The sequence below is a fragment of the Neolamprologus multifasciatus genome, chromosome 22 (genome assembly GCF_963576455.1).
Source record: "Neolamprologus multifasciatus chromosome 22, fNeoMul1.2, whole genome shotgun sequence".
NCBI lineage: Eukaryota > Metazoa > Chordata > Actinopteri > Cichliformes > Cichlidae > Neolamprologus > Neolamprologus multifasciatus.
In genome coordinates this window covers 24,718,405-24,825,031 of record NC_140459.1, presented here as the reverse complement: position 1 = coordinate 24,825,031, position 106,627 = coordinate 24,718,405, and the positions used below count along the sequence as shown (strand labels likewise).

The following is a 106,627-nucleotide window of genomic DNA, read 5'->3' as shown; positions in this document are numbered from 1 at the left end:
AATTCACCTGAGCGCCAGATCAAACAGCCGGTGCTGCAGCTCTGAACAAAAATAGAGCCTCACTAAAAGTCTCTGTGAATATGCATGAGTGTTTGTGTGAGCCAGTTGCATGAATAGCCGGTTACCTCTCTTAAGAGAGACATGTCGGTGCAGAAAGTGTATGTGTAAAGGGAGGGACACACGGGCAAGCACGGGTCTCTGTCATCACTGTAGCTGCAGTGCAACCTTGGAACGTCTTTCCCATTGCAGCAATCTGAAAGCTGAACTCACACTGGTCACTTTGACAGCAGCATCTTATGGGAATTTATCTATTTTTAAAAACCTCACCACATACTCTGTGGATGAAAGATGACTTCAGATTTGAACTGACAACACGCACATGCACCACATGCAGGTTTGGGATTAAAACAACACATTAAAGCTGCAATCCCGTGCTGACGAGGATAAACGTGAGGTGCTTATTGGATGTCCTGCAGGCCCAGATATTACGACTGTCCCGCAATGAACGCTGACAGCTGCTCCTGCTGATTGTTATGCAGTAAATAGGCAAGGGTTCATTCAAGCGTGGGGCATACACAATGCCATGTCTGAGGGCGTGGCTTCATCTACATCAGCACCCGTCACGGATGCGAATCTGGGTTTTTGCAAATCGTGTCCCCGTACAAGTATGACAGTAAGTACCAGAACCTGATCAGCTGACCTTATGATGCACGGCATCGCCATTAAAAGCATTTAATCGTGACAGCAGTGCATCAGCCACTACACGGACACTCACGGTGACGGATCCAAGCACGGTTCCTTGTCCGTGATCCAGAGAGGACTCGGGTGAAGCTGAGCAATCCTGCAGCTAGGAAATGTTTAGACAGTGAAAATGTTTCCAGGATGGGCAGCCGAAGACGGTGTCTGCCACACAGTCCTCGGTCAGGCCGGGCTGGAGCGCCGTGACGGAGGATTTGCGCGGTCTGGACTCTGGTTCCACAGCGCAGACACCTCTGGATGATCAAGATCACCTTAGACCGCTGTCCAGACTCGCTCCTGACCTGGTCCACTGCTCCAGCCTTTCAGCCATCTCCCTCTGTCTCTCTGTTCTCTCACTTTCTCTGCGATCAACCTCCCTCGCCACTGTCACACCACACAGCATTAGAATAATAGGACTTCTGGCCGAGACTTTCAAAATAAAATCCCTATTCCCTAACAGCTTTAAAAAAACGTGAATGCATATTTTGCACCGTAGTAAGTATGCTGTTATCATGCGCCTGTAGAATACATTGAAAGTGCACAATGATCATCTTGAGATTAACTTCTATTTCCACTTGATGATTTTAATATTTATTACGGCTTAAGTTGAAAAGTTTCGTACTTAGTAAACGCGTTGATGCTTTTAATTGTAAGGCGCTGCTTTATTTCGCACGGTTTCCTGGGTAACTGTATACGACTTCACTTTTTTCCCACCCTGCTGCCACCCAGAAGACTCCCAAACCAGAGACCCAACCCGTTCTGGACCGAGCATCAGTGACGTCACACGCGCCTAACAGGAAGAGGTTGGGGTGATCATTTGCGGGCAATTTAAAATTATAGGATCTTTACAGCTTTAAAAGCTTGTAAGGCTAGTTTTGTTGTAATCATGATAAGGAACATATTTAATTTCTAATCAAGAAATGTATTTTTCCATAACATAGTGGTCACGCTGAGCAATGATATTCTTACTTTGCGAGATTTCCGACACGCCAATAAATAAAATAAATCTATAATAAAGGAAGCACTGTGTACAGAAGGGTAGAGAGTGGTCAGAATATAAAGTGCAATTAGTTATCCATACTATTGTAACGTCGAGACATTTAGAGTGTTATTATATAAAAACTTGCATTTTGTGCAAAGTTACAAATGTATAGGTCACGACAGATAATCAGTTTTCTCCCACAGGTATTTTTTTTTTTCAATTTATTGTTGATGACACACAACTTCAGTTCCCAGCAATCCTCAGTGTTTTCTTTCTATTTGATCAACTGCACAGGTGAGAGAGGGGGTAACTTAAGTAAAAACAGCCACTCAGGTCGTCTTTCTCACTGTTTCTCAACCATTTTTCATCCTGTTCTGAAAGACAGCTGCATCAGTGCAAACGAGTAGGTCTGAAACCAGAGGTGCCACCCCTGAACTTCCATTTTTTTTGTCTCCACCAAGTATAAATTCTGTGATCATATCAGTGCAGCAATATGCAGAAATGACAGGAGGACAGATCCCCCTTTGAAATATTATATAGGCATGCGCTGTAACCTGTGGTGATTATGAACGCAAAACAAGACAAGCATTATCAGCTGCAAAGTAAGAAGTGTGTCCACAGTTGCATTACTATAAGTCATTTGTTAAATGGTTTATCTTGGTGTTTCTTTATGATTCCTTTTCTGATTTCTTATGCTTTTATTTTCTATTTTTCCCAACTCGAGCCCCTGAAAATGAAACCTTATGATATACTCTGGACTCCTCCACCTCCCTCTTTTCTATCCTGATGTTCATATGCCACTAATCACTAACTTTTCTCTCATCTTACTGTTTTTGTTTGTTTTGTTTTGTTTTTTTATTTGTCCTGATCCCTTTGTGCTCCTCATGGGATGCATGGGATCCCCTCCCTGATTCTGAAGTTTCTTCCCTTTAAAACAGAGTTCTTTCTCCCCACCGTCGCTTGTCTACCTAACACTTTATGGTCTTTACCTTTCATATCTAGCACTTTCAGGTGAATGCTATGATAACCCCCGCATCCCCTCCTCTCACAGAAGTTTTGTGCCTACCATCGCATCAAACGGAAGGTGGCAGCAGAGAGCCTCTTAGATAACGCACAACCTGCTTTTTGCGACTTGAGAGTAGAGATGTTGTGTTTGAAGTAACAGCTGAGTGCTACACCTGCATCCACGCAGTGAACTGCAGCAAGTGAGGTTTACACGATTTCCACATTGAAGTGCTTTACATCTGGTAATCTGTGAAATCACTGCGCCTCAGTGGTGGCCCGTGATTCTTACACTGAGTTTTTTGTTTGTTTGTTTTTTACATATGAGATGTGGTAGCGATGCTATGGCCCTACCCCTATAAGTAACGGATACGTAACACCACACGCGCTCCCCGCTGCCATAATGTGCATATTTTGCACCAGTGGAAAACACAGGGAGGATAACCTTCTTGAGCTCGTTTCAATAATTGTTAAACAACTTCACGTGGACTGACCACGGCAGCACATGGTAATTTATCTTGTTTGTCTCCATAACACCGCCTCAGTATTTGGTCGGTATTTACAACCATCTTCCGCTTCCATCTCCCCGGCCCATCCACTCCATTGGAGCCAATTTGACCCACATTTGAAATGAATTTCGATCAGATCCTCTCTGCCATTGGAGGCTTTGGCAGATACCAGAAAATTCTCTACATATGGATATGTCTACCTCAGGTCCTCCTCGGCTTCCACATGCTGGTGAGCATCTTCACCGGAGCCACGCCGCCTCATCAGTGCCGCGAGGGCTCGAGTCCAGCAGCGGGGAATCAGTCCCTGTATTCAGCCACCCTGAACTTCAGCCTCTCCAACTCCTCCTGCTTCTCCCAGAATGTCGTGCTGCTGGGCAACGACACTCAGCGCGTGCCGTGCAGTAACGGATGGGTCTACAGCAGGGAGACTTTTGAGAGCACCATCGTCACCGAGGTACAGAAACATGACCATCTGGTCTGTTCGGTTTGGGCTGAAGATCAACTTTAGTCATTAATCAGTTCACTTTCATGCTGGGAAAAGAGGCGGAAATCAAAAAAAGAGACAAAAAGGTGTCAAATATTAGACGGTAGGCTATCATTTGATACTTTTTATTGCTTATATTACCTATTAAATACTTATTATAAGTATCAGAGTAAGGATTTTAATCTCACTAATATATAAAAGACATATCCAAAGATCATTTGCTGCCAGTGTGGTTTTTAAGCTATGATGTGGTATACTTAATCCCAAAGTTGGGACTTTTTTGTGTTACAGCAGCCAAAACTACCAGTGTTTAAAACATTTACTAGACCAACACCTAGTGTAGCGTTTATGTCTAAATTAACCATATTGATATTTACCAAAATCCTCTTCTTTTGTTTCTGCAAAGCCTAATCCAAGCGTGCTTAATTTCTTTTATTTCAATTATATTTTTTTAATGCTAAAATATAATCGTTGTTGTTAGCCGTTGATTCCCAAATTTACTGTTTTATAAGCAGAAAAAAAGGGAAGCACTTAAAAAATATATTAAGATGTCAAATTACGGTTATTTACTTGCAATGTTGGCCTATAATATGTGAAACACATGTAAAATCTGTCCCGCGTGAATGATATTAATTCGTTAAGTGCCAGAAAGAACATTTCTGTCACAGGGTAGAAGCCGCAATAAGTTTTTGGCAAAGTGACTTTTATCGATCTTTTATTTATCCAGTTAAAAAGTCTCATTGACTTATGACTTATGTGACTAAGTGGGTAGCAGAAATTGCAACAAATATCTAGAAGGAAATTTTAATAAATTTTTTTTAAATTTCCTAGGGAGATATTTTAATTGGCCATAAAGGACTGGTTATAATGTCGCAGTCATAAAGATATGAAGAGCTTGCATTTTTTATGTAACCCCTTTGTAAATTCTGTTCACAAAAGTCTATTTACCAATATAAATAAAGATATTACACATAGAAAACGCATAGAAACATTGGAAAGCACTTTTTGGCAAAACCTGAATTTAGTGTTTTATGTACCTATATAACAATATAGTTTTCTTTATTTAGCCTGTTTTTGATAAATATGTAAAATATTTGTGTTGTTCTTATGACATGTGGTCATATGACAATGCTTCTTGGCAATAAATCATAGCTTATTTGTTTTCCCTTTAATGGCGTGACAATTGTCAGGAAAATGCATTTGTGGGTTGAGCAGCAGAGTTGAGTACATGGGTTGTGCCGTGAAAAACTTGACAAATCTTAATCGCTGTTGCTACATTTTCTGTGACCAGCACAACAACATTGTCTGACACGCGACAAATACTGATTAAGACTGGGATGCCATGCCAAAGCAGTGTGTGGCCAAATTAGTGAGGAGGAGGTGCCAGGCGGTTGTGGCTGTGTATGGCTTTTCTACATGCTGCAGAGGCCCCTGTTTGAGAAATGAATCAGTTGCTAATGCCAATATCTCTTGTTTCTTCAGACTTCAATCATATAACCTAATAAACAACACCAAACAAAAGTCATGATTAAAGAGAAGATTTGCAAGTTTTTCATCGGTGCAATCCACATACTCAGCTCTGCTGCTCAACCCACAAATGCATTTTTCTTACAAACGTGGCACCATTTGGCACCCAATGTTGCACCCAAATAAAATGGCTGTCCAAAGAAATAATCAACCAACCATAAATGTTCTTATTTTTTGTGCTAAATGCATGTAATAAAACAATATGGCAAGGCAAATATCTCAAAATCTATGGAAAAGAAAGGAGCCAAATAAGGAAAAACATGAATAAAATAAGTCAAATATGTAAAAATCTGAGAAATTTAATTAGAGTTATTTCATGAAAGACTGATGTGATGATAAAGAGTAATGAACTCAGCACAGCAAACATCCACATTAACTTTCCAAAGGGCCTTGGAGCCAAAATAAGCAACTGGCCCCACTCACACCCTGCTGCACTCCTGCTGTTCACGGCTGCTGTTGTAATCATGCACGAATTAATCAACAACAGTTTTGTATTATATTACATAAGAGTCTTCTTGGCATAAAGGTTCTTGTGTCCTTGATATTGTGCTGTAGTGCCACATATTTTCCTTGACTAACAGTCACTGTCTCAACTATAAAGGGATTCAGAAATGATTGCCATCATTTGGTACTGCTACCATATCCTGGACAGTTTCGCCACTTTTGCGTTTGTTCTCCTTGGACTTTGGAAGGTTCAGTTTGTGTGCAAGGACTATTTTATGTTATACGTTTAATGAGCCAGAACAGAAACAAATGACAGTGTAATTTGAAAATCATCAGTGTCTGGTCACTTACAGCTGGTCAGCTGCCATGTTTGGCAAGTATAGACTGATTTAATCATATTTCCTTAGAGGTTGCAGTCAATCTGACCCTGATGCAGCCCTAACCCTTTCCTAAGGTCCATTAGCACTTGGAACTTTATGAGAGTGCTTTGTTTTGTCCAATGCCAGTTTGAGACCATACTGTATAATCAATATCAGCAAAGAGCAGCCCAAACACACAAGCAAATTTACTTTGACAATACTCTACATAGACATAGGTACTGGGCCAGATACAGCTACAGGATCTGCATAAACATGAAAACTCATCCTGTGAAGCTCCCAGTGCACAGCTTTTGTGCTGATGTTAATGTCAGCAGCAGTCTGGAGCCCTGTAGTTACTGAGTCAGCAGAGCGTTGGCAACTTTTCCACAATATGCGCCTCAGCACTTGAAAGGCCTGCTCTGTAAGATTATATGGTCTGCCACTTTGTGGATGAGTTGCTGTGGTTTGGTTCCTAAAAGCTTCCAGGTTGCAATAATACCACTTTCATGTTATAGTGTAGTATCAAATTTCAGGAACTGACTTGTTTCACTGATATCATCCTACTACAGTACTACACTTAAATGTATTAAGTTCTTTTATAAAAAGTGAGGTGCTTAAGATTACGTGATGTAGCCCAATACTTTGCCCACAAAGTGTATGTCACTTGCATGGCCATTCACCAGTACATAAGAAATAAACAAATGCACAAGGACTAACTTCTTTTTCCATCTACCAGTGGGACCTGGTGTGCAGCAAAGCTGTGTTCAACAACATTGGATCATCTATCTACATGTTTGGCCTGCTGGTGGGATCGGTGGTGTTTGGAGCCATGGCTGACAGGTAGGCTTTTGTCACTCGGCGCACAGATAGAACAAAGTGTCAGATCCTCAGCATCAAAGCACGACTGTAGGGGTGGCCACTGTTGTAGGCCTTTGCATGTGCTAACTGTATGTAAGGGGAGCAGTTAATTTATTTGATTCATCAGCTACAGATACACATGATAAAACTGTTCAGACTTAACTGTGTGACACTAAAAATCACCCATACTTTTAACATTCATTCTCTGTTTTTTCTTTAAACTAGAAACAATAGAAGGGTAGTATCATCAATATCTTGGAAAAGTCTTTGAACTGACACAGTAGATCTATTGCAGAAAGATAAATGGGAAGTGGGAGTGGGTCATGAGGCCTGTGCTTCCCTTTTATTGACGGAGCTGAAAGGGTTAAGAAGCTGAAGAGTGAAGGCTGCAGTGGGTGGTAGTGAGCAGGTGGCAATATGTGGTCTTCCTGGTAAGTTAGGGTTAAAGTGAACAAAAGGAAGCGTTTGCACCTGAAAAGAAAAACAGCCCAGGGAACAAACTGAAGTTCCCAGCTTTGCTACTAATTTTCAAACCTCAGATTTTCTCTGGTGAACATAAAGTTATAAGCACTTGGTTTCTGATAACTGCACCTCCTACACTAAGAACTAGATAAAGACTATTTTTTTCTTTTATGTGTATCGAGCTTAGTGTGATATCTTTACTTCTGTTTCATTGGGTCTACTGGTGCAAATCTTTAATAATGAGGGAGGGCTAACTCACATTCCTGTACTCTCTCTGTCTACAAGGTATGGCCGACGCTTTGTCCTGCTGCTGTCCCTCGCTCTCCAGACTGTGTTCGGTGTCGCTGTGGCTTTTGCACCCAACTTCCCGGTCTATGTGATTCTTCGCTTTGTACTTGGCACAACAATATCTGGTGTCATCATCAATGCTTTTGTACTTGGTACTAAACAAACACACACATACTCAAACCCTGCATGAGTATGATGATTTGAGGCTGCTGTAGTGGAGCGTCTGCACAGAATACCCGACAGGCACTTACCTTCTTACTGTAATCATTGTAGTGTATGTATGCATATGTGTTGGGTGGGCCAATCGGAATGAAGCTGTGCACGAACACCGTCATGCATGTAGCAATTATTAACATCTATATGTTTTTAAAAATATTTTAAATAAATCCAAATTCTTTTGATTTCCATATAGATCATGTCTCATGAGTCGTGTTCAACGTACGTTGCCCATTCGAAACGTAATGGTCACCAAGACAACCATAAATACAGGATGAAAATTTTGAGAAGCGCTGCTAGTAATTATAAAAAAAGTGATGTTTTCATAAAACACAGTGGCTGATATATAATATATAATCTCAGGTTCATTTAAATGGTGAAAAAAGATAATTCATTAATATTTTTTTAAATTGTCAATTATTTAACAATAATGCCATGTATGACAGGACTGACATTTTTGTTGATGCAGGATAGTGTGTTTATGTTTTTTAAATGTTGGTTAAGTGTTCCTATTTTAATTTCCTTATTATAACTCAGATCAATAAGATGCATCTCAGACATATAAGGACCTCATTTATTCATATAGAACTTTTATACTAAAAAACAACATTTCAATATTAAATATTTAATTTGGTAATTAATTTATAATTGAATTAAACTATTAATGTTATTATTATTTTTCAAAACTTTTCACACTTTTCTGATGACTTCAGGGTTTGTCATTTTCAGAAGAGTTTTTAATAAAGAAAACATAATGACATACACCTCAACAAAATCATCCTCCTAGTCAGTGTTAAGACTTTTTAAGTTTTATTAATTGTCACAGATCCAGCACAGGTGTGTTTCTGGTTGAGTGTCCCAAAAGTGTGTGTATAAAAAAACACGTTGGTACCTGTTGCAATGTGATTACATTTACTTTAAATGCAGACTAACGGTTACAACACTATTTCAAACCTACATAGTTTTATATCCTGGCTGATAAACTTCAATTTTATTTACTCAGAGTGGAAACATGGAAACAGCTAACGAGGCTCTAATTAGATACACTGAGAGACACCGCTAATACAAGTTTATGGTTGTTGTCTGTGTGGAGTCTGAGGGATTTGAGTCTGTGAAGATATATTTGTACTCAGTTCTCTAAAACAGCCAACAGCACATAAACCGACATTGGTGGCCCTGCAGATATGTTCACTGCTGACTGGTTGAAAGTATATATTTTAAAAAAACACGCGTGGGAAGCACAGATAGTATTTGCAGTGGTTAGTATTTATTCTTTCACTTGGTTTCACTTCACTACAAAGAAGTTCTTATTGTCTTACAACCAGAGCCAATATCAGCACAAACATGAAACATGAACAGGTCACAGCTCTGCATGTTTTTGACACCCTTCTTAGGGAACAGTACACAGCTATAGCATGCTGATCAGTGGTTCCTGCAGGCTGCTGGTTCTCGCTGGATGAAATCAGTTACAAAGAGGATGCTGCACCATAAAACTGCTTCTGATTTGAGATTACTGTGGTTCCCAGTCGTTTGCATGCAACACGTCAACTTATTTCCAAACAGTCTGTGACTGCCAGCTGAGTGAATGGTAAATGGATTGGCTCTTTTATAGTTATAGTTAAAGTTTTCTACTCTACAAGCACTTTTTTCTACATCTGCATCTAACATTCACACTCACACTCTGATAAATGCACTGGGAGCACATTAGGGTTCAGTACCATGCCCATTGCCCAAGAACTGGAACAAGAACACTAAACAACAAGCCTACCAATTTGTAGAAGACCTGCTCTCCCTCCTGAGCCACAGTCACCCCATGGCCAGGGTGGCAGCAAGCCTTGACAAAGCCAGAACCAGAAATGGAGAATGCTGACTGTAACAACCTGCCATTGACCAAAGCAACCTCAAGGAGGTTTTTGCCAACCCGCAGGGTGATACACATTTTTTCCTTGTGACCAGCGGTTGCCAGGTTTTCACTGAATGAGTCTAGGCTTGTGTGACTGGGGGTTTAGGAGTCTATTTCACAACAACTGCCAGAAACCTGCAGAAACCACTCAAAAACTAGTCGAAGAATACTCATTTTTCCCTCACGATTGGTTGTTGCCAGATGGTTACGGAGCAGCCTGTGTGACTAAGGCCATTTAAATGATCTCCCCCTTTTGTGAGTGTGGACGCTTCCTCTCTTTGCTTTTTAAATACTTTGCTTCTTTTATTGATTTTTATTGATTTTTATGCTGATTTTTTTCCCTTTTTTCCGTATGAGCTTACCTGCGATAGCTTCTGGACACTGGACACTTATAGATCATTAGGACTAAAGTGTTCTTAACAGAAACAGTAACATTTTTATAGTTACCGTATCTTCAGCGCTCCGTGTGTCTGTGGCCTACACACAGCTGAAGCCTGATTACAGCATCTGGGCACTGAACAGCCTCAATAGCCTGGAAAGGTGCAAACCGCTAGGCTAACTAGCAACAAGGTGCCTTCCCTCTCCACAGATGACTACCACAGCCTCCTGCAGAAGATTGCAGTACTGGAGACAAAAAATCATCGCTTAGAAGTAAACGTGGAGGTAAATGGACTGTGTGGAGATGAAACAACCTTGCCTTTGATTCAAAACAATGGCGATGAGCAAGCTAGTACACAGCTAAGGAGCACAGATAACATGACCAAGAAAGTAGACTCTGTGCATTATAATAAATCCTCAAGCGAAAATCCCCCCTTGGACTGTCTTGGTGCAAAACCAAGTCATAAATCATGTCTCCTGGAAGGGGGAGGACGTATCACAGGCAGGGTGCAGCGAGCTGAAATCTCTGAAACCGACTGGCCTTCACTTCCTACAAGACAGGGAAGCTCTTCTACCCCTGTATACGGGAGGAAACAGGACTGGACAACCGTGAATAGGAAGGTTAACAACAAACCTCCAAAACAACTGAATGTGAAACTGCAGAACAGATTTGCTCCACTATCAAAGGACCCTGGATCTATATCAGACAACCATCCATCTAAAAGTAGCAAAGTAAGGACTGAAAATCTGTTGAAAAGTAAAAGGCCACAGGGAAAGCTAAAGGCTAGGCCTGAAACTCTGATTGTGGGTGACTCTGCCGTAAAGGATGTACAAAGGATGTCTGGTAAGAACACTAAAGTCCTCTGCTTTCCTAAGGATATGGTCAACAACCTGAAGGAGAAAATTCTTCAAATTGCAGATGAATATCCAACTGTGACAAACATTGTTCTGCATACAGGGTCAAACAATGTGTCCAGACAACAGTCGGAGGTTCTGGACTTTACTGGATTATTAAATACTGTAAACTCTCTGAATGCAGCTGTATTCATCAGTGGACCTGTACCGCCCATCAGAGGAGGAGACGAGAGATTCAGCAGGTTGTTTACACTGAATAAATGGTTTATATCAACATGTACTGACCACTCAGTGCATTTTATCAATTTTAATATTTTTTGGGAACTAGAGCTTCGCCCGGAAGAGCTTCAGAAAGGAGAGACATCAGAGGCAAGAAGGGGGGTCCCTATTTGCCTCCAACTCTCTCAACAACACCAACGACCAGGACCAGGGACCACAACCTTCCCCAGTTTAAAGCAAATTGATTTATTTTAACAAGTCAGGGGTGAAACTGTTCACCTCCAACTTGTTTTATTCCATACGTCATCCCTCTGTGCTTGGTGCCAAGGCTGAGATAAACAAGGAGTTATCTCATAAAGAGGAACAAACAGTGCTCCAAGAACAGACAAAGCCCAGCAGAAACCTTGAGGAGGAGCCTCATCTGCCCCCACCCCGGAAGAGCTTCAAAAAGGAGAGACATCAGAGGCAAGAAGAGGGGTCCCTATTTACCTCCAACTCTCTCAACAACACCAACGACCAGGACCAGGGACCACGACCTTCCCCAGTCCCCCAAACCACTGACAGGTCATCACCCCCCCTCCCTTTCTCCCTCCTCCCCACACCTGAAATTCACTGAGGAGATGATGGAGCGGGTCAGTGCTGGGCTCAGATCTACCCCCCGGACCAATCCCTTTTTGTCCCCCATAAACCCCCCACCAGAGCAGCCAAAGTTTTGCCATCAAGCCCCGCCCTCAACAGAGCAATCGAAGTTACATTGCCCAGCCTCGCCCCCGTTAGCTCCTCCTTACCACCTTCATGCTCTGTCTCTGCAGTCTGATGTGTGATGTGTGGAGGGTCTGGGCTGCGAGGATTATGGCAGTGGTGACTTTTCCCAGGAGAAGCTGGGACCCTGTTTACTAGAAGGTTTTAACATTTCTGTACTTTTAGGTGACAGAAGGCCTGGTCAAAACACAGAGAGCTGCACTCTAAAAGATCTTTAAATATAGTAAACATACTTTGTGTGCCATAGACTGCTCCCAAACACGAGGGGGCAAAAAATACCTCTAAAACACTTAAGTTGGCATTATTAAACATTAGATCTTTAGCTGGGAAAACATTTTTAATTCATGATTTAATCACTGAGCACAGCCTTGATTTTATGTTTTTAACGGAAACTTGGTTGGACCAAAGTAACAGTGGAGCTGTTCTCATCGAGTTGACCCCTCCTAACTACAGTTTTATCAGTGAGGCCAGAGTGAGCAGGAGAGGGGGGGGGGGGGGGGGGGGTTGCTGTCTAATTTAATGAATTTTTTCAATGTAAGCAGCTATTTCCTGGAAGTTTTCAGTCTTTTGAATATGTGGCATTACAGCTGAAGGCCCCATCCAAAGTTGTGTTTCTTAATGTTTACAGGCCTCCCAAATACTGCACAGACTTTTTTAATGATCTCAGTGAACTGCTGTCTGTGATCTGTGTTGATTTTGACTGTGTAATTATTGTTGGGGATTTTAACATCCATGTGGACAACCCTCAGGACAAAAGGACTAAAGACCTGAGTAACACACAACTGAATACAGTAGTGTGATCTTTAACCAGGTCTTCCCATTAACACCTGACCTGTCCAGAGGTTCAGTCAATGAGCTCGTCAATAGCTTCAATGCTAAAATGTTAAATGTAATGGATACAATTGCTCCCATTAAGGTGAAGGTTATCTCTGGAAGAAAAAAGTCTCCCTGGAGAAACTCCACACTGGTGAGAAATGAAAAAAGAGAGTGTAGGAAAGCTGAGCGCAGATGGAGAAAAACAAACCTCCAGGTTCATTATGACATCTATAAAGAGAAACTTCACAATTGTAATTTACAACTGAGGAGTGCAAGGAGGTCCTACTTCTCTGACATCATCACCAAAAACAGTCATAATGCTCGGGTCTTATTTGCTACAGTTGACAGGCTAACAAACCCTCCTGTGTCAGTGGCAGCTGAACTTCATTCGACCATGGCCTGCAATGACTTTGCCAAATTCTTCACAGAAAAAATCCAAAAGATTAGACAAGCAATTGGTACATCAACAGCAGATTCAGGATATATACTGTGTCCACCGAAAAACTGTTTAAACACCATCAAACAGTTTCACCATATTAACAGCAAAGACCTGGAGGACATCTTAGGTCAACTGAACTCCTCCTCTTGCTGTTTAGATGTCCTGCCAACAAGTTTTTTCAAAAAGGTCTCAAAGACTTTGGAGTCAGACCTGTTACAGATCGTCAACTTTTCTTTAATGTCAGGTGTGTTTCCAGAATCACTAAAAACTGCTGTAATAAAACCTATACTGAAAAAGGACAATCTTGACAAGACACAAATGAACAACTACAGGCCGATCTCAAATCTCCCATTTTTAAGTAAGATCATTGAAAAAGCAGTTTCTCAACAGCTCAATTACTTCTTAAAACAGAATAACTGCTATGATGCCTTCCAGTCAGGTTTTAGACAGAACCACAGCACTGAAACCGCTCTGACCAAAGTGTTCAATGACATATGTCTGAATACAGACAGTGGAAAAATGTCAGTCTTACTGGATCTCAGTGCAGCATTTGATACAGTTGACCACAACATATTACTCAAATGACTGGAGAACTGGGCAGGTCTTTCAGGAACTGTACTAAACTGGTTCAAAACATACTTAGAAAACAGGAAATACTTTGTATCAATAGGTAACTTCACATCTGAGCAGACAAGTATCACATGTGGAGTTCCCCAAGGTTCCATCTTGGGACCCCTTCTGTTTAACATTTACATGCTCCCACTGGCACAGATTATAAAGAACAACAAAATAAACTATCATAGCTATGCAGATGACACACAAATATATATCACAATGTCACCAGGAGACCGAGGCCCCGTACAGGCTCCCGGTAAATGCATTGAGGAAATTAATGACTGGTTGTGCCACAATTTTCTCCAGCTAAACAAAAACAAAACTGAAGTAATAGTCTTTGGTGCCAAAGAAAAACGATTACAGGTCACCAGAGAACTTCAATCTATACACCTAAAAACCACAAACCAGGCGAGAAATTTGGGTGTAGTGATGGATGCAGACCTAAACTTAGAAAAACACATTAAGACAATAACAAAATCAGCTTACTATCACCTCAAGAATATTTCAAGGATTAAAGATCTGATGTCTCAACAGGACCTGGAAAAACTAGTCCATGCATTCATCTTTAGTAGGCTTGATTACTGTAACAGCATCTTTACAGGTCTACCTAAAAAATTAGTCAGACAACTACAGCTCATTCAGAACTCTGCTGCTCGAGTCCTCACTAAGACCAAAAAAGTGGACAACATCAGTCCAGCTCTGAGGTCTTTACACTGGCTGCCTGTCCGTCAGAGGATAGTCTTTGAAGTTCTGATGCTGGTCTATAAAGCTCTGAATGGTTTAGGACCAAAATACATCAGTGACCTCCTGACCCAGTATGAACCTTCCAGATCCCTCAGGTCATCTGGATCCGGTTTTTTATCAGTTCCCAGAGTCAGAACCAGACACGGAGAAGCTCCATTCAGCTTTTATGCTCCATATATCTGGAACACTTGCCAGAAAGCCTCAGATTAGCTGAAACACTCAGTTTATTTAAATCCAGGTTGAAGACTCACCTATTCTCAGCTGCATTTGAATAAAACACCAAATCCACACCTTTAAGCTTAAATTTCAAAACTTACATTTTAACTACTGATTTTATCTACTGTTTTTTAATCGATTTTAAATCATGCTTTTTATTTATTTTTGTTTTTTTAATGTCTCTGTAAAGCACTTTGAATCACCTTGTTGTTGAATTGTGCTATATAAATAAACTTGCCTTGCCTTACTCACACGGGTTATATCCGGTGATTAACGGTCACAAGATTCGTGGTCACATGACTCAAAACCTCATAGACTACTAATGCACCACCATGCCAGACATTTAAGAGCTCTGTCTAGCGCGTTCCTTATTTTCACCTAAGTTCTCATACAGTTATTTTTTGTGCCGAGTAAGCAAACACGACAGAACTTTTAGATGTAAGTTCAGGCTTTCGACAGCTAGACTCCCCTCATCTTTATGCTAACAAGAAAGGAACACATTTGTGCAGACCTTTCATTATCTTCAGATATGCAAATAAACTGGTTGAAAGCTGTTTTTGCAAAACCCTTGCCACCATTACCCACAATTCCTCTCCTCGCTTCGTTCTACAGGTACTGAGTGGACATGCACCAAGAGACGCATGCTGGCTGGTATCATCACCGACTATGCCTATGGCCTGGGTTATATGCTGCTAGCAGGAGTAGCATATCTTATACGAGACTGGAGAAAGCTGCAACTAGCAATATCAGCCCCGGGCTTCCTGCTTAGCTTCTATATATGGTGAGAAATTCAACTGACATCTGAATATAAAATCTGCCCTGCTCAGACATGAAAATACACCTGCATTTCTATGAGTGTCTTGCATGTTATCATTCCTCATTTTCTCCTTTTCTCTACCTCTCTGTTTGACCTCTCAATGCCAACAAGGGTGCTTCCCCATTCAGCCAGATGGTTGTTGGCCAACAACAGGAGAGAGGAGGCCATCGCGCTCCTTCGCAAGGCAGCGCTGGTTAATGGTCGTGTCTTACCTCCCACCGTACAGGTGTGTGTGTGTCTCAGGTTCAGGATCACCTGGTTCAAAAACAGTGTTTGTGACAGTGCTAGGCTTTATTTTTACAGTCACCTTTCTGCTGTTTACTCTGTAAACTCTCACAAAAACCTCGTACTCCTCCAGCAGCGATCGCACACAAACCTAACTGCGTTTCAGATCACACACCAGTAGTGTGAGCATTCATTACATGCTACATTAAACCAAGGGAAAACAGTGAACAGGGCATGTTGTCCTGGAAGCAAATGTTTGCTCCTTTGATCGTCATGTAGCCTCGTGCGATTCTGTAACAAATTTAAAAGAAAACAATCACAGAGAAACCTCCTCCCCTTACAGTTGCCTTTATATCAGCAGCGTAATTACTGAAACATCTGCATACAGTAAACATGATGACCTCGGAAAAGCCGCAGAGATTTCGTCGTCTTCATCATTTCCATGTGAAAAAGAAAACAAAAAGCCATATTAAATGTTTTGTTTTGTCTCTTAGGACTCATGCTGCAGTTCTCTCATGAAACGGGTCCCTTTGGCATTTTCTATCTTGCAAGATATTCATAAGAATTAAATATGAATTAAGTGAAAGCTGAGCTTCCTGAGGAAAATGAGACATACACGAAATGAGGAGTACAACTTTTATACAGTGAAACTTAATAAATAAATAAATACATACATTTCTAAGCTGGTTTTCAAAGCTGAATCCTCTGATTTGATAATGGCCACATGAAAGCTGAAGGACTTGAGGTTTCGTGCTGAGAACCCTGTTTTCTTGATTTGTTTTATTGCAGCGTGTAATGCATGGTCAGGATAGCAGGGATTTTCCCTGGCTGTGTGCTGAACTCGTGCAGGTTTGTGGCACAGATGAAACTTCAATAACTGGTTGTCATGACTCACAGCTGGTGATACACTATTGCAGTCTAGTGACGACCTTCCAGACTAATCAGTCTTCCCGTTACCGTGGTTTCATATACAGAGCTAGACAAGAGATACGCAGTAACTATATTGTTTGATCAATATGTAAAAAGGCTTGAATTAATTGACTTTACATGTAATGAACAAAGAATATATGCAACTTTACCTTTTTGAATGAAATTACAAATAAACGTAACTTTTCCATGAATTCTGTTTCAGTGCTATCAGGCCAATAATGATCCAACAATATCCTGTATGTGGCTGTGAAAAAGGCCATCCTGCTTTACTACTGAGTATTTTATGTACTTTAAATATATTTTGATACTAAAACATGTTTTATTATTAATCATGTACAGGTGTTAAAATTGAAATTGACAGGTGGGGAACTCTGAGATAGATGGAGCAGTGCCACGGGGGGTTAACTTAAATAAGTCACATGATGATGTGCACTGGGAGCTACAGTACAGTTTCTTTGTGGACAGCCGGTGATCAGCTGACCTGTACTCCTGGTGTTGATGACTCAGAGGTTTACTGCTCCTTGTGGATTTAGCTAAATGCATTCGGCAAAGATATAAGCAGTCGTTACATGAGCCATCATGACTGCTTAAAGCCAGCGTGGCTAAAGGCATCTGTACCACAACACTGCTAAGTACTAGATCAGCCTACACATAACTGTACGGGGTTTGTAAGCTGAAGCATGCTCCACATCTTATAAAAACATCTGGTTTGAGGATTTTTTTAATGTAACACTTAGATTTAAATATAATATTTTGATTTAACATTTACAGTACATCAAGTAGTGTAGGGATGTTTTTAATGTACAGGTAAAATGTAAAATCTCTGAAGCCTCTTTTGTGGTTTCTGATTCGTTTGTGGCGTCCACATCAGGTTGAGTGTGAGATATCGGTCGAGGGGAAGAGAAGTCACTCGGCTGTCGATCTGATACGCACGCCTCAGATGAGGAAAAGATCGCTGATCCTGTTCTACGTTTGGTACGACTTCTTGTCGTTTCACTGTCATTTTCAGCAGAGACAATGTCTCTGTAGCTTTTTACCACTCCTCTCTTTCTCCCCTTTGAAATCACAGGTTTGTGAATGTGCTGGTCTATTATGGTCTCTCACTGGGCGTGTCCAGGTTGGGGACAGACCTCTACCTGACCCAGTTTGTGTTCGGGCTGGTTGAGATCCCAGCTCGTTCTCTGGTCCTCGTCGTGCTGCCCTTTAGCCGCCGACTCACTCAGAGTGGCTTTCTGGCAATCGGAGGCCTCGCCTGTCTGCTCATGCTTGCAGTGCCTGCAGGTAAGATGGAAACTTGCTAAAATGCTTTTTCTTCCTCAAAAAGCTAATATTAAAATTTATTTCATCACTTGAATGATTTTTCTCCTTCCGTCTGCAGATCATCCCAATCTCCTGAGTGGTCTCGCCATGGTAGGGAAGTTTGGCATAGCGGCGTCGTTTGCTGTGATCTATGTCTACACTGCTGAGATATTCCCCACGGTGCTTCGGTGAGACTTTTGTCCTAATCATCAAACGGTTATTTCAGTGATGCATTCCTGAAACTGTCTCTTTTCCCTTGCTGTGCCAAAAGACAAACAGGAATAGGCGTATCCTGTATGTTTGCAAGGATGGGTGGTGTGCTGGCACCCATTATCAACATGCTGCATAACCACAGCCCGGCCACACCCCTCGCCATCTTCGGCATCTCTCCGCTTCTGGGAGCTGTCCTTGCCCTGGCCCTTCCTGAAACTGCCGACAGACCTCTTCCAGACACAGTGGAGGATGCAGAGAACTGGGATGTTAGGTAATTGTTTAAAAACCTGCTTGCTTCTGAGCAAAATACAAAAGAAAGGATGAAAGTAAAAACGCAGGTTAGCAAACTTTAACACACAGTCTTCCATTTGAACTCCAAAGCACATGAAACCTTCTCTACAATTATGTGTCTACTTTTTGTTATTCCTCTCTCACAGGACACCTCCAACCAAGGAAAACCCAGAGATGTGTGAAGATGATAGCCAATCAAGACGCAGCACAGAGAAGCTGGAGTTATGCAATCTGGCAAGCCACACCTAATGCACAGCCTCAGCTTTGATGCCAGAAATACTACTTTTCACAAAACCCTCTATGCAATTACACGTCAGGTGTTTGATTCTGAGCAGAACATATTTCAAATGGAAAAAAAGCAGCACAGAAATATCTGTGTTTTACAATCTTTTAAATCCATCAGAGATTTACACCTTTTACTTGAGGTTTGAATGTGGGTAGGGAGAATAATAGCTCCTATTAGGATTTTGCATATGTGTATATATTCATCCATGCATGAGAGCACTCATACATCACTTCCCTGCCACCAGACCGTCTGCACCGCCTTTTGGGTGAAAACAATCAGCGTAAAAGTGTATTATTGTAGGGTCTTTACATCAATATAAAGCTGAATTGGATTGTTCTGTAAGTATGTATGGCATTTAAGTCAAATTTAAAGAGTAAACAGGAGTTTGCATGTTCTCCCCGTGTTTGCGTGGGTTCTCTCTGGGTACTCCGGCTTCCTCCCACTGTCCAAAGACATGCACTTAGTGGGGATAGGTTAATTTGTTAATCCAAATTGCCCGTAGGTGTGAATGTGCAAGTGAATGTGAGTGCGAATGGTTGTCTGTCTCTGTGTGTTGGCCCTGCGACAGACTGGCGACCTGTCCAGGGTGTACCCCGCCTCTCGCCCTATGACAGCTGGGGTAGGCTCCAGCGCCCCCCGCAACCCTGAAAAGGATAAGCGGACTCGAATGGATGGATGGATAAAGAGTAAACAGTCACATGTGTAAAATCTGCCAGTTTAATAATAACTCTATAGCAACAATGAAAACGCAGCAAAAATTAATTTAATCTCCTGTATGTAAGTCGGCTAACAGTTAGCTTGTCAGACATGGCTACAGCAAGCTAAAGCGACTTCCTCTCTCCTTCTGCAACACTCGTTAACTCCAGAAGCTTCTTGTAGAACCACATGTATTAACTTGAAGTAATAGTTCACTGTATGACTTTCTCAGTCTACCACGTTATCGTGGAGGAATTCTGGGACATCTTCCTTACAGCGTTGTTTCAGTTCATTGAGGTTTGCAGGCATTTGTTTATACACAGCTCTGTTAAGCACCTGCAACAGCATTTTAATCAAATTGAAGTCTTGACTTCGACGGGACCATTGTAACGCCTGGATTCTTTTCATGTTCAGCCGTTCTGTTCCTGCTGTGCTGTTACGTGACCATATTTGGGTCAAACGTTAGCTGACGGACAGATAGTCACACATTTGACTTTAGATCACTTGTGTGTACAGAGGAGTTCATGGTCGACTCAGTCACTGAAAGATGCTTAGGTCACATGGGCAACAGGAAGCCTGAATCATCACCCCTCCACCTCTGTGCTTCACAGCTGATATGAGCTGTAAGTGCTGATATGCTGAGTTTGGTTTTTGCCAAAAGATATTCTTCAGAAGTGTTGTGGTTTGTTCAGATGTTACTGTGCAAACCTAAGCATTGGTGCCATGTTCTTTTTAGTTCTTTTTAGTTCTCCTGGTAGATCCTCACAAGCAAGTGACTTTTTCTGTCTTTTTTTAATTGTACTGTCGTGAACTTTAACATTTAACATTCTAACTGAAGTGTGTAGACTCTGAGATGTAGCTCACGTAGCTGTTTTTTGCTGTTACTCTGAGCATTTGGTGGTCTGACTTTGGGGTGTCCACTCCTCTGAAGATTCAGTAATGTGTTAACACACACCTGAATGCACCAGACCATAAAACATCTGCTTTTATAGAAGTGGTCACGCTTGTTAGTCAGTTAAATAAACTGTGTTCTATTATCCTCTTAATTGCTTTGGAAGCATTAAATGTGTACTTGGGTCTTCACAGGCAGCATGAAGTCGAGTGAAAACTTTCTGTTTCACGTGACTGTAACGGTGCTGATTGTTGATCTGGGCATAGGCCCATTGTGTGTTGCGTGCTATAAATTAGCAAAGATCTCCGGACTGTGTTTCGCACCACTTAAAATTAGGTATTGTTTTCACTCAAGATGGGTGTGCGGTTGCTGTTCATGGCAAAATCCCTGGACGCGCTGCTCTTGTGATTGGGGGGGCCGAACGCACAACTAAACGTTGTTTAAAGACTGGAGAAGAAGACTAGCAGAATGCCAAATTCAGCGCACCTATTCTCCAAACGTTATTACTGCATTTTAAACATTTTGTTCAAAGAAACATGTTTGATATTTTTGTATGAAAGTGTTTTTGTTTTGGGCATATGTTGGTTGTAGCACAAATTTATATTGCAAGCAACTGCCTCATCTTCGTCTCAAGCCAAGAAAAATGAAACTAGTCAAGTGGGACTGCATGCACTAATGAAGCCTTTTAGTTAGACTGCTGTATTTAATAGATTTGGATGAAAAAAAGAGATTTGACTGTTATCAGCATGTGGAAGAATATTTGATTTCAGCATTGTTGTTGTTGTTTTTAGATTTGTTCTCCTTTTGTTATTGTCCAATACAAATGGACTGCAGCATGCATCAATGATAACACTCTATGAGTCTTCACAAGCAATCAAGGGCTGTTATTGTTATGAATTATAGAAGAAATTCGATTCATGTATCAGATGCACTTGAATGTGCAATATGATGCCATACAGTGCTGTGAAGTATCTGTGCCCCTTCTTGACTTTATTTTTACACATTTAATGAAATCATCATTTAAAAACTGCATTTTGCGTTTACTCTGGTTACTCTGGTTAAGGATCTGAAACATTGTGACAGATGAGCAAAAAGAAAAGAGGGAGTCAGGAAGCGGGCAAATACTTTTACACAACACCGTATGTTTGTGCTGTTATTCAGGCACAAGCATTTACATGTCCAACTGTAAAAGTGTAAATAGAAATAAAATGCAAGGATTTGCAAACCTCATAAACCCACATTTGATTCACAATAGAATATGGAAACATTATGAAACATTTAAACCCATATGGAAAAGATATATATATAAATCTTATAAAGTTTGTATCTGTCTTGTGTGAAACTTATATGAAAAGCATACAAGAGTAAAAACAGATATAAGATCCCTTGAAAAATTATATAATGAAACTTGTATGTTTTGGATACTTACTAAAACAATATATGAAAGTAATGAGAAAGTGGCCACTTTCATGAGTTAAGTCATATAAGTTTTTACTATTTCTTTTCCATATGGGAACTGAGAAAAAAATGATTCTAGCTGCTTATCAGTCCTGAGTCTTTATATCTTGTTCTCTTCATAATGTGCCAATTGCTTTCTGTTGGTGGAAGGTCTGGACTGCAGGCAAAATTCCAAGAAAAAAAATGGAAAACCCCCCAACATGTTTTACATAAAAGTGGCAAATTTATGAGAAAAATGGCAAATTTGCCAGGAATAACACAAAAAAACAACCCTTTTCTTAGATGACCTAATTTAATTACACTTTTCAATTGGACTTTGCAATAAAGAAATCCTTGTGATTTAAGTTCAGAATCACCACAAAGCGTCTGAGCTTCAAAGAGTCGTTGTTGTGAGCTGCTATTCAGGAGAAAACACACTGATTTGGATGAGGTAACAGCCTGTGTGTGAAGTACTACAGCACAGTTGATATCTTGAGGACTTGTGGTACATCAGGACGCAATCCAACAGATTATTAAAGCATTCAATCCTCATGGTTTGAAGGATTGAAACCATGAGAGCCGTCTTAGGCACTGTAGGCTCAATGTTCTCTCTCAGATTTGCCACTTTAATGTCAAAAATCTTGAGTTTTTTCTCAAAGTTTTATACCCACCCTGCTTTTTTTTTTTTTTTTTTTAAATTTTGGGCCCTCATATGTATGTATATGCCATTCAGCACTAATGGTGCCTTTTCAGATGTGTAAGCTGCCAATTGCACAGCCCCTGATGCACTCACATATCCTGTGTCTGTGAAAGACACAGGCTTTAACCGGGAGGACATGATACTCATGTTTTTCAAAAGGAATTTCACATTTCTGACCACAGAGTAGTTTTCCAATTTCTCCGGCATCATTTCTTTATCATGTTCCTGTATGACTTAATATTTTTGTGACCTTCCATCAATTAAAAAAAAAAAAAGAAAATAGTAAATTCAGATGAAACACTTGATATTATTTCTGTTCCATTGTGAAAACAATTTGTTGTAAAAATTTGTGTAGATTTAAAAAAACAAACTAAATTCCTGTTGCAAAGAAATTAAAGAAACCAATTGTATAAATGTTGATATGCCTGATGTGAGAGGGCACGCCTTAATGCTGGCCACAGCATGTGATGTTAAATGTCAGCATAAATGCAACTTCTTTTTATAGCAGGAATAATTTGTCTGTACAGGACGAATGGAAATTTGTGACTTATCTGAAATAAGGGCATTGAGCCAGTGTGCCTTGAGCAGTAAAATTTTAATGACTGAGTGAACTTGTTCTGTGTGTGTTTGTGTGCCACCAAGTAGAAACAGACAAAGAAACCAGAGTTAATAACTTCCTGGGACCAGCAAATTTATTTAAATTTGTTTTCAATAAAAATTCTGCCTTCCAGCAGCAATTAAAAAAACTAACATCACAGAGACAAAATTGATTATCGGGACGTAACACTTTTTACTTCACAATGATCCAGTTTGTCTTGTTATCAATGCAACACACTGTAGTGCTGTCTCCTCCCAATTTAGTTCAGTCGACGATAAGTTCTTAGGCTTTTTTCCCATAAAGCTGGCCTAACACACACATCAAGATTAAGTGTAATTCAGCAGTCATGAAGTGGCATCAACAGCAACATAAAGGCTTTAAAAGAAGACACAGTCTATGCCAGTGTAACATATGTAGCATCAGTGGCAACACCACAGTTGTTATCCTTCATAGACATGAGGATGTAGCCATCATTGCCCCAGTATGTGGACCAAGAGTTCTTGATGAGCCAGTATGGCTCTCCATTCAGGGTGCCATATCCCACTGCAAGCACAGCATGGTCCAGATTATCCACAGTGTTCCCTGAAAAACAGAACCAGCGAGTTATGTTGTTGTGAGCGTGAAGGATAGTAGCTAACGTAATCACTGGGGAAAGAAAAAACACTCACCACAAGCAGGTTCGTAGTAGACGCCGTTACTGTAGAAAACAAACGAGCGATGTGATGCGTCGATACTCACGGCAACGGGGCCGTTTTTAAAGAGCGCCAGCTTGAGGGCCAGTTGATCGCCAGACGTGACGTTCGTGTAGCTCTGGATACGTGCAGTGAGCTCGGATGAGTTCACGTGGCAAAATCCGTTCTACTCGGAGAGAAAAAAATATTTTTAAAAACTTTCTCACAGCTTCTCGAAATCCTCTTTTGTGTTGAAATCCACTGTTAATAAGCAGGCAGTTATTCTGCTGGCTTGTTTTTTAAATATAAATTTGTAGGTTTTGCTTTAACATTTAGGGAGGAATGTATTGAAATGAATCATACACATGTGATTTAATGGGGTTTGTGGAGGGCAAATTAATGTAAAAACAATCAGTTATTTAACACAGAAAGAAAGTATGTGATGTTTTGCTCCTGATGATTCTATGATAGCTGCAAGGAATTTTATTTTAATTGGAATACCAGAGGGGAGGGATTATTGGAACAAAATGTGAATCTTTGTTTGGGTTCTGAATATTTCTGGACCTTAAAATTGCTGTTTTATTACAAAGGAAAACTGCAGAGAGTGGTAGAATAGCTGCCCAGTAAAGGCCATTTATACACACCAGCAGTTGTCATTTCAACTTGTCATCCACCTCTGGATTTTTGTGACCTAGCACATGTGGGGCAGCTGGGTTAAAGACGTGAACAGACATCACATAGTTTATTTTTAAATACATGTATAATATTTAATACTACTCTTTAACAGCAGATCTATGTCTGCTTAGTTAGAGCATGCTAGATTTATGACTGAATTTTGCAAAATACTGTTCAGGTGTCGCTACTTTTGGGTGACAATCACAGGTCACTGGAAGTCAGTCTCTTCCTTTGATGTTAATAAATACACAGTTATACACAGTGGGGCAAACTGACAGTAACTTTCTGAATGCTTTAAGTACTTAAGAGACACATGAAACAATCTCTGGTCAAAAGCTTGTTTAACTGTAAGACAGGCTTCCTGAGTCTGAAATCAAACATGCCGTTAATACCACAATTATATGATTTGTAGAATTACACTATTAACATTGTGAAACGGCTCAAACTCTTTTAAGGGGCGATCGTGGCTCAAGAGTTGAGAGTTCGCCTTGTAATCGGAAGGTTGCCGGTTTGAGCCCCGGCTTGGACAGTCTCGGTCGTTGTGTCCTTGGGCAAGACACTTCACCCGTTGCCTACTGGTGGTGGTCAGAGGGCCCGGTGGCACCAGTGTCCAGCAGCCTCGCCTCTGTCAGTGCGCCCCAGGGCGGCTGTGGCTACAATGTAGTTTGCCATCACCAGTGTGTGAATGGGTGGATGACTGGTTGTGTAAAGTGCTTTGGGGTCCTTAGGGACTAGTAAAGCGCTATACAAATACAGGCCATTTACCATTTACATTTTTGATTTGTTGTTGTGAAATCATCTCACCATCCCCATGTAGGCGCCATATGTTTCCATTGTGGCGATGCCTCCGTGCTTCATGATCCACTCGTACGCTCTCCACTCCTCCCCGCCATCGCAGCCGTTATTACCGAAACCCCAGGAGCAGTCGATCAGCATCTGCTGAGACAGAACCTGCAGAGAGCCCGTCTGAAAGACACGAGCAAAAGTATGATTACACTCGGCATTACATCAGCAGCCTGCGCTTACTCTGCACTAATCATGAATCAAACTGTAATAAAATGCAGACATTTTAATCCACTGATCCATTTTATTGACATTTGATTATATGAAACACAAACAAGACAGCTAAACATTTATAATCGGCTTTCATTCCTGCACCATTTTTACTGCAGCTGCAATCTACAGGTTTCTAGGCAGATGCTGTGAGATCACGAAGAACTAAATTCAAAGCGTGCCCCCCACTGAGTGGCTCTGTTTATGAACCTGCCCGTGGGGAAAGGGTCACTGCATCGCTCAGGTTCAAAGACGACCTGCTGCAGCCTCACAGCAGTACTTCCTCCTAGCCAAAACAAACTGTTCTTGCAATTATTGCAAAGCAATTAGCAGTTCAAGCTGCTTTACCTCAGTGAGAAATGTTAAGATTATTACACGGATGAATCCCTTACATTTATATATTTATACATCGTTAAACAAGAAGTAGCTACAGAGACCAAAACCAGACCTTAAAAACATGTTTTGGTGTAAAGTTGGACATTTTTACATGGAAGTCTATCACGACCACTGACAGTGTGAAACAAGGACGTAACTACTATAAAGTTGCCTACTGCATTGTGAAATCTCATTGCAACATCATCTTGGTGCTTTGAACCACATGTGACAGCGAGGGGTAATCTGACCATGAAACCACGCTGATGCCAAAGAGCATGTCCGGGAAAATCCTCCTTTCTGACACTTCAAATGACTAAAATTTACAAAAGGGATAAAGATTTATGGGCTCTTCTCCTACAGATTTTATAAGGCAGGAGTATTTTTAAAATCACAGATATCACCTCCCCGGTGGCTTTAAAAAAGAATAAACTTGCAGTTTCTCTATCGATCTTGGAGCCAGTCTCAAGGGGCTCACTTCCACATTCACTTTACTTTTTGACCCTGGATTTCGGTGTTCATTATGTACTTTGCATTTTCTGATCAGTAATTTAAAACTAGATGAGTAAATAAATACTAAGATCAGATTTTACTGATACTCAGTGGGAAATTTCAAAGCTTTCCAGCAGCACCTTAAGTATACTACAATGCAAAAACATTTTACTTTAATGTTAATGTTTAAATGTTGTTACTGCACTGCGATGAAGCAGGAGCTTTAATGTAAGTATTAGCCCTGAGACGTCCTCCATCACTGGACCTCAGCCTAGGAGTTACAGAGCTACAGGCCAGGGGCAAGACACATAATTAAGAGTCTCCTATGTGAGGGAGAGACACAGAATTCGGTCACTTCAATGGGGTGCCGTCAAGTCCCAATAAACTGATCCTATGTTTGGATCAAGTTGCTAGGCAACATGGGATAAGGAATGCCTTTGAGCTCAGCTTTCTACAGGATGGAGGCAGCCCAAAGCTGACGTCCCCTCAGACTCATTCATTCACACAGACACACACACTGTAAAGCCCGTCCAACACGACTGAAGTTACACAATGAATCTTCCTGTGGATCTGTCCCCAAAAGGAGGGCTGCACTTCAGAGAGAAGGATGTTTGTTTGTTTTTTTGTTTTTTAAAAAAGGTCAGTAGACTCAAACAGCGGCACTACGCTGAATAAATGTGACAGACTGTCATATCTATCTATCTAATTTACAAATGGTTATTTTTAATTTTGCAAATAATTCTGCTGGTTTTGTCACAAAGAATCTATATTAGTCCTGCACCTTGAATAATTTGCATCTTTGTATTTTATTCATTTCACTGGGCGTATTCTTCTGCCTGCACGAGCCACTTCAATACAAGGAGTATTAAAATAAAACCTAATTTCTCCCTAAAACATCAGAAACTATAGATTTATACCAAACGTAACTGCAATGGAAATAAACCCAAACAAGAACAGATAAAGCATCAAGCTGAGCACCTGCGGCTTCAAAGAGAATAGGGAAGGAGCCCCATTATTCGAAGACACTGGAATGGGGCCAAGGACTGTGCAGCAAGCTGCCTCCTATCCTTTTTACCTTTAAGAAGAGAGCGCCCTCTACTGCTCCAGTGGTGGCAAAGCTCCAGCAGGAGCCACAGATGGCCTGGTCCTTTACTGGGGTCACGGCGCCTGGGAGGCCAGAGTTGAGGTGAAAAAACAAACCTTCCTCACAGATGCATCTTTGGTGAATATTTAAAGCTTATACACACCATAAAGCCTCCAGTCGAGTGACTCGGGAAGATTTACTCTTTCATAAGCTTTGAAGGGGAAGGGGAGCCCTCTGTTTGGGGTCTTTCCCCTTTTTCTTCCCCTCATGGTTGCCAGCTCAGACATGGTGCGATCTGACAGAGAGTTCAGAGCCAGAGAGAAAGACATGCCCGCTCTGTTCTTAGAGTGAATGTACCTAGAAAAACAGGAAACCAGTCAGACACACCGCTGAAAAACTACTACTAAAGCTGTAGCCTCACAATTATTATTAAAGTATTAAATGTTGCGCTCACCGTAGGTTAAGAACAAAAGCATGCTCCCTCTTCTCGTGCTCCCTTTCATCGTTGTAGTGCCGCTGGAACTTGTCCTTGAAATGGCTGAACATGCGCTGTGACTGGCCTGACGCTGAGGTGTGGATGAGATCTTTCATTGGATTGGCCAACATATGGTGCTCCACTCCAGGACCAGGAAACCCACCACAACTCATGCCTGTATAGAAACACAACAACAAGGAGTTTTTGTTTTTCTTTTGTCCTCTGAGTATTCCAAAAGGTCGAGCAGGTATATATTTACACAAACCTTCAGGCAGCAGGAAAACTTTGGGGTTCACCTCAGTGCTGAACTCCTTGTATTCCACCAAGTACTTGTCGTAATGGGACCCCAGCAGAGTGTTGTATCCCATCATCTCATAGTGAATGGGAATGGGGGTGTCTTTTCCTCCATCTGCACCTCGCTCTGAATGTGTCACCCACAGTGTGTACGTGTTCTTCTTGTAACCCACAGTGGTCACATTCTGCCAGACTTCACACAGGGACCCTCTGTAGTACTCCACCCTCAGGAACTGAGGAGGGAAATGAACAACTTGACTTGTCAAAATAAAAGATAAAAACATTCAATGAAATATGTGACTACGATATAAATACTCATAAATGGTGACGGTTTGTTTTCCATTAAGACATACTCTTCATGAAAATGTAATTTACAAAATGAACATGACACTGTAATAAAGATCTTATGACTTATGAGCCCATAAACTCATCAGGAAAGGTTTACTGAGGTAAGAGCTCAGGTAAGCAGTTGAGTCATTTACCTGTTTTCTTTTGCGGTTTTGCTGACACATCACCACTGACCATGTGATGTCAACTTGTTAACCATTAATACCATGATTGTGTGACAATCATGGTGACAACATAGGATCAAGTGAATGCATCTATAGTGACACGGGTCTAGAGAGTGACCATCTGACAACCATCGAATGTGAGGAGGAAAATGAGTACTCCAAGACCAGCTGTGAATAATTGCTGGAGGCTGATGGCAGTTGCTGCAAAAATGACTGCTATAACCAAAGTCACACAGGCCTACAGACAGGTTAGTGATTTCCTGGAAACCACCTGTCACTAAAGAAATATTAGTATTCCCCCAATGTTAGTAATACTGGCAATGGTAGCATATTCGCATTTACTGGTCTGACTGTAAGTGAAGGGCTTATCTACAAACACTGGCAATCTACTGTACCCTGTACCTGTGCATGTGCAATGACAATAAAGTTGAATTCTATTCTATTCTATTCTATTCAAACACTGGCAATCTACTAGAAACACTGCCAACTGGTTGGGGAATAGAAGTTTCCCTAGCAACCGGTGGTTGCATCATGTCCAATGTCGAGGTCAACTCTTAACTGATGTGTGCGTGACCTCAGTACACTCTGACTTCTTCTTGCAGTAGGGTAATTACCCCCTTCTGGCCATTAGAATGATAGATGTATACAGCTTTAAGACTTTTCTGCTCTGGCTTCTGTTTTAACAACTGGAGACTGTTCCATATATACACTTTTACTCATGAAGATAAAACTGAAAAGTGGAATAAAAAGAAATAAAACACACACCTGGAAGCCCTGCACATCGGGGAGCGCAGCCTGCGGTGTGACTGCTCCGTCCTTTGTTCCGTTAATCTGGAAGCACTTTATCACATTTAGCTCCTCTTCAGTGGTCTCAGGCGAGATCTTATAGGCAGCGCCATACTGCTGCTCTGAAGCTAACTGGTAAGTCAAAACCTGGCCTGTTGGTGATAAAGAGTGTTAAAATTAGACATTATTGACTTCTCTAATGTTAATAGTACCTTTATTTTGTTAATAGCTCAAGATTTCTGAATGAATATGCTATGTGCGGCTCAGACAAAACCTTTATTAGCTATAGTCAGGGCTTTTTGGCATATACACCAGTCAGTAGAAATGCATTATATCAGGATTCAATTTTATTATTATTATTTCATTACTACTTTGAATGTGTTCATTCTTCCTTTTTCCTAACAGACTCCAGTTATGTACAAGTCAAGATGATGATTTGTCTGATGGAAGAAAAACTAAATAAAGAGGAGTATTTGTGGGTAAGTTTGCACCAGCTGTTATCAGCACTGTAAGCATATAAAAACACAATTTTGGTACAAAGTCACATGCAACACGAGTCATAAGATTATGTTCATCACTCGTGCTTACTCTGTCTTTTTTCACTTCTGTTTTTTTGCGATAATGTTACAGTCTGGTATCGTTTCTCTTACACAACAGGCACTCAATTTCAAATTACTGATTAGCCAAGCAGGGGAATACAGAATCTGCTTCAGGAGAATCAGCTGGAGGGGGCTTCTCACCGTGGTAGTAATCTATCCGGCTTGACTTTGCTGTCAGGTCTAACCAGGCCTCAAATGGTTCCTCAATTTCAGCATAGGGCAGAGAGATGATTCCTGAAATGTAAATACTGAATGAAACATAACGTCCAACAAGGCCCAAAGCATACTGTGTAACCCTCTGTTAGTTCACAGCTTACCTTTGACATGATAGCTCTTTCCAAAATCAGGAAGGCTATGTACTGCCTTTGCCTCTGTACCTGACAATGAAGCAGAGGTGACAACACATATTAGTAATATAACTATAACTAAAGAGCTGTGTGCAGGTGCAACAAGCAGCAAATAGCAAAGCAAGAAATACTGACAACTATCCCTGGATATTTGCTATAACTGGTTACATGGACGCCACAAACACTGGTCATTTACAGACGCCTTGTTAACTTCTCACACAAGGACGTCTGTAGCCATTTTGGCAATATAAGTTATAAAATTAGATAAACTTCTCATACCCCAACCTTCCTTTTTTAAGTTTTAAAGCCCACTTTATCATAAAAGGAACAGGTTAAGCTTTGGTAAATAATAAAGTTATTTGTGTGCCGAATTAAAGAGTGGTTAGTGGCGCTCATAAATTAGCACTTCTCTCAAGCTAAAACAGGAAGACTTTAATGTGAAAGTTAAAAATTATCGTATGTATTCCTGCTCTACTGTATAGCTGCTTACACACAAAGATAGTCTCTTATTTAGCAAACTGAATGCTAATGTAAGTTTATTAACATGTTTATTTGCACGTAACGGCTGCGTAACAAGACCCCCGAGTGCTAGCTACCTCCACAGCATGTAACGCTGGCTGACTGTAAACAGCTAACCTAAAAAAAACCAAAAAACAAATATGAAATGTAGTTCCTTACCAGCGACATCGCACAAAAAAATAGCTGCAATGTACCAAAGCTGCATTTTTTTTTCTTCTGTATTCTCAGAGAGACAATGAGAACAGCTGGCAGACTAAAGCCAAACCTCAGAGAAACACATTGCTCTGCGGACTTTCTTTAACCCCCAAAACAATGATTAAATCATGGAGAATGGTGCATGCCCGGTCCACCAATCACATCGCGCCGAGGAAGTGTCTCCTCCAATCACAGTTTTATTTGCACGCACATCATGTGAAGCATGTCACATGACTGTAGTTAACTAGATAATAGGAAAACAGCAGAAAGGGCAGTGTTTGTGTGAACTACCACTGCGTTTCACGAAGCCGAGGCTTCCCCTTTTTTGTTTGGAGCTCTTAAAATCCTTAATTCAATCAGACGAAAATACTTTGATTAGATAACTTAATTGTGTGCTAATTGTATGTTAAATGACATTTACAACAGGATTAGTCAGAGTTCCCTCTTGGGTTTTGTTTGTTATAGAGAAGGGTTGCTTTTTTAAAAGCTATTCTTTATATACAATCCTGTGCAAAAGTGTCAAGTCGCCCCATTTGATTCTAATGAGCCAGTTTAAAAAAAATAATAAAGTGATGTCGAGAATAGTCTTTCAAAGTTTCTGAAGGGTTTTCAAAGTTTTCTTTGGACAATAACTGCTTTTTAATCCACGTCATACCTGACCATTTCCAGAAGTTTTTAATTTCTATTATTCATTTTTATTTATTTATTTTTATTTAGAATAGAATAGATAGAATAGAATAGCCCTTTGTCATTGTACGTGTAAAATGAAGTTGTGGGTGCTCCACACCAACGGTGCCAGAATAAAATAGAAAGAGTAGACAGCAGGAAAAAATAGCAAAAGAGGACAAATATATGCAATCAAGAGGAATATATTCGGAAATAAGAGAAAGACAGACATTAAAGAACAAAATAGCTTCAAATAGTGGCCTGAGTGATGAGGGTCACACAGACCATGGCTCAGATTCATGAGGTGGGTGTTTGTTAACAGTCTGAATGGCCCAGGGGAAGAAACTGTTACTGGGTCTGGAGGTGTGGGACCTGACTGACCTGAGGCGCTGACCAGAGAAGCGGGTAAACAGATGGTAAGCTGTGTAAGAGTGTAAGGGCTCACCTATGATTTTCCTAGTTTTCCTGAGACAGGAGACTCTGGCAATGGTCTCCAGGGTGGCAGAGGGCATGATTACCCTCTGTACAGCCGTCCTGTTCTCAGTAGTGGACTCTGTGTATCAAACACCCAGTGAGGAGGAGAGCATGCTCTCCACAGAGGAGCAGTAAAGGCCAGCAGCAGCTTCTGGTCCATGTAATTCTTCCTCAGGACACAGAAGAAGTGCAGCCGCTGCTGGGCCTTTACCAGGGCGTTGGTGTTGTGGGTCCAGGTGAGATCAGGGGAGATGCGTGTGCCCAGAAACCTGAAGGTGGAGATAGATTCAACCCATTCTCCATTTATAATTAGAGGGGAGTGGACCTGTCTGTGTCTGTCCATTATGAGTTCTTTTGTTTTAAGGATGTTCAGCTTTAGGTTGTTTTCGGAGCACCAGCGGGAAAAGTTCTCTACCTCCGCCCTGTACGCTGTCTTATCTCCATCAAAGATGAGTTCAACCACGGTGGTGTAATTAGCAGACTTGACAATGACGAGAGTTGGCTGGTTTGGTGTGCAGTTATAGGTGTACAGGGCGTGGGATCTGGTGCTGGATGACAGTCGAGGAGAGAGGTTGGGGGTTGGACTGATTGAGGCTGGTTTGTGAGGAAATCTTTGATCCAGGAGCAGGTAATAGGTGGTCCAGTTTGGTGGTGAGGATGTCTAGTATTATGGTGTTGGTGGTAAACGCTGAGCTGTAGTCCACGAAGAGCATCATCAAGTAACTCTTCCTGTTCTGCAGATCATTTAGTGCTCTGTGAAAGGTGATTGTGTTAACAAAGAACTTATTTTAAATGGCATCTTTAAGCACTTTGTTTCTAATAGCCTGTTACAAAAAGACAGAATTTGTTCCCATTTCTTTTGTTGAATGTTTGAAAAATGTCAAAGAAAATGCAGTTTGACAAGCATGAAAAACTATTTTTACAACAACAATTTTCTTGTTGTAAAAAATCTGATCTTTGCTGTGTTACCACTGAAATGAAACTAATTTAAAAACCTTTAAGAACATTAAAAGTGACAGAGGGCGTATTTTCTTTCTGCCATGACAGCAATTGTATAATTACAGTCATTCAGTTTTATATGGTAAATGTTTTAATGCACTCATTTGTTCTTACGCAATGTGATTTCTAATAACCTAAAACCACAAACAACATTTAATATGCTGAGAGCGAGATATAATCAGTCTTTTGTGCTTCATAAAAAACAGAACCCAACCCTGTCACTAGGTGTCAGTGTGTGACTGAGCATTGCTGTGTTGTTCCCCTGCCTCAGTGAAACCTCTGGAGTTGATCTGGCACAGACGGGGAGATCACAGGATCTTAAATAACTGAAAGGTAGCTTGCTGGCAGCAGCCTGTTCAGACAGACAGATGGACAAACAGGACTGGAAGATTTTAGAGTGAGAAGTCGTTCTACAATCTGTCTCAGGGCACTAACTGAAGTCATAAGATTACTCTTAAACAGCTCAGCAGAGCTAAAAAAAAACGTGAGTGCGTGTCACTGCAAAAAACCAAAACAAAAAACAGCTGACTGGAAAAGGAATCAGCAGGAAAAGCGAAGGTTATCAAATGATACGACCAAATGTCCCCAAACAAAACATTGAGCAGATAAAGAACATTCACATTCAGCAATTCCAGTCGGCCTTGCTGCCGAGCAAATCTGTTACTCTAGGCCATCTTTACTGCACTACACTGGCAGCTGTGGCGGTACGAGGCAGCTGTTAGTGCTTCATTTGATGACTTGGGTCACTTTTTTTCCACCGGTGGCATGTTTTAACATAAAATAAAAAGTTCCCAAAAACCAGGCTGCAGTGATCACCACTATGACAATCAACAACCTGAACGTCTAACACACACCATCAATTCACCGATGAGTTAGATGAAGTACGTGTTTATTGCTTATTTGGTGTTAAACAGTTACAACGATAACCACACGACATCGTTCATATACAAGAATACAGGAGTATAAATATAGAGTATTTGTACTACAGGGTAGGATCTGTCAAAAAACACAAGACACACATTCAAAAAGTCATTCGCTCACACATCCGTGCAAACCGGTGACCTCACAGTGCGGTTTGCACTTGACACACATTCAGTCACTCATTCACAAATCCAAATGGAAGACCAGTTCTGCCTCAAAAACAGGGCTCAGTCCCCCACGTCAAGTCTCTTTAGTGTTCAGAGTGTCGCCTGCACTCGAGGTCCTTCTTCTGCTCTCCAGAGCCGATGCCGTCGTTCTTTAATTGGAATAAACAGGAGTAGAAGGGAGGGGTTCGAAAATGGACTAATCCTTCAGGAGACAGCTCGTCTTTGTCCCAGTTTGACCCTCACTTAAAGGGGACGTATTATCCTTTATAAATACTATTACAGCGGTGGGCCAAAGTTTTAAAAAATTAGTTCAATTTAGGTACAAGTGATTAATTCAGATTGTTTCAAACACTATGTTTAAGATTATGATGTCACAGAAAGGGGATATTTTAGGTCCACAAACCTGTTTGTTCTGTGGCAGCCGATCAAAGGAAAGCTGGCTTAAATGGAGGGTAAAAATAAGGATGAACTGAACCCCCGTATCTGACCTGAAAATCTGTCCAAGAATTTAGACATGGCGTAAGAAAGGAGCGTAACGCTGTTCAAAATAATGAAATGCATGTTACCGGTGCCAACAGTAGCAGGTTAACTATTAAAGTTTCCTGTGTTACCTTGGAAATATCCTGCATGACCCGTGAACATGTTAAAACACAACTGAAATCACCAACGTCTTCCACAGTCTGTAGAGGAACTTTGTCACACAGTCGTAATACACAGTTTTTTTTGGCACAAGATGAGAAGAACTTTGTCTTCTGTAGCAAATACAGAGCAGGAGGGAAGGGGAGGGTCCAGGGAAAATGCAGTGCTGACACTCAACACCACAAGGGTGAAGCAGAGTCCATCAGTCATCCTGTCCCTGATTTCACTTGTTTATAATGAAAGATGTTAAACACGCTACACGCAGCACCTTCCACGTGACAGCACTGATGTTTAGACAACACAACGAATGAGACACAAAGTCATGCGGGTGTGCAGCGCTTCACTCTCCTCCCACTGAGTCTTAAAGCTGCGCGTGGCGAGAGTTCGTGCCATGACGCATCCTCGTCACACGCTGTTGAGGAGCAGGATGGACGTGGCGGAGGTGGGAGATGTGATTTCGGGGTTAATGTAATGGGGGTCTCGCTCATCAGCGGGATCCTCATCGCGTTCTTGTGCTACATTCAAGGTCAGCTTGTTCAGACCGCTCTCCAGTGTCGCCTCTGCTCCTTCTGCTCTGTTGCCTGGAAAACATGCAGGAAGAAAAGTGCAAGGAAAGGTTCAATTAAATCAGGGAAATTATCCGACATAGTTTAGACAAAAGTTAACCAACAACTTCTACATTAAGAGTCCTTCACAAGGACTCCTACTTTTATTTTAAATGTGTAACATCCTTTGCAAAATAATTCCTCAATCATTAGATTTGCTTTTGTTTGTCAGGAAACGTGCTCAGGATCAGGTTGCACATCAGCGCTCAGTGGGACACACACCTCTCTCCTGGTCGCAGTCTGGAGAGGAGGCTCCGCTGCACTGGCTGCGAGGGCCCAGGAGAGGCGAGGCGTGCCCGGAACTGCACACTGAGTCTGGGCTGTGCGAGCCAGAGGGGCTCGCTACTTCCAGGACACCGGTGGGGCAAGAGGAGGACAGGATGGAAGAGGAAGAGGGACAGGAGGAGAGATAGGAGGATGAGGAGGGGGTGCGGAGCAAGGAGGACGAGTAAGGTTGAGGCATGTCGACGGGGGTGGAGGCAGAGGTGGAAGGCGAGGAAGAGGTTGCTTGGGGCGAGGAGGTGGAGTGCGAGTCGGCCTCCTCCTCTGAGCTGCTACTGTGACTGCCCTCTTCGTCGATAGACACTGACACCACTGAAACACACACACACGGGGATGTGAGCTTGAAGACACACACGTGCAAACGGCTCAACAAAAACAAAGAAATGATAACGCGGCTCGATGACGCGGGTGACTGCCCATCTCCGAGTGGGCGTGGCACTCACTCGACAAACCGTCCAACTCCATCTTGAAGTTGGCGATGTTGTCGCTGCCGCCGTCGCCTTCTGCTCCAACTCCCTGCTCCCTGGTGCCCATGGCGAGGGAACGTCGCTGGGCGTGGATCTCCTCTGAGATGCTCTCCAGGTTGCGCAGCGCCGTGCGGTACTCCGCTTTGGCAACCACAAGTTTGGCCTGAAGCTCGTCCACATGACCCTTTATTTGCTGTGAGAAATAAAACAGTGTGTCTCAGCAAAGACACCTTGAAATAAAACACAGATATACAGATTATGTACTGTTTACTCCTTCGAGTCTATGAGTAGGAGATACATACCTCCAGATGTAGGTAATACTTCGCTTTGAGTTCAAAATACGGTCTGCAGGGGGAGAAGAAGAAGAAAAAAGTGAGAGAGGGAGGAGAGAAATTTAGCCCGCTGGAAGAACAACCCTCCTCCGTGTGCAGTCACATTCCACGTCTCTATGGAGGGAGCGCAACCCAGTACTGTCAGCCAACACGCAAAACATCTGGACTTCATCAGGTTACAGAAATTTCGCTTCCCCCACTTCTCGAGCGCCACTTTAGCTCAGTGGGTGAGCAGGCAACCACCATAGCCAGAGTGCAGCGGCCTGGGCTTGAATCTGACCTACGGCCCTTTTCTGTGTGTCTTCGCACTCTCTGTCTCCTCTGTTTCCGGTCTATCTTCACTGCTAATCTATCCAGTAAAGGCAAAAAACCCCAACAAGCTCGCATAAAAGGTTCAGGCGGCGGGGAACTTATGAGCAGCATTTCCCAAAATCCGATCACAAACCTCGATTTGTTGATGGAGCGTTTCAGTTTCTTCTCGAGCTGCCTCATGTGGCCTATGCAGGAATTGTAGTTGGCTGCTGTTTTCTTGTGCTCTGCTTCGCTGCACGTTCTCGCCTGCTCAGCCTCCATCACCTGAAACGACCGAGAAAAAAAAATGCCTGAGGCTAAACCGCACGTTCAGGATGGAATTTTTGGGCTGTGCTGCATTTATATACTTACTCTCTGTGTGGCGTGGTTAAGCATTTCCTGCCAGGCGGAGTCAAACTGCCGAGTGTCCTCCTCGAGCAGCCTCTCCTCGGCCAGGGCGATGGTCTCCTTGGCTGCCCGCAGGATCTCCACCGACCGCTGGAATTCCTGAGTGGCCTTCTGCGCTTCAATCTGAGCCTGGAGTTCAGGGAAGGACAAGCAGCGGTCAGAACTTATTAAGTCAGACTGGAAACCAAATGTTCCACCTAAAAATACAATTCAGGAGGTAAATATTACTGCTAACATTGCACACATTTCTGATGTCAAACAACTCACTGCCTGCTCCATATTTTCCCTAATAATGTACCTTTGCTTGGCTCACAGGTCAAAATAACGCTCATTTATCATCTACTGGTTCTCGGTGCAGTCTAAAAAAAAAAAAGGAATAAAAAAGCTGCTTATGCTTCTTTCCCTACTTGCTTTAAGCCAGCTTTATCCTGATTGGTTGCCCTTGAAAAACAAAACCAAAAGATTTGAAGAGCTGTGTTCACAGCCAAAGCATGGACTGTGTATAAAAGATGGACAACGGCACACCTCCACATGCCCTCTCATGCATAAGTGCCTTAACTTTAGCCGGTAACTGGGAAAAAACCCCTCTTGGTTCTTCTTAGATTCGGCAGGAAGGCTAAAGCAGCGTATTGTTATTGGTTAATGATCTGTCAATAATAAAACATTAGCCAATGGGCGTGCAGAGTCCCAGTGTCTTTGAGCCAGAGCCGTGTGCCCAAGATGACCATGTTAGAGATATGACATCATTAAGAGCCAAGATTAGAAAAATCTACACAAAATTGATCTTGAAACCTGAAACTTGGCTCATAGCTGCAACTTTATCCAGAGTAGAAGAATGACAAAAACTAGAGAAAAGCAAAACAGGTCCTTTTAAATCATAGTGACAAATGACTTAAAATTGCTTTTATGAAGTAAAAGTTCACCGAGTAATTGTTCTTACATGGTATGAATGAACCAGGAGTCTTTGTGTTGCCTGTGTGTTTAATTTAGGACCCGTACCCTCCCTCGGCCTCCCTCCCCTCACACCTCTAACCCTGAACCAGGTTCTGCTTGAGATTTCTTCCTCTGAAAAGGGAGTTTTTCCTTCCCACTGATACCAAAGGCTTACTCATAAGGAGCTTGTCTGACTGTTGGGGTTTTCTCTGTATTATTGTTGGGTCTTTATCTTACAATATAAAGCAACCCGAGGCGACTGTTGTTGTGAGTTGGCGCTATATAAATAAAACTGAATTCAATCGAATTGGTTGAGTCCTTATGACGCCCAAACAGGCCAACATTCATAGAAAAAGACAACTGAGCCTTGATCCAATAGACAAACAGAATCTTTGTCACTGAGGAAATCTGACACACTGTCAGTGGGCTCCTCCTGCCCACAGTCACAGTTAACAGGAGGGTTATTCTCATCACGTTGGACATATTTGAACCCACTCAGACAGGCATAACTCCAAGGTCATTGCACTGGCTGAATGCTAACATGAAGTAGTTACAGTAACTCCAATTCAATGTCCTTGAAAGAGAGAATAATAATAATCAGGGAGAAACTTTCCCTCTGGTGATTGGTATTTAACAAGTGTATTATTAACAGTACAGCAGTTCAGAGGGACATATTTCATGCTGCCTGTCTGTCGGGTTTCGTCTGTATTGACTGTGAACCAAACCTGCTCGTCTAGTTTGTGTTTTTATCTCAAAGTGTTTTCAATGGACGATTGTTTCTACTAAATGGTCCTTTTAAACTAAGAGATAAAGCTGTGTATTCATGTTAACACTTATTATTATGTTAACATGAATGCACAGCTCAACGTCTCAAACATCTATTCTTTAAAATCCAAGAGCGATTTCTCTACCAGCGTTTTCCATAAACAGATGCAGACGCAGAAGAAAGCAAAACCCAAGCTGAAGCAGATGAATTGGTCTGTATGAATGTAATCCTGCTGACATGACTTCAAGGATAAGAAACTTATGTCACTTCTAACACATAGCTTACACATTGAAGCCTATACTTGGATTTACATTATAGAAACAGTGAAAACAATTATTTTTCTTACTTATTGTGAAGCTGAAATGTAACACAGTAACACTAAAGTCACTGTGTAATATACACCATTTGAACAAGAGCACCGGGTCACCTACATGCTCAGCCATGAGGTGAAGTTCCCAGTTTACAGTTTTTGTGCTGATGTTAATAACAGAGGAAGTTTGGAGCGCTACAGTTATGGAGTCAGCAGCTCGTTGGCCATGTTTAGCTGAAACAATAATACCACTCACAGCTGATGGTTGAATATCTCGGAGGAAAGAAATTTCACTGTTGCAACAGTGGCATCCTGTTACAGTGCCACACTCAAATTCAGAGAGCACATTAAAACAAGACAGACTACATGGCTTTGTGCTTGACTTCAATCCTGTGGCAATGAAACTGAAACCACCTGAATTTAAAGGCAATATAGTGCCATCAAAATAGTCTGCTTATGATAGATAGGTACAAGTACAGTACCTGCTAATACTTTTCTGGAGGGCTTTTTGCCTTTGATTAATAGGTCACCAGTGAGAGGTAGACAGGAAAGAGGGGCAAAGAGAGTAGGGGAAGGCATGCAGCAAAGGGCAGCAAGTTGGACTTGATCCCAGGGCCACTGCAACATATAGCCTGCTCAAGCAGTGACCTGAACTGACACCAACCTTCTAGCAAGTATACACCTGTATACTTTGAGTGACTGAAAACAATGTGGACAACAGCAGTGTTAATGAGCTACAAAAAAAGTTGGAGTACAACCAGGAGATTTTCTCTGTCCTTGTCCCTGGTAGCAACGCACTTCACGTTACAAGGTCAGTGTAGTCACACAAGCTGTTAACCCGTGTAACGTCGGCCATGTTTAAGATAAACCCACCAGTGATCAGAGGTCTGCTCCAACTCACAAAAAATGTAGAAAATACAAAATCTTTGGCGTCAATTGTCGTGACAGCGTTGTTGTTAAGGCCTGTGAAAGGTGACGAGAGAGAGAAAAGAGGCGGAAGATAACAGCTTTTTATTGCGCGCGATCTGCTATTTCAACAAAGTGGTAAAGATGAATCCTTCCTCTTTGTCTCTCATCATGACCCATTTCCCAGGCTCTAAGAGCAGGGAGGTTGAGGGGGGAAACAGAAGGAGGGTAATAGATATTTAATGAGGCAAAAACAAGAAGAAAAACAGAAAAAAGGAACTGAAACATTAAAACAACATCCATCTTTTTTTGTGACAAGATGAAGACAGAAAGAGACACAAAAATACCAGAACTTCCCAATCAGAGCAGCTTTTCTCATTGCTGGCTTGGTGGTGTTTCCATAAAGTGTCAGTGCTGTGGGAGTTTTGCAAAAAGCCTGACGAAAAGTCTTTGTCACCCTCGTGAATAACGTGTCAACGCTTGAGAACACAATTTGCCATTATCTTCATGGCACAAAAGCACACTGAGCTTCAGACACCACGCACATAATGAATGGGCTTTGTTATCAGTTAATTAAGTTGATGTCATAGAGGCCAAATCATGTGACACTCAGAACCAAACAATATGATGTTCTTTTGATCTGAACTAGCCTGGCAGGCTGTGATATGCACCATGGCTGCGTGAGTGAGTGTGTGTGTGTGTGTGTGTGTGTGTGTGTGTGTGTGTGTGTGTGTGTGTGTGTGTGTGAGAGACTCATTCATGTGTCAGACACAGTCACCCCGTCTGATGTCTAACTCTCTCTAAAGACATCCTATTTACAATTTCAAACGGGTGAGAGGGTTGCAGGGCTGGGAAAGGTGGAGAAAGGTGACTAATACCCAATGTGGTGAGGGTGGGATATGCAGGGCGTGGACACAGACAGCCAGACAGGCAGCGGTGCAGAAGTGAATGCTGGGTAAAAAGGACATAAGAGAACAGTGCAGGCAAATTCCTATATACCCCCCACCCACCCCAATCGTTGTTGGAAAGTAAGGGGGAAAACATGGGGGGCGGTGTTTGAGGGAATGAGACTGGCTTATGGGTGGGGGTAGATGGAATATGTGTGTGTCTGTGGTGGAGGGTCAGCGAGGTCATGCATGAGTCCTTTTAAAGTAGGTCGTGTATTAAATATTAAATATTCGTCTGTAAATCATAACCAGACAATACGCCAGTTTAAACGCGAGACTGTTATCGGCTTTGCTCTGTTTAAACCACCCAAACACGCGCGCGCACACACACACACAAACACACACACACTTTCGTGCAAATGCCGGTCCCATCAAAATTCAAAACCTCCCAGTAATCCCTGGCTCTCACGTGTTAATACCAGAAGCAGATGCCACCGGCAGGTATTTTGTCACAGCGCAACAGAGATAAGCAACATACACACACACGCACATACGTACATTCACACACACACGTGTACAAGTACAAAATCTATTTCAGTTTGACGTGCAAATGTCAGCCTTCTGATGCATGACTCATAAGCTCCTGTATTGGCTAGGATGGAGGGGTGGAAGCTTCAACAGCCTGGAGCAATAAATGAGATGAGCCACTGCAGAGGGAGAGGCACAGATTTGGTGTCCTAACCTTTAGGTTGTGTTGCCCTGCTTTGTGTCTCCCTGCAGCAGTGCTGCAAGCATGACAAGTACTCCCAGATCCAGCAAAAAGAAACAAGTCAGGCCATGCAAAATGTCGCAAGTCTATCACCATGCAGAGACTGCGTGTGCATGCGTGTGTGCATGCGTGTGTGCATGCGTGAGACACTAGCTTAAGATGCAGAGCTGTGACTGAGTTTAAATATAGGCGTCATGTGACCGTACTCCCTTTAAGTAGATAGAAGCGGCTCTGTTTAAACTTCTCATTGTTAATCCCCAGTAATCCTGCCCTCATACTGTCTGCTGACCTTGGAGTCACTCCCGCTCACTCTTGTGAATGTGTGTGTGTGTGTGCATGTGTGTGTACCTGTCTTGCCACTTTGCGGGCCTCCCAGTAGGGTTTGGAGTCATCCACGGCTCGCCCGATCTTCTTCACCTGCTCATCCAGTTTAACTGTTGCCTCAACCAGCACTGCTCGGAACCTCTGACGGAAGTCCTTCACACACACACACACACACACACACATGCTTAGAAATGAGGAGAGGAACTTATCGGGTCACACTACGAGGTTGGACATGGTAGACTGCTCAAAGCACCACTGTATCTTCAGTGCAGCGTTACAGAACAACTGTGGTTATTATTTATATCTGTGTAATATCAGGCCTGATTGTGGTGTGCGATTTCCTGTTGCCCACATTAGTCATACCCATACACAAGAGCATGGTTTACCCGTGTAACACACAACTGTAGAGTGTGTAAACTATATTTTGTTTTCTTTTTTTTATGCAGTGGGTGTGTCAGCTCTCATTGTTGCTGAGCAGCATTGCTTATGTTTTTTGGTGGTGACCCACTGAATGAGTATGAGAAAGGATGAAGCATTACTGCAGGAGGGCCCAATATCCGTGTGCATTTATGCAGCTACTTTTGTGTGTCTGAGTATGCTTTAATTTGCTGAAGAGGGGTTTAAAAAGCAGCTGCATCCTCTTCACAGAGCACAGATCGGCATAAATGAGTGGTTAAAGAGGGAGAAGGGAGAGGGCGCTACAGGAAACACACTTCCTGTGACATCATCGCATTTCCTACGTCCTGTTCCTGCAACGACGGGTGACACGTCACAGAATCTACAAGGTAAACTCTGTGAGCACCCTGCTGGCCTTACATACTGCTCAGGAAACTAAATAGGGGCCCGATTGTTGGAACTGGGCACGACCGTACACAAATATAATGTTTGTGCATTCAAATGTCAAATGTTCAAAACTAGTTTAATCAAACAAATTCAAGATTTATTGTAAACAAATGGAAAAAACTGTGGTGTGAGAAAGTCTTGAGTCAGCCCTTATTTCTTTATATTTTGCTAAGAAAGTGGGAAACGTGCAGAGGTTACTGAAACATCAGCAAACATCATACAAGACAACAAAAGAATGAGGTAATGTCAAAGACAAATCTACTGAGAATAAAACTCATTGGATGACTCACATTTTTTGTTTGAGTCACCTATTCCACGCTGCACCGTTACACTGAAACCTGGGGTTTCCCCACCTGTCAATACCTACTTTAAGCCCTGCTATGACCACCTTTACTCATCATCACAGTCTGAACTCCCTTACATAAGCATACTGGCCATTTCTTTGAGTCGTCTTCAGGAATACTTCTCGAGGCTTGTTGAAGGACATTCAAAGCTCTTCTTTGGATGTTTCTGCCTTTTGTTTGGTTCTCTGTGAGCATGATCGCACACTGCTTCAATAATGTTGAGGTCCAGGCTCAGGGGAGGCCAATCCATGACTGATAGTGTTCTTTCATTGTGCGCTTTTCTATTCAGGCATGTTTTTAAATGCACTGGCAGTGTGTTTGGTATCACTGTCATACTGAAAAATGAAGCTGCTGATCACACACTGTCCACTTTTCTTGATGGTAGATTTCTGCATTCAGGGACCAAAGATTTCAACTTAACTGTAATTTATTTATACAGCTTCAAATCACAACAAGAGTTGCCTTAAGGTGCTTTAAATTGTAAGGTAAAAACCCTACAATAATACAGAGAAATCCCCAACAATCATATGACCCCCTATAAACGACTGCTTGGTGGGAAGTAAAAACTCCCTTTTAACAGGAAGAAACCACCTGCAGAACCAGGCTCCAGGTTGCCATCTGCCATGACTGGTTGGGTTGAGTGGACCAATACAGGACAAACACATGCCATGGAAGAATTTGGATTTGGATTCATGTCTCCATCAGTCCTGTTGTCACTTATTTTCAGTGGCAGCAGGGCCAGATGGATCTCTCAGGTCCCGTTTCAGGGCTTTTCAGGATTTAAAAAATTCCTGAAAGACACTGCGTTTAAGTCAAAGTTCGTCTGGGTGGATGCGCCCCATAAGCAAAAGACCAGAATACTCAAGAGACATTCAAGAGGTGTGTACCCAAGATGATATCCCTTCAGTGACATCATACAGAGCCAAGAGTAGAAAAAGCTTAATTTAACTTTTCCATACAATGACTGTATTATTTCAATTCACCACAGCAAATGGTATATGTATGATAAAAAAATAAGGACATGTATATTAGGCTCGTTAAGGCAGGTCAGCTCATCAGGAGCTGACAGATTCAATTGTTCCTCTGGGACAATAATAAAGAAGACTTAGTTATTGCTTCATAATAAAGGTTAAAATTTAAAATTCTGTTTATTTTCTATGGGAGGCTCGTGATGGCATGCACTCACAAGGGCACAGTCCCACATCTGCCAGACATAGAAGAGATTTAACGTGTTGGCAGGCAGAGTCAACCATGGATTTAAACTCTCCGCCCAAACTTACTCATCCTCTGAATCTACCGTACATCACTTTTAATCAGCACCAGGCTGCAGGAGAACCCCCTGCAGCCTGCCAGGGGCTCCTTCCACAGTCCTTAGCTCCTCCTTAGCTTTTTTTTTGTTGCCTCCAGATGCATCCATGTTTCTTCTTTTGTCTGCTCGTGTATTCACATCGATCACCCTACTTACACTGCTGTTTCCTGTAAACACTGCCAAAGCTGTGAAAAAGCTGAGCTTTCCAAAAAGCACCAAGATATATGGTGTATATGTGTATAAAGTTAAAATTCAGCTGGAAAACATGGATTAAAACATGGATTACAGGAAAATCTCTCCTCCTGTCCCTCTCGGTCTCTGTGCGTGCTGTTACGTTCATTCCAGCTGTGGTTTGCTGGGTTTGGATGTGAGCGCAGGGCTAATGAGAAACAGAAGAGGCCTACTTTCAGGAAAACAAAAAACTGAGGCCTCGCTTTGGAATGTTTTCACTTTTCCTCAACAGTGACCCAGCTTGCACACACTTGAGCCGAAGCTGCCCCTTCTGTGTGCCGTCCGCCCTCCTGCAGTTGTTCGCTTCACTCTACATCCTTTATTCCTCCATAATGTGTCTGATTCCTGTTTCTGCTCACACTCCTAAATGAACGTGAGTGTTATGAGCAAATAGATGAATTTCACCAACCGCTCCACGGCAGTGTTTCCGACTAAGACCACAGCTGCACTAGGAGTTTATAAAGCGCAGGGAGGGACAGTTCCTGCTTCAGTTTTTCCACCTCTTCCCACTGATGCACATTTAGTAGTTTTCCATCTTTCGAAAGCTTTCCGTTTAGACTGTTTTAAAACAATGGCACCGTTGCTAGGCAAATCTCTGACACTACAGTGGCAGAGAGACAAATCTCACAGCGCTGACACAATTTCTCACCACTTTAGAGTTTTAAAAAAAGTGAGACTTAGTGACTGCTGGGTGGGTGCCAGAGCTCGGTTTACGCCCTGCTCTCAGCATTTGAAGGGCAATAATTCTGATGCCAGCAGTGTGTGTTGTTGGGTCTCACCTCCAGCTCACTCTCCCAGCGGTTAATGTCGTCTGTAGACTGGTTCAACTTCTCCAACTCTCCCTGTTTACAGAAAACACACCAGTGATGGAAAACACACACACAGAGAGGGAGAAAGGGAGGAGTGTGATTAAATAAGACTGGCAATCCTCAGGCTGTGACTCGTGTTAACCAAATTATTGAACTTACAGCTCTCAGTAGGTCATTTTGGAGACAGTCAAAATATGACACACACACACGCACACACACACACACACACACACTCTGACATTTTTTAACCTACTGTCACTCCACATCTGGAATCATTGTCCTAACCCCACCTTACCTGTATTCTGGGGTCCACTTCTTCCTCCTCGTCAGCACCCTGCAGGTCATCCTCACAGGTATTCCCATTTCGCTCCATTCTCGGAATTTCTGGGAGATTTCTGGTAACCAAACGAAGGTCTTCGGCGCAAACTAATCGCGACCCCGAGGTGCTAAACAGCACAGGAGCGATCCAAACCCGCTCTAACCTTTAGCGCGGTGCATAGCTGGGCTTTTTAAAAGCGGGCAGCGAGTTTAAAGAGACGTCCACCCGCGGGGAGAGCGGACACGCGAACTACAGCGGACCACAACCTCGCGGAGGAAGAGCTGCGAACGAAGAAAGCGTTTAACTACAGCGAGACCTACGGCTACTTCCGTTTGGGACATTCAAAATAAAAGCAGAGCGTAACGTTTACGTCTGCAAGCCGGAGGTGAAAGGGGGAGGGGCGGGGCACGTGTCTTATTACAAAGCTGTTAACGCTGTTAGCTTAAAAGTGGTGCTGCGCGTGAGTTTATGTTTGATGGATACCTGCTCTCAGATTATTTATCTGGATATTATATTTTAGTTACTTATAATCTTACTGCACAAGCTTTTTAAACCAGATACAACAGATAAAAGTACCGATAAACGTATTATCGATTTTACTGATAAACGATCATATGCATGATCTGTTGATGTATGCTCAGTCATCCAGGTAAGGACATCCCTCAAGGTTGAGTTTGTGTATCTGGCCTTAACGTTTTCAGTGGGAGAAACATTTTGTCACTCATACAAGTGACTTGTTCTGTCTCAGCTGACTACAGGTTTGCCCAGCCTTATAAACAGTCCTCAAAGGAGCTTGCAAAGAAAAGCGTCTGGACTTCTTTAATAGTGATGTGCGGATCGATCCTGAAATATCGATTCCTCCGATACCAATCATTTATGTTCTAGAATCGATTCTCACATTAAAATATCGATATTTTAGTAATTTAGGGTAAATTTATAGTTTATCACTAACAGGAACACAGTGGAAAGAAACTATAACATTCGGATTGTGTACATTCAAAGGAACTACTTCCTCTTCCGCCTTTCATACTCATGTGCGAAATACGGCTGTATAAATGTCTCGCAGCCCCTTGGCGTGCGCACTCACAACAATGGCTAAGCGTAATTGTGCGGACGTATTTTACCTCCACAAACGGCTGAGACGTGGTTTGCGATACATGTGGCAAAAAAGTGCTCCAAGAGTGAGGTGTTGTGGCCATACTTGCCAACCTTGAGACCTCAGAATTAGGGATACATACATTTTAAAATGTTTATTTATAGGATAAAATACGTTAAATGTCACCGTTATTATTGGCCGGCCCGGAAACAGCAGGGGTTTCCAAATTCAGAGGCTGCTTCCACCTGAGGACCCGGCCTTCGCAGTCTAAAGAAAGCCGGGTAGTACGGCACAAACTCCCTCGGTGGAGTGAAACTCTGCCGTCTGCTCCTTGCTATCTAAAATATAAACTATATGTATATATGTAAACTCTCGACCGTCTCACACTTTGTTTAATTAGTTTTCTGTTTGACGTTTATTCAGCTGTGTGAAAACCCCGGAGGAACCCACCAGAGGGATTAATAAAGTTTAATTTAATTTAATCTAATCTAATAACTTTAATCTCAGCCGAACCGATTTACTCACGAACAAATAAAACACTGAAAAAGCCAAACAATAGCATTTTTAAGTTATCAAAATGACTTATATATCATGTTTAACCCGAGTAGTGAAAGACCGCGGGGGTTTGAAAACAATGTGTCAGTCGGCTCAGATATTTGAAGTTTACACAGCTACATTCTCACCTGAAAATATGTTAAAAGTTTTTTTGCAACCCAGAAAAAGAAATTAGAGTAATATTAAAACTAAGCAGCTGCCGCCATTGTTGGAAACTGGAATTGGCTGGGCCGCGCTATTCTGCGATATGGTTTTTCAATTTTGTTGTCTGTTGTTCTGTTGAAAAACAGGAGAATGGTGGCTCCGGGAGATTTTTGGGAGGGACACTGAAATTCGGGATTCTCCCGGAAAAATCGGGAGGGTTGGCATGTATGGTTGTGGCAACATCACTAACCTTGTCAAACACCTCAGAGTAAATCATATCACAGAATATGACGAGCTTATGTTGAGGCGAACTGAAGAGGAGGAGAGGGACAGGTGCTGCTAGGGCGAGACAAACGTCTGTCACGGAGTCCTTTAGTGCTGCAGGCAGGCAAGGTGTTCAAATAGCAAATAGTTCAAATAACAACTTCAGATTTTTTATTTCTATATGATGAACTCTGCATTATTAAGTGATAAGAACAAGTAATCTGATTACCTGTAATCATTATGACGCTATAATTTGAGATACAATAAATAAAATAAGTTTTTGTACAAAGTATCGGTATCGGATCAGTATCGCCGATACCACCCTGAATATTACTTGGTATCGGATCGGAAAGGAAATCAGTGGTATCGCACATCACTATTCTTTAAGTTGCTTGAAGACGTTTCACCTCTCATCCGAGAAGCTTCTTCAGTTCTAAGGTCAAATGGTGGAGAGCAGTGTTGCCAACTCCTCAGTAAGGAAAATCGCTATTGGTTGTCCTAAAAGTCGCTAGAAGTCGCTAAATGACGTCATCACCTAATTTGCATAATTGGTCATGCTAATGTAATTGTAACCTATGCTGCTGGAGAGAGAAATAACATCGTGGACGAGACATAAAGTGAGCAAAAAACGTCCTAAATGCATTTAGAATTTATTTAGAACTACAAATTAAATTTCTTTTAGCAATTATTGTTTTTTGTAATGTCTTTTTTAGCGACTTTTTTTCTAAAAAAAAAAGTCGCTAGGGGGTCTGAAAACTCGCTAAATATAGCAACAAAGTCGCTAAGTTGGCAACACTGGTGGAGAGTCCCAGATATAAACCTAGTGGGAGTATCCCCCCACGGAGGGACAAAAGGACCCCCTGATGATCCTCTAATCGCCTGAGCCAAGGTGTGGAACTGGGTGTGGGTCCCAATCAGCCAGAGTTTCGGGTGAGTTCATTGTGAAACCTGGCCCCACCTTATCATGCGAATTCCTGAGGTCAGATGGCCAGGTTTCACAATGAACTCACCCGAAACTCTGGCTGATTGGGACCCACACCCAGTTCCACACCTTGGCTCAGGCGATTAGAGGATCATCAGGGGGTCCTTTTGTCCCTCCGTGAGGGGATACTCCCACTAGGTTTATATCTGGGACTCTCCACCATTTGACCTTAGAACTGAAGAAGCTTCTCGGATGAGAGGTGAAACGTCTTCAAGTAACTTAAAGAAGTCCAGACGCTTTTCTTTGCAAGCTCCTTTGACTACGATGACCTGGATGACTGAGAACCTTCACAGACTTATAAACAGTCCATTTACACAATGACTGAAACTACCGCACTGAATGAACAGTGGGCTTTGACGTCAGTTTCTTGATCATTGCAAACTGTCATGACCATTGATCTGCAACCACCGATCAATGACCACTGATCAGTGGCCATAAGCACCAGTTGGGGGATTTTACTGACGTGTGAGTCACGCTTTACAGCTGTTGGTCATTTTAATTACTTAGGATCTATAGCGGTGGGTAGCTTAGTCTAACATGAGGCCTCGGGGCCAGAATTGGCCAAGCAAAGACTCCATTTCGGACTACTGGACGGCTTTGAAAAATGCAAAGGACGGCATAAATACTTTACCTTTAAAATGTATTTTAATATTTAATATTATAATTTAGCGGCTTTTTCTTCTGGTAAAGACGTTCCCTATTGCCATTCATACTACAGAGTAATACTATGTAATACTATATAGGGCCAGTATTGCTGATAACAATACAGATACTGATACTTTTCATCTATAAAGACAGCTTAGCTGTGTATCATGATTTATAAGATAAGACAAGATAACCCTTATTAGTCCCACACGTGGGAAATTTGTTTTGTCACAGCAGGAAGTGGACAGTGCAAAAGTTATGAAGCAAAAATTAGAATACAATAAGAATAAATACAGTACACAACTGTACAGAATAGAATAAAATAAAATACTATATACAGTAGAATAAAATAGAATAAAATATACAATAAGATAAAGATAGAATACAAATGCTATATACAACTGAGTAAAAATACAACGATGCCAGAAAAGATTATTGCACATTAGTGTTATTGCACATTTGTGGATATGTGTTTGATCAGTTAAAGTATTTGTTGTGGAGTCTGACAGCAGTGGGGAGGAAAGACCTGCGAAATCTCTCCGTCCCACACCGTGGGTGCCGCAGTCTCCCACTGAAGGAGCTGCTCAGTGCTGTCAGAGTGTCCTGCATGGGGTGGGAGATGTTGTCCAACAGTGATGACAGCTTAGCCACCATTCTCCTGTCACTCACCACCTCCACTGGGTTCAGAGGGCATCCTAGAACAGAGCTGGCCCTTCGGATCAGCCTGTTCAGTCTCTTCCTGTCCCCAGCAGAGATGCTGCCACCCCAGCAGACCACACCATAAAAGATGGCTGAGGCCACCACAGAGTCATAGAAGGTCTTCAGGAGTGGGCCCTCCACTCCAAACGACCTGAGTCTCCGCAGCAGGTACAGCCTGCTCTGCCCTTTCCTGTAGATGGCGTCTGAGTTATGAGTCCAGTCCAGTCTGTTGTTCAGATGAACACCAAGGTACCTGTAGCTGTCCACAGCCTCAAAAACATACCTTGGATGTTCAGTGGTTGCAGTGGAGAATGCTTGTGCCTGTGGAAGTCTACCACCAGCTCCTTGGTTTTACTGCCGTTGATCTGGAGGTAGTTCAGCTTGCACCAGTCCAGGTATGACTCATCAGAAGTTTGCAAATTCTGAACACACTTTAATGTCTACTAAATCACTGTGATTTTACAATAACGAGTTAACACAATAAAAACATGCCTTTCAGCGTTTTATGCATTTTGTTTATTTTTGGAGACCTGATATGTAAATGTGCCTGTCTCTAAAGCACAACGTATGTTGTTTACATGTGCTATAAGCTATGAATAAAATAGACCTGACAGTCAACACAAAAAGACTTTGAGATGTCATGTAGATATATATACCGTTATATGTATATTTTTATATATGGTATATGTTTTAATTCACAAAAAAGTGACTTCACACAATTCAGTGAACTTAGAGGATAGAAACAAAGTATCGATCCAAAACCAGCGTTGTTATTGATACTATTAATATTTGGATTGATCTGCTCACCTTTGCCCATGAAATAAAATATGTTTAAAATCCCTGGCTTGTAATAACACAACTGATCTACAAAGACCAGGCACTGAACAAATGATACAGAGTACAAAGTACAGTATTTGAATTGATAGTTAGATTAGACACCCTCTCCAAAGCCTACTGGTTGGGTAGAGGAGCAGAATGCTCTCCTCATCATGCTGCAGTCCGGGAGGACCTTGGTCCCCATTGCACCCTTTAACACCCTCTGACCCCTATGCAGCCCTCAAATCATCTTCTCTCACTCATGCACACTTCTGGTACAGCCACAGTCTTTTATCTGTTATCTTTAAATGTTTTTATCCCTATTTTTTGTACAATTTAATTATTTTATTAATGGATTTATGGTTGTGACTGGAGGAATACTTATTTTTAAAATGATCTGCTGGATATTTGAATTTGAATAAACAATCTATATCAAGTAGAGTCAGTGTAGGAAAGTTACATTCCCACTGATATGATCTGCAGTAATCCAGTGGTGTTATTTCTATTAATTTATTGTTATTCATTTATTCTTTCAAACCACACCCTGCAGATACATCCTCATACTGTAATATTAGTTTATCACTGAATATGTAGATGTTTGTATCTATTTACCATTACTGACTGAATCAGATTAGCATGATGCTATATACAGGTGGGATTTGAAGTAAGCCATGTGCTGATAATATTCGGTCATGTCAATTTTAAAACAAATATAAATAATTGTTTTTTGTCGCAATCTGCCAAATTCCCCAATATTATTCTTTTATCTCAAACAGACTTCCTCTTAGACCCGTTCCAACTTGACAGAGCCCATTATGGGAGGTACAACAGTTACTAGTTTTACGGGTGTCGCTCGCCCCCTGTTGGTGAGGACTCCGTGGAGCAGGCAGAGTCAGACTGGGGGGCGGGGGGCACTAATGGAAGCGGTAATTAATGTAAACACTGTAGACACACTGTTTATGCAGGAGAGTGGTTCCCAGTACTGTGTAGGCTACGTGCCACTATAGTTTTTAAGGGTCCTCAGTAAACAGAGAAGAAAATGGAACAGTTTGGAAATATTTTACACTTATTTAGGCTGCCAGTAAAGCTGATATAGTGCTTATTTCAGCTTATTATTATAGCAAGATCAGTGCTTGCTATGTAAGACATGCTGACTTTTAACAGGTTATTTATTTTGTGGCCCTTTTTGAGTTTGACTCACACATACAGTTCCCTTTGTCTAAAACAGATATTGTGAAATGAACAAATGTGATAATTAAGGCTTAATCATTTTACTGCAAAAATGAGTCAGCATTGAGTCTGTATCAAGTGAGCTATTTCCATTATTTAAATAAAGTATTTTTCAGTTTAACTTGTGATTCCCTGCCTCTTTGGAGCTAAAAGACGCCACCTAAACACACTATTGAGCATCAATATCAGGACCTGGAACGGTAGTACTGGTCCTGATATTGACCCAAAAACAAATGTCCATTACAGAGGACATAAATGAATAGGCTGGGTCTCGGGAGGACATACCACTTCACGGTGGGACATAAATCTAACAATTGACCCCGTTTGAAGATGACGGGCGCTCACGTGCTTTCGGTCACATCAGGTGGCCTTCAGAAGAGATGCAGTTGGCATAATGTCGAAAATTGGAAGTCTGTTTGGGTGGAAAACCGGAGAAAATGTGTGTGTGTCTGTGTTTTTATTGCTTGCACACTAGAAACCAGTAACTATGCCATGGCAGCAATGGCCCATTAATATATGATGACCTCACACTCTTTCATATGGAAGTATGACAGGACTTGCAGGCTGTCGCATGATCTCAGCTCTGTGGGTGATGAGAGCAGGTTAAACGCTTCGCTGGCGTTGTCATCCTCCTGTGCCAGCAGTGAGAAAGTTAGGGTTAGGCTTATAGCGTCTCCGTTATGGACGGCTGCCCGGCTCCACTCGTCGTCATCGCGTTTTCTCCAGCGTCCTCCTGCGTATGCATGCATGCGACCGAAGGGCTGATTTCATAACGTGAGGAGGAAGAGAGGAATGGGGTTCTGAGCACGGATGAGCGCCAGACCCCGCTAGGCTGTGTGCGCCAACAGCGTTATCTTTATTCCCGAGCCATGCAGAAGGCGCACTGAGGGAGATGCGGTATAGTGGAGGCTGCTGATGCTGCGGGCAAATCAGCTGTTAGGCCTATTTTGCGTCTTGAGCATCATCGCCGCGACGGCCAAAGAGACAGAGACACCAGGGACACCGCAGAGCGGATAACAGAGGATGGAGTTCAAGCATCTGGTGGAGGCGGCGGAGAAGTGGTGCTCCGGTAACCCCTTCGACCTCATCTTCGCCGAGGAGGACGACGAGAGGCGGCTGGACTTTTACGCAGAGCCCGGCGTCTCTTTCTACGTGCTGTGTCCCGGCGGCACCGACAGCTTTGTAAGTGCTCGATCTCCTGCAAGGCCTCGTCTCTGCGCGCTCTCTCCTAGGTGTGTCGAGGTTCGGCTGGAGGTGCGCGTTCGGCCCCGGGTTTTCTAGCTGATGGATGTGGGAGAGGAGAGGAGGGGATGATGTCATTTCAGTTTGGGTGCACCTCACCCACCCCTCCTCCAACCGCCCTTCTTTCCCCTCAAAGTATATATGTTGCTTATTTATCCAGCATATAATCAACTCTGCTATGGGCACAAAACAGGAAAGCCTTATGACTTTCATAATAAAAGCCGTCGCCATCATGAGGATTTTGCGACATTAAACAGTTCATTTTTATTTCTAAATTGAAATTGATTTAGAAATAAAAATAAAAGCTTCCTATTTCGGGCTTTTATGTTTCCCCCCTATTTGAAGGCAATTTTATTACTTGAAAAACTTTAAAGGCCAGTGCTTGTTGTCACAAATACAAAAAATATTTTACATTTTTGCCATCATGCTTTTATTTTGAAAGAGTTATTGCTGCTGGGTTTCAGGTTAAGCCTACTCTTATTAGAAATGTTTGTCTAGACACGGCAAAGTTTACCAGTTGACGTTTTATTTCTAACACTTGATTTACTGTGACTAAATGTGCCTCCTTAGAAGATAATCCAAACAGCTGTGACTGCGATGAAACACTGATTCCTGGTGTTTTCTCTGAAAAGGTCCTAAATAAAAGGGGCGTGGTTGAAGAAACACCCATCCTCCACCCCTGGCTGCAATTTTCATCTGGCCTTAAAGCACTAAAAGTGCTGCTTATAGATGAAAAAATGATAGCCTTAATTTTTAATGGCCTCGCTCATATGCCTCGCAGTGGTTTGATCCGCTGCCTTCCTGTTCCTTCTCTTCTTTACTTTTCAAAAGTGAACTTAAAAATAAGACAAGAGTGAGAAATTTTTAGCTCAGTTTCTTTGCAGTTGAATCTTGTGCTTCGAAGCAACTGCCATTTTTTGATGGGGCCGCCGTGACTCGTTTGGCCCCCATGCCACCACATTTTTAAAAATCCTGGATACGCCCCTGCTAAACAAGAGACTCTGCCTTAAAAACAGCGTGCACTAACCACTCTAAAGAAACTAGATGGGCTCATTAAAAGCCCCAAACCTCCAACCACACTACACTGCAGCTATGCTGTAAGCTCAGTGTCTTTGTAGCTCCAGCGCTGCTGTGATCAGCCACATGCTGTCTTGAAGCATAGCTGTATCATATATCAGTGTGCTGCAGTGGTGGCGTTATGAGTCCTAAAGCCCCAGAGGCCAGGCCCGCCCTCCTCGCTCCTCCTGCTCAGTGACAGGGGCCAACAGGGCGGGGAGCAGATGGTGATGACCCAGGAGCCAGGGCGTCTGCTCGGTCAATAACACATTATGTCCCTGTCTGCGTTGTGTTTGTTTGCAAGCATCGTCTGGACTATCCTGCAGACAGGAGAGCAGCATTAGAGCCGGGGTTTTCCATCGCTGTGCGTGAAGAAACTGTGACGTTTATAGCTGCTGCACAATTAATTACCCAGTCTCTCTGACACACACAGACACACATAAAGCGCAGGTGCTTAAATGCATCATGTGACTCGATGTCTGTTAGCACCAACTTCCTTTTTTCTCTCTGTTTCTCTCTCAGCTCACAGTTTTCTACAGCTTTTTAATCTGGTGCTCGCCAACTGCTGCAGGCCTGCCACTCTCTCTCTCTGTTTTTAACACACACACACACACACACACACTAACAGTTCACCGTCTGCTATGCACATTTAAATAAGCTTGAATAACTCTCTGTCTCTCTGCAGGACTCTTGAGATCTATACTCTCCCCGCGATCAATACTGCTATGAGCAGGAGGTCTCACATGCTGTTTTTCTCTGATCCTCTCTCTCTCTTCCACACACACACACACACACACACACACACACACACACACACACACACACACACACACACACACACACACGCAGGGCATCATCTTGTCACTTAGCTGCACCATAACAATAACCATAACGATAATTTGTTTCCTTCCCTGTAATTTCCCTCTGGATATGATACAGTAGTGTTTGTCTTTAGCAATCCACATCACCCGTTGTGGCGTTCAGCTGCTGAAAAACAAGAAGAATTGAACGTTCCACGTGACTCCACAGACGCCCCTCTGCTTATCAGAGCTGTAGCTGCCGTACAATCAATTACAGAGTCACGCACACAGCTGTGGTTGGTAGGTGGGGTCAGCTGTTTCAGTGGAGACGCTGGCTGACGTGAGAGTCCGTCCATTGGGGTTGAAGTGGAGCGCATTCCCAGCAAAGTTGGAGCTGAAGAGCCGTTGGTAACAGCGTGTTTACATTTTCAAGCCGCCCCCCCTCCCCCCCCATCCCCCCCCTCATGGGCTGTGTTGCACCATTTCACAAGAATCGCTCTCTCTCTCTTGACTCTTGCAGTTCTTATCTTGAATTTTCACTGAATCATCAGCAGTGATGACATTAAGATAGTTTTTGATGAGATTTTAAGGGACTAATCAACGGATGACGCAGTATAATGAAGTAAGAGTACTCAAGGGACTTTCAGTTTTCAACTGAGATTAAATTTCATTGTCTTTTTCCCCAGGATGTTCAGATAACGATGATCACTGTACCACAAATGCTGCAATAACCAACCAACCAACCAACCAACAAAGCCTCACGGCTACATGTAAAACAACTTTTTGTGTTTTTTTTGCTCCTTTTTTGCCATGTCATTCTGCACATTTGATTTGGTTTAGCTGACGACATTGCCTAATACATAACTTAACACAGTGGCCTTTAGACTCTAATTAAACTATAGCTATAAACATGAGCCAAATAGAGCAGCTCCAATGGGCTTTGTCATCAGTATTTATCTAACAATTCCTGTAAAGGCTTTGAGGTGGCCGACAGTATGTGCTCATGAGGAAGCTGATTTTAATCAGCGTGGAACTCGTACATCTGATGTATCAGATTTACATGGTGATAATTCACCGTGCTTTTGTGCTGACCATAAACACACTCACTTCCATTTCCATTGAGGTGTGCCTAAACTGTCAGCCCACGCTGTAAACTGATCCCGACTCGAAACTGCACCTGCGGTTTGTGCGTTTTGACCTAAAATACAGACAATGTAAGGCAGTTATTGTCGTTATTGTCTAAGAAGATTGTATCTAATTCACAGAGATGGGAATTGTGTAGTAGTCTGATCTCAAGAATTCTGTACAAAAGCCTCAAGCCACCCCTCATCTGATTACATTTTGCTTTTTAGGAGCCAAAAATGTTTTAATGTGATCTTGAGTAGCAGTTCTCCAGGATTTCTTTGGACGTCGGCTGCTTTTTTACTCACTTTCAGTCCGGTCCGTGTTTCATTTTCAGAGCTATGTTTTTAACACTGAGCATCAAAAGCAGAACCTAACTCAAAGGACAAACCAGTGTCACGCCTACATGTGACAGGACACTTAGCAAAGAACCAATTTTAAATGGCATCTTTAGGCAGTTTGTTGCTAGCAGCCTGGAGGAGGTCATGAGAGCGGCACAACAGTGAGCATCTGCGGCCATCTGTGAAACACGATGGATGATGTGGTGCATCATTTCAGCCAGTGGTGTTTGGGATCTTGTCAAAACTGATGGAATTGTGAAAACAAAAAAGCACAGTGAGATTTTTATTTAACATAAAATACCAACTAAACTGTATGTAAAACATATCTGAAGCATGGCACTGATCCCAAACACACTGACCATGCGGTAAAACACAAAATTGGTCATGATCTAAAGTCTGAACCTCAACATTACTGAAGCAGTGTGAGGAAGTAAAAATCCCCCCAAAAAGCAAAAGAAACACTGAGGATTAAAACAACAGACCGTGTATCAACACAAAGAACATGTCTTTCTCAGATTTAGTTGCATTGCTCTGTTTTTTTTCCTGTGCTGAATTTCCTGTGACTCAGTTTTGCTCACTTATCCATTAATTAAGTTGTGTACAGCCCACATGAGGCTACACCAGTGGAGGAAGTGTGACACTGTTACATCATGTGCTCTATTGTGTTTAAAGTGCATGGACAGAAATTGAAAGATTTTCATGATCTGTGTGTGCAGCATGTGTGGAGTGAGAGCGAGGACTGCCTTCCCTTCCTCCAGCTGGCCCAGGACTACATCTCCTCCTGTGGGAAGAAGACTCTGCTGGAGGTGCTGGAGAAAGTCTTCACATCCTTCAGGCCTGTAAGGAACAGAAGCGGGGATGTTCCCGGGGTCGCGTTTCACTTTTGGTTTTTGTACCCAACACACTGCATCAGCCACGGCTCTGTTCGCTGCGTCTTTTGCGGTCCTGAATAATTCTGTTCTCTCTCAAAATCATCACAACACATACTCTTAGAAATCAGACATTTCACTGTTGGCTTGTTTATCACTTGAGGATTTTGTGCATTTGTGCAATTTTCTTGTCTCTCAGGAATAAGAGAAATGATCTTTATTTCCCCAAATGTAAATCTGAAGCAGTTTTTTGGTAAATAATACATTTAAAAGGTGTAACAAGCAGTAATCAGTTTTTAAAAATTATTCAGTAAAAGGACCAGATGTTGTAGTCCCTAATAATGCTTTGCTTTATGTCATGATCCAAGCAGCCAGGAACACACAGGCACAAATATAATCTTCAAAAAAATGGGTTTTATACCCCCAAAAATGACAAGATGATTACAAAAATTCAAAATAACAAAAATAAAGTTTTTAAGAACCAAGTGGGCCCATAAAAGAGGTTAACTTAACAGAACGCTACTCAAAAGTCACTTAACAAAAACATAACTCAACAAACTGACCTGCCCAAATGAGAAACAGCTCCAGTTATATAGCAAATGAATAAACCATTATACACACCAAAGGTGAAAACTAAAGAGATAACAGCTAACCATCATTCAAGAAGAACCCCATTCCCCCTGCATGATCACAATAGATGGTCCAGTCCACTTTATTGGCTTCTGCATTTAAACCAGCTCCACCCTCAGCCTCCTCTTTCAAACCAGGAAGGACTGGAGTGGAGGTCAGGTAACTCAGAAAGAGCAGAAATATAATCAATATAACATACCTATATAAAATAACAAACAACGCAAAGCAAAGTCTATGCCACCATTTGGGCTATAGCTTAGTGCTGTCATGCATTACAGGTAAACTCAAAATATCAAATTAGTTAACTTATGGTCACAGAAGCTTTAGAGCATAACGTAAACATAAGATAAAAGACCAAATGAATATTACCTAAGTATCTCAGTTGTGTGGTTGCATGCATCCATGACACTTTAAATGGTGAGAATCTTGAGGGATGGCTGTTATGAGGAAAGGCAGCCCAGAAACTTTACCAGCAGCACACATCGTTGTGTACCTCAACTTTCGGTCTTTTACCCAAGCTAACCTGCCATTTTTTGGGGGGGATTAGAGATCTGATCTAGGTTATCGTATTAAGATTTGGGACACATTGTCAGTAGTGGACCTTGGATTCATTGGGTGTTTCGGGGCATTATCACTAGACACCCTCATCCAAGGAGTCCCTGCCAGGGTTGATCAGGCCCCGGAGTGTGTCACTGGTTTATGTTAAATTGTTATTTGTCTTATTCTTTCTTCTTTTCAGTTTCCTACAGTTTATTTTATCCTATCTATTCACTGCAACTGAGAAATAATACTTAACTCTTTAGCAGTTATAGAGCCTAACTTCTTCAAAGGGATAGAAAAGGTGATAGAGAGAAGTAAGACAAGAGGGACAAGATAGGAGAGCCGGAAGGGGGGCGCCTGATCTGGCTTCCCACACCTCCCCACCGGATCGGGCTGTTACTGCTTGAAGGTTATCATCACAAATACAAAAATCCATTTATCTATTTACTTAAGTATTGCAAGTTGCACTACTCTTAGCGACAGCGCTTCTTTGCCGTCACAAATGTGAAGCAATAATTTTGTGTAAAATGCATCTGAAATATATCAAATCAAAGATTTATTCAAATAATTAATCATGAAAGAAAATACATTTGGATTAAACTGAGTGTATATCAATCAGGTGAATTTCATTTGAACAGCTGTCGCTAAATTTAATGCTTTACACCGTACTTACACAGTAAAAAAATTACTGGGACATTTTTTTGCCTTTTTTAAAATAGTGTATGTAAAAAAAAAAACTGCATGAAAATGTTTAATTTTATAATATTTTAATCAATGTTAATAAATAAATATACAAACCTGAAACTGGTGAGGCTTGGAGACACATTTAAATGATAGTAAGTTACACAAGAGAAAAAGGCATTTTGTATTAAGTCAAAACCGGAGAAAAAGTCAAAGAAATGAAAAATGTTTAGTTTCCAAAAAAAAAGCTTTACATAATGTGTTACTTGTTTCGAGGTAGAGTTGGGCTGTTCCTGCTGTTTCCAGTCTTTATGCTAAACTGAGCTCACTGCCTTCTGGCTGTAACTGCACAGACGTGATAGGGGTATCATATTATATAACGCTCCCACTGCAAGGTGTGTTTTTCAGCAGTGAATCAAGGAATAACTGAGCAGAATTGGAAGGATTGTTTATTTAGTGGAAGAGAGAGAAACTAGACCGCTGACATAAAGGCTCCTTCTGAAAGACACTGAGTTGGTTTGCTTTGTGAAACTGTCTTCATGTTAGTTAGCAAAAAAAAGAGAGAGAGACAACGTAAACACACTTCATGGTCTAACACTGCATTCTCTTCCTCTTTGTCTCTGTTAGCTGCTGGGTCTCCCAGACTTAGAGGACGACAGTTTTGAGCATTACCACGCTGACATGGAGGGGGAACCCGGGCCCGACCACCAGCAGATGGGGGTCAGCCAGCAGTGATAATGCCCAAGGAGAAGCCCGGGCCTCAACACATTAAGCCCAATCACCTAATGACACACATTCGTACATATTTAAAGTGAACTTGCTTTAAAAAAAACAAAAAAACAAAACAAAAAAAATTGCACCGCCATGTTCTTGAATGTCTCAGTGGCTTTGCTTCCCAAAGAGTGCACGCTGCGGCACTTTTTTTCAGCCCCCTCCCCTTCGCCTCTCAAAATAAATGAACACACTTACACAAAAAATTTGGAGACTACGTGAGCGTAGCCATGTACAATGCAAGTATCTTAATCATTAGTTAAAGTTCCACAGCACAGCAATATTACATCAGCCTCAGCTGTTTCTTATGCAGGAATACAGTCAGATGTTACCGCAATACCCACTCCCCCCCACCACCAACCCCCTCTCAAACGGGGAGATGAATGTTGCAGATAGCCTGCTTTCTTTACCTGACATACGCAGGGGTGAAAACTAACGGTTTGTGGCAACATGAGGCAATCGGCGCTCTAGCAAAGTTCATTTTCCACCTCATGGAGGGAAAGAGGGAGGGAACTGAACAACGGCTCTCAGACCCTTCCCTGTTTTAAACACACGCTTAGAGAAGTCATATAGGAAACCGTTTTAAAGACGTTTTACAGTCGCTCCTCGCGTGGAAATCAAAGTGTGCAGCTTTACAGTAGCATGGAACCTTTTTTCCCCCCCACCCACCCCCATCCCCAAGGTGTGTTTGTGTTAATGTTTCCAAATGCAGCACACCTCAAAAGACTTTCAAGTCACTTTATGAGGATGTTTTAATCATGTAATTATGGTATGACCGTCACAGCTATGACCCATGCTGCAGCTTGATAAGCCCTTACCCAGACTGGGTGTCCCAGACTGCCCCCTTCCAAGTTCTTGTATCCAGTAGTCTTCCTGGTTGTTGGTGGTTCACACTTTGCTCTCTTTTCTCGGCAGCATCTGAGGAGATACCTTCTTTAAAGCTTGTACATCATCATAAATGTAATAAGGGCACACACCCAGACCCCTGAGTGGTATCACAGGGAAGGGGGAACATATTTGTTGTTAGCCACCCTCAGCTTAGCCTTGTTACTTTCTAACCTCAGTGTTGTAGTGTCACACCTGATGCACTGCAACGCTTCAGGCCACCCACGCCCACCCACAGCTGCCTTCAACCACTAGATCTACATGCAAGACTCTTTCAGACCTTTTACCCATTTACTTTTTTTTGCTTGTACGGTTTTGTCTACTTTGTTGCCTGGGCGTTCCTCATTCAGTGTGTCTTTTGTTTGTCCTCATGTGTGTGAAACTGGTCAATAAACAGTGTGAACAGAGTGTCCCGACAGCTGTTTTTTTTCTTTAATCTCAAACGCCACGAGTTAATGAAAGACAAAGCATCAAATATGGAGGGCATTTCATATCAGAGTGGACTGGTGACCTGCTGCTGTGCCAAAGACCTGCTGGTGTTACTGGGGTTGACGTCACGCAGCCACTCAGGGCCGAGTTAAGCTTCGGACTGAAAAAGGAATCGCTGACAGGAAGTAGTGGTTTAGTATTCAAATTAAAAGCACAAGAGTTATTGCAAAGGTGCCTTTTTCTCTGTCTTGTCACCACGTGCACATTTATAGGATACATTTGAGTATTTGTAACAGTTATAGAGGCAGGTTTGTGTGTTTTTCTGGTTAAGATTTCACATAGGAGGAAAATATGACGAGCTTACCCACAAAAACTGCTCAACAGTGAATGAAATTGTTTAAAATCTAACATCAGCTGGACAAACTATGACAGTAAAATGCTACTTTTCAAAATAATACCCCTAGAAGTGAAATTTCCAGCAAAAATACTCGCAGCTATAAAATTCAGTAGTTACAATCCTGGTAATTCCCCCTTGACGGCAGGTACTGTATTTCTTATTGGGTCAATTGTGTGCCACGCTTTGCAGCAGCAAAGTCACTGAACTTCATGTAATAAATTAAGCTGCTGCAAAGCGTGGGACATAACTTGTGTACAATCAATAAAAGGAATCACTATCTGTCAAATTGAACAATTGGATGCTTTTACTTTGAAAGAAAACGTACTGTATTCGGTGGAGTTGATTACGGCTGACAGCGTTGGCTTACCGGAAGAGGAGGGCAATCCCTGCTTATATTTTTCTTTCCAGACACCACAGTTGAACACAAAAACAAACTTGAAACCAGACGGGCTTTGGGGTCAACACTTGTGCGTGTGTTCTCGGCTAAAGCGGAGAAACACAAACCTTGTTACTTAAGAGATTTTCTCTCTTTTTTTTAATACATCTGTTGTTGGAACAAAGGAGAAGGACTTTGAAACGAAGAAGAAAAAGAAAAAAAGAACCTTTGGAAAGGAAGTTTTGCGTCAGTGAGTGCGCACTTTACGCACAGTGCGCACTGTGAAACTTTGACATGTTGAATAATCTCGGCTGTATCGCTGCATACTTGTTTGGCTGCATTTCCTTTGTTGTTTTCGACTCTCCGGGGCTCGCTGTGATCATGTGTCGTGGCTAAAAAAAACTTCTTTAAGAAAGAAAAACGCACTGACAAACAAAACCCCTAAAACCTGCGGCAGTATGGGGGCCAAGCAGAGCAGCCCTGTGTTTGACAGCAGAACTCGAGCTTATTCCAGCTCCGATCTTCCATCTGGGAATTCCAGCAGAGGAGAAAGGTTTGCGGGGTTCAGGTACACAAATGGACCCGATGGCCCAAGAATCCGGTTCACGAGTGGAGGGCCAACAAATTCTGGGCTCAACATACCGGCCGGCGGCAACCAGAGCCTCGACGGCACAGATGGTGACGATGAGGGCCAGCTGCCCCCAGAGGGACACAGGCTGCTTATAGGGTCCCTGCCTGCTGAACTGTCCTCACGTCTGCTCGGGGGTAAGGCGCAAATTTATAAAAGTACACCTGGGGAGGCCAGGCCCATTATTGCTCAGTGCACACTTAGATTTTTAATGCACCGATTTCCTCTTTGTACTCGAGGTGCACTTCCGCAGTGTCAGTACAGCTTTAATATCGTTTTATGCAGTGCATTTCGCCTTCTCTGATATTACCACCGATTCTAATTAACATTTAAAATCCTGCAGCACACAACTGCCCACACTGCATATCCGAACTACGTTATTATGACTTAAATTTCTATTTAATGTAAGGTACCCTATCATTATTTCTCAGTTTCATCTCCAAAGTTGTATGTGTAATTTTGGTGTCAGAGTTACTTATTATTTTTCCATTCGACATGCGATACCTGGCATATGGTTAAGGCTGTCTGATGACTGAGCCCTTTGTTTTGCACTTCTGCACTTTTATTCCAGCCACAGGTGGCTCTGTTGCCGCTTTCTTTTTTTTCCTTTTTTTGGTGGGGGGGCTCTTTCTTCTTCTACTGCTTCTTTGTTTTGCAACACCAGCCTGTTTTGTCACTCTGGCTATGAGAGGGAAGAGTAGTGCACTATGTAGGTCAGCAGATAAGAGCTTCCTGCTGGTTACACATTGCCTGACAGAAACACACACTTGCACACATACACAACAAACTTCCTGAATCCGCAGGTCTTGCTGTTTCTCAACTGAAGGGGTGTCTCACTGGGCCCAACCTGCAACAAAAGCGGGAGTCAAACTAACATAACAACATTCAGAGAGCCTTTAAACACCAGTGTTGCTGACAGCTCAAAAGCTGTTTAAGCACAGGTTGAATTGAGTTTTCTAGGTTTTTTGTTAGAGGCCTAAAAAGTTGTGACATGATCTCCATATCCAGCTGTGTTCCTGCCCTCTTCTCTTCCTTTTTCCTTACCGGCATATAATTCCCCCGATGAGGAAATGTAATCATTAATCGCACCATCAATAATCTTCACTCAAGAGAACCACATGACTGGAACTCTGCAAGTCTGAGACTTTATCTCAGGCCTGGAGGTGAGCTTATCTAACGTCGAGCGGTTCTTGGCCTATTAATCTCTGTACAGCTGTGCAGATACAGGGGGTCAGAAGGAAGTAGGCGATCGGCCAATCGCATGTTTTATAGATGCTTTTGCAGTAAACATCAAATCTGTGTTAAGTGTGCGCTTGCAGTAAGTTTGCAGCGCTGCAGTGACATCTGCAAACTGTGTGAGGTAAGCAGATTGTTCGTTTATGGGAGATTTGAGTTCGTGCGGTCAAAAGGTCCCGTAGGTCACAAGATTAAGCACAAGCCAACAGTCCCACGTCCTGCCATGTGTACATATCAATATGAGGTTATCAGCGGTGCACTGCCACATCAGGGCCCTTTAATGTTTTCTCTATGCGTTTTTCTCCTCCAGGCTTCCACTGTCCCGTTTGCTCCAAGTTCATGGCGTCGGATGAAATCGAGAAGCACCTGCTCATGTGTTTCAGCAAGACGCGCCTCACCTACAACAGTAAGACTGAGGGGGAGATTCTGAATGTCTTTGAGACTGTTATTTTATTGATTTATTTTGTTGCCCACTGCTAATTATTAAATGAAACTGCACGTGACAAAGCAAGTGCCCCTGTTTTTACCTTTTTAAAAAAATTCTTTTATACTTAAAAAATATAAGCGCTAGAGCCTGACTGATAAGACTGTCAGACCAATGCCGATATTTGGTGATTTAAAATCCCGATAAATAGGCACACAAAAAGATTTCCATAATATTTGTTGTTTCTTTTGTTTTGAGTTCTTACAAAGACAAAATGACAATGCAATTTAAAAATAATCTTGCTTTATTTTTACAAGTCGCCAATTACTTGTTTTCCCTTGCCAAACGCCTCTTGGATGATTGTCCCGTTTCAAGTATTAGAGTGCTGGTGGACAACCTATGCCATGCCAACATTTGTAACATGGTTGAAGGGTGTTTCTCCCACGTTGTCTTTAGGTGTTTTTTTTTTTCAGTTTCATTTCGCGACAATTATAAATGCTGAGATAATCCTAATGATAGATTGACAAATAGCTAGAATCAAAATATAAATTTTCCTCGAATAAATGTCAAAATATTTTTCAATTTTAGAAATTTAATCATCATGTGATGTCTAAGCTTTATCTTGTTTATCGTTATTTTTTGTCATTTTTAATTCTGACGTTAGAAACCACTGAAATATAATTATTGTAATGGTCATTACTGTGTAAGTAGCAATTTATTGGTGCAAAAAGCTGTAATGTACTGGTGTTTAGTTTTCTCCTCCATTATTAAACTACACCTTCACATTTTCATACAGAGGAACTGGAGAATAAAAAGTGAAATTACATTCAGCCCAATCAGCAGCACATTTCCACACAGATGATAGCAGGTATTCTGGTATCAAAGGTTAAACAGATGGTTGTGCGGGATTCAGTGAAGTGAAGATACAAGGTTTGGTGTGCGAGGCAGCTTTTTGCTCATTTGGTCTGTGTTTGTATTGTCTTTCTCAGAGGACATCCTGTCCAGAGACTCTGGGGAATGTGCCATCTGTTTAGACGAGCTGGAGCAAGGAGACACCATTGCCAGACTGCCTTGCCTCTGCATCTACCATAAAGGGTAGCTAATGTGCACAAACACACACAGATAAACAGAATCAGCTGGAAATACTTTGACTAATGCATACAGTTAATTTAAAACCTGTAGTACGTATATGCACAACATAAATAAACATACCAATTAATGCTCAAAAGGCCATTTGTTGTTGTTGTTGTTGTTAGATGGGAAGATAATAAAGCACTCATGTTTAAACCTATAGACTACATTAATGTAAAGCCAGCTTAGAAAAAATATACAGAAAGCAGTTTAAAAACAGGCTGTGAAACTTTACTGCATCCTGTAAAATACTGCACCTCTTATTGTCTAAGCATTTTCAAAAAACTACGACATAAGTAGTTGCGTAATAGTGGCTAGCAGCCAGTCTAGCAATTTCACCCTGCCTCTAATCTTTAAGCTAAGATAGTGTAATCTTAATTTTTCTTTCTTTCTAGCTTTTACCATTACCTGGTCTATTTGATTATATAGCACCGACAAGTTTGAACCTGTCAGATTAAAAGAAAAAGATCCTGTAAATGGAAAGCATTCTTAGCTTTCTCGCAGAAATCATAAAATTATGAAACTATCACTTGCAGCTAATCTGGTGATATGTAAGGTGCGTTCCTGCACCTATAGTGCGTTCGATCTGATCCAAATCAGTTGATAAGTTTGGAAACTTGTAGCTTTTTCCTGTGGTTTGGTTTGTTTTCACAAAGAAAAACTCAAAGCAAACTCTGAACTAAAATACGTCACAACAAAAAGGTCTGGAGCAAGAATAGTAAATACTGGAAGAAGGCGCTGTGTTGTGGTCTTGTGGATAACATGAAGAATTTACATTAATTTCACAGCTAGTTGCTAACCCAAACCCTGCGTTTGTGTATTTTGGACATTTATGGTACCTTGCAGCATCCCAGAATGCAAAACCTACCTGGCTACAAGAAAGCATTTAGCTCAACCCTGCAGCATACACCTTGTAGTTTGCTGGGATTATGTTCACACCATAAACTAACCGCTGTGGAGTTTGTTTGGAGGTGGACCTCCACGGGTCTCAGTGCGGTTGTTTTGGTGTGCGTTGTGTGTGTTCTTTTGTTAGGTTGGACTAAAACCAGGCTAGCTGTTTTTCACTTTTCAAACAAAATGATGCTAACTTGCCACCAACCTTAGCAGAATATCCCTCACTGATCAGTCTGCTTTGGTGGTTTTATAAGCATTTAATGCATTAAAGCAGTCAAAAAGCAGATGATACAAGGAAACACTATACAAATGTTTTCACTATTTCATACTGACATTTCCTAACAACAGGCTCTTTTCTTTTTAATCTGCATGTTAGCACTTTTCTTAGATGGACACCTATCATCAGCTGTAGAGCTATGTATGTCCCACAGTTAGCATGTAAAGGCTGTAATATGTACAGAGAGATCCTGCTGTTCCCTTTGTTGGTGCAGGTGCTCAGATCAGATCTGGGCTCAAACGTGTACAGAAGGTCGTGAGAAAGCCCCATTCCCAATCAGGAATGGGAATTTAGTTAGTAGTGCTACAGTTTTGTTTAGGAACCTTTATGCCAGCGAGAGGAATAAACAGTGCCAACAGCGACTGGGTGCTGTCCCCTCTGCAGGCTTTCAGAAGGTGACCAATCGGGAAAACTTTCAGTGAAGTGGGGCCTGAAGGAAGCCTGGGGATAGCATGAGCTGTTCCATGCAGAGGCTGGACTAAGAGGCCGCATAACAATCTGAGATAAAGTCAAGTGTTTTGACTGGGAGCAATGCCAAGATACACTAGAGGAGTCCCAGAATAAAAATGTGGAGTTGAAACAAGCATAATATTTACATTAACCTCATTGGTTCTAAGAGCATATAGATCCTAAAAAAAATAATAATAATAATCTGTGAGAGGAACAAAACGCTACACAAGCACATTTGCATAAGTGAATAAGTTCTTCATAATTGTTGTGATAATATTTTATTTTCCATTTTTAACTTAAAAAATATACAAATTAAAATATACATAAAAATATTTTGTTTTTGTTTTTTTTTACTTCAAGCTGGTTCCATTTGTTGTGTTCACAAACACTACATATGTTTCCAGCTCCGTTTGAATCAAGCCTCCTTGTTACTGTTGCAGGTGTATAGACGCGTGGTTTGAGGTGAATCGCTCCTGCCCAGAACATCCCAGCGACTAGGAGCTGCAAATGTCCACTACCACAGTACATCACTGGGATCGACTGTGTGCCCTGACCTCATCCCAACACTGTCTTTTCCAGTCACGCATCAGCGCTCCTCAGGGATTATAAGACATTATTGTGTGCAGAGTTTTCACATTGCCTCATGGACTTTGGATATGCCTCCTTAGGTGAAGTGAAATGTTCAAGGAGCCGCACCGGTGAGGTCATTTCAAAAATATGTGACATCCCTCGTGTCACCTACTGGCCTAAAGAAGATTCATGCAACCTGGAATATGAGCTGGGCTGTGTTTTTGTTTTTTTTGTTGAGCTGGGCGTGGTTTTTATAGGAGAGGACTTCTAAGACCGACATCTCTCTTCAGGAGGGACTGAGGCCAACAGACTGTGGAGAGAGACGATGAGAAGGCTGATGTTGTGCAATATGAAAAGCAGCCACAGGGACTGGGGAGGAAAAAAATGTCTTTATCAGCTTTAAGGGATGATTGCAGTGTTGACGTAAGGAAGCACATTTCAATGTTATTGCAAAACAGGCTGTTGATATTGTTTGGTAAACAATCATGTGTCATAGACCAAGCAGTCTAACGTGAAATAGTTGGACGATTACCACTCGGCCATTTAGAACCACATTACTGTGATTGCGTAGTTTAGTTGTGGGTTTTTGGGTTTGTTTGTTTTTTAAAAGTTGGGTTGTAACATATCTAATGGTGATTCATTCTCTGTCTCTCTCTGTCTCTCTAAAAGAGTGCCATAATATGCTGCTATGTGATAGACTGGAAAGTTTTTCTATAACCTTTGAACCTTTTCGGTCAATGTTCTTTCTGTTTGTACTGTGATGAGTTGCACAACAATAAATGTTTTGTCCTTGTGTCTTTTTCCTGCATGAGAACTGTTAATGTACATTTGTGTCTTTACACTCGTCCTCCAATTAAAAAGTCATATAAAGTGTGAAGTTTGCATTCTTTCCAACCGACAGCTGTACTTACTTACAATCACGCAAAGGTATTACATAACATCTGCAGTTTATCCCGCAAACATTATTTTGTTGTTTTAATTGTCGAGAAAAATTAAAATCTTAATGGCACCGTTACTTTTGACAGTAAGTACTAAAGCTAGCAGCTACAAAAATGCAGGGATGATGTGTGACACCTGTTTAGAAGTCAGTGAGCAGAGGCATGAAGAGCCTGGAGTTATTTGTTTGTCTGAGGATTTGCAATCTTTTCATTGGTTACAGAGTGTTTGGTAATGAAATGTATGCGTGCCAGAGAAGGTATTTTCATATGAGGGAAACTGTCCTCTGGCAAAGGACAACAAATTAAAATATGACAGTACTTCCTGATGATAGTAGTTTACCTCCATCAAGATTAGACAGCTTTAAAACAAAGTTCTAGCAATCCTGAAAGTCTCCTTACATGAGTCCAAAAAACAAATCCACATACTACTGTATGCATCTATCTATCTAAGTTCAATCAAACACATTCGGTGAGTTAATGGTTTATACTTGTGTTACAATCAACTTTTGGATACATTTTCAAGGAGGAGCATTTGATATGATGTAATAAAGTAGATAAAATGCAGCTGTGCCTTAGTCACATTAAACAGTAACCAAATGTAATGTTACTATAATAAAAAAAATTAAATTTAATAAAATGTTATTAACTATGAAACATAAACACCTTTTCACAGCCCATGTGTAAAATAAAAGGACCAAAATAGATCCCAAAGGTTGATTCTGTTCATCTGGACGTAGAGTTTTCAGTGGGAGAAACATTTCGTCACTCATCCAAGTGACTTCTTCAGTCTCAGCTCAGCTCTCTATCAACTCTCTACTCATGGCCATTGATCAGTGGTCTTTGATCAGTAGTTGTTGATCAATGGTCATGAGAATTTGCATATTAATGATCAAGGAACTGACCTCCCACCCATTGTCCCTACAGTGGTGCTAGTTTCAGTCCTTATACAGTGAACTGTTTATAAGATTGGGGAATCCTGCAGTCAGCTGAGATTGAAGAAGTCACTTGGATGAGTGACAAAATGTTTCTCCCACTGAAAACGCTACGTCCAGATACACAGAATCAGCCTTTGGGATTTACTTACCCGGATGATTGAGCATGCATCAAGATATCAAGATAAGACCAAAATAGATGGGACCAAGTTTCAGTAATTAGCCCACAGTACTTTAGCTATGTCATTCTCAAAACTTGATAGAAATGTTTCACTGGGTAAATCACCTTAAATGAAGCTCATTTAAGGTGATAATCAAATAATCAACCTTATTTGTCTGAAAGTACTTTTGTGCAGGGACCTGTAACTGTGTAATGTTTTTCAGTGTAACCACAGTATAAACCTGTCTTCTACAATCACTGGTAAAGACCAAAAGTTCTTCCAGATGGGGCGGGGCTATAGGGGTGGGGTGGCTCTGACTTATCTGAAATTTGTTTGCTCCTCTTCTTCACACACATTCATCACTTAAGTAGAAATACTTTACTTACTTTACTAAAGTATTTAAAAATGCTTTAGTAAATATTAACATACTCATTCAATGTCCTTACTCAAAAGTTTAAAAAAAGTACAGGCTCTGAAAGGTACTCTAAACAAAAATAAAAAGTAGCTCTTTGTATTTTTGACAACTAATTAAAACTCATGTTATATTATTATTATTATTAAAAAAAAAAATCTTAACAAAGGCAGTAAAAAATGTGGCTGTATTTGCTGTTGTCTAAATTGTAGATGGGTGACTTTGCCTCCACACCTAAATAGAAAAACGACTATAGGGCTACATCGAGGTTTGGCAGGTGTGGAAACCCTAAAATTACCTGAAAAGAAAGACTTAGAAACAAGTGACAAGTTGTTTCGGATTGGATTTTCTGAATTCCTATGACTCCCACACCCCACCAACCCCCTGTGCCACCCCATTAAAAAAAGAATCCCCTGCTTCCAGTTAATATTAAGAAAATTCTTCCATGTTGCAGCTGGAAAGAATGCCGTGTTTTCCTGAAATCTGATTTTGGAAGTCTCATAAATGAAAATCAGAGGTTACCTAAAGTAGATTGCATAGGGTCAGGACGTCTTACAGTATAATTCACTAAGGAAAAACTTAAAATCTGGCTGCATCTGACTAAAACGTACACACGGACGTGACGTAAACACGTCTGGCGCTGAATTGATGACGCCACGCGCCTAGAAACGAACCTTTTGCGACAAAGTACACAGCGGCTGTATTATTCAACATTTTCTATTTCTTAGAGTTGCGAATTGCGTTTTTACCACATACGTGGCCTAATAACACGGATTTATTTACATTTTTAGGTAAGTGTTTCCGAATTTTGTTCACTTCTTTTCATGCAGGGCTCACTATTTCTCCTTCCAGATTTTTCCTTGCTAACCTCAACCCAGACTGCCCCGTTAGCAGCAGGCTTACTGCCTATTATGACTAACACAAACAAACGCAGAGGTTTTATTGGATGTAATTTATAATGTAATATACACATTTGCTACTGTTGTAATGAAACGTATTTAATTTGCAGCTTAGGAATCAACAACTTTGGATCAACATGTCGTACATGCTACCACATCTCCACAACGGCTGGCAGGTCGACCAAGCCATCTTGTCTGAGGAGGACCGAGTCCTGGTTATCCGCTTCGGACACGATTGGGACCCGACATGTATGAAGATGGACGAAGTTCTTTACAGCATCGCGGAAAAGGTTTGAGTAGTTTATAAACGGCGACTGTTTGCTAGCTTATGTTTCTTATCTGAACTCCTGTAGAGGGCGCTATTTGTGGAGTGTTAAGCTGATAAAATTCAATATACTTTAAGGTCAATACGTGGACTATTTTACCATTTATTGTAACATTTAAATAAGACTTAAACGCTTACAAATTGAAAATATATGCTCAGCATCTTTCGTGGAGTCTTATTCTGCAAATAATCATTCTAAATGCAAGTCTTTCTCTTACTGTTAATTTCAATTTAAGAGGTGAAATTTTGTAGAGCCTATAACTTATACAAATGTAATGCTGGCACTTTCCCCCTCCCTCCCTCTCCTGAGTCGTCTTTGTTTTGGTAATTTTGTTTGTTTTCATGGTTCAGGTTTTTCCCAAGTCTTTGAGTTTCAGCAAGTTACCTCCAGTAATTTGCTGATATATGTTAGTCAGTGTGGTAACAGTTTTTATTCTTTTACTTGTAAACTCAAAACCCGGAGGGAAAAGTAGCCATAAAAGACGGTGTGACTTTATTAATTACTCAGTTCAGAGAACCAACTTCACCCATGTTTCTGGGTCACTCCTTGAGAGCAGTGTTATGGATACAAGAAGTCAAGAAGAGGGGAAAAAAGTGCTCTTAGCTACATTTTCGCTATGATAACTGTAGTGTCAGTGCAGTTTGATTCAATATTACTGAATTCTCCCATAGATTCAATTTAGTTTTGTTTTGGGTTTGTTTGTTTTTTTTGGCCTTTTAGCCTTTAATGGATAGAGACAGCACAGGAAAGTGGACATGCAGCAAAGGGCCACAGGTCAGACTGGAACCCAGGCCTGCTGCTATCTGGCCACAGGCCTGCTCACCAACAGAGCTAAACCGGCGCCCCTGTTTAGTATTTATTTATTTATTTAAACCCACCCAGATTTTTTTTCTTTGAGACTTTTTAATGCCTCTTAAAGGGGCCTGGAGGCTCCGTACTACATTGACTGGTCATGGAAGATTATTACTGATTGTACAACCAAGGCTTTTGCTAGAGGATTTGGCTCTGAGGTAGCAATTTGTTGATGATTTTCCAGATGTAACCTTGCTACCCAGAGCTGTTAAAGTTAAATAGAAACCTGACCTTGTGTAATTTTTAAAAGATAAAATTGACTTGATGTCCAGGAAAACGTTTTGCTAAGAGCAACACTTTTCTTCTTTTTTTGTGTGTGTCTGTATTTACTTTGTTTTTCTGAACTCATGGTTTTTATATCTGTGCCTTGGCAGGTTAAGAATTTTGCAGTCATTTACCTGGTGGACATCACAGAAGTACCAGATTTCAACAAGATGTACGAGTTGTACGACCCCTGCACTGTCATGTTCTTCTTCAGGTGAGGCTGTCAGTGTCAGCCCTGCATTCTGTCACTGTTGTTGTTATTTAGTAGACTGGCATTGCTGAAAGGCACTCAGGTTATTAATTATTAAAGCTAATCAGATTAACAAAACTGCAAAATCTTTTTTTCTTGACAAGTGAGTGCAGTCATTATCCTTACATAAATGAAGTGTACAATCCAGTTCTTTCAACACTAAAAGTGCTCAGCTGTGCTCTTCTGGACTCTGCTTCACATCAAACTCACAACACATTAAATAAACAGACCAGAAGACTGTACTAGAAAGGTATGAGGGTCCGTGGGGGAAAACACCAGATACTGATATTTTAATAAAGAAGTTAACATACTCTGGGAATACTTTGAACAAGAGGACACATCTCATGCATGACCGTCCCGAGAAAACTTAACCGTAACACTGGACACACTTATCTTAACGCAGCTGCCCCCCCAGAACAAGCAATCACTTTTTGATTGTAAGGCGATTACACAAGGTACCTGATAGGGCTGGGCTATATCATACCGTTCACGGTAATACCGGTGTAATTTTGGGCAACAATAGGAAAATGAAATATCGCGATAGAATATGGGTAAAACGCGCATGCGCAGTGCCTTTGTTTACATACGCACATGGCGGCGACGCAGAATGAGAAGAGCAAAAGCGGATCATTAAATGAAACGGATGAACCAGAATTGGTTTGTAAAAATGCTGCAACTTCAGTGGTGTGGAAGTGGTTTAGCTTTCGTCCGTCAGATACACAAAGAAACACTATTTTTGGTAGAGCATGCTAGCGGGCCGTCGTTATTACCGTGTTGTTTGGAAAATACGGCACACTTAAAATCAATCCTTTGATTTTTCTGAAAATCGACAGTGCCCCTTATAATCCCGTGTGCCTTATGTATGAATTCTGGTTGTGTTTACTGACCTCTGTCGTACATTGCGCTCGAAAATCTGTCACATGTTTTAGTACGACTTTGCTAAGCTACGAACCCGCACCGCTTGATGGATTGTCGAGAATTACGGCTATCGTAGGCAGGAGCCTCGTGGAGTGATACGTACTGCGCTTCAACATAATATTACCGTATTGTGTGTGTATAACCTCTCTTTAAGTTTTGTGGATATTATACATGGTTATGCTGAGGATATGTCGGCCAATTTCCACTGGAAATGCCTTTTGGTTAAACTGTCAGTGAGGAATTTGCATTTGCACTGTTAAATTTTTATATAACTTTAATGCACATAAAAAACAGCTGCTTGTTTAAGTGAAAATACATTGATGGGGTTTTTTGCACTAATAAAGTTGTGGAGTTGTAAAGTATTTTGTCTAGTGTCAATTATATCGTCAGTTATATCGTTATCGCAATTTTTCAAATGTATATCGTGATAAATATTTTTGGTCATATTGCCCTGCTCTAGTACCTGATGGGAGGCAACCTTTATGCAAACGGTTGCTGTTTCGACTTGAATGAGCAGCCACACTCTGAGAGATTGCCGTATGTTTGTATATACGTGCTGTCTAATTTGTAAATGCAGACATGTTGCCATCAGTTTGAATGAGTCTTTGTCAAAAGCTGAAGGCAAGTCGACTCACCTGGCTGCCAGCTGGTTGTATTCCTATAGTTTATGCTCTGATCATCATCAGGAGCATCATCTATCAGCAGTCTTCCTCATGATTGTGATTGGCTGTATAATAAATAAAACTAGACAGATGGACAGTTATTTGTTTTTGACTGAAGACCATAATTATAAAAATTAAAAGAAGAACACTTGAAATAATTCCCGTTATGTCACTGAAATTTCAAAAGGAAAAAAAAACAACTTAAATTTTTAGTTTTAATCTGTTTTCCACATTAGAACACAGATAGAAACCCAGTTTTTGGTATTTAAATGTGATTTAAAGGAACTTGACATCAAACTTCATTTCATCCCATTTTCAGGAACAAACACATCATGATTGATTTGGGCACCGGTAACAACAACAAGATCAACTGGACAATGGAGGACAAGCAGGAGATGATAGACATTATTGAAACTGTGTATCGAGGAGCAAGAAAAGGCCGAGGTCTGGTAGTGTCTCCCAAGGATTACTCTACAAAATACAGATATTGATTCTTCTTTTTCTTCTCTTCTCCGTTTTGTTGGAGTTCTCTTTTTTTCCATCCCTGCTGTTTTGGACAGAGACTACAAATTTCAGAAGTCGAGGATTTTCTTTTCCAGTATTTTCATTTTGCCAGTGAAAGAGGACGATATTGTTATTATTGGTTGTGTATTTGTTACTTTGTGCCATTTGGGGTTTTTGTGTGTGGGTATCAGTTTAACTCAGTTCCTTAATGAACTGTTTATTGTGCTTTTTTATTTTTTTTTATTTTCTTGTGTGAAATTAGCTGAACAGATCACACACAGTGTACACAGCCCTTATATTTAAAAGTTGTAATAAACCTGGATTTTTACTGAGATTTTTTTCCTGAGTAAAGTTTCTGTGGTTGGTAAAGTTTGTTTATTTATTTATTGCTTTTTTTCTTCCTGTAAGCAAGACGACAGCGCCACAGTGGCTGCAAGATGGATAGAGACAAATGAGCTTCTTAGTAATGTGTTGATAGCTTGTTGAATGGCTTTGAGTTAGATTTTGTCTAATTAGAGTTTTAGCTCTGATGACCACGCTGGACGGAGAACAGGAATTTAAAAAATGCCTAAGGAGCTTGGAGCTTTTCTTTCCAAGCTCCTTACGCTACGATGACCTGGATGACTGAGAACCTTCACAGACAAAAAAACTAAGTTTTTCTGTGTCCTCATGTTGAAATCTAATCTCAGTATTTCCCGACCTAGTTGGGTCCACAGGCAATAAACACATAAGTAAATAGTTGAATATCTAACTATTTTAATTCAAACAATTAAAATATAAAGTGCAGATTTTCAATTTTAACACAGTGTTTGACAGATAATGTGGTGTTTTGGACCTGAGCTGAAGATCCAACCTATAGACCTAAAATACAATTCCCTGACGTCTCCACTAGATGGAGCCAGAGCTATTTGGAAGAAGACTGCATCGTTATAACGTTACAGGTTCTAGCCTTACTGCTGAACATTGGTCAAGTGTGCTGTCACGATGACCTAATTCCAATTGTCCCTTTCAGTAACTAGTGTAACTCCGTGTGGATGCCCACTTGGAGCTGCAGTAGGGCCTCGTTAAGGGGATAAGGGTTTAAATGCAAGCTCTGGGACACCTTTGTCTTCACACAGGAACAGGAGCTTCCACTCAGCACCTGCAGCTAATTCTACTGCTGTCAGATGGATGTGTTAACATAGTCCTTCATCTGCTGCGCTTCACTTTCATTCATCATTTACAAAAATCCGACTTGTCTTTAATCTTTCCTCTTTCTTGTTATTAGTATTTATAACAACAATAAGGCAAATAAGAGATGAATTTTTAAGCACCATACAGAATTTCACTAAGTATTCCTCTTATTACTGAAATGGATCATTTGAAATAATCATAACTCAAACTCTAGTGTGCCGAGTTTACAGAGCATGCGTTTTACTGTCACATTTTTCATGCAAACAGTAAAAATGTGTAGGAATGGAATGGGGCCAACATCCAGGCATACAAACTTAAATAAAAGATAAGACTTTTTGCTCACTTTCACAGTTTAAATTATTAAAAATTTAACTACTTAACTAAAATATTACCAGACAGCAGCACGGCAAACAAGTGCTCCGTGTGTACACGTCACGACGACAAAAACACTAAATTATGCATATTTTACAAACACTAAACAGGATAAATCAAATTATCAAGCCACATGTAAAAATACATAAATAAAAAATAAACACTATTGCTTACACGAGCTAGAAAGATTACAATATACAGGAAATCGCTGTAGTTTCTGTCAGTTTGATTACATTTTTTCCATTTTGCTTCACATCTCTAGAAAAGTTGGTTTGATGTAATAAAATGTAAATAAAAACAATATAATTTAAAAACCCATAAACTTATTTTATTCACATTAGAACACAGGAAACATGCGACATGCTTAAACTGAAAAAACTTACCATTTTATATTCATATCATTTTTTATTTGATGGCAGAAACAAGTCTTTATAAAGTTTCTACTGGGCCACGTTTACCACGAGGTGTAGCGTCCTCTGTCCCTGCGCACAGAGATTTCTCCACATTCTTTTGATGATGTTATTTACTGCAATTCAAAGTCTCTGCAATTTAAGGTTGAAGCACATTTTTTTTTTACGATCTTTGACACAAATTTTATTTTTTTATTTATTTTTGTTAGTTGCAAATTGTTTCTCCAGCTGTTTCCTTTTAGTACTGCTTACTTTTCCACAAATTACTATGATGATTAGAACGACTAAAAGTAAAACTAATACAAACTGAAGTGAAACTAAATTGAAAATTCAAAATGAAGTAAAATCTAATATAAAACAAAGAGACGAAACTATAATAACCCTGGGACATGTTCACACACTGAACTGTTTATGAGTGTGATGTCCTGTGGGAAGAAGCATTTCTTGTGTCAGCCTGTTTCGGAGCTCTTTAGCGCCTGCCAGACGGGAGAAATTCACATAAGTTCTGGACAGAGTGTGAAGTGTCTGGGATGGAAAAATAACCCTCAGAGGAGTCCTGGTTACTGTTATATCTCTGCATTTACATTTTAAACCAAAGTATATACATTTTAACACGATTAAAGCTTAGATGGATAATACTTCTGTTAGAAAAAAACAACACTTATAGGTCTTCATAGTTGCAAACTCCCGAAACATCAAGGGTAAGAAAATGAAACCAGTGTTTGGATCTTCCACAGTCTTTGGTTTTAATCTCTATGCAGCATTTAAAGAAAAGGGGGAAAAGAGAGCGGTGAGGAGTTTGAGAATAAGCGAATCTCATTAGTATCCTTCAGCTGTCAGCTCCATGTTTTACAGCTCCTTCCGGTTGGACACCGCACACCAAACCGGAGTCCAATTTGCCAAGTGACAGACGAGGTGAAAGGAGACAAACTCCGTCTCTCTCAGTCTGTTTCGCTTTACGCGAGCGTGTTTGGACCGGAGACACAAAGAAGAATCCAGAGAAAACAGCCTGACCTCTTCACCTCTAATCTCATAATCAGGGTGTGTGTTCGCTTCCAGTTCACTGCACTGTATATTTCTGCCCAGTGTGTTGGGCACAGAGAGTAGACAGCTGGCCACTGAAAGGAGACGAGTGAGGACCGAAAAGGGCCAATAACTGCTTTGGCTGCTGCCAAAACCAAACACTCTGACCACACTGACATAACATGTGAAATATCTGTTTTTCAGGAAACAGAAAAATACAGTGTTTTTAAAGCTGCTGTTGATTTTTTAAGCTTAACATTATGAAAGCTAAAGCCAAGAAATAACCTCACTGCCTTAATTTGTGTACAGTGGCAGGCCTGAGAATATTTGCAGTTCAAAATAAACTAATATCCTCATACTAGTCTGTGTTTATAGACCATGTTGGGAATCTATACACACCCTTAAGGCCTTGCATGCTCTTTCCACTTAGATTAGCCTGGCATGGCTTTGTCTTTGTCTGGCCTGTCCCTGCAGGGCGCGCGCACACCATTACTGTGCCACTGTCCTCATATGGAGCACGGGGCCAAAGGCCAACTCCATCGGTCCATTATAATTCACATTATCATGCGTTGTGTTGTTCCCTGTAACTGTTAATCAGCTCAGCCTCCGGGGAAAGTGGAGGGAAACTCCAGTCTAGACGCACACAGTGAAGAGCATGTAGTGGAGTCGTTGCTCTTATGCACTATACAGGGAACGTGCACGCACTAAGGCTGCATTAATCCAGGATCTGTTTTCAGCTGATAGTGTTTAAAGTGGATCTGCACAAAGAGGGGTGCAGCATGCAGACCACGAGGATCATCTGTGTGCCAAGGGGGAAGACACGCTGGCATCTCTCCATCCCTTTCTCTGCTCCCTTTCTCGTCTGACACTAACCATGTGGATGGAGAGGAGGGGGGCAATTGCCAATTTCTGGGACACCCCATCCCCCCAGCCCTGCAGCTTCCCCTGTTGGCACTGATTCAGATGCACACTCATACACAAATATTGTATTTACCCATTTCTCTTACCCAGTGACGGTTTGGTCACAGCCTAACCCAAATGTGTCCCACATGACGATCTGAGCCACTGCTCTCAAAGTTAGCATCAACTGTCATCCTGGGTAAAGCACTGCTGACCCCTAAAGCTAAACAAAGATCTTTTAACAATTTGGTCCACAGAATGAGTCAACATGGCCTTTTCAACCAGATTCAGACTCATTCAATTTTACAAGCCTAAATTAGATTCTTTTTCCATAAATTTAAAGTGAATTTTGTTTTACTTTTGAATTATCTGTTGTATTATGTCAAGTTAGCTATGTTTGCTGTGCACACTTACAGTTATGGCAGTTTTGTTTTCACCATACAATAACTCAAAAAATTGTACATAACCTTAACATCACTGAATTTCCCAGAGGAACCCAGCAGAAGGATTAGTAAAGTTTTATCTAATCTATCTAATCTAATCTAATCTAAAATCAAAATCAACACATCTACTATGCTGCTAGGTAAAGAGCCAAGCTAGCTAATGAGACAGGCTAGCGGCAAACAGTTCAGAAGAATTTTAAACAGATGAGATTGGCAAATTACAAAAATTAGCTTTTGTTTTGTCCCCCACCCCCACCCACAACAAACAAAAACAAGTTTAAAAAAAGCTAAAATATGTTATCAACAAGCTACCATTTTAGGTAACATCTTAGCTTAACTAGAGCTTAGCTTAGCTTAGCTTAAATAGAGTGTTATAAAATGCACACACTTATAAATCAGAAAAAGGTAGAAAATGGTAGAAGTATTATTTGATTTTCTACTTTCCACAAGGTTGTGAACCCCTTAATTTTTTTTATTAGCTTTAACTGGAATGATTTAATCAGGACAAACAAGAAGGAAATACAATAAATCCAGATTGCATTTGAAAAGATGTGAATTTAATCCTATAGCTGCAACATTAAAACCACTGAATCTTAAAGTGGACATTGTAGACCCAGTATACTGGTTCCTGTTATTCATGTATGTGTTTTGACATATGCCACTGACCCAAATGTCATTGGAGACCAAATCAATACATGTATGGAAAGTTAATTAGCCATACACTTTTTGTTTATGGTTATTAAGGCACATGGAAGATATCCATCCATGGTATATCAAATAAAGTTATTTAAAACTATAATATATATATATATATATATATATATAAAGCGAACACCTTGTTCGAACATAAGAGTGTCCATAAGTGCACGTGGCACCAGGACGCTCTAGGCCGTAGGTCGATGATCGATTTTGTAATCGTATCACCAGACCTGCGACCATATGTTCTGGACACTCGGGTAAAGAGAGGGGCTGAGCTGTCAACTGATCACCACCTGGTGGTGAGTTGGATCAGGTGGCGGGGGAGGACGCTGGACAGACCTGGTGCACCTAAAAGCGTAGTGAGGGTGTGCTGGGAACGACTAGCAGAGGCCCCAGTCCGCGAGATCTTAAACGCACACCTCCGGCAGAGCTTCAACAGCATTCCGAGGGAGGCGGGGGACATTGAGTCCGAATGGACCATGTTCAGCGTCGCCATTGCCGAAGCTGCTGCATTGAGCTGCGGCCGCAAGGTGGTTGGTGCCTGCCGTGGTGGTAATCCCCGAACCAAATGGTGGACACCAGAGGTGAAGGGAGCCACCAGGCTGAAGAAGGAGTCCTATCGGGCTTGGTTAGCCTGTGGGACTCCGGAGGCAGCTGACAGGTATCGACAGGCCAAGCGGAATGCGGCTCGGGCAGTGGCTGAAGCAAAAACTCGGGTGTGGGAGGAGTTCGGAGAGGCCATGGAAAAAGACTTTCGGACTGCCTTGAAGAGATTCTGGCAAACCGTCAGGCGTCTCAGGAGGGGAAAGCGGTGCTCTACCTGCACTGTGTATAGTGCTGGTGGAGCGCTGCTGACGTCAACTGAGAAAATTGTCAGGCGGTGGAAGGAATACTTCGAGGACCTCCTTAATCCCACTGACGCGACTTCCGAGGAGGAAGCAGAGTCTGGGGTTGAGGGGAATGACCCGCCAATTTCTGGGGGCGAGATCACTGAGGCAGTTAAACAACTCCTTGGTGGCAGAGCCCCTGGTGTTGATGAGGTCCGCCCCGAGTTCCTGAAGGCTCTGGACGTTGTAGGGCTGTCCTGGTTGACACGCCTCTACAATGTTGCGTGGAGATCAGGGGCAGTACCCCTGGACTGGCAGACCGGGGTGGTGGTCCCCATCTTTAAGAAGGGGGACCGGAGGGTGTGTTCCAACTACAGGGGGATCACACTCCTCAGCCTCCCCGGGAAGGTCTATGCCAGGGTGCTGGAAAGGAGAGTTCGTCCGCTAGTTGAACCTTGGATACAGGAGGAACAATGCGGTTTTCGTCCTGGTCGCGGAACACTGGACCAGCTCTTCATCCTCTCGAGGATACTTGAGGGTGCATGGGAGTTTGCCCAACCAGTCTACATGTGTTTTGTGGACTTGGAGAAGGCATTCGACCGTGTCCCTCGGGGTGTCCTGTGGGAGGTGTTGCGGGAGTATGGTGTGTCTGGCCCATTGCTACGGGCCATTCGATCCCTATACAACCGTTGCAAGAGCTTGGTTCACATTGTCGGCAATAAGTCGTTCCCAGTGGGTGATGGGCTCCGCCAGGGCTGCCCTTTGTCACCGGTTCTGTTCATAATTTTTATGGACAGGATTTCTAGGCGCAGCCAAGTGGCGGAGGGCTTTCGCTTTGGTGGCCTCAGAATCTCATCTCTGATTTTTGCGGATGATGTGGTTCTGTTGGCTTCATCGGGTGAGGGCCTCCAGCTCGCACTGGAGCGGTTCGCAGCCGAGTGTGAAGCAGCGGGAATGAGGATCAGCACCTCCAAATCTGAGGCCATGGTTCTCAGCCGGAAAAGGGTGGAGTGCCCACTCCGGGTCGGGGATGAGTTCCTGCCCCAAGTGGAGGAGTTCAAGTATCTCGGGGTCTTGTTCGCGAGTGATGGGAGAAGGGAGCCGGAGATCGACAGACGGATTGGGGCTGCAGCTGCAGTAATGCAGACGCTGCACCGGTCCGTCGTGGTGAAGAGGGAGCTGAGTGTAAAAGCGAAGCTCTCAATTTACCGGTCGATCTACGTCCCTACCCTCACCTATGGCCACGAGCTGTGGGTAGTGACCGAAAGAACGAGATCGCGGATACAAGCGGCGGAAATGAGCTTCCTCCGAAGGGTGGCTGGCCTCTCCCTTAGAGATAGGGTGAGAAGTTCGGCCATCCGGGAGGGGCTCAGAGTAGAGCCGCTGCTGCTCCACATCGAAAGGAGCCAGCTGAGGTGGTATGGGCATCTGACAAGGATGCCCCCTGGGCGCCTCCTGGGTGAGGTGTTCCAGGCATGTCCCACCGGGAGGAAGCCCCGGGGCAGACCCAGGACACGCTGGAGAGATTATATTTCTCGGCTGGCCTGGGAACACCTTGGTGTTCCCCCGGATAAGCTGGAGGAGGTGGCTGGAGAGAGGGAGGTCTGGGCCTCTTTGCTTAGGCTGCTTCCCCCGCGACCTGGCCTCGGATAAAGCGGATGAAGATGGATGGAAAGCGACTGCTGTTTGAACAGTCATGTCGCATTAAATCCGTCTTTTACGTCACCGACACAAGACAGATGCCAATTATCAGCGCTAGAGAAGCGACCGAGAAGACATCGCGAACGCTTCCTGGTCATCCCGTGTAGATGTCAGTAAAACTGTTGGGAAGACAACGTTGGAGAAACGTGAACATTTTATTTGTACTGTATAATCTGCAGATTCTGACAGAAATCTGCAACTATCATTTGAAGCACCGCTCCTCTAAAACAGCAACAATTAGGTTATTTACATTATTATATAAATAACAAAATAACTTAAAGCAAAACTTGGGAAACGTAAAGTTCGAAGTCTTTATATTAACGGCCATCAGTCAAACTATACTGTTTGCTCTGGGTCTAAACAGAGCGCATTGTGTGTGACGTGCGCATGCGGGCCACTTTGAGCGTTCACACTAGAGCACGTTTGCTGTCGCATTTTATTTGTAGTGTGAACACGCAGACAAAAAAATCGGATTTGATCAAAAAATCGGAATTGAGCATTAAGACCTGCAGTGTGAACGTAGCCTTAAACATATCAGGTCCCCATAAGGAGAATCATGTGCTAACGGCTGTCTAAATGACTCGGGTAAAGTTTGTAGCATGCGTGCTTGTTGTTTTTGTCTGCTTCCACTTGTCTTTGCACTAGGATGAGGTTGGTGTAAATGTGCAGTCATATTCGTTGTGTTCCCACTAGTGCTGTCAGCGTTAATCTCATTAAAATGACATTAATCTCATAACGCCACAAATCTCCGTTAACAAGTTACCGCAGATCGCCCCGTGTGTGGGACTGGACAGCGTCAACACGTTAACGAGCAAACTGCGCTAACGCACTAGTTTCCACCAATGTAATTGAGCATTGCGTGGCACATCCGACATAATGTTTACTTTTATCTGAATGAGGGTGGGGGAGGTTCAATTTGCCATGTTGCAACAAGCTTAACTTCTATCTTGCTAGCTTGCGCTGTGCTCAGTGGATCTGCGCTTGACAGTGCAGCTTAGGCGGAGTAGTCGAACGCAGATCCACTGAGCGCTCAACACAGACAACATCGTCAGAAGAAAAGTTGATAAAACAAAATTAAAAATTTTGTATTGTTCGATACATATGCGTACCGAACCGAAAGCACTGTATCGAACGGTTCAATACCGATACGAGTATCGTTGCACCCCAGCACGCCCCTGCGGGCGGTTTTCCTTCAAGCTCGGGTCGTCTACCAGAGGCCTGGGAGCTTGAGGGTCCTGCGCAGTATCTTAGCTGTTCCCAGGACTGCGCTCTTCTGGACAGAGATCTCCGATGTTGTTCCCGGGATCTGCTGGAGCCACTTGCCTAGCTTGGGAGTCACTGCACCTAGCGCTCCAATTACCACAGGGACCACCGTTACCTTCACCCTCCACATCCTCTCGAGCTCTATATGACGATCTGAGCCACAGATATATATATATATATAAATATATATATATATATATATATATATATATATATATATATATATATATATATATATATATATATATATATATATATATATATATATATGAGCCATATTAAATAAATAAATAGTATCTGTGGAACTCCACTTCTTTTTGGTCCATATTTTCAATTTTTTTCTTGCTTTTTGTTTGTCAGCTCTCCTATGAACTATTTTCTTAATTACAAATATTTTGCGACTGTGCTGCTGCTGCCACTCGCAGTCTGTGTTTATATATCTGTACATAATCATCCTGTCATCAAGCCTCCATCACTGCAAACCCGCGACCTCGTTCTTGCTTGTCCTTCAGTTCACTCTCTCCCTGATCTCCACCTCTCCTCTTGGGTTATATCACGGGCTCTTTTTACATAACTGACACAGCAGAGAGAGTTATCAAGTCTCATCTCCTCCTCGATAGCTTTAGTTCTCTAATTTCTTCAAGGGAAATGTCAATTCAGAGACCCGATGGAGAGATAGGACTGTTAGATTTTCTGAGAGAAGAGATGATGAGCACTGGCTTATCTCCAAACTCTGAATCAAGATACTGTTTATTCATCTGATATTTTCTCCTCTTCTAAGATCGACTTATTTGTGTGGGCTTTAGGGTGGGTTTGAGTTTTGGCCCCATTGGGGAATTACTCAAAGTGAATGAACCATTGCCCACAGGTTGCAATAGATTAGCAAGCGGCGATCAGTCATACTGATTATAACCCTAAGAAACACAAACCTTACGCCATCAGCCAGCTCCCCGCCTGCCTCAGTTCACAAACGCTGACACACTTAGCAGCCGACTGTTGTGTTGGTTTAATTCCTTCCCCCTCCTCACGTCTGCCTTTTCCTCCACTTAGGGACCTGTGACTAAATGGATTTGCATCTCTTTTTCTGCATCATTCCCAAAGGGGTGCCATCCCTCCATGCGGGACGGTTTACTTAACTCAAGTGAAACAGATACCAGTGTGTACGGGAGAGGAGGTGTGTTTATGCAGTCTGTCGCAATGCTGACACACCTGATGTACTGTACACATGCTGACCCCCCATCACCCCGGGCTAAATGCACTCACTCCATTCATGGCAGCCACTTCCATTCAGAAGCTTCAGAGCCAATTAGCACCTGCACAGTCCTCGCAGGAAGACCAGGCCTCCTGCTACATGGGAAGTGTGATGTTGTGAAATGCCCCAGCTGAACCAACAAAACCAATGCACGTGCTGGTACTCATGCACAAACGCCCCAACGCACTTGCACAAGCGCAAGAGTGGAAAAACTCAATTTTCCTCCATTTTAAGAAGTGGCTCGTGGGTAATGTGTGCAGCAGGATTTGACAAGCAAGAAGCAATCCAGTGATTTTACACATTAAGCTGTGCTCAGGTGTCACTGCTCAGCCTGTAAAATGTTTGTGGCAGCAAGGGAGGAGCTTTGAGAGGTGTCAGGAATTAGTGATGTTGTAGGGGTTAATGTAGCTTTCTAATTTTTATTTATTTTTGTGAACATCTCATGGTGGATTATGTGAAAAGAAATGTTTTTTTGCACTGTCCCATAAAAAGGATTACATAATTGTGGAGGAAATAAACGAAACTAAAATACATGTCTGAATATAATGTTTTACATACAAAATTACACTGTTCATAAGTGCTCAGTGTGTCCCGCTTTGGACACACAGCATATGTCCCCATACTTTTATGAGCATGTCAGGAGTGACTGCAGTCATGGCTGCTGTTATGCTACCTACCAGCAAACACGTGAAACTCGTGAATTCACTCTTTCTAACAGTACACGTTTGGACATCAGATGATTTCTTCTGATGCATGCTGTCCTAGAGTCCTAGAGGGAGCTACAGTCATGCATCCTTTCAGGCTTCAGAAAATCCATCCATCTTCTGCTTATCCCATTTAGGCTCAAAGGGCAAAATGTGCAGTACACCCTGGAGTATTTACCAGCCTTATATTCTAAGGTAGAAAGAGTTTGAACAAAGTACAACATGGTGTTACATGTGACCTGAATATAACGTGCAATCAAGCTGTTAACATGACTGGGCCAAGGAGATAATTAGCACAGAACGAAATAGTGGAGGAATTGTAGCCTGTGGTAGTAACATCATACTATCATACTTCACCACACAGTCTGTAAATCCTTTCTTCCTATCTTCAAATTCCAATGATTTTTATTCTAATGGTGAGATAAGTAAGATCTGAGTGGGTTACATATACGAGGACACATACACATGCACTCATAGCTGACGTCCAAGTGTTTTTATCAGCAACTCAGACACACAAGTATAACTTTTCCTCATTTACAAGAAATGAATAAAGTGATCAGACATAGTAAGAACGTGGGCGGAAAGGGATGTTGATTATTAAATGCTGATGACTTGTTAAAGTTCCTAAACAGTGGGTCTGATTATAAGCTCATAAAAGTTTCTGTTGTAGCCCTGTGGGGATAATAAATTACTTCCACTGAAAGGATGTTATCTTGTAGAGTACACATATTTCATGAGCTATGGTAAAATATGAAAGTTTGGAATTAAAGACTCGTATTCACACAATATGACTGTTTTGTCACGCGCTCAGAAATAGGATTAAGTGTCCCTACAGGTACATGCTACACCTAGGGATAAATACAGAACTGGAAGGCAATTATGTGTACTCGTTCAAGTATAAAAACTTAAATTCTAGGAGCAAAAAACAATTTCTAGTTTAAAATTTCTTTTTGTATTTGGGTATCTCCTGGTAGGGTGGCTTGGTGGAACAGTGGTTTTCACTGTCGCCTCACAGCAAAAGGTCCTGCGATTCAATTCTTCCTGTGCCTGTGTGGGTTCTCTCTCAGTTCTCCACAGACATGCACGTTAGCTATTAGCTTTACAAATTTGCAAATACAATTTACATCACTAGTGACAGTTAGGATTAACCAAGAATTTGGCTAACTTAATACTCAGACAACAGCACTGGCCAGCTCATGATGATTACATCATCATCTTTAAATCTAATGGAAAAAATACAATTATATACATTCCACTCTTGCTGGGAAACATGTACCTTTAAAAAAAAAAAAAATTTTCCTTTGAAAATCAGACTCTGTACAAGCTCTGTACACTTGCCAGTCCATTTCTAAAGGAATAAATGAGTAAAAATATATAAAACAGATTCACAGATACTGCTTAATACTACTTTGTACCTTTTTTTAAGTATCTGATTTTGGATATCAAGGTATAAAATTGTCACTACAATACACAAAACTGCAGTAACAGGGTACAATAACATGAATAAAGAGTGGACAGTAATGTGTGGGGCCGCCTCCTATAATAATTCACACATGTCAAGCAAATATTAGCATACTGTAAATGGTCCACTGTTTTAGTACATTAATGGTTTATTTAACTGATACTATGATGTTGGAAACACACTGATGAGTAGAGGTATTAAAGGAGTCTTTGGGTAAATGTTTGCATTGGCAGTTTTTCAGAAGCTGCTTTTAGAAATCTAAAGGCAGGCTAATATAGAAATATTTAATTCTGAGGAACTATTAGCTATTAGCCATCTTCAGTGAGTCAGTTGTAATAGATCGTGTCTAAACTGTGATATTTGTTCCTGTTGCGCAGTGGGACAAAGGCAGAAAAACCTGCACGAGCCTGAAAATTGATTGACAGCTATACCCTCCTTTTAAAAATGCTGCTGTTTGCTTTCAAAAGCTCTGAAAGCTTCGGGTTAAGCCCTGTTCTTATCAAACAATCGCCTGTCACCCTCGTTCTCTGGCCATTTTCATCACTGCTTCTCCTTGTTCACTGTTTCCTAATCTCTGCTTCTCTGCCTTTACATCATCTCTCTCTCTCTCTGCCTCTTTTTATCTCTCTTTTCCTCCGTTTGAGCCGCTGTCCCCCTATCTGCCAGCCTGTGCTGGTACATCCCCTTCTCTCTGCCTTTGTCAATGTATTTTGCCCTTATAAGGAGAGAGCACAGGCAGACTGTACTAACCGCATGAGCTTAGCGGGGGTGTTGCAGGGGCAGGAGGACCACGGCAACTGTAACGGCAGGGTGAGATGGGAGGAGGATGGAGGAGAATGGATGGATGGCTGGGGACAGGGGGGGTGAAGCCACCACACTTCTGTCAATGACCACCCCTTCACCCCCACCCACCCCCCAAGTAAGATGACAGAAATAGGCACAAGAGAGGAGGAGGAAGGATGAGAAAGAAGAGGATAGAGGCTGTAGAGAGATGATGGTGAGGAAAGGCAGGTGAACAAATGTGGGAGTGGGGAGGCTTGCACGTCAGGTCGAGGCTTTAAGAGGCAAAGAGCTTCACAACATCGTTTACCTCTCATTTTAAAAGCCAAAAGTTGGTCCACGCTGATTATATATGTTCACAAAGCTCCTATTTTCTGCTCTAAGCAGTATCTGCATGATGCCAGCTCACCAGCTGCCCACATACTCATCGATACAAAAGTCTAAAATTCAGCTGGTGAGAGTCATGGAGGGAGAGTGTGGGCTTCAGTGTTGTGCATGTCGGTATGGTGCAACGTGACTGGTCCAGGATGTTCCCGGTTTTGATGAGAGGAATAAGGCGCCCTTTGACTGGGTGAACCTGATCACACAACACAATTGAGTATGATTACATAACCTAATTATTCAATCTCACCCAAAATGAAGGCAATATATTACAGGCTGTCATATGTAAAATGTAAATGAACAGCATGTTAAACAGCTTTCTTGTTACTGCTGTATTTAATTTTAGTTGTTTTTTTTTTTTTTGTAAGCACTGATATTTCTTCTTCCTCTTGCAAGTGATTAGAAATAAAGTAAACCCTTCCTTAATTCAGTAGACTTACAGTCTTTGTTGGTAAACCTGTCCTATTCTCATATGACCAGAAGTTTGCAGTGGCTCAAATTAGTGTTGCTATTGCTGTGTCATTGATCTTGCTGAGGGACTTCTTTGGGGTTAACAACTCATTTTTTTTCTACTTAAAGTGGACATGAAACACTACATGTACAAAAGCTAATTTACAGTACGGAGCCCTGCTCTCAAAAAACATTTTTCCTGGTGTTGCTTCTCTACCATAGGGATGAAGAGGGATATGAATAATACGGTGATCTCAGCCATCTCAGGTCTGACTACAAGCATAACAGCCTCTCCCACCTTGGTAAAAGATAAAAACAGTACATTTCCCAACACTGCACAGCTATCACTTCTCATTGCAGATGTAGCAAAGAGGCTACTCTTTGGAAGCACCAACCACTGCTTTTACCACCAAAGGATTGTGCAGAATTCATCAGTCCATCAGTCTGTCTGTCCTCTTAACTACTTTTCTAGTTTGTTTGTTTGTTTGTTTTATTTAAAATGAACCTAAATAAAATAACAGTGTATGGCAGCACAGTGGTGCAGTGATTAGCCTTCCGTGACCGCAAGAAGGTCCGGACTTTGACTCCACCATCTGGCCGGGGCTTTTCTGTGTGGAGTTTGCATGTTCTCCCCATGTTTGCATTGGTTCTCTCTGGGTTCTCTGGCTTCCTCCGTACCCTTTTTTGAGTTGGACAAGGCATTCAGCTATGTCACTTGGATTGTCCTCTGGGGTTTGAATTGGGAGTATGGGGTGTCCGGTTCCTGTAAAACCGTTCCAGGGGCTTTGTCCACAATGCCAGCAAAAAGTCTGACTTTTTTCCTGGTGGATATCGGACTCTGCCAGGGCTGCCCTTTTTCATCTATTCTGTTCATAGGGTCTATGGATAAGATTTCTGGGTGTAGCCAGGTGATGAAAGGCTTCCACTTTGGTGGTCTCAGAATCTCATCTCTGCTCTTTGCAGATGATATGGTGCTGTTGGCTTCATCAGGTGGTTGCCTCCAGCTACCTCTGGGGCGGTTTGAAGCTGAGAATCAGGACCTCCAAATCTGGGGCCAAATCATGGTTCTTAGTGAAGTGGAGTCCCCACTCAGAGTCAGGTACGAGTTAATGCTCAAGAGGGGGTGTTATCTCGTGGTATCGTTCACGACTGAAGGGAGAGAGGAGCTGGAAATGGACAGAGGGATTGGGGTCACAGTTGCAGTGATGTGGATGTTGGATTGGTCTCAGAGCTGAGAATAAAAATTAAGCTCTTGATCTACATCCCTACCTTCACCTGAGGTCACGAGCTCTATGTAGTGACCAAAACAACGAGTCAACAATACAACTTGGAGAAATTAGCTTTTTCCGAAGGATGGCTGGTTTCTCCCTTTGAGATAAGATTAGGAGTTCAGACCTCTGAGAAAGGCTGAGAGTGGAGCTGCTGCTCCTCCACATCAAAAGGAGCCAGTTGAGGTAGTTCAGGCATCTGACTAGGATACCTCCTGGGTGAGGTGTTCCAGATGTAGGACAAATTAGAGCTAGATCCCTCCTCATAAGCTCCTTTATTTCAATTCAATTCAATTTTATTTATATAGTGCCAAGTCACAACAACAGTTGCCTCAAGGTGCTTAAAAAGAATCTAAGCAACTCAACCTTTCTGGTGAAATGTGTGCATGTCGTGACATTTCTGTATTAAAGTCTCCTCAGCTCATATTTCCTCACCACAAGCATCACCCCACGATTTACACCTAATGTGAGTTGTGCACTTTACATCTCCTTATAATTCATGAAGCAAGCCTTTATGGACACTTAACTCAGACACCACAGGCAGTCTGTGTCATTCATGCAGTGGCAAGCAAGACAGGTCGACTGACCTAAAAAAAAAAAAATCAGACACTGTATTAATAATCTAAGCTGTTCCACCTTGTGTAGGTTGGCAATTATGCTAAGGTATAAATATTTCACCTCCGTATCTCTCTCTGTGCATCATGTACTGGTCTTCCCATGTGGAAAACATGTATATAAATCTTATAAAGTTTGTATCTGTATTGTGTGAAACTTGTATGAAAACCATACAAGAGTGAAAACAGATATAAGATCCCGAGAAAACATATATAAATGAAACTTGTATGTTTTGGATACTTACAAAAACAATATATGAAAGTGGCCACTTTCATGAGTAAATCATATAAGTCTTATATGATTCACTATATGAAGTAGGCCACATTTGATGCAAGTATTTTATAAGTTTTTTCTATTTCTTTTCCATATGGGTTAAAAGGACAGCTTGCCCTTTTTTGCCTTCCAATCAATGTAGGAAAACAGACTGGGAAGGCTTTCGATTCCACAGATGAACTGAAAGGAGTTAAACATGGTGATTACCAGATGCAGAGCTTCAAATACCTCTGGGCAGCTTAGCAAACTAAGAGAGTGTATACAGTAGGTATCTTTGGAAGCAAACTTTCCCCAGAAGCGTATGCAAATTGACTTACTCATCATCCTCCCTCGGTATCCTTGGATACGAGTTATTTATTCATTTTGGTCTCCTTCACTGCAGAGCCGCTGCCTCTCGGAGCAACGCACGCAGATCAGGTGATGATCATGTGTCTCATCACACTCATCATGTGTCTACACTCTCTGCTGTTCACACACACACACACACACACACACACACACACACACACACACACACACACACACACACACACACACACACAGAAAGACACTGATCTGACCGGGCCCTTTTTCACAGTGTGCTGAGATTTGAATTTATCTTTTAGCCGGCGAGTTCAGCTGGTTGTGAGGGATCAGTAGGAAGCCTCCCATCAAAGACAATGTTTATTAACAGACAACAGGCAAAACTGACTCTCCAATCCTCTCTGGTTTCAAAGAGAACATCTGCTCCTGTGCATATTTGAGTCATTAGGCCAGAGGGTGGTGGTGGTCGGGCTTGTTACAACTGTGAAACTGGAGTGTTTCACTGTTTGAAAGCCTTCCAGATCCTGTTAATGAATGATCAGAGTCTTTTCTGAGAGGAGAAATTAAAAGCGGTGGTGCTGGTTGTAAGAAAATTCAGAAAAACCAGTGTCATCACGCTGACACTGCTACACACCGCCATCAACAGATGCTATTTTTGAAGCTTCATTTTCGAGTGTAATTCCCGAGGATACTTAGGATTTTGCATTTGGGTCTTTTATTGCGACGCTGGATTGAATTTACTGCACAGCTCATTAACATTGGAGTAAATTTCATTTACCTGAGTAAGGAGGGGAAGCCTAATGCCCGTTCAGAGAACCAGACACTGTCACTAAATAAATCATAACTGACCAAGGTGCATCATCATAATAAGTCTCACACCAGGTTTATAATAACCTCCCACTCAATGAGCTCGAGTGACTCATGAAAACTCTCTGACGTTGATTCTTTTTTCTTAAGCCTCACAGGAGACAAACTCTCCTACCAGCATTGTGCTGTCAAGCTGAAGAACTTGCTCACTACTGATGAAAAAAATGGTGATGGAGATGGTTCTTCAGCTAACAGGAAGCACTGCAGCCCTACGTCCATGATGTGCTTTTTACTCTGTGGTGGACAACACGTGGCATAGGTGTTTCCTGATATATGCACTTCTGCCATGACTTTCTTTGGGTGTCTGCCTGGAGACTTTAATGCTCATAGTCAATACGCTTTAGATTTTCACATAAACCGATGAGCAAAAACATGTTGAAAAGTCAACTAAATAAGTTTCACGATGATGTAAAAGATGTTTCACGTCTTTTCAGATCATTTAAGGGGACAATACATCTAAACTGTCTAAAGTTTGTGCAAATAAATGATCTTGTAACACATACTGAGACATATATAGATGATATAAATGTCTTTTTTACAGTATTGTCCAAAACTCCTGCAACACACCTCATTGCTTTATATTTGGCTTGGGAAAAAAAGGAGAAATGGGTGCAAACATACATGGAAATACAGTATACAAGACAAAAATGACAGCCACTCTTCCACTGAGACCTTTCTGGTGAGGCCTTGGTGAGCAGTAGATGACAAACTGAAGGACCAGATGCATCTCTCAGATCCTTTGTCAGGTCTTTGCTTTTTTTTTGCCCTTCTTGTTTCTTACAGACACGACTTTCTGACACTGTTCATTGTTCTCATCCATTGAGTTATGACCCCTTTTTTTGCTTGAACAAAATAGGTCAGTGTTAAATGACCTATTTCCTCACCCCCCCAAAAAACCCAAAAAACCAAAAACATTTTTCTAAAATTGGTCAGATAGAAAGATGAAGCTAATTGCTAAAAACTGCTGCTCAAGCCCTGTTTAAAAAATATACTAGAAAGTCTGGCTAGTGTACTTCTGTTACTGGTCCCAAACCCAGATCAATGGAACAGCTGCACCAGGAAAGGCAGCTGGGAATTGTAAAACCAGTATCAAACAGCAGATCTATTTGATGTGGCTGTCTCGTGGGAAATAACGAAGGAGCTGAAAGTGCCTCGTGTATACTGTTAAGATGTATTTTAGCTCTACAATAAAGAGAAAATTCACCAGAAATTATTTTATTTTTGAAATTAGGTTGAGCTCAAGCCAGCGTTAATGTGATTATGGCGTTAACGTCATTGTAACGAGATTAACGCTGACAGCACTAATACACACACACACACACACACACACACACACACACACACACACACACACACACATATATATATATATATATATATATATATATATATATATATTGAGTGTGTTTAAGTAATGATGCAGAATATTTGCAAATGTGAAAGTAGAAGAAAGAAGAAGACCTTCTCAGGCAGAACCACACAACAGGAAGACCCCCTGTGTACTTGTTAGAGGTTCAGCTCTGGTTTACATTTAGACATGCAGAGGTGTGAGGAGTACAGCTTTGGTGTATCTTTACTGGACTGACTCACAAAGATCATTTCCTATCAATAATCTACAAAACATTAAAGGTTTGAAAATGTGCAGAAAGACAGCGCTCATTTACTATGTTATTTGCTGCTCTCTTTGCTATACTAGAAGATGGTATTATTAGCTACTACAATGCTAGCATGCTACTTAAGATGAAAGAAATGATCACACAGATAGCGGTGCTGCGTAGACCTCCATCAGAAATGAGTGAGGCAAGTTTTTTTTTTTATAGTTGCCTCAAATGTCAAATGCTATTTTGACACCTTCCATCTGATTGGCCAAGTCAAAGTTTGGCTCACATTTATAGGGTTTCGCTTCAACGTTTGCTTTAACCTCTTCCACGCTTGGGGCACCTGTAACAGATACAATGCGTGCAGTCCCATTTTTTTTAAGGTTGCCAATTCTGTCACATTGGTCACCTACAATACCAGTGAGGTAAGGTCTATTTTTAATACCGACACAACAACACATTGTAAAACTGTCATCAAGGTTCAAGTGGTCTACATAAGTTACACATCACAAAAACAAGTTAACAGCGTCAATATTATTAGCCCCCTGAAAAATGGATCTTTTTATTGAGCCATAGCACAAACCACTGCTGTGTAGTGATGTGCTTTAATTTTGTAATGCTCAAAACACCATCCCTACAGTGAAACACGGTGGTGGGAGTATGGTAAATGGCCTGCATTTGTATAGCGCTTTTCTAGTCCTTAAGGACCCCAAAGCGCTTTACACTACATTCAGTCATTCACCCATTCACACACACATTCACGCACTGGCGATGGCAAGCTAGATTGTAGCCACAGCTGCCCTGGGGCGCACTGACAGAGGCGAGGCTGCCGGACACAGGCGCCACCGGGCCCTCTGACCACCACCAGTAGCCAAACATGGGGTTAGTATCTTGCCCAAGGATATTTGGCATGCAGCCAGGAGGCAGCCTGGGATCGAACCACATGTTGTATTATGTTGTGGGGACGCTTTTCAGAGTTTCTGAAAAGGGAATCTCGTGGAAAGAAGGATATGTGAAGATTTCCAAAGGAAACATCAAGCAGTCCGCAGCAAAACTGGTTCAGGGTCATTACTTTGTCTTCCAACGTGATGACCCAAAACATACATCGCTTTTCCAACACCAAAGAGAAAAATATTGATGGGCCTGCACAAAGTCCATGACTTGAATCATTATAAATCTGCAGGATGAACTGAAGACTAAGGTCAATTCCAGAAGACCATCTTATCTGGAGGAGCTTGAGATATTCACCAAAGAAGAATGGGCTGGGATTTTGAGACTTGTTAAAAACTACAACAAACAACTGCAGGACGTTATCCAGCTAAAAGGATGCACAACTGACTGTTAGCATCAGGGCAGCTAATAATTCTGACCCCGGTAGTTTCAGTTTATTTGTGACATTATTTTCCTTCTGTGTGAAAAAACCCCCAGGACGTTTGGAAAAGGTGTGTTAAAAATTACTTGTTCTGTTTAACAGGTCTTGGAAAATCCATGGGGAGGGTAATAATTATGTCCTCATCTGTACATACTAGGGCCTAAAATTGTTTCATGATTTTCAAAAGGGCTGCCAAATGTTCATCACCAGTCCAGGGTGTACTTCGCCACTCGCTGGCATAGACTTCAGTTCCCCTGTGACCCTGAACTGGATAAGCAGAAGAAATGGATGGATGGATGGATGGATGGATGGATGGATGGGTGGGCTTTCAAAAGTAGTGAATAAACTCATTATGAAGCACTTTTGTAGTCTGATAGTATGCGACTGTAAGCTTCTCATTCTCAGAGAACAAGTGTCCTTATATGACCCATGAGGCTTTTAACTGCAGCCATGGTCAGAACATCAATAATGGCCACTGGTAACCTGACTGTAAGAGGGCAACAGGTCATTGTAGCCTCACTCTGCATCGCAGCATTATGCCTTTAAATTTTTGGACAGAAAAAACAGAATAAAACAAACAAAAAAAAGGGGGATGCCACAAGCACTGATCTGGGTACAAGACCACCAGATAATAGGCATTCTCTCCTCTCTCACACACACACCCACACCGACAAGCACACTGAGTGACAATTTAGCCACGGCTCATTTAACCTACAGGCTGTGACCCCGAAGTAAGGCTCCCTACTGGGAGTTTTCACCAGGCCAAATTCTTGCTGAAGGACGAGAGCACAGAGGAAAGTGACGACGCACACAGTCAACCACATACTTCGTAGGCGTTCTAGCGAAAGAGGTGCCCATGATGCTCAAAGTTTCATAAATAGGAGCTCATTCTGTTCACACTTAAAATGTACACTTCGGCCTAGCTGTAAATAAATACACCCTCGTGCTCCCGCTACCCATAACCACAAATAATGTGAATTTCCTTCCCTTTCTGCAACGTGGCAGCGAGTGATGCTCAGCAGTCACCCACACAGTTTGCAAAAAATACCCCCGATGCACATCCCTGCTCATCGCGGTGCATTTTCTCACCGTGCGGACAGAAAAAGTCACTCTGCCACTAGAACAATGTCAAACACAATGCAACTCTGCACTCTCTGTCTCACACACACTCACACAGCAGAGCCCCCTCCTCTTGTTGCCAGCAGGCTAGTGGGAGATGTTAGTCAAAGGGGGAGGGGGTGTTGTGAGGATATGCTGAGTGTGAGTGTGGTGGGGGTCTTTGTGAGCGACAGAGGTAGGAGGAGAAGGGCAGAGGGAGGGGGACATAGCGTTCTATTTCTCATAGACCAGCAGCTGCTGTCTATAGTGGAGAGAGAGAGAGAGAGAGGAAGAGGGAGGGCTGTGTGGCGTGAGGCAGTGCGTGTGCTCAGTGTTTAGGTGAATCCACAACCCTCTGGCTCACGAGGATAAAGGATCCACACACAGAAAACAAGAGAGAGAGAGAGAGAGAGAGGGAGAGAAAAGCAGCGCGGGGACTTTGTCTTCTTCTTCCTCTTCTGGCATCCTCTGCGCTCTTTCTCCTCGCTTCATTTTCCCGCAAGCCGACAGCGGCTGTTTTTGCTTCTTTTTTCCCTCCCTCCTCATCCTTCCCTTTTGTTCTCTGCATCCATCTCCGTTTCACCTCGGTCCAGCAGAGGAGGCAGGAAGAGCATAGTCAGAGGCATCATCCTCCCTCCTGCACGCCGAGCCGGTAAGCTGAGCTCTCTTTTTCCCCCCCTCTCCCTTCGTTTCACCTCTCACCAACGTTCTGTCCACTCAGCACAGGAAGGGGATCGGATAGTCCCACCCTTCACCTTAAAGAGAGGCTGGAGAAGGAGGATGGAGGAGGCATGTGGGTCAGGTTTTGGAGTGAGGCTGGTGGGTGACTTGGGTGGTTAGTTTTAGCAGGGTAGATGGACCGGATGGGAAAGACTAGCCTGGGTCAGAACCCCCCTGTGGAGTAAGGCGGGAGGAAGGGAGCATGTGGGGCTGGTCAACTGGGACTTGTCCTCTTTCACTGCAGTGCTTAGCCAGAGCGCCACAGTCACTGCCACAGTCATATACACATCTCTACACACACACACACACACACACACACCATCAGGGAACTGGTCTGCATGTTGGAAACCATCAGGAGAGCTCATGTGTGCAAATTTCCAGTGAAGGTTGGTGGCTCGGTCATAGGACATATGTGACCTAGAACCATTGCAGCACATGCATCGTATATTACACTGATACTGTGGGAACAATGTGGATAAATTGCATGCCAGGCATGGCCTCTCGCACATTGAGATCCATTCACCGCACACGCGTTATATCATCTAATTGTCGACGCGTACAAAAGGCGTCTGGCTTTATGCAGCGAGATGAGGTGTTTGAGGTTCAAGCTAAGGCCGGTCATTTCTGCAAACAGACCTGCTAAAAACAATAGCCTCTGAATTGCAACGCTGATCAGAAGGGGTGGGTGCATGCGACTGGAGTGGATAACAGGGAGGAGGGAAGGAAAGGATGGATGGAGGGGGAAAAACTGAATGGAAAGATGAATGAATGAGGGCTAAGGATGTTTGGGCTTTTCAAATGTAGGAAAACAACTGGTGGATGAGAAAGGTGTGCATTTGGAGCAGAAAGAGTGAAGCTACCATGTGACTCTGCAGGTCTTCTTTTTGTGTGTGTGTGTGTGTGTGTGTGTGTGTGTTTGTGTGTGTGTGTGTGTGTGTGTGTGTGTGTGTGTGTGTGTGTGTGTGTGTGGGAGGGGTGATGTGTGGATGGACAGATGCATTTGAAGCAAGGTAGAAAGAGAAAGCATGTGTGTAAGAGTGGACTGAGAGGAAAGGTGTGTAATTCCAAGTATGAGGCTGAATCCATGCCTGCTGCAGTCGCTAGGAATGTGGTTATGATTATGATAATGAATGACTCACTGTAATTTAAGTTTGCATGCATAAATTGGTTTGCATACCAATGTATGTATACCAATCATACAAATGACACGTATGTGTGCATGGCCAGTGTTCTATAATATATCTATATGTAGGCCTTTATTATACTGTACAGGTGCATGCATATATATTTGAAAGTATGACATGTACAATATGTGATATATTTATTAACAATTATTATATTTATCACTGTAGCACATGTAGTGACTGAGGTAAAACTGCATAAACAAATATATTTAACTAAAACATGTCTTTAACATTAGACAAAAACTGCTCAATGCGAATAAGTTTATTTATATCTATTTATAAAGCATACCAATGTGTTAATCAAATTGTGTGTGTGTGTGTGTTTGCGTGAATGCAGGATCTTTCAGTCTGAGGTGGAATGGTGGCTGCTATGGTATTTACTCCGCTGTTGCTAGGACACTCCCTTTGAACATTTTAACGGAGCCTTTTCATTGGCTCGCCGCGATGATGCAAGAATCCCTCACCCCAAATCTTTCCTGAGCGCCCATAGAAACATGCCCGTCTGCATTTCCCCCCTGCTCTCCTCTCGCTCCTTCTCTGTCACTCTTTTGTCCCCCCCCCCACTTTCCCCCATATCTCTCCCCCCTTCTCTCCCATATCTTTTTCTCTTTGTCTTCTTCTCTCTTCTTCATTATTGCTTAATTTATTAATTCCTTGCTCTCAGTAAGTCACTCCTCCCATCAGTCTTCATCAGCTCGCCACTTTCTGTCACTTCCTTCTCTCTCATCCAGTCAAAATGCTCGCTGCAAAATGGTGTTGACAGTGTGCGGTGGTGGCTTCCAGCGCTGCACGATCACTCTCTCCTGCTGTCTTGCGGAGGATTAGCACTGTGTGTGTGTGTGTGTGTGTGTGTCTCACACTGTCCTGTTTCGTCTGTCCATGCGAGGTGAGGCATCATCAGGCTGTTTTCCATGTGTCAGGATTATCAGCCTCGACAAGGCAGAAGACAGGAATAGGGGCTTGGGTGTCACGGCGGAGGAGGTTCTCGCAATAGACATCACCTTATATATTTTTGTCCTTTCTCCTCCACAATATGTGCAGTTATTGGTGTTCACCTTATCACTGCAATAACCTCAGGTTCACAGCCATACATTATTTCCTGTCATGTATTTCACTGTGGAGTCATGCAACCTTAACAGCTCCAGTCTGTTGGTTAGCACATGTTAAGGGAGTAGGGGTAGAAGATTAGGTTATTTAAGGTTAGGAGGAAGGAAAAAGGGGAAAGTACGACTAATTGTAGTCTTGTTTTCCGATCTTCTCACTTTTGTAAAGTGTGAACAGAGTTTCTGCCTGAAAGAGTATTTCGTCAAAACATTTTAGCACAGAATAGTGGCTAGTTAGCTAGAAGTAGCCTAGCCTAAAACAAGTGAAAGTCAGGGATGTTAGTGATTACATCTCAAACATGCACTCTCTTATTTTGTAAGGTGTCTTCACACAAACATTTGTTTTATTTGTAGCTGTATACTTTGATAACTCAATGCTAGTACTAGCTAGTTAGCTAGCAAGCTTCCCAGAGACCAAGAAGCTCTCATAATAAATTGTCTAAGGGAGCAGTATTAAAAAGGTTTTGTGCAGTGTTGATAGTTTTTTACTTCATAACAACTGTACTGGCTGAAACTGGAGGCTCACCACTCTGATTGACAGGTTTATGACATAGGCTACTATAGCATATAATTAAAATAGCTTAACTGGACCTTGCTGCTGTCTATGTGTGTTGGAGCCTTTTTAATGAAATTATCCAACAAATGATAAGGCCTGCAATGAAATACAAATTCGTACCAAAATTTCGCACTAAATCCCTAGTTTAGTCACCGTGTTTGTCCAAATATACAAATATACTGCTTCGGAAAAGCTAACATGGTGGCCGTCAAAATGCTAATGTTGGGGCTTAAAAATGCCATTGACATCTGGCTGCGTCTATCTTCTGGCTGACATCTTCTGTATGTTTGTGGCATTGTTGGAGTTTGTGCATATTAGTGTTGTCTTCAGTGTAGTATTAGTTGTGGCTGCAAAATGCAGCAGCTAGCGTTTCAGTGACAGTCAAACTCTGAAACTGTCACTTCCAATAAGTGGACCAGTTGACATATTCAGTTTGACTACAGGACTCTGCTGAACTTCATGCAGTATGAAAGGAAGTACATGATATACATATTGTACTACATGTAAGTTTATTAAGAGAGCTATCCAAATCAAGTCACTGTGAATTTTCTGCTCATCCACTCATAATGCTTTGAAATGGTTCTTGTCGAAGCCCAAATTGAAGCCCAGAATTAAACACTTGCCCCACCAGTGCCTTTGGAAAGCACAACAGTGTTTTAAAAGTATATTTTGGCTTTTTGTTTTAAAGCATAGCCTTCTACAATGTCAAACAAACACTTGAAAGTACAACCATTCTCAGTCAATCCTTTTACTAAAGTACACCATCATCCATATGTTTGCCCATGTGGCCACACAAGCTTTCTCAAAAGGTGTGACAGCCCACACTTTATCTCACCACTTCTAATCTATTTGACTTCCCCGGCCATCTGTCTAACAGCAACATCTGTCACTTCAACATCTGTCACTTGAGCTCTCACGCTTGCGTTTGAGGTCTTCTTTTGTTATCATTTGAGTTCAGAGGTCAGATTGGTGTCATAGACAGAGCTGAAATAATTGAGGAATTTGAGATTTGAGCTGTCTCTAGCCGCTAATCTTGTAGTATTTAATCCAGTATTGTCAGGAATTATGGATTACTTCCTGCGAGCAGAGATGATCCTGTTAAACGGGCATTGGGTGGAGGAACAGAGGGTGTGGGACGAGAGGGTGGGCGCAGGCGTAGGATGCTGGAGGGCAGTATGAAAGAAGAGCGTTGACTAAATCCAGCATTAGTCAGAAAACTCTTGTGAGATAAAAGACAAAATGTAAATACCACCATTATTAATTCAGTCTTAAAGTCTTAGGACTCTTAAAAAGTAGCTTGACAAACTGGAACATATGCAGTTTCCTTTCTTGCTGAGAGTAATTTGTAAACATAGACAACACTTTTATGTTCGTAGAGTAAAGTCAGATTCAGGGTCTTGGTCTGGATTCACGCCTAAGACAGGGATTATGTGAATTTAAACAATGCAGAGGCTGCACTTTGACACTGTCCTACAAAAAGTCAGCATATATTATGCTTAGGTTGAATTCATCCAAAAGTGAGCACGAACAGGAAAGAGAGCCACAGCAAACATCACCACAAAGAGAAACAAGTGTAAAAACCAAACCAACCCCAAAGCTCATCAAAGATTTAAAAAAGCACAGACGAGAAATACAAACAGTGGCTGCTGTGGGCAGTTATAAATGTTTTCAACACTCCACTGCAAAGAAGTTTTTTGTCTATCATGATTTCTAGCTTCTCTGCGGCTACGCTAGTAGACCACCAACAGCACAAACATCAACACAAGCAGCCGTTGGGCTTGCAAAGCTCCATGTAGCACCTACAGACTATCAAGACACAAGAGACATATAGCTTTGTATTAACAATGAAAACTAGTGGAAATACTAACATGTGTGCCCACATATAACAAAAACTCCTTACCACTCTCTCTTAAGGTTTCGAATGAATACGCCTACTAATTAGTTGATTTCATTCGTATTGGTAGTTCTCAGTCATATTCTGCAAGGTCATTTCCAGAACAGGAAAAAAGATACAGTTTGGGTTTTGAAACCAAAGTCAACTCCAAAGCATCAGCAAACTATTGCTTATTTTTCCAATAACGTTCATATTCAATAAACTTAGTCTCGCTCCATATATTGCTCATGGTCGTCCATGAAAACCAACAAGACTAAAAAAACGTGTCCTCAAAGGACTTGCTAAAGATATCTAACAAGATAAGAAATTTTGTTAGTTAAACAAAACCAACGCGTTCAACTTGTTTTAGAGTAATTCAGGTGTTCTTCAGGAATTTTCTCATGACATTTTGAAACGAACAGAAGAAATTATAAGAACTTTAAGGCCCATTAGAGGGTAAAAAATCTCAACTAACAAGTTATCAAAAGGGCTAATGTAACACGTCCTGAATTCATCCACTAAATCAGTAAAAAACTAGATTCAGGAGCCAGTGAGATTTAATTCTTTGTGACTAGGGAGCCGGGATCTGATAAGTCATCGATATTGCTTTATTCTCAATGCTGGATTGCACTTCTGAAAACTGCTGCGAAGTCTTATTAAACTCTGTTATCATCCTTGTTATGGGTGTTCTGCTGAAACTCTTTGAAATTTGTGCTGTTAAATCCGGGAAGACACAGAGACGAGCCACAGTGAATCCTCTCCAGCTTCTAACTTCGACATGACTTGGCTTGTCAAACTCGTTTTCTTCTGTGGTAGTGAAAGATGATGTAATCAGATTACTTTAGTTACGCTCACCATGGGTTTACAATAACACCGTGGTCTGTTGTCTGTTGATGAGAACAATGAGCCTCCACTAACACCAACGAAAAGTCCAATTGCTCACCCTCTGGTCATATTTAAGGTCAATAAATGAAAGGTGAAATCAATTTATGCTGGTGGGAGGCTAAAGAGAGCAGAGAGAGGGGAGAGGAAGCAATACTGTGTTGCAATTAGTGTGTAAAAAGTGAAAGACAAGTTATCTACTCTGCAATGGCTCTAACTTCCTTTATAAGGTCTGCTATAAGGCTATATCCTAATGTTTGGTTAGAGGCTAAAGGTAAATATACTGACTGTGGAGTGGAACACTTTCCCTGTGAGAGAAGAATGACTCAGTGATTGTGTATTTACTTTAGCTGCCATTATGCGCAGCGTAATTGAGCATGTCTTTGATCGTTGCTTAAATCTCATCCCTTCGTTTACTCTTTCTTAATTGTTAGCATGTAGCCTACAGCTAGAAAGCAAATGGTGCTACTTCCAAAACCAAAAGACCTTTTCAGTACCTAACTACATTGTTTTGTAAGGGTACACGTTATGGTAAAAAGCATTTACTTACAGTTTGGGAATCCTTAGTGAAACTGCATTGGAATTTAGGCTAACTTTAGGAGCTCTTTCCTGGGAAGGTTTACACTTCAGCAATGAGACAAGACACCATTACATTGCCACATCCGGCAATTACTTTTGTCAAAGACTTACAGTTTATAGCATAAACATAAAAATAATATAATTTTAAAAACATTAAAACTTGCCCAATATTGCACCAGTTTACCTTGTACTGCCAAAACAACTTTAGATCCATCTAGGCATGGATGTGGGGCCTCAGGGATGTACTAGGATGTAGGCAGGACCTGAAGGTGGTACTGGAATTTGGAGGTCCGGTGAGTGTCCTGGATTCTCTTTTGTGTTCCTCAGGCCATAGGACAGTGTTTGCATTGTGGTGTAGAGCAATCGAAAGGCTGTGTCATGACAGGGTCAATGGGTTGAGTTTGACCTAGTCCCAACAAAGCTTTTAATCCAGCTGCACTCAAGGTTCAAACCCCCATGGGAGAGTTTGGACTTCATTAGTTTTTTCCAGAAAAAAGAAAGCATTTCCAAACCACGATTAACATTCTGAAAACTTTAACCCAACACATGACCTATCCCTAAACCGAGTACTACTGTTTCATAAAACCAGTAAAAACTGAAGATGAAGAAGAAAAAAAATCCAGCTAAGTCTGGAAATTTACTTACAAGGCAAGATAAAATTTTGATTAGCAGGCGGCATGAGCTAAGCTGGCTGTGACTACTTTTGTTTATGTACAGCATATTTCTGTTTCTTTTAATGCAGTCTTCACTCAGTTGATGATCCTGTGTAGCCTCTGTTATCACTGTAAAGCTGGACAGGTGGGCAACAGTAACTATGGCAGATCTTAGTAAATGTCACTGCTGCTTGTGTGTGTGTGTGTGCATGTGTGTGTGTGCATGCCCTTCCTGTGTTTGATCAGGCTTGCCAGATTGTACACAGAACCCCCCCCCGCCCCTCCGCCAATATGCACATAGACACTGAGATATCCTCACTAATTAGTTTAGCAAGGATTTGTACGACTGTATATATCACTCTTTTTTTAATACATCAAACAGCACTGAAAGAAGCTTTTAAGTCCAAAATAAATCACCGGACAGAAATAAACCAGGAAAACAGCCAAGAGCTCAAACTTTCACACCAGGGATCCACCGACATGTCCCAAATGTGCTCTCTTTTTTGTCTGTTCTTATCCTCTTCCATCAGTTTCTCTTTTTTTCCATTCTTTGTGTCAGCTTGAGCCCATACCTCAGACTGCAGCCAGTCTCCTACATTTGAGAGCCTCTGCCCCTCCCAGTGGGACGGGGAACGGTGAAACACCGCATCCTCTGCCATGTGAGACACACTGCAGCACGGTGTGCACAGCAGAGGTGTCAAGGTCTGCTGGCAGACTTTGATGCTAAATATAGATTGGCTCTGTGTACATAAAGGTCAAATTGGGGTTAGAGGTCACCTTGTTCATTTATTCTTTGTGGTCATGTTCCAGTGGAGTGAGACACATAATATCTCCCAATTCCATTACTGTCAGTTTACCATCAGCACGAGCTCTGGCCTCTTCTCACTCTCCTTCTTGGTCTCTGCATTATGCAGTCTGACATCAAGGTGCATTCATGTTAGCTGGTTTTTTTTTTTAGCAATAAGTGATGCTTTTGCTACACTAATGTCATTTTCAGTTAACAGAGAATTCATATTTATAGAGAATTTATATCCAGATTTAAAGCCTGCTTAGGGGCTCTGTGTCATTTAGGTTGGAGTTTAAGGAGCTTTTATTTGTAAAATTTCACTTTCAGGTACGTGCACTGCTCCTTCCATCCGCTTCATGTTGCCTTCATGTGCCATTTGTAGCAATTTTTCTTTCACTATTTTTATGCACTTGCACAGGAGGATGACGTTTCCATTTTTAGGCACCTCTAATGGGCTCAGTCGCTTTTGCAAACGCAGCACAACTGCCAGTAGACACCAGATCTGCTGGAATCTGCTTTGCTGTTTTGTGCTAAGGAAAAATTGGGCAAGATGTGCATCCGTGGAAATCACTTACCTGGAACTCAACATCAAAGATGACGCTGAACTCTTCTCTAATTTCCTTTACTTAAGCAAACTGTGCAAAATTGCGCAATCAGAAGCATTTTATCAGGCATGCAGACTTCATGAAATTTACTGTACTGTCAATTTCTCAGTATTTATTTGTTAATAGGGCATCCTGCTGTCCATGCCATAGCTCCTGTTTGATGAAGGTGAATAAGACAATAGATACTGCTTATATACTGGAGCTGGATCACAACTAGAGAGTTTGGAGTTTGAGGCTCAAGATAAGGAAGAGTTTTGGTGCTCGAGTGCTACTTGAAAACAATTATTGTTAAAGAACAGAACAGTGGCTAGTGGGTGCAGGCAAAGAGGGAAGTGGACTAAAATATACAACCAGACGTGGAATGAGTGGAATGAAAGAGTGAAGGAGAGTTGAAGGGGAGGGGAGTATCACAAGACAGCGAGACTCCAGGGACTTGACTTCAAACTGCCTTTACGCACCGTTTTATAGTAGTCTCGTCCTTGTGACATTCACTCTCTGTGTTTTACACACACTGTGTCTCTCGCTGCCTCTCTCACTTAAATCCCCTGACTTGACTACACAAGTCAACAATGATAAAGAAATTATACAAAAACAAAATAAATATTTAAAAAGAGATTAAGTTATTTAAGGTATTAAGTGGAGAAGATAGTGACAGAATTTTTTTGTGTTAAAAAAGGAAGCTCTGTTAAAAGCTTTGACCAAATCACATTTACGCCCATAAGCAGAGACAGTTTTTGTTTGGCAGGATTTTTGTCTATAGCCAGTCTTGAGCATCAGTATTATGGGATATTTCATTTTAATATTAAACACAAAATCTCTGTGTGTTTGTTTCTTTGTCTACAAACTCCTGCTTGACCACCAGGAGTCCAGTAAACAAA

General features: G+C 41.9%; 7 protein-coding genes across 9 annotated transcripts in view; 5 read left to right on the top strand and 2 right to left on the bottom strand.

Moving 5' to 3' along the window:
* Nucleotides 1-1,862: 1,862 nt before the first annotated feature.
* LOC146493564 (solute carrier family 22 member 13) lies at nucleotides 1,863-22,166 on the top strand. The gene is made up of 10 exons (XM_085148066.1): nucleotides 1,863-3,685; nucleotides 6,782-6,885; nucleotides 7,651-7,805; nucleotides 15,429-15,597; nucleotides 15,745-15,859; nucleotides 17,660-17,763; nucleotides 17,858-18,069; nucleotides 18,167-18,275; nucleotides 18,359-18,571; nucleotides 18,738-22,166. The coding sequence occupies exons 1-10, from the start codon at nucleotides 3,353-3,355 to the stop codon at nucleotides 18,838-18,840; spliced, it is 1,617 nt and encodes a 538-aa protein (XP_085004192.1). The 5' UTR covers nucleotides 1,863-3,352; the 3' UTR covers nucleotides 18,841-22,166.
* Nucleotides 22,167-23,268: 1,102 nt separating this feature from the next.
* LOC146493563 (digestive cysteine proteinase 1) lies at nucleotides 23,269-31,412 on the bottom strand. The gene is made up of 11 exons (XM_085148065.1): nucleotides 31,239-31,412; nucleotides 30,531-30,590; nucleotides 30,355-30,447; nucleotides 29,594-29,766; nucleotides 28,288-28,549; nucleotides 28,002-28,197; nucleotides 27,711-27,904; nucleotides 27,539-27,630; nucleotides 25,351-25,512; nucleotides 23,869-24,058; nucleotides 23,269-23,782 (listed from the first exon to the last, which is right to left on the bottom strand). The coding sequence occupies exons 1-11, from the start codon at nucleotides 31,282-31,284 to the stop codon at nucleotides 23,595-23,597; spliced, it is 1,656 nt and encodes a 551-aa protein (XP_085004191.1). The 5' UTR covers nucleotides 31,285-31,412; the 3' UTR covers nucleotides 23,269-23,594.
* A 2,873-nt stretch (nucleotides 31,413-34,285) lies between these two features.
* On the bottom strand, nucleotides 34,286-46,594 carry LOC146493562 (SH3 domain-binding protein 5-like). The gene is made up of 9 exons (XM_085148068.1): nucleotides 46,252-46,594; nucleotides 45,927-45,989; nucleotides 42,445-42,573; nucleotides 37,490-37,654; nucleotides 37,272-37,402; nucleotides 36,797-36,839; nucleotides 36,471-36,687; nucleotides 35,968-36,339; nucleotides 34,286-35,721 (listed from the first exon to the last, which is right to left on the bottom strand). The coding sequence occupies exons 1-9, from the start codon at nucleotides 46,327-46,329 to the stop codon at nucleotides 35,546-35,548; spliced, it is 1,374 nt and encodes a 457-aa protein (XP_085004194.1). The 5' UTR covers nucleotides 46,330-46,594; the 3' UTR covers nucleotides 34,286-35,545.
* A 6,718-nt stretch (nucleotides 46,595-53,312) lies between these two features.
* Nucleotides 53,313-62,051, top strand: mturn (maturin, neural progenitor differentiation regulator homolog (Xenopus)). Its single transcript, XM_085148069.1, has 3 exons — nucleotides 53,313-53,888; nucleotides 57,984-58,106; nucleotides 60,615-62,051. The coding sequence occupies exons 1-3, from the start codon at nucleotides 53,730-53,732 to the stop codon at nucleotides 60,720-60,722; spliced, it is 390 nt and encodes a 129-aa protein (XP_085004195.1). The 5' UTR covers nucleotides 53,313-53,729; the 3' UTR covers nucleotides 60,723-62,051.
* Nucleotides 62,052-62,753: 702 nt separating this feature from the next.
* On the top strand, nucleotides 62,754-69,328 carry LOC146493560 (E3 ubiquitin-protein ligase znrf2-like). Its single transcript, XM_085148061.1, has 4 exons — nucleotides 62,754-63,610; nucleotides 65,020-65,115; nucleotides 66,123-66,228; nucleotides 68,326-69,328. The coding sequence occupies exons 1-4, from the start codon at nucleotides 63,304-63,306 to the stop codon at nucleotides 68,381-68,383; spliced, it is 567 nt and encodes a 188-aa protein (XP_085004187.1). The 5' UTR covers nucleotides 62,754-63,303; the 3' UTR covers nucleotides 68,384-69,328.
* Nucleotides 69,329-71,528: 2,200 nt separating this feature from the next.
* Nucleotides 71,529-75,907, top strand: txnl4a (thioredoxin-like 4A). The gene is made up of 4 exons (XM_085148062.1): nucleotides 71,529-71,689; nucleotides 71,908-72,087; nucleotides 73,350-73,453; nucleotides 75,389-75,907. The coding sequence occupies exons 2-4, from the start codon at nucleotides 71,935-71,937 to the stop codon at nucleotides 75,558-75,560; spliced, it is 429 nt and encodes a 142-aa protein (XP_085004188.1). The 5' UTR covers nucleotides 71,529-71,689; nucleotides 71,908-71,934; the 3' UTR covers nucleotides 75,561-75,907.
* Nucleotides 75,908-97,028: 21,121 nt separating this feature from the next.
* fam49al (family with sequence similarity 49 member A, like) overlaps nucleotides 97,029-106,627 on the top strand; it is a 39,736-nt gene continuing 30,137 nt past the window's right edge. For 2 of the 3 annotated variants that reach the window (XM_085148589.1, XM_085148587.1), the window contains exon 1: nucleotides 97,029-97,459. The gene's annotated coding sequence lies outside the window, so the exon portion shown is untranslated. The remainder of the gene's footprint in view (nucleotides 97,460-106,627) is intronic. The other variant, XM_085148590.1, reaches the window with a different exon arrangement.

Coding starts and splice junctions, on each gene's coding strand:
- LOC146493564 (XM_085148066.1), top strand. CDS start 3,353: ATGAATTTCGATCAGATCCTCTCTGCCATTGGAGGCTTTGGCAGATAC. Junction 15,860..17,659: donor TCTTACCTCCCACCGTACAG/GTGTGTGTGTGT, acceptor CGTCCACATCAG/GTTGAGTGTGAGATATCGGT. Junction 17,764..17,857: donor CTGATCCTGTTCTACGTTTG/GTACGACTTCTT, acceptor TTGAAATCACAG/GTTTGTGAATGTGCTGGTCT.
- LOC146493563 (XM_085148065.1), bottom strand. CDS start 31,284: ATGCAGCTTTGGTACATTGCAGCTATTTTTTTGTGCGATGTCGCTG. Junction 29,767..30,354: donor CCGGATAGATTACTACCACG/GTGAGAAGCCCC, acceptor TATCACCAACAG/GCCAGGTTTTGACTTACCAG. Junction 23,783..23,868: donor CTACTACGAACCTGCTTGTG/GTGAGTGTTTTT, acceptor TCTGTTTTTCAG/GGAACACTGTGGATAATCTG.
- LOC146493562 (XM_085148068.1), bottom strand. CDS start 46,329: ATGGAGCGAAATGGGAATACCTGTGAGGATGACCTGCAGGGTGCTGAC. Junction 42,574..45,926: donor GCTGGGAGAGTGAGCTGGAG/GTGAGACCCAAC, acceptor GTGTGTGTGAAG/GACTTCCGTCAGAGGTTCCG. Junction 36,340..36,470: donor GGAGTTGGACGGTTTGTCGA/GTGAGTGCCACG, acceptor TGTGTGTTTCAG/TGGTGTCAGTGTCTATCGAC.
- mturn (XM_085148069.1), top strand. CDS start 53,730: ATGGAGTTCAAGCATCTGGTGGAGGCGGCGGAGAAGTGGTGCTCCGGT. Junction 53,889..57,983: donor CCGGCGGCACCGACAGCTTT/GTAAGTGCTCGA, acceptor CTGTGTGTGCAG/CATGTGTGGAGTGAGAGCGA. Junction 58,107..60,614: donor TCTTCACATCCTTCAGGCCT/GTAAGGAACAGA, acceptor TGTCTCTGTTAG/CTGCTGGGTCTCCCAGACTT.
- LOC146493560 (XM_085148061.1), top strand. CDS start 63,304: ATGGGGGCCAAGCAGAGCAGCCCTGTGTTTGACAGCAGAACTCGAGCT. Junction 63,611..65,019: donor GTCCTCACGTCTGCTCGGGG/GTAAGGCGCAAA, acceptor TTTCTCCTCCAG/GCTTCCACTGTCCCGTTTGC. Junction 65,116..66,122: donor GACGCGCCTCACCTACAACA/GTAAGACTGAGG, acceptor TGTCTTTCTCAG/AGGACATCCTGTCCAGAGAC.
- txnl4a (XM_085148062.1), top strand. CDS start 71,935: ATGTCGTACATGCTACCACATCTCCACAACGGCTGGCAGGTCGACCAA. Junction 72,088..73,349: donor TTTACAGCATCGCGGAAAAG/GTTTGAGTAGTT, acceptor GTGCCTTGGCAG/GTTAAGAATTTTGCAGTCAT. Junction 73,454..75,388: donor ACTGTCATGTTCTTCTTCAG/GTGAGGCTGTCA, acceptor TCCCATTTTCAG/GAACAAACACATCATGATTG.